The sequence below is a fragment of the Bos mutus genome, chromosome 13 (assembly GCF_027580195.1).
Source record: "Bos mutus isolate GX-2022 chromosome 13, NWIPB_WYAK_1.1, whole genome shotgun sequence".
NCBI classification, from domain to species: domain Eukaryota; kingdom Metazoa; phylum Chordata; class Mammalia; order Artiodactyla; family Bovidae; genus Bos; species Bos mutus.
Genome location: NC_091629.1, coordinates 17,207,351 through 17,351,529, shown reverse-complemented (window position 1 = coordinate 17,351,529; position 144,179 = coordinate 17,207,351). Strand labels below are relative to the sequence as shown.

The window sequence follows — 144,179 nt, the reverse complement described above, 5'->3', positions numbered from 1 at the left end:
ACATTTCTTCAGGGGAATCAAGGGACCAACTGGGAGAGCCGCGAGTCAGGGATTCAGTAGCAGTTACAAGGCGCTAAATGGCTTTGCCTTTCACTTTGACTTCAGAGATCCTGTTGATCTCGTCAAAACTGGAGACTTCCTTTTTCAGGGGGCTGGGGGCGGGGACGTTCAGGAGGAGTGAAGCCTGAATAGAGTTTCAAATGCATGTCAGTTAAATGTTATCGTGTGCTAAAATTTCGTTTCTAAAATATTATAACTATTTATAGAAGGAAGGACACACAGATTACATATGCTGTTGTACAATAAATATAAACGTAGTAATATTAATATTGAACCCACGTATTTGGTTGATTTTTTTTTTCTTTGTGGCTACTGCTGCTTTTATTGGGCTTCCCAGGAGGCTCACTGGTAAAGAATCTACCTGCAATGCAGGAGACTCAGGTATGATACTTGGGTCAGGAAAATACCCTGGAGAAGGAAATGGCAACCCACTTTGGTATCCTTGCGGGAAATCTCCTGGACAGAAGAGCCTGGTGGACTGCAGTCCATGGGGTCAAAAGTTGGACACGACTGAGCGACAGCATACACGCTGCTTTTACTACTTTTTATACTTACAGTCTGAGTGACCTCCGGAAGTTGGTGATGGACAGGGAGGCCTGGCGTGCTGCGATTCCCGGGGTCGCAAAGAGTCGGACACCACTGAGCGACTGAACTGACTGACGGACTGATACTTACAGCATGATTGTCTTACAATTTAAAAATCAAATTTAAATTACATAAGCAATGCATAAATCCAATTCATACCTAAAAACATTCATGTTTCAGAGAGAAAGCTAAAAGTTCTTGGTAACTGCTTCCAAGTCCCCACCTCCACAAAAGGTAGCTGTTGCTGTCGATTTGGTACAATCGCAGTCTATTTCCATGCATGGACATCCACATACATGTCCTCGACTTAGTTTTTAGCTCTTTCTTGTGACTCCATTCCTGACTCCACAGCTTATGGGCACTTAATTGCTGCCCAGTGGAGACGATGGTAATGCACTGTTAGGAGCTACCAAAAAGTATTAATATACTGATTTATGGATGGTTGTTATATAGAATCTAGACAACTGCACAGATCTTCTTGGTAGAGAAACTTCTATTTCCTTTGCTAGACACAATGCCGAAATGATACTGAATAGCAGTGGGTTGTAGGACAATGTTGAAAATGATAATTCTCACCTCTGACCTCAGATCTTTCTAGAAGTGCCTATTGGATGAAAAGTTGAATGAAAATTCCTAAAACAGAGATTCCCCATCACCTCTTCTCCTATCTCTCATTTATAACATTTTGTATCATTTTCCTGCCATTTCTCCTCTTAGTAAACATTATGAAGAGAAGATGGTATTGGAATAAGATAGTTCTCAACCAACAGAACTGTCCTAGTAGAAAATAAAAAACTGTTTCATTTAACATATGACTTTTTTCTGGTACATTCCTTGAGGTTTCCCTAGTTTTTTTTTTTCTGACTATATAGAGATTTTGCTGGTTTTAAGAAATGGTTACCACTGGTTAAACTCCTGATGTCATCTGTCCTGGCCATGCAAACAGGATCAGGGACTTAAAACAGTCAACACAGATATTTTTTTATCCCTTCCTAATTTAAATCAAAGCATCAAAAATCTGAGGGCTTTCCAAGTGGCATTAGTGGTAAAGAACACACTTGCCAAAGCAGGAGACAGATGTAAGGGACTCAGGTTCGATCCCTGGGTAGGGGAGATCCTTTGGAGAAGGAAATGGCAACCTGCTCTATTATTCTTGCCTGGGAAATCCCATGGACAGAGGAGCCTGGTGGGCTGCAGTCCAGGTAGGGAGTGCCGTAGGGAGTCAGACATGACTGAGCGACTGGCCGTGCAGGCGTGGGACAGACACACACAGAGTTCACGGTGTGGTGGGAATGTGGGTCGCAAAGCTGAGCACAGATCAATCAAGCAGCAGATGACAGGATGGTACTGACAGCAGTGTCCATGCTGAACTAAAACCGGTACTTGGGTAGGAAATGATTGAGGGGCGACGACTAACGTGGATCTCAGGGATGGGGGCCCTGGAGGGCTCTCCAAGGATGGGAATTCTGAGTTGAAACCTGAATGATGAGATTAAGTAAATGTGGGGGGAAGGGCATTCGGGGAGGTGGGGGGAGCATATACACAGCCCCTGCTCCGGGAGCCTGCTTGGCATGTTCGTGGGTAGCAAAGGAGGGAGGTGGGGGCAGAGCCCGTGATGGAGGCCACTCTGCATCCTATGGAGCTTGTTCTAAGCCCTTGGGAAGCCGAGGGTGGGATGTAAGCCAAGGGACAGAAATCCCACTGCAGCTCGTTGCTGTGTGTGGGCATCTGGTGAAAGACCTCGGGAGGGAGGAGCTGGGCACAAGAGCTGTTTGACTCCCAGTGTCCTGAAAAGAATCACCTTGCAGGGTCTCCTCCAAAGCCCCTTCCGCAGGGCTCCCACGCGGGTCTCCTACACACCGCATCATAGCAGAGGGCGGTGCGTTTGAAGACATCACGCAAATTTAAGTTCTGAAGGTAGGGCCGAAGCCCTGGTAATGCGTTCACTACCTTATTTAGAATTCAGCTTTCAGCTTTTCTTGGCCAAAGGATACTTACTACCTTAGGTTGAATAGGTCCTAATAAAATTAGCATTTCAAAACAGCAGAATTGAGAAGACAGAAACCTCACTTATAGGAATAAGAGCCTTTGAAGGAGCATGTCAACATGGTATTATGCCTAGGATGGCCGGCTCTTTGATAAAACCCTCCCACATAACAGGGACTCATCTGAAGACTGGCTCCTTTTTTTTCTTGTTTTTTTTTTCCCATCTTTTGGCCTTGAGCACAGCATGTGGGAATCTTGGTTCCCTGATCAGGGATGGAACCCACGCCTCTGGGATTGGCAGAGTGGAGTCTTAACCCCTGGTCTACCAGGGACACTGGCTCATTTGGTGGCTTTTGAGGAGGGACCCTGGGAAGCTGGCGACTGAGAGGGGACTTCTTGCTGTCGACCCTTTTGTGCCTTTCCCACCAATAACATGAAATATTCGGTGGTCTTAGTCCTAAATCGGGTCCAACTCACGAGGCCCCGTGGAGCGTAACCCGCCCGGTTCCTCCCTCCATGGGATTTTCTCGGCAAGAATACTGGAGTGGGTTGCCATTTCCTCCTCCAGGGGATCTTCCGACCCACAGATGGAGCCTGCGTCTCCTGTGTCTCCTGCTTGGCAGATGGATTCTTTACCACTGAGCCACCAGGAAAGTCCAAAATGAGACTATACTACCCCCATTATAAAAAAAAAAAAAACTCAGGAACTTCCCTGGTTGTCCAGTGGATAAGAATCCAGTGCAGGGATTGGATCAACCCAATCCCTGGTGGGTCTGACCCCTGGTGAGGGAACTAAGACCCCACTGCTGCAGGCAACTAAGCCTTTGCGCTATCACTAAAAGATCCCGCGTGCCCAAACTAAGACCCGATGCGGGCAAACAGAAATATTTCTTAAAAGCTAGAGTTATATACGTAAATTTTCTACTCATTTTTATCAGTTAAAGGGCCAAACTTCTAATTGGGACATCGTCTCTGATAGATCTCAAGCTGGTTAATTTTTTTAAGTTGCAAGAATGCTTTTCATGATTGTAACACCACTGAATGCCTACTAAGTACAGATCCTTTGCTACATTCTTTCGTACAGCAAAAGCTTTCTTAATCAAAAGCAGGATGAATTGCAAATAACACACAAATTAAACCCTTTGTTGATTACATGCCACATTTCATCTACCAGGTTCCTTCATGGGTGCTTCTGTTGTTATTTAGAGAGAATTCTATGAAATCATCACTAAGACTTCATTGACTTGGAGTGATTTATTTTGGGGGGGAAACCAGATGTTTGGGATGGCTGATAACGCATGAAAAGCTGCTTTCTTTGCTGTTTGTTTTCTCAGGGTGACTTAGGCGATGATGACAAATATTAAGGTACCACCTTGCTCCATCCTACTGACAGGCCTGTGACTGATCTTTTTTTATCAGTTAGTTGAAAACGCACACCAAATCCCAGGGACGGGGGAGCCTGGTGGGCTGCCGTCTATGGGGTCGCACAGAGTCGGACACGACTGAAGCGACTCAGCCGCAGCACCACCAGACGTATGTGTAGTTCAAGAAGTTAATTGAAATTTAGATTGCTGACTTATCCTCTGTGCCCTTAAATTTTTAAACAAAAACCCCTCATGCCCACACTACACACACCCACACCCACACTTATACAATCTGTTGGAAATTTGTTTCTGAAGGGCTAGTGGCTCAGGGAGAAAAGAAAAGGCAGTGTGCTTTGGCCGTTTGGTTTGAATAAATGGTACAATTGCTATTTGTATATTTTAAAAATTCCAAATCTTATTGAATTAGATAAGTGGACTCCGAAGAAGGTGAGTGAAACAACTGAACCACTTGTGTGGCTAATTTCAGAAATTTAAAGAAAATACAAACTGGGGAATGTCGCATTATATGGTTCTAAGGGACGAAGCAGAAGGGTGATGGCCTTGGCCATCGGCTCGATTTCTCACCTCATCTAGGACCATCCCACGGGATTCCATGGCAGTGTGATGCTACTCCAGGAACCGAGCTAGGAGCCCCCAAACCCCAGCACTGGGGGGAGGGGGTGTTTCTTAGCCAATGAACAATGCCCCTTCAGCCTGCCCCTGTGGTTGGAGATTGGGGGACCCAGCCCTCACTGAGCCTCCCTTGACAGTTTCCTATTTTCTTTTTTTTTTACAGTTTCAGGTTAATTTCTGCTTTGGTGGTACCCCCAGCCCCTTGTCGGAGAAGGCAATGGCACCCCATTCTAGTACTCTTGCCTGGAAAATCCCGTGGACAGAGGAGCCTGGTAGGCTCCAGTCCATGCGGTCGCTAAGAGTCAGACATGACTAGGCGACTTCACTTTCACTTTTCACTTTCATGCATTGGAGAAGGAAATGGCAACCCACTCCAGTGTTCTTGCCTGGAGAATCCCAGGGACGGGGGAGCCTGGTGGGCTTCCGTCTATGGGGTCGCACAGAGTCGGACACGACTGAAGCGACTTAGCAGCAGCAGCAGCAGCCGGCCCCTTGTGAGTTTTCAGATGACCTGCTCCTCACGTTCCAACCCCAGATGCCGAATCGGTGGGGCACACAGGTACCTCTTTGCCCTCCACTGAAAACGAAATCTGGGGATAACTTCTCTCATGTTCTAGTGAGCTAACAATGAGCGGGTCTTTCAGCATTCAGAGAGAGGAGGCTTCCAGGCTTCTGAGCTGCACTTTACTTTTGATTTCAGAAACAGACAACGGTGGGCAGATCGTCTGGCCTGACAGAAGGTCAGCTCTCTGGCTCTACTTCTTTAGGTGGAAGACTGTAGCAAGAGAAAAGGGAGATATTTATACGCGCTGTGTGGCACCTCAGGTAGCATTATCAGTGAGAGGACTCTGTGGCAGAGCTCATCCTTTTTTTTGAAACACCATGAGCCTCCATACCCGCTGAGGAACGTCCCTGGGGGTGGGAAGGCTTTTTTCCTCTTTGCGTCTTTTAAAGTGAATGGATGCCTTTGATGGGTCTGGCCACATGGCTGTGGGGTGAGGCCCCACTGAGCTCCGATGCAGGCCCTGAGGCTGTGTCAACATGGCTAAAAATAGTGGAAAGTTGAAAGATTCCCTCAGTCAACACGGACGGGTTTGCAGGAGGAAGGTGGTGCAGTCGATGGCATGGCTTGAACAGGTTTCTCCTGCTGGTTCATTTATTATTAACATCTGAACATCCGCAACAAGGCACACAGCTTCTGCGTGGTGCCCAGTAGGGTTCCAAATTGCTTTACGAGCACGAACAGGCTTGGTTTTCATCGTAACTCTTCCTTTCCTCTTTTTAAAAAGTATTTTTCACTTGTTGGCCCGGGTCTTAGCTGTGGCAGGTGGGAACTACTTCCCTGATCAGGGGTCGGAGCCGGCTCCCCGAACTGTGAGTGCTGACTCCTAACCACTGGACCGCCAGAGGCGACCCATGGGAACTTCCCTTCTTACGTTCTAATGAGGAAGGAATTGCCAACTGGTGGTCTCTAGGCCCCCTCTGACCCACAGATGGATTTTTGTCTCCCAAAGAGTTTGAAAGCTTGGCAAGATGCATATAAAATTTCAGCCTCTGCCTATTCTTGAAGATGGGAAAGAGTTCGTGACTTGGGGCCTGCACTTCTGCTTGGAGAGCACTGGCGAAAGTGAGACGGTCCACCGACAGACGGGCCAAGAGACGCACGCAGACGCGCCCTGGATGTGGGCTGGCTTTCGGGGCCATCGGACTTCCCACAGTTCGGATCTGTGCCTGGGCCCTGTGATCGTTGATTGGCGATGCTGGTGTTTCAGAGTTCTTTGAGTTCGTCGAAGGGGGCAGATCATTGATGGTGGTGGTGGGGAGGGGTTGGGGAAGTGGAGGAACAAAAAGTATGTATTAAGTGAACAAATGAATGGGGTCTCCGGGCTTGAGTGGAGTTCTCCGGATGGTGAGAGGGAAAGAATGAGAACGGTTTCCCCAGGAGAAGGGATGAGCAACGTCCTAATGTGGTGTCTGAGGGGAGGGCTCTGGAGTCTGGTTGCCTGGGTCTAAGCTCCATCTGAATAAGCTTGTGGTCTCTGCGCGTCAGTGTCACCATCTGCACAATAGGGCTAAGCGAACCGGCTGCCCCACCAGGGAGCTCCACAGATGGACAAGAGGTAAAGGATCCGCACACAGCAGGTGCTCAGAATGCTAGCTCCGAAGATCCCTTTTAAAATGTTCCTTTGATGAAGTTTAAATAATAGTCTGGAGTTTAGTTAATACTCATGTACCAACGTAGGTTCCTTAACGGTTACCGTGAGGTTTCTGTGTAGTAGCTGATATATATATATATATATATGCTGGGCTGAGTCGCTCAGCTGTGTCCAACTGTTTGTGACTCCATGGACTGTAGCCCTCCAGGCTCCGCTGTCCACGGGGATTCTCCAGGCAAGAATACTGGAGGGGGTTGCCATGCCCTCCTCCAGGGGATCTTCCCAACCCAGGGATCGAACCCAGGTCTCCCTCATTGCAGGCAGATTCTTTACTGTCTGAGCTACCAGGGAAGCCCATATATATATATGTATGTATGTGTGTATATATATATATTTTATGATTACTTTAAGTTGTTGATCTCTTAATTTCAAACGCATTTTTAAAATTTTGCATTTAGAGACTTTCTTGGTGGTTCAATGATTAGGACTCAGGGCTTTCACTGCTGTGGTCCAGGGTTCAATCCCTGGTTGGGGAACTAAGATTCTATAAGCTGCAGGGAAAAAAAAAAGCAAAAACAAAAACAAAAACCCCAAACCCTGCATTTATATTCTCCTCTACTTAAAATTACCAACGACGTTTTTGATATCATATTTTATGCTTCACTGTCTGCTTCTCACCGTGACAAATGCATCCCTGGTGAGGGTGAGCAGGGCGAGGGGCAAATGGGAGCCTCTGTGTGGTCCCTGCAACTTTTCTGTTAATCTATCAATAAAGTGATGAGACAATAAAAAGCATATTTAAAAATCACATTTGTCTATAGACAATACATGTCCCTTTCATCAGTGGCAATTCCAAATATTTACGGAAATTAAGAAAATCCTCAAACACACCCTCAGGTTTTCACACACCGAGGCCACAAAACCTGCATATGCCATAATTTCCCAAATGGCTTTTTAAAACATGTGGCGATTTTGGGAAACAGCGTTCCAGATCATTGGCTGCCGCAGCGTCATGATGTCATCAGGTGTAGTGAGCCAGGGGTTTTGTCTATTCAACCATTTATTTTGTTATGATCCCCCAAACTAAATGAGAAAGCATGATTTTAAAGAGGTCTACACGGACGGATGTGCTAGGCACGTGAGACTTAAGTTTCAAAGGCCCCTTTTGTGGCCAAGTAGATTTGGGATGGGGCCCAAGAACTTGCATTTCTATGGGACCCCGCAGTCCAGTGGTTAAGACTCGGTGCCTTCCCTGCTGGGGCCCAGGTTTAGTCCCTGGGTGGGAACTGTGATCCTGCAAGCGGCTCTGTGCAGCCAGAAAAACAAACAGAAAAAATAGATGAGGTTGTGCATATGGAGTGCTTATCAAGATGACTGGTGCTTGATAAATGTAAACCATCATTACTATCTTCATGCCTCAGTCTTATCAACCTCGAAAATGGGTCTATGGGAGGATTAAATGAGATATTTTGTGTAAGTCCTTGGTTCATGCATGTCACTTGTGATGAGTATTATTCCATATTATTCCATAGGTGTACAACATACTTGTCATCAATGATAGCTGCTCTGATGGTGCTCAGGGTGAGCAAGAGCCCTGGCTTCCTTTCCCAGGAGCAGCTACAGAATTGGCAGGACCCAGTGTGAAATGAAAGTAGTGGGACCTCTTGTTATTTCTCTGGCGGTCCAGTGGCTAAGACTCTGTGCTTCCAATGCATGAGTTCAATCCCTGGCCAGGGAACTAGGAGCCCACATGCCACAGCCAATACATAAAAACAACAACAAAAATTGTTAAGAATTTCAAAGAGGCCTTCCCAGTGGCTTAGTGGTAAAGAATTGGCCTGATAATGCAAGAGACATGGGTTCAATCCTTGGGTCGGGAAGATCCTCTGGAGAAGGAAATGGCAACCCACTCCAGTGTTCTTGCCTGGGAACTCCCATGGACAGAGGAATCTGGTGGGCTACGGTCCATGGGGTCACAAAAACATTGGACACGACTTAGCGACTGAACAACAAGAATTTCAAGATGGTAACAGCAGAGCCTTAAGTCAAGCATGGGGCCCTTCTGAGCATGAGAGCAGCTGGGATGACCCTGAAGTTGGCCCTGTCCCCTCCCAAGGTCATCTGGGCAGAGAGCTGGTGTGCGGTCTTGGAGAAGGATGGTTATAAAAGCCTCGTCAGTCCCTTCACGCATTCGCGTGCTCCCTCCTCCTAACTGATTCCAGGACCTTGGAATTCCGTCTGACCCCTAAGGCTGCTCCTAATGCAATCAGGGAGACACTAGATCCCGAGTCAGCCCCCAAATCAAAGGCCGGGACGAAATCTTGGATAAATTACAGCTGTTATAAAGAAGCCACCTTTCACCTCGCTCCCCTATTCCTTCTGTTTATAGTCGTAACTCAGTGAAGCCTGCAACATTTGCCATTGATAAACCTGGCTGGGTGAGCAAGCCTGATGGGTTAAGAAGGACAAATAGAGCAGCTTCAAAAAGCGACAAAAGAGAGGCCAAATCATACTTTTAAATATGCAAATCTGTTTTTTAAAGGAATGTGGGGTGATACAGAGAGACGCGGCTCAGAAGAACATTTACCCATAAGAAACTGTTGAATGACTTTGCAAGATGAAGCCAGCTTGTGCGCTGCGTGTGAGCCGGCGGGCCTCTCCGAAATGCTCGTTCTTCCTCTGCTGCAAACGCTGGTCCTGTCCTGCACGAACAGGAAGCACAGCACCTCCCACGCCAGGGCCTTCACTGGCAGTCTGTGTTCCCGAGCGCTAGCGTCAGGCGGGGCCCCGGCCAGGGGCTCGACGAGGGTGACCTCCTTCCGCTCGCTCAAGTACCCTCTGGTTACCAAGTGACCCAAGTTCCCTAGAAGTGGGTAAGCAGGTTTCCAGCCTGCCTATTTGATGAACCTGTATTCTTTTTTAAAAAAATTTATTTTTATTTTAATTGGAGAGTAATTACTTTACAATATTGTGTCGCTTTCTGCCATACATCACCATGAATCAGCCACAGGTATACATATGTCCCTGCCCTCCTGAACCTCCCTCCCACCTCCTCCTCCATCCCACCTCTCTAGGTTGTTACAGAGCACAAGATTTGAGTTCCCTGCGCCAGACAGCAAATTTCCACTGGCTATCTTAATTTAACATATGGTAATGTATACCAAACCTGTGTTCTTAGCCACCATCCAATAGAGTCATCTGGTCATATAAATGTGAGTGACAAAAAAAAAAAAGATACAGGAATAACCAACATATATATGCAAGTTGTGCCAAGGCTTTGTGCATATTGCGTTTGTACCTCACAGGTTTTGTGAGGGAGATAATGATTATTATTATCCCCACGAGACAGGTGAGGAAACCAAGGCTTGGGGAAAGTGAGTGCTAAGGGCCACACAGCTTTGTGGATCAGCAGTTATCTTAGCTCGAGCTGCTGTCATGAGCTACTACAGGCGGGGTGGCATAGTGACCGACTTTGACTTCTCACAGTTCTGGAGGCTGTGGTGTCCAAAATCAAGGTGCCAGCAGATCTTTGACCGACTTTGACTTCTCACAGTTCTGGAGGCTGCGGTGTCTAAAATCAAGGTGCCAGCAGATCTTTGACCGACTTTGACTTCTCACAGTTCTGGAGGCTGCGGTGTCCAAAATCAAGGTGCCAGCAGATCTTTCCTGGTTTGCAGATGGCAGAGAGTAGAGAGAGAGAGGAGGCAATCTTCCTAGTTTTTCTTCTTGTTAGGGCATGAATTCTGTCATGGGGGCTTCACCCTCATGACTTAATCAGTTCCCCAAGGCCCTACGACCAAATGCCATCATACTGGGGATTAGGGTTCCCGCATGTCACGTTGGGAAGGGCACAGGCATCAGTCCATAACAGAAGCCACAGCTTAATGGACTCCCCTGGTGGTCCAATGGCTAAGAATCTGCCGGCCCATGCAGGGGACACAGGTTTGAGTCCTGGTCTGAGAAGATGCCACATGGCAGAGGGGCGCTAAACCCGTGAGCCACAACCACTGAGATCATGCGCCCTAGAGGCCACGCTCTGCAACAAGAAGCCAGAGCAGTGAGAAGCCTGCACATCACAGAGAGCAGCCCCTGCTCGCGACAACTAGCAAAAGTCCGTACGCAGGAATAAAGACCCAAGGCAACCAAAATTAAATTAATTTTAAAAGTTATAACTTGAGAAATCAGAAAAGAGGAATTTATTTACTTTCTTTGCAGCAAGGGAGAATCGTGCTGCCAACTGTTGAATTTCCACTTAATTGTTTTGTTCAACATGGAACACGTTTGGTCTTCAGTGCTCCAGACACAAACAGCGAGAGGCACAGGGACATGCAAGTCTTCAAAGTCCTGAAGCCACAGGGGGGCAAAAATAGGCAGCTTGATGTCAGCGATGAAAGAGTTAAAAATCCTCTTGATTGTTAGCCTCAGACATTGCAAAACCAGGCCAGCAACTTTTTTTTTTTCCAGAAAACGTTATAAGTAAACACAGTATGTAATAGATCTGTACTGTCTAATGCTAAGCCATGGTCAGCGTCGGAAGGTAACAGAAAATGCAAGACAGGTAGCATATGAGGACTCAGGGTGACAAAGGCTTTCTTTTTCTTTTCTTATGATGGATTTTTCTTTTTAGTTTGGAGACTATTCAAATCAGCTGAAAAGTACAGAACACAGTGTAACAAACACTTACAGTCCCACTGCCCCCAATCAGCAAATACGATCATTCTGTTGTAATCTTGGCTATTTTTAAAACAAAAAATAAAACATTACTGATTAAGCCAAGCCCACTGAACTTTTTCTCAAGGCCTCCCCCAGAAGCGATTGCGATCATGAAATTTATGTTTCCTTTTGACCTATGCTGTTACAATAATTTTAATATTCTATATGTATACTCTATCTATATATCTGTATATTTAAATAAGTGACTTTATAGAAAGAGTTTCTTGTTCTTGAGATGAGTCATGTTGATACATATGATTCTTTTCAACCGCGGGATCATATTTCCTCTCAGAAACATATCACGTTTTATTTATCCTTTCTCAGACTGGTGGATATTCAGGCTATTTGCGATATTTTGCTTTTCCAGCAGTGCTATGAGCCTTGCGATGACCTTGTGACATTTGTTGGTGTGTGTTCCTAGCTTGTCTCGGGTGAACATATGCAGTGTTCCCTCCTCTCCAAAGTGTCACAGTGAATCTTAGTCCTACTCTGAGTCCCTGCCTTCGATGCGGGGACAAGTCAGCTTACAGTACTCACAGAGCCCAGCGCTCTGCCCAGCCTGAGACCTGGCAGACCGGCTGGAGCCCACCCTTGCCTCCGCTCCCCGCTGCGGTCACCGTCCCCGCTCCTGGAAGCCGCAGGCCTCCAGCCCCGGACCCCCACTAACGGGCCCCTCCAGCCCCAGACCCCCACTAACGGGCCCCTCCAGCCCCGGACCCCCACCAACGGGCCCCTCCAGCCCCGGATCCCCACTACCGGGCCCCTCCAGTCCTGGACCCCCACTACCTGGCCCCTCTGAGCCGCCCTGCAGAGGCTCCGGGCCCCGCCCCACCCTGCCCAGAGCTGAGCTGGCCCATCATCACCACGGGTCTCGGGGACACTCATGCAATGTGGCTGCTGCATCCACGGAACTGGACTTCTAGCTTCCCTTCCTTTTAAATTAAAACTTCAGAACCGGTACTTCACTCAGCTATTAGATCACTCGCAAGTATCTTTAGGACAATTTGGGTATGTGAATCTACCTTTTCAATCGTAAACTTGATGAAATCGAAATTCAGATCAAATCTTTCCCATGGAAATTTAGTGTCCAAATAGATATGCTGCTGCTACAAAGTCTGTACCAGACTGCAAAGACTTAGTGTGAAAAAAGGAAAAAAAAAAATGTAAAAAATCTCATTTTTTAGTTTTTCCAAAACATTTTTGAAAGGATCATGTTTCGGAGACACTGAGTTTAGTAAAAATAAAGTATGTTATTAAAGCGAGTCTCGGTTGTTTCTGTTTCACCCTTTTTAGCCTGGCTACTAGAAAATTTAACCCTACATATGAAGTTGTTTTGGAGAAGGCAATGGCACCCCACTCCAGTACTCTTGCCTGGAAAATCCCATGGACGGAGGAGCCTGGCAGGCTGCAGTCCATGGGGTTGATAGGAGTCAGACACGACTGAGCGGCTTCACTTTCACTTTTCACTTTCACGCGTTGGAGAAAGCAATGGCAACCCACTCCAGTGTTCTTGCCTGGAGAATCCCAGGGACAGGGGGAGCCTAGTGGGCTGCCGTCTACGGGGTCGCACAGAGTCGGACACGACTGAAGCGACTTAGCAGCAGCAGCAGCATGAAGTTGTTTATAACAAAAGGTATTATTCAACACATGTAAAAACAAGTAAAATGAAAAGAAATTTAAAAACAGAGCTTTGAAAACTCAAAGAAAATAAAAATGATAATACAAGTGAAATAAAATATATAATTAAAATAAAATATAACTTTTAAAATATTTAAGCATTAATGAGTATAATTAATATTTTAGAATATTTATTCAAATAAAAATAACTTTCAGTTATTTCCACCCATTTCTTTTTCCCTCTTTAAAGCTGGCCACTAGAAAGTTAGGCACTGCTTATATGGCTTGCATTATATTTTGAAGGCAGAGCTCTGGAGAATATCTTCCTGAGGCTGGCTCCTCACTCAGATCTTTACTGTACCATCAACTCCTCAACGACGTTTCTCCTAACCGTGCAAACTTGAGGCCCCAGCCCACGGCCTTGTCCATTCTCATCACAGCACTTATCGCCACCTGCCCTTCTGAGGTGTTTCTGTGGTGCTTTTCTCAGCATGGGACACAAATGAACATCTCGATAGGAGTACTCCGATTCTGGCTCAAGCAATCTGCTGGGCGCTAGAATTGTGTCTGCCTCGTGGGTTATGTGCATAAATATTTGTTGAGTCAACTCACCTCCATCATTTCCGAGGAACATTTCCAAGAATTTGCAAAACAAACTATCCGTGTACACACACCACCCACCCAAGGTCTCAGGACGAGGTAACTGAAATCTAACGCCTGGAGGAGACATTTTCCATTCTGGACCCCAGGTGCCATCGGATCTAATGACTTTTCGTCACCTAGTCTTCCTGAAAGGTGGAACCACGGGATGGGGAGAGAGAGAAAGCGAGCAGTTTGGATTTATGTAGGAAGCATGCTTGCCTGCAGCTTGATAAAAGATCATGGCTGGAAGCAAAAAAAAAAAAAAAAAAAAATCAATCAATCATTCCTTTCTTGATGGCTATTTTAAATATTTAGCTGAAATTGTCCTCATCTGGGTGTCAGCTGTTTTCTCTGCAAACACCCGCAGCCCTTGTGCTCACACACAACGCAGGGGGGCTGGAGGCCCAGCTGCAGGACACCTTTTGTGTTTCCAATTTAAAGCTTCTGGGTTGATAGTTCACATTAACATGGAAAGAAATATACAACTTGTGGGTCGGGAAAGCAGTTTTCACTCATAAAATCCTTTGATAGTTTAGCCATCTGGTCAGAGTGCAGCCCCGCATAAAGGAGGCCCGAATAAGGTTAAAGGGCACACTCTCTTGGGGTCAAGGGGCCCCACCAGAGTTTGCGCTAGCGGACGCCACTAAAAGGACGCCTGACAAATTATTGCGCATTCCATAGCTTTTTGCGTGAGTATTTCATTACAGTGGACAGGAATGTTGTTGATATTTTCAAACTCGAGGCTGGGCGAAGGGGAGACGCAGCTCTGCTCAGGAAGTCTGTTTGGACCACACCTCCCACCCCTCCACTGCCTGCTCCCCGTAGACGAGCTCTAAGCGTTTTATTCAATGGTTCTTTGCGGCATCGGTGCATTCAGAAGCCTTCTGGCTTTGGCAGCGGTGTGAGGAGCTATGTCCCTCCCTCTCAAAGGAAACACACTGCCTTACCCTGAATTGCCAGGAAAGCCCCTCTGCTACTTTGGGTGGGGGGGCTGTTTGGTAATAAAACAGGCAAGGAACCGCAATACTTGGAACTCTGCGCTCTTTCCGGTGTGAATGTCAACAGGCGTAAACATATTTATGGCTTTATTTCTCAGAGGGGATCACAGACAGAAGGGAATTTGAGGCGATTAAGTGTCATTTTCTCCAGAGCCCGGGACAAAAGCGGAGGAAATCACTTGACTTTATGGGGTCTTTGATAACACAAGTACAGTAAGGAAATAGCGGGGCTTTGAACACGAGGAGTGCACATCGTGGACTTCTAAAAAGTGCCAAGAAGGCGCCCCCATCCCTTGAAATGAGAAGAATGAAGACGTCTGTGAACACATGTCTTGGTGAAGCTTCGGAAGGTGACGGTCGTTAGGTGTTAGCAACAGCAACAGATCCGTCCCGGTGAGAGACACAGCTTGGAGGATCTTTCTGCATAAGACATTTTCCAGCCAGACATTAAGGCCAGGAGGAAATGAAGAGGTGGGACAGGCAGAAGGACTGATCGTCCAAGGGGAGGTGAGTCTGTGAGTCTCGGTCAGGGGGAGTCAGCAGGAAGATTCATTGTGGTGGAAGGTCAGAGCTTAGGGAGCCCTATCCCCTCTCCAAGTCTCCCTAAAAAGGACCAGAAAGCCCCCTGGACCGCTTTATGTATCAATCCTAAATATTCATCAGTAGGACTAATGCTGAACCTGAAGCTCCAATGCTTTGGCCACCTGATGCGAAGAGCTGACTCACTGGAAAAGACCCTGATGCTGGGAAAGATTGAAGGCAGGAGGAGAAGGGGGCGATACAGGATGAGATGGTTGGATGGCATCATCGACTCAATGGACATGAGTTTGAGCAAGCTCCAGGAGATGGTGAAGGACAGGGAAGCCTGGTGTGGTGCTACAGTCCACGGGGTGGCAAAGAGTCAGACATGACTTAGTGACTGACCAACAACAAATAATACAGATAACGTAAAATTTACCACTGTAACTTTTCAACGTGTAAGATTCGGTGGCATTTAATCCATTCACGACGTTGTGCGCCTAGAAACATGATTTAGTCGCCGAACATTTTCATTAACTGAAAAGGAGACTCCCATGCCCATTAAACAGCCATTCAGGCCTTTTTTTAAAATAGCAATTTTACTCCTGGTGGACACAATGCAATACACACATCAAAGATGGTGGGAAATTGCTTATCGGATCTGTTTATTTATGGTTCTGTTCCTCATGATAGGCTGCAAAGTCAGGCATGAGATAAGCAAATACATATGCATACATATATATATTTAGGTATCTGCATGTGTGCACGTGAGTGAGAGACAGAAAGAATAGATCAGGAGCTGGAGAAGGGCAGGGCCATTTCTCCACTGCCTGCGCTGTGCGTGCTCAGTCGAGTCCGACTCTCTGCGACCCCATGGACTGTAGCCCGCCAACTCCTCTTTCCATAGGGATTCTCCAGGCAAGAACACTGGAGTGGGTTGCCATGCCCTCCTCCACGGAATCTTCCCAACCCAGGGATCAAACCCAGGTCTCCCACATTGCAGGCAGATTCTTTACTGTCTGAGCTGCCAGGAAGCCCAAGAATACTGGAGTGGGTAGCTTATCCCTTCTCCAGGGGCTCTTCCCAACCCAGGAGTCAAACTGGGGTCTCCTGCGTTGTGGGCAGATTATCAGCGGAGCTATCCGGGAAGCCCTCACCACTGGCTGGTCACCTGCAATTTTATGTTCTGCAGACACTGAGGGCCGCACATGTCATTCAGGCTGTTTCACCACAGGTCACATTAAAACTTCACCTTCAGGGACTTTCTGGTGGTCCGGCAGCTTGTGATGCAGGGGACAGAGGTCTGAGCTCTGGCTGGGGAACTGAGAGCCCACGTGCCATGGAGAGACTAAACCTGAGTGCCAAGGCAGAGGCTATGCAGCAGAGCGAGAGACCCTACGTGATGCCACGGAGACTCTGAGCGCCACACCCAAGACCCCGACACAGCCAAAGAAATAAGTAAGTTAAAACAAAACATCACTTTGGTAGGCCTCAGTTTCTCAGGGTACCAAAAGTTTATGAGAATGCTTGTGACTTAGAGCATGAATCAAAAAGCAAAGAGAGAGAGAGAATTAACGGCAGTACTAACTATGTGTGAGGAACAGTACTGGGTGCTCAGGCGCTTTGCCTCTTTAACCCTCCAGAAGACTGCATTTGCAGAAATGACAAGAGTGGCCCTTTACTCTAGGTTACAGATTAGGATATAGAGGCTCCTAGAAGATAAGGCACAGTTGAAGGTTATACAACTAATTATTGCTGGAACCACTGGGTCTAAACTCTTACGTACAAAACTCAGTGCCTCAAAGTGTAAATTTAGTGTAAACCATATACTAAAATTGCCAACATCCGCTGGATCATGGAAAAAGCAAGAGAGTTCCAGAAAAACATCTATTTCTGCTTTATTGACTATGCCAAAGCCTTTGCTGTGTGGATCACAATAAACTGTGGAAAATTCTGAAAGAGATGGGAATACCAGACCACCTGATCTGCCTCTTGAGAAATTTGTATGCAGGTCAGGAAGCAACAGTTAGAACTGGACATGGAACACCAGACTGGTTCCAAATAGGAAAAGGAGTTCGTCAAGGCTGTATATTATCACCCTGTTTATTTAACTTCTATGCAGAGTACATCATGAGAAACGCTGGACTTGAAGAAACACAAGCTGGAATCAAGATTGCGGGGAGAAATATCAACAACCTCAGATATACAGATGACACCACGCTTATGGCAGAAAGTGAAGAGGAACTCAAAAGCCTCTTGATGAAAGTGAAAGTGGAGAGTGAAAAAGTTGGCTTAAAGCTCAACATTCAGGAAACGAAGATCATGGCATCTGGTCCCACCACTTCATGGGAAATAGATGGGGAAACAGTGTCAGACTTTATTTTTTGGGGCTCCAAAATCACTGCAGATGGTGACTGCAGCCATGAAATTAAAAGACGCTTACTCCTTGGAAGGAAAGTTATGACCAACCTAGATAGCATATTCAAAAGCAGAGACATTACTTTGCCAACAAAGGTTCATCTAGTCAAGGCTATGGTTTTTCCTGTGGTCATGTATGGATGTGAGAGTTGGACTGTGAAGAAGGCTGAGCGCCGAAGAATTGATGCCTTTGAACTGTGGTGTTGGAGAAGACTCTTGAGGCTCCCTTGGATTGCAAGGAGATCCAACCAGTCCATTCTGAAGGAGATCAGCCCTGGGATTTCTTTGGAAGGAATGATGCTAAAGCTGAAACTCCAGTACCTTGGCCACCTCATGTGAAGAGTTGACTCATTGGAAAAGACTCTGATGCTGGGAGGGATTGGGGGCAGGAGGAGAAGGAGACGACAGAGGATGAGATGGCTGGATGGCATCACTGACTCGATGGACGTGAATCTCAGTGAACTCCGGGAGTTGGTGATGGACAGGGAGGCCTGGCGTGCTGCGATTTATGGGGTTGCAAAGAGTTGGACACAACTGAGAGACTGATCTGATCTGATCTGATATACTAAAATCCTAGACTGGAATCCACCTGCAATGCAGGAGACCCCGGTTCAATTCCTGGGTCGGGAAATTCCCCTGAAGAAGGGATAGGTTACCCACTCCAGTATTCTTGGGCTTCCCAGGTGGCTCAGATGATAAAAGAATCCACCTGCAATGTGGGAGACCTGGGTTCGATCCCTGGGTTGGGAAGATCCCTTGGAGGAGGAAATGGCAACCCACTCCAGTGTTCTTGCCTGGAGAATTCCATGGACAGAGGAGCCTGGCGGGCTACAGTCCATGGGGTTGCAAAGAGTCAGACATGACTGAGCTACTAGCATAGCATAGCATATACTAAAAGGTCCATCTAAGCAAAGCCATGGTTTTTCCAGTAGTCATGTGTGGATGTGAGAGCTAGATCATAAAAAAAAGGCTGAGCACCAAAGAACTGATGCTTTCAAACTGTGGTGTTGGAGAAGACTCTTGAGAGTCCCTTGGACAGCAAGGAGATTCAGCCAGTCAATCCTGAAGGAAATCAACCCTGAATATTCATTAGAAGGACTGATGCTAAAGCTCTAATACTTGGGCCACCTGATGCGAAGAGCCAACTCACTGGTAAAGACCCAGATGCTGGGTTTCAAATGACAAACTATACTCAAACGACAAAGAGATGCAAATACTCAGCGCTACACAGGCCGTATGTATCATCTGAGTTCTTGGAAAGTGTCCAGACATTCTTGCTTGCCCGCTGGACAACCATTTCTTCTCATTCCTTAGAATGAGACCTTGACTTTGTGCAGACCTATGAGGCCTATCCCTTGGATTCATCTAAATAAGTAGTTCTCAACTGCTTTGATTTGAAGATACCAACTGAGAAATGAAAACTGTGAAAATTTAAAATGTTTATTTATTATAGCCAGTATGGGTAAGTCCTGTGTCTTCAGACACTGACAGATAATCATCCCATTTTATGTAAGGGACTTGAGCACCCATAGGTTTTGGTGTTTGCAGGGGTCCTGAAGGATACTGAGCAGCCACTATAAATCATTTAAAATAACAATAATCCAATTGAAAGTGAAAGTGTTAGTTGCTCAGTTGTGTCTGACTCTTTGCGACCCCCTGGACTGCAGCCCATCAGGCTCCTCTGTCCATAGAATTCTCCAGGCAAGAATACTGGAGTGGGTAGCCATTCCTTTCTCCAGGGGATCTTTCTGACCCAGGGATCGAACCTGGGTTTCCAGCACTGTAGGCAGATTCTTTACCATCTGAGCCACCAGGGAAGCAAGCCCATATAATTCCATTACATAACAAATAAACATTTTATGAAATAGGAATATTTTCAAAAAAAAAAATTATCGAGAAGAGTGGCATTTATTCTTTTACACTTTATGCAAATCTTCTCAAGTCTGGCTTTAATAGAAGACAGTGGGATTCTCAGATTGGCTTTTGCACCATTTGTGCAAATGTCCACACAGTGAAAACCAGCAAATAACTTTTTAGTATTATTATGAAAACTGTTTCGCCTTCATGGCCCCTCCCACTCAGAGGGTCTCAGAGACCACAGGACTCGTGGACTGTACTCTGAGGACCTGCTGGGCTGTATCAATCAGAGCAATTCTGTTGCCTTTCCACATGGATTGCTGGGGAGGAGATCATGTGACCAGTCTGGCCAAAGAGATGGACACGAGTTGGGGAGCCTCTGGAAAAGATTTCCCTCCCTGACAAAAAGAGCAAGCCACGGGAGAAGAAGGCACTGCTGCCCCCCGCCCCACTTCCTTTTCCCGTGTGAGAAGATGAAACTGGTTGTGCTGGCAGCCATCCTGCAACCATGAGGCAAGAACCTAGTAAAACGCCAAAAAAGGGGAAACTGGGCATGTCCTGCAGGACGTGACTGGATCCCCGCCAAACTGAGAGCAAGACTTGTTTCTGGAGATAATTAAATCTTTGTCTAAACCACCCTGAGTGACCCTTGTATACAGATGCATTCTGCATAATACATGTAGACTACATAATACATGTATTATGTCAGTCAGTCAGTCAGTTCAGTCGCTCAGTCGTGTCCGACTCTTTGCGACCCCGTGAATCACAGCACGCCAGGCCTCCCTGTCCATCACCAACTCCTACATAATACAGAGACTATCAGTAGATTTTGGAAGGGACAAGGTTGGAAACTCAATTTAGGACTTTTGCCAAATTAAACAAAGCTTGAGAAAATGCTTTGCCAAATGCAAACCTAGGAATGTAGGTACAAAATTTCAATTTATTTAGTAAAGAAGTATTTATTGAGCCCTGAATTAGATAGGATTGGATCTGGCTGTGCAGAATAGAAAACCTGAAGTAACAGTAGTTTAAACAGAGTTTACTTCTTTCAAGCTCACACAGGCAGTAGAGGGCCTAGTGTGTCAATTTCACAAATGCCGGGCACTGCAGCTCATTCCATCTAGCCATCCTATTCTTCTCAGATTGTGATCGTCATTGTCCAATAAGGAAGCGTGAGCTCCAGGGACCATGTCAGGCTTCCCACACGGTGCTAGTGGTAAAGAACCCACCTGTCAGTGCAGGAGGTGGAGGAGATGTGGCTTCGATCCCTGGTTCAGGAAGATCCCCTGGAGAAGGAAATGGCACCCCACTCCAGTATTCTTGCCTGGAGAATCCCATGGACGGAGGAGCCTGGCGGGCTACAGTCCACAGGGTTGCAAAGACTTGGACACAACTGAAGTGACTTAGCATACCGGCAAAGAGGAAGGGCAAAGACCACCTTCCTTCCCTAAAGCCATTACTGAGACGCTCCTTGGGATACTTTCTCATAGCTTATTGGCCTGAGTATAGTCACATGACCACCTCTACCTGGAAGGGAGACTGGGAAATGTAGTCTTTATTCTGAATACCAGTGTGTTCTGCCATCAGCCATGGTTTCTGCTTTTATAGAAGAAGAATGGATACTTGAAGATATAGTACCAACCACAAGCCACCGCTGCAACACTAATGTGTCAGCTTGTTTTAGGAAAAGTATATTTTTTATTCACTTAAATATTTTTATTCAACAACAATTGCTTGAGGGCTATTTGTTCAGCCGACGAGGTATAACACAATGCTGATCCAAAAACAATCAGAAGGAATTGTTATCCAATTAGAAATACTCTAGTTGAGGAGAACAGTTATGTTTATAAAGTTAAAAAAAAGCCACCATGAACATTTTTTCTTAAAGAGATAATTAAGGGCTTGTGCAAAGTTCTATGGCACCCCACTCCAGTCCTCTTGCCTGGAAAATCCCATGGGCGGAGGAGCCTGGTGGGCTGCAGTCCATGGGGTTGCTAAGAGTCAGACATGACTGAGCGACTTCCCTTTCACTTTTCACTTTCATGCATTGGAGAAAGAAATGGTAACCCACTCCAGTATTCTTGCCTGGAGAATCCCAGGGGCGGAGGAGCCTCGTGGGCTGCTGTCTATGGGGTCGCACAGAGTCGGACACGACTGAAGCGATTTAGCAGCAGCAGCAGCAAAGTTCTAGCTATAAGGAATCTCACTGTATTTTTTCTGTAAGCCTATGAAAAGTGGAAAGCAACTAAATATCTAGCTATTGTTAAAATCAGTCATGGTACATAATTAACAGAAATGCTATTAAACAATACTGGTTTATGCCATTTACTTTATGCCAGACACTCTCCCAGCTCTTTACCTATATTAACTAAGGTAAACTTTAAGGTAACTAATTCCTGTGAGATAGATAAATACTATCCCCCTATCTTACAAATGAGGAAACTGTGGCCCAGGACAGTAACTTGCTCCAGACCATACAGCTAAATGGCAGAGCTGGGATTCAAACACAGAGTCCAAACTGTACTTTAGCTTTTTTTCCCCACCTTGGTCGTGCCCCGAGGCATGTGAGATCTAACTGTTCTCCCCAACCAGGCTATTTCTTGTTGGATAACAGTTCCTTCTGATTGTTTTTCTATCAGCAGTGTGTTATATCTCGTAGGCTGAACAAATGGCCCTCAAGCAATCGCTGTTGAATAAAGATATTTAAGTGAGTGAAAAATATACTTTCCCTAATACAGGCTGACACATTAGTAAATTGCGCATTAGTGGACAGAAGTGGCACATAGTAGGTGCTGTGTCTTGGTTCAATCTGCAGGGATCGAACCCTCACCCTCTGCACTGGAAGCGTGAAGCCTTAACCACTGGACCACCAGGGAAAGTCCCTCTAACGCTGTTATCACTATTGATTTGTGCATCAGTGCATGTTTCATTTAACTCTTACTATGTTCTAGGTGTGTTCTAGGGGCTTGGGGTACCTCCTTATGAGACTTACATCCTAAATGGGGGGCAGGTTTCAGACAATGAATAAAGGTATAACAACCAATTACATGCCTAGGAAAAGCGTAGAAGCAGAGGGAAGAGTCAGGGCGAAGGCCCTGGGGCAGGAACACAGGTGACGCACTAGGCAAAGCGAGAGGCCAGCACGGCCACTGGAGTGAGTCACGGGGAGAGCGCTGGAGGGACCAGACGTTCAGGGGGCGGGCTGGGGACTGGCGCCGTCCTCGGGCCTCCCAGCGCACGGCAGAAACCCCGAGCGAGGTGAGCCCGGTGGGGGTTTTAGTAAAGGAGGGCTTTTTTATTGTTTAGTTACTAAGTTCTTTCGGACACTTTTGAGACCCCATGGACTGTAGCCCGCCAGGCTCCTCTGTTCATGGGATTTCCCAGGCAAGGATACTGGAGTGGGTTGTCATGCCCTCCTCCAGGGAATTGTCCAGACCCAGGGATTGAACCCGCGGCCCCTGCATGGCAGGCGGATTCTTTACCACTGAGCCCCCAGGACACAAAGGAGGGCTGCCATCCTCCTCAGACGTTAACGGAATCCCTCTGGCTGCAGAGTGAAAACGAGACCACAGGGCACAAGCATGGCACCTGGAAGAATGGAGGTTAACACGTAGAAGGGTGTTCACACCAGAGCATGAATTTTCTTAAAAAGTTACACAGCAGTGTGCACAGGCATCGTATTACGGTCACACGAGCCGCGGCCGCAGGGGGAAGCTGGGTGAAAGGAATCAGGGCCTCTCTGTGCTCTGTGCAGTGTCCTGGGAGTCGAGAATTATTTCCCCCAAAAGAGTACGTATAGAAAAATCTCCCAGTTGTTTAAAAAAAAAATGCAAAGAAATGACACAACACGGAAATCTTTATCTTAAAAATGGAACACAATTTTTCTTGTATGTATATTTTATGGTTTTTTTTTTTTTTTCCAGTGTTCCCTTACTACTTTTGTAATCGAAAGAAAAAAACCTTTAAAAAACCATCTAGACTCATCCAGACCCAAGGGATCACAGACAGTAAAGAGAGGAAGAATGAGCTTGGCTCAGGAAAACAATTCTTTCCAAAAAGGCTGACCCGGGGCCAAGAGTAAGTGGTTTGACAGATTTGGAGGCTGACCTGACCCGAAGATGGCACATTTGAACGTCGTCCGATTTATGGCCATGGCTTTAACACGCTGCATCCAGCCCCCAGTCACCGCATGTCATGCTTGCCTTGGAGGAGGCTGTCACCCCCCAGAGGTTCCATTTGTCACTGGAAACGGACATGTTTGGATAACACGCCAGCCCTCACCGCGCGACCAGCGCTCCTGGGTGCTCGGCCCCCGCCCTCCCCCGCCATCGTCTCAGTCCCCATCCAGCAGGTGAGCTGCTTGTGGGCAGGGCTGGGGGCTTGCTGGGCCAGAGCTGGCAGTGTGATGCCCCCTCTCAGAAGCAGGAGTCCAGGACTTCCCCGGCGGTCCAGTGGTGAAGAACCCACCTGCCAATGCCAGGGACAGGGGTTTGATCCTTGGTCTGGGAAGATCCCACAAGCCGCAGGGCGGCTGAGCCCGCGAGCCACAGCTGCTGAGGCCCGAGGGCCCTCGAGCCGGTGCTGTGCCGCAGAAGGAGCCGCTGCGATGAGAGGCCCACACGCCACAGCCAGAGAGAACTTTCGAGCAGCGATGAAGACCCAGCGTAGCCAAAAGTAAAATAATTTTAAAAATATAAAAGGACAGCGACTCCAACATTTGCTTACACAGAAAGTAAAGTGAAGTTCCCTTTTGCCAATTCTGCTTAGTCTTTTCAAAAAAACCCCTAGAGGGAATAAATAATAAACAAGGGAGCAAAATATGAGAGCTGGTGGTTTACAGTGAGCTGAACAGGTGTCCCTTCAAACCCCAAAAGGAGCCTTGATGCATTATTAAATATCTTTTCAAAAAACAAAGCTCTGGATATAATTTTTTTCTCTCTCCCTTCCCTTGTCCCTTCTTTTTTCACAAATATATGCGGAACATCTTCTGTGTTCTAGAACACACACCAAGTAGGGCAGTATCGTGGAAACTAAGAAAGACAGGATCCTTGCTCTCAGGAAGCTTTCAGGATAGGAGGCCGACGTTAAACAAAGGTGCAGATAAAAACAATTAAACCACCGTGGTGACGAGTGCCGGAAAACAGACGTTCTCAGCACAGGGAGAGGGTTGAGAAGGATGGGGTGGGCCGTGAAGGCGTCGCAGGAGAAGCAACTTGTTTTGTTTTCTAGATAAAAATGCTATTTCTTATTTCCATATTCAAGTGCTTGGGATACTAGGCTAGGAGACATTTGAAAGAAGTCTGATAAATTATTCAAACCAATAATAGCCAAGTTTGGTTTCAGGAGGCAATCAGAATAGGAAAAAAAAAAGCAAAGGGCGTGCTTGGACATAATTACAGCAAGAATGTACAGGCCAGATTTAACCGTATCAGACAAGAGAGAATGGAAGTCCACCTTAGTTAACATTAAGGCCAACGGTGGGCAAACAATGGGCAACATGGGCGCGAGTGATGCCCCTACAGGCGAGCATCCTGCAGACATCAATGCCCCACAAGGCACAGGAAGCCGGAGAGGGTTGGAACTGTGGTGTGGGCGTCTCACACACCGAGGACATCTGTCATCCCTGGTCGCAGGGAACAGTCTCTCGTTACTGTGACAACCACAATCACCTCATGATGTCCAATGCACCCCCTGCTTCCTGCCGAAAGTCCTTGGATTGGCTAAAAGAAATGTCTTGGAAGTCCTTGCTTCCTCAGAGGGCTCCTTCAGTAGACTAGGGCTGGGTAGTGGCCCAAGGATGGGGCTGGGAGCAGGGGCTTAGGGGAGGGAGCACAGCAGATGAAATGGGAGGGCAGAGCCTTGATAAGGTGGGACGTTCTGAGCGCATCTCACAGTGGGGAGGGGCCCGCACTGACCCCACAGGACAGACTCCTCTTAGCATACGTGTGCCCCACCCACCCTCTCTGGGACCCCGGGCTGTGACCCCCCGAGCCTTGGGTCCTGGGTCTGCAGAGGGAGAGTCTGAAGGCGGAGCCTGATGAGTGAAGGGCACGTGGTCCAGGTGGGGCCGACGCGCCTTCCGCTTCCTGGTTTGCAGACGGCTGTCTTCTCATTGTATCCTCACATGCTTGCTTTGGACCAGAGTGGGAGAAAGCAAGCTCTCTGGGGTCTCTTCTTACCAGGGATTGAATACACGTCCTTGGCAGTGAAAGCGCCAAGTTCTAACCACCGGACTGCCAGGGAACTCCCTGTCCTACCTCCTAATCCTATCACACTGGGGGTTAGGGTTTCAATGTATGAAATTGGGGGGGCACAAACATGCAGTTCATAACAGTGACTTATTTTAGTAAATCTGAAGCCTTCGACAAATGTTAGTTTAAAACATTTTTAAAAAAATTCTAGAGCAAAAAAAAAATTCTTGAGCAGTTTTTTCATCTGGTGTGCAATGCGGTGAAAGTGAAGTCGCTCAGTCATGTCTGACTCTTTGTGACCCCATGGACGATAGCCCCCCAGGCTCCTCCATCCATGGGATTTTCCAGGCAAGAATACTGGAGTGGGTTGCCATTTCCTTCTCCAGGGGATCTTCCCGACCCAGGGACTGAACTTGGGTCTCCTGCATTGCAGGCAGAATCTTTACCATCTGAGCCACCAGGGAATCCCAGTGGTGTGCAATGCAGAGGAGTCTTAATTCAGATGGTGTGGGGGATACTCAGGTAGTTGCTACATTATGCTTTTGTATTCACAAATACTTGCTGTGGATTATTGTTATAGAAAAGAGCGGTGGGAGTGGTTTAGTCGCTGAGCCGCGCTCGACTATTTGCAGCCCCATGGTTTGTAACCTGCCAGGCTCCTCTGTCCATGAGATTTCCCAGGCAAGGATAATGGAATGGGTTGCCATTTCCTTCTCCAGGGGATCTTCCCAACCCAGGAATCGAACCTGCATCTCCTGCGTCTCCTGCTTGGCAGGTAGATTCTTTACTACTGAACCACCTGGGAAGCCCACAGAATAGATTAAAACTATGTAAATGGCATTAAGTAGGTCATGGTTTAAAACGTTAGCTTTCTCTAATGCTGTTGATATGGGTCAATGTCCAAGATGCATATACAAGTGGAAAAAGCAGACACAGATTAGCGTGTCTAATAGGCTTCATTTGTGGCAACAAATAAAAGATCAGATCAGATCAGTTGCTCAGTCGTGTCCAACTCTTTGTGACCCCATGAATCACAGCACACCAGGCCTTACTGTCCATCACCAACTCCCAGAGTTCACTGAGACTCATTTCCATCGAGTCAGTGATGCCATCCAGCCATCTCATCCTCTGTCGTCCCCTTCTCCTCCTGCCCCCAATCCCTCCCAGCATCACAGTCTTTTCCAATGAGTCAACTCTTCGCATGAGGTGGCCAAAGTACTGGAGTTTCAGATTTAGCATCAGTCCTTCCAAAGAAATTCCAGGGCTGATCTCCTTCAGAATGGACTGGTTGGATCTCCTTGCAATCCAAGGGACTCTCAAGAGTCTTCTCCAACACCACAGTTCAAAAGCATCAATTCTTCGGCGCTCAGCCTTCTTCACAGTCCAACTCTCACATCCATACATGACCACAGGAAAAACCATAGCCTTGACTAGACGAACCTTTGTTGGCAAAGTAATGTCTCTGCTTTTGAATATGCTATCTAGGTTGGTCATAACTTTCCTTCCAAGGAGTAAGCGTCTTTTAATTTCATGGCTGCAGTCACCATCTGCAGTGATTTTGGAGCCCAGAAAAATAAAGTCTGACAGTTTCCACTGTTTCCCCATCTATTTCCCATGAAGTGATGGGACCGGATGCCATGATCTTCGTTTTCTGAATGTTGAGCTTTAAGCCAACTTTTTCACTCTCCACTTTCACTTTCATCAAGAGGCTTTTGAGTTCCTCTTCACTTTCTGCCATAAGGGTGGTGTCATCTGCATATCTGAGGTTATTGATATTTCTCCCGGCAATCTTGAGTCCAGCTTGTGTTTCTTCCAGTCCAGCGTTTCTCATGATGTACTCTGCATAGAAGTTAAATAAACAGGGTGACAGTAAACAGCCTTGACGAACTCCTTTTCCTATTTGGAGCCAGTCTGTTGTTCCATGTCCAGTTCTAACTGTTGCTTCCCAACCTGCATACAAATTTCTCAAGAGGCAGATCAGGTGGTCTGGTATTCCCATCTCTTTCAGAATTTTCCACAGTTTACTGTGATCCACACAGTCAAAGGCTTTGGCATAGTCAATAAAGCGGAAATAGATGTTTTTCTGGAACTCTCTTGCTTTTTCCATGATCCAGCGGATGTTGGCAATTTGATCTCTGGTTCCTCTTCCTTTTCTAAAACCAGCTTGAACATCAGGAGGTTCATAGTTCACGTATTGCTGAAGCCTGGCTTGGAGAATTTTAAGCATTACTTTAATAGTGTGTGAGATGAGTGCACTTGTGTGGTAGTTTGAGCATTCTTTGGCATTGCCTTTCTTTGGGATTGGAATGAAAACTGACCTTTTCCAGTCCTGTGGCCACTGCTGAGTTTTCCAAATTTGCTGGCATATTGAGTGCAGCACTTTCACAGCATCATCTTTCAGGATTTGGAATAGCTCAACTGGAATTCCATCACCTCCACTAGCTTTGTTCGTAGTGATGCTTTCTGAGGCCCACTGGACTTCACATTCCAGGATGTCTGGCTCTAGGTCAGTGATCACACCATCGTGATTATCTGGGTCATGAAGATCTTTTTTGTACAGTTCTTCTGTGTGTTCTTGCCATCTCTTCTTAATATCTTCTGCTTCTGTTAGGTCCATACCATTTCTTTCCTTTGTCGAGCCTATCTTTGCATGAAATGTTCCTTTGGTATCTCTGATTTTCTTGAAGAGATCTCTAGTCTTTCCCATTCTGTTGTTTTCCTCTATTTCTTTGCATTGATCGCTGAGGAAGGCTTTCTTATCTCTTCTTGCTATTCTTTGGAACTCTGCATTCAGATGTTTGTATCTTTCCTTTTCTCCTTTGCTTTTGGCTTCTCTTCTTTTCACAGCTATTTGTAAGGCCTCCCCAGACAGCCATTTTGCTTTTTTGCATTTCTTTTCCATGGGGATGGTCTTGATCCCTGTCTCCTGTACAATGTCACAAACCTCCGTCCATAGTTCATCAGGCACTCTATCTATCAGATCTAGGCCCTTAAATCTATTTCTCACTTCCACTGTATAATCATATGGGATTTAGGTCATACCTGAATGGTCTAGTGGTTTTCCCTATTTTCTTCAATTTAAGTCTGAATTTGGCAATAAGGAGTTCATGGTCTGAGCCACAGTCAGCTCCTGGTCTTGTTTTTGCTGACTGTATAAAGGTTCTCCATCTTTGGCTGCAAAGAATATAATCAATCTGATTTCGGTGTTGACCATCTGGTGATGTCCATGTATAAAGTCTTCTCTTGTGTTGTTGGAAGAGGGTGTTTGTTATGACCAGTGCATTTTCTTGGCAAAACTCTGTTAGCCTTTGCCCTGCTTCATTCCGTATTCCAAGGCCAAATTTACCTGTTACTCCAGGTGTTTCTTGACTTCCTACTTTTGCGTTCCAGTCCGCTATAACGAAAAGGACATCTTTTTTGGGTGTTAGTTCTAAAAGGTCTTGTAGGTCTTCGTAGAACCGTTCAACTTCAGCTTCTTCAGCATTACTGGTTGGGGCATAGACTTGGATTACTGTGATATTGAATGGTTTGCCTTGGAAACGAACAGAGATCATTCTGTTGTTTTTGAGATTGCATCCAAGTACTGCATTTCGGACTCTTTTGTTGACTATGACGGCTATTCCATTTCTTCTGAGGGATTCCTGCTCACAGTAGTAGATATAATGGTCATCTGAGTTAAATTCACCCATTCCAGTCCATTTCAGCTCGCTGATTCCTAGAATGTCGACATTTACTCTTGCCATCTCCTGTTTCAAAGTCACTGTAAAAACCTTTGCTTGTCAACGTATACAAATCTCCAGAAAGATAAACAAGAAACAAGGGTGGCTGCCTTGGGGATGGGAATTAGTGACGGCATAACAAGAGAGGCAGGTGTTTTTACTGCACAGCACTTTGTACCTTTTGAATATTGAAGCTCATGAATGGATGGCCTCTTTTAAATATTTACACACACACACACACACAAACAATGAAAGAAAAAGACAAGCAAAAATCATAAACACCGAGACAACATAGGATCATCTACAGTAAAATTAAAAGATTCGCTTGAATTTGGCTCAAACCCTGCGTCATATTTAGGGAGTGAGGCCCTCCTAACAGAAGCCATTCGAGGAATGGAATGCCTTCCACGGGTCTGGTGTTGGCCCCAACGTTCCGGGATCAGTGCTGAGCTCTGTGCTGAGCATCACCATCAGAGTGGCACACAAAGGGGTTTCCCAGGTGGCTCAGTGGTAAAGAACCCCCATGCCCATGAAGGAGACGCCAGAGATGCGCTTTGATCCCTGGTTGGTAAGGTCCCCTGGAGGAGGGTATGGCAACCCGCTTCAGTGTTCTTGCCTGGAGAATCCCATGGACAGAGGAGCCTGGCGGGCTACAGTCCAGAGGATCGCAGAGTCAGACAGGACTGAAGTGACTTAGCATGCACACACACACGCAGTGGTGTGAAAAGACAGACACATCCTGGCACCTCTGAGGCTTTTCCTGTTGCGGGTATTCACAATGGTTTGTTGTGCCCCTCTGTGCCTTTAAAAACATTGTGTGTGTGTGTGTGTGTGTGTATGCGCTGCCTATTTGGTAATGAGAAGTGGGAAAAATGAACGTTGCTTAGAATTAATATAATGACAACTATATTCCCATAAGAAAACTCCCAAAACGTCTTTAAACTCAATGAAAAAAATAAATAAAAAGAGACTTGTCTGGCCCTTGAGACTGTAAGGCGTCTTTCTTTCTTAAAAATATTAAGCTCCCAACAAGTAGATTAAAAACTTTACCCTCCATTAAGTCCTAAAACAGTGAAAGTGAATGATCCATCTCCCCAGTGTCATATTTCCGGAGGGGACAGTGATTATGAATGTCTCTGGGATCTGTACGCTCCATTAAGTCCTGTTAGGAAGAATACTTTCCAGCTCTAAGACACAATTAATATCTTACCGGCAAAGGCATTCTTGAATAGATGACTGAGATTTTAATTACACTCAAGCAGAAAGTAATACTTTCTCAGGCTGGGTAAAAACACTCTTCGGAAGTAAATTTGGGGGCCATAAAGACTGGGGATTAGTTTAGCTAGTCATTTGTAACAGGTAAGTGGTTGTGCTTTAACTTCCTGGACTTAAGGCTGGAGAAGCAGAAGAGGGTATTTCAGGAGGAGGAAGGAGAGTCCAGATGAAGGAGGGGAAGGTCTTTATGAATTTTTCCATGGCTGAGAATTCATAAATAACGATACTACTGATTGTAAAAAGGACAAGACTTCAGGATCAACATTCCTGCAAATTTGTAAGTTAACCATTCGTTTTGTTTACCCAGTGCATTCATCGTTACTATAGGGAATGCACGCATCTCACCAAAGCTGGAGAGACACTGGAAGGCAGCCACCAACCTTCAGATGGCTTGCAAGTCTAGCCCAGTGGTTCTTTGTGGGGGGCAAACATACAGCCTGTGGGATCTTAGTTCCTGGACCGGGGATCAAACCAGCAACCCGCGTCCTCGGCAGTGAAAGCGTGGAGTCCTGACCAAGGTACCGCCAGGGAATTCCCTAGGCCAGTGGCTCTTAAGCAGCTGGTCTTTATCCAGGGCATATTTCATGCTGTCTGGAGATACTTTTGGTTATCACAACTGGGGGGTACCACTGGCATTTAATGGGCCAGGGATTAAACATCCCTGCTGAACAGCCCTCACACCAATGAACTCAAAAGACCAAAAGCACCAGAGTGGAGAAATCAGGTCTAGAGTTTGTTGAGTCATGTGTTGGAGGGTGTCCCTCGAAGGTGACAGAGATTTAGAGTAATCTCCTTTTAGAAGGGGGTCTCATCCACGACGTATCATTTCACCTGGGGGGAATTATTCAGATCCCAGGAGACACCGCAGTGACAAGAAAAACACTGGGATCAGTTGGGGAACAAAGAACACGTTGTCATTTGTCCCAACAACAGACAACGTAGACGCATCACCTAAGGAACAGCTAAAAGGCGTGGGAAATAGAAGTAAGACATTTGGCTTCTTCCTGTAGTACGGAGGCTGTAGGGAAACCAGAATACTAGTTAACAGAGGACGTTAGGCCTCCTGGGAGCCACTCTAATTGCAATCTAACTCTTTAAAACTTTTGGCTGGGGCTCGAGGTCTGTGGGTCCCCTTGAAATTAAATGCAGAACATAGTTTACACATGGACAGTGAGTACTTTCATTGGATCCTCTGTGGAATCTATAAGCCCCCGAAGACCAAGAACCATGACTATAAAGGGTCCTAAATACCAGTTGTGGCTAAATGCACTTCACCCCCTGTTTTTGAATAAGCCATACTGGCATGTGGTGAAAATAAAATTAAACAGTGTGAAAGAGGAGTGAGAACCAAGACTGAGGGTCCCTCACTTATCTTGGGCGCAAAATGCTAAGGGAGGGGTTTAAAGAAATTCAGTAATCAAGATAAATACTGTTTAAATGTAGTATCTTAAAAACGAAATTATAGAAACAAAAACATTAATGGAAAAAATCCATGATGAACAAAATATCAAAATTCAAATGAAAACAAGGTCAGTACTACAGACTTTTTTCCTTTTGCCTCAAGCTCCACTATGACTCGGAAGAGCACGGTTATAGTCATGGCTTATACAGGTTTCTTGTGTATTCTTCCAGAGAGATTCTATGTAATTATAAGCAAACACGTATAGATCAGCCACCGACCCGTACGCTTTTTGTTATACTAGGTATACCGTTTCATACCTTGACTTCTTCATTTGCTGTATCTTCAAGGTTGTTGTTCCGTATCAGAATGGAACACAACATAGTATCCATTTACATGATACACATAGACAGCTTCCCAGGCGACTCAGGGGTAAAGAATCCACCTGCCAATTCAGGAGATGCAGGAAGATCCCCTGGAGAAGGAAATGGCAACCCACTCTAGTATTCTTGCCTAGAAAATTCCATGGACAGAGAAGCTTAGTGGGCTACAGTCCATGGGATCACAAAAGAGTCGGACATGACTTAGTGACTGAACAACAGCAAAACGTGTATATTTCATATGATACAGTTATGCAAGAAAATGTACTTATTGTCTTCTCTTTTAAAGCATCAGTCTCACTAATTGCTTTATTAATTAAATATTTTTGTGCAAAGCACCATCTTTTCCTTGAAAATCCATTTCTCAAATACTGGATGCTACATTTGTTTGCCAGGTCACATCCTATAGAAAGAAACCTCCGGAGAACCATACTTAATTAGTTCTCGGCTTTAAAAAAGTGCACGCCTCCTTCCCTCCCTCACCCGGCTTGGTAACCTATCTAGAAATGGCTGGATGGACGTGGCGAGACTCCCAGGTAAACCGAGTGTCCTAGAGGGCACACTGGCCTCCTCAAGTTACTGGTCACTGCTAATTAGTTTAGAGAGTGTAAACCCCTCATATTCTCAAATTCCGTTTTCAAAGAAACAGGAGGCTTAAGTCGCCACAGATGTGAATGATGTCATTAAGAGACTTCAGGAGACACAGTTGAAACCATCTGAAGCTGGCAAGGCACTGCAAACCCACGGAGTGGCCCTGTGCTAATTCATTTAGCCAACACAGAACCATCCAGCTGAATCTGGCAGGAGCTCAGTGCCTCTAATAGAGTCTAAAAAAAAAAAAAAACCTTTTGTTGTTTCAGTTTGGGCTTAAGAAAAAAGACAGTAAAGAATAAAGTTGGAAACGCATCTTTTGTTGGAAATTTGACCAGTATGTTATCAGAGGGTATTTTCCATACTCCAATAGTAGCAGTAATTTCATAAAACTTATTTTGTGCAATTCCTTTTATTGCTTTTCTGGTTTCACATTTACTATATCATGCTAAGTTGCTTCTCTCACGTCCAGCTCTTTGCGAGTCCATGGACTGTAGCCCACCAGGCTCCTCTGTCCATGGGATTCTCCGGGCAAGAATACTGGAGTGGGTTGCCATGTCATCCTCCAGGGGACCGTCCCCGACCCAGGGATCAAACCTGCGTCTCCTATGTCTCCTGCATTGGCAGGTGGGTTCTTTACCCCTAGTGCCACCGGGGAAGCCCATTGATTTCACAAAAAAATGTGTGGAGGGTCTGCTTTGTGGTTGGCATGCTTCCAGGATTGGTGATGTATGATGAAGAAGGCAAACAAACAAAAACTCAGATGTTACAAAATGCATTCCATAGAAAGGCAAGGCGACGAGCCCACCCACTCCAGGGGCCGTGGGTTTCTCCATCTTATCTCCTTTCGAAGCCTCTGCTAACTTATAGTATTTTATAATATATAGTATATACATATAGTATTTTATAATGATGGGGGTTTCTTGTATGGATAGGCATATACTTATAGAGACATACAGAGAGTCACAATAACATCTGTGAGGGGAATTAAAACCTCCCAAATTTAAAAAATATTTTAAAAATTCCTTTTTATCTCTATCTTCACATGGATTACAATTGCTGACACTTTGAACTATATTCTACATTTAAGAGAGTTCTCTGCCTTTGATCACGGGTCTGTGTTGCCACATTTACAGGGATAAAAATGACGGCGATAATAATAAAAATCACAGTAATGAAAATGCTCCATTACCGAGGTCTGGCTGCCTGACGTGCACACTGTAAGTCATGTACGCCACTATGGAGCTTACACAGAGCCCAAGCATGTACGATACTCGGGCTGGCTCTTGCAATCACACAGCAGCCCCGGGATTCTGGGCAGACCCACCCTCCCCCTGCCTCCCCACCCCCAGGGGAGATCCATACAAGAAGGGGTGGGGGGCTGGGGCTCAGGGCAAGTCCTTAGCCATCCCAGCACAGACGTGTTCGGCTTCCAAGCACCGTATTTCGCACTCTAACATCATGTGAGCAAACAAGGAGCATCCATAAAGCTTGTAAATCAACATGTGGAAACCTGGCTGACACTTGTCGGCTGCTGGATCTGATGGAGCAGGCACACTGATTTCTAAGCCTCCAGTTCTGTGTTGTTACTAGAGGGTGGCAGTGGGTGAGCTGGGCCCCCCGGCTTCAATATGAAATGAGATAAACATTCAAAATATGGACAACAAAGGGGTCCTGGCCTATGAGGATCAAGCCAGACGTGGCGCGTTAAAAAAAAAAAAGAAAATCCATAAATTTTACAGTGCTCTCCAAATCTTTATTACTATATTATCTTTTGTTTTTGGTAGGATTATCTCATTTTTATTTTTGATTCACACACAATTCACATCACATGAAATTAACTATTTTAAAGTGTATAATTAACAGGCATTTAGCCCATTTGCGATGTTGTGCAGCCATCAAGTTATACTATTTTCATGAACATACATATACTCACATATACCACGTGGGCACCTCCTTGGTCTTTGATCCTCTAGTCATTTAGTGCCCCTCAAGGACACTAGGCTCCTGCAAGAGTCTCCCAACCCCTAGGCCTCTAGCTCACACAGGGTTTCCTGCCTCTTCTCAATCCTGTCTTTGAATTTCAAAGCCTTACAATTGCACTCAACAAATTGCTATGGGTATTTAAGCATGGTCTTTGTGATATTTGCTGTTTTACAAAGCAAGTGAATGTCAGGGGCTCTGACTGGTTACAAAGCCAAAAATAATTCCGAGATAGCAAGATGAAATTTTACTTATAACCATCCTTGGTTTTAAAGACACCCAAATACTGAATAACTGTACACAGAATGCAAACAACACCCCTACCCCCACCCCCAGTGCTGTGGGGTTGCCCGGGGTTGGGGGGAGGGAGGACAGACACAGTGCTGTTGGAAAGTTCTAGAAATGAAAGTAAGGCTCAATGACATTTAAGACCTTTGTACAGAAATACAGAAGCCAGTTGAAAGCCTTTTCCATATCTGATAACTGGAGCTATCATTTCTTTTTAAATGCAAAAAAAAAAATGATTTGGGGCATGATTAGAAAAAAGTTGAACTGGAGTATTTGCAACAGAGTGCTAGAGGATGACTTTTAGTAGTGACGCATGTGTCCACAGGAATCAGCCCTGTTTTAATTTCTAGACTAGGAGTTGTACAGATTCACAAATAGGGAGAGGCCCTGGTAATTTCTAAAAAGTCACAAACAAGCCGTGCGTTTCTGTTCCCTCTGATGAAACACGACAGATCGGGCAGTGTGTTCACGATCGCACCAAAGTAGCAGCATCCAGTTCAAAGTGGAGGAAAAACAGTCCTAACAATGCAAGAATTTCCCAAAGTCCAAACATCCCAGGCCACGCAGCTCCCACAAATGGAAATGGTGTCAGATCTGCATCATAATCGATCCTCCAGATTTCCATCCACAAAAGAAGGATGTGGTCAAACAGAACAAACAACGCTAGGGACAACAGAGCAGGCTTTCTGCAAACGTTTCCCTCCCCTCCGCCCACCAAAGTTTAGAAACTGACATCAATTTCAGCGTAATCACTCAAGATACAATCACAGCGGAGAGCAGGGGACAAGCACATCTGTGCTGTTTTCCTCTGAGAGATGTGAGCTGCTGATAAATATTCACAGCAGAGGCTTTTCCATAATTCTCGGAGTCTTCGAAAGCAAAGCCATTTGGGAGCCCAAGCTTTTTGCTCCTGCCCCTGCCCAAAGATAAGGGGGAGGCAGGAGAAAAGATGAGTGAAAATGAGGCAGAGTAAGAGAAAAAAGAAAAAATTATTGATACAGATAAAAGAAATTAAGCGAGCCATAAAGTCTAGGCTTTGTTTTAACTGGGTTGTAAGGTCCTGCTGCGCCGCCCATAATCCAGCTGGGAGAGGCACCCCTGCTGGGTGGCTAATTAAAACAATTATAAATACAAAGAGGGTATCAATGGCATTCCAAGATTCAGACAAAGAGATAAAGCATTGAAGATTTAAATTGTCAATGGTCAATCTCTCTTCAGGCGGTTCTGAAGAGGAGTCAGAGTCCCCAGGAACTCCAAACTCTTTTCTATTACTGACTTGTGTCTGGTTTCTCAGGACTCTGCCTTCTGTTGGGTTTACAAACATCAAAATATGTCAATGATGGAATTAAGGGAAATTTTTAGGCACAAAAAGACTTCAGTGTCCAGCATGTCAGGATGGTAGCTCTGAATTTTAAAGTAAAATCCTATATGGGGAAAAAGGCCCCTGACCTGCCTTTGGAATCACTATTTTCAAAACAAGAAAACAGAAAAGATCTTGAGACATTTTCCCCCAATTCAAAGCGACAAAATGAAAGTCAATGAGAAATGTGATTAAAGAACATTTTATAAAGTACTATGGGAAATTTAAGGAAAGTTGAAAAGGTAGCAAGTTTGCTCGGGTTACCACTTCAAAGTATTTTTAAAAAGTGAGTTGCACAATTAAACAACAAAAGTGAAAATCTTTCTTAATTTCTTAGAACAGACTTCTTTTTATTTTCCCCCTTTCAGGCTTTTACAGGTTGAACCCTGTGAAAGGAACACTCAGAAGTATAATAACCTAGAGTTGTGTAAATTAGTTCGCTGATTATGGTAAAGATCCTCAAAGGTGTGAAACTCTGAAAGCCACAGGCAAGAGCTAACCTATGCAACTCTAGGAAAACGTCTGGCAACTTTCAGTAGCTACAGCGCAGGACAAAATAAGCGTCAGATGTAAACCCGAATGTGGGAAGAGCAACGTCCCCGATTCCTTTAAAGAGCAGGATCCAGATACTGTTCGGCAGGCGCCTCGCACCTTCTCAGCCTGTAGGGACAGTCGCTCTCTGCATGTCTGGAGCGTCTCGGGACTCACCCCAGAGCAGAAGGCATCACAGACGTTTCCAGGGGCACCACGGGGAGGGTGATCTGTTTGCTGTCTCGAGCGGAGTGTGACCACTGAGAGCCTGCATTTCGGGGCTGGTCGGCTGGGCATCGGGACAGAGACCCCAGAGCTCCAACTCGCCAAGGCTCACCCTTAAAAGGAACAACATACCTCTTCCCATCCTGAAAGAAAGGAACTGGTGTAGCTGGTGAAAGCGGTTCAGGAGGCAGCGGTCAAGGCAGATGCAGCTCACAAGGACCCTGTGGGAGTCAGAGCCGGGGGCGTCCTCTCCCCGCCCCCCCCAGCTCCTCCCCTGCTATCTCTCACTTCCTCTCTCTTCTCCCTCTCATTTTGCCTCCAGTGGCCAGGGGATTGAAACTTTCTGTGGGATTATCAATGCTCTCCCATTCTTCTTCCATCAAGTAACTGGAAGACGTCTATCTTTCCTGGTGTTGAAATATTATCAATAAAAAGGTCTGGGAGACTGAATGGAAACACTGGCCCAAAGCACTGGCAACACACGACCCATTAGTAAAAAGAAAGGATTTGACCAAAATGACTCCCCTGCCCCAAGGATAGAATGTTGCCTCAAAAAAAAAAAAAAGTTCCCTCTCACATGGATGGACCTAGAGACTGTCATACTGAATGAAGTAAGTCAGACCTAGAAGGAGAAGTATCCTATGACACCTGGAACCTGAAAAGAAGTGATACAGATGAACCGATTTACAAAACACAGACTCTTTTAGAGAACACACTTGCTGGTGTGGGAAGGGGGAGTTTGGGGAAGAATGAGGAGAAGGGATAGTTAGGGAGTCTGGGATGGACATGTACACACTGCTACATTTAAAATGGATCACCAACGAGGACCTGCTGTTCAGCGCAGGGGACTCTGCTCAGTGTCTCGTGGCAGCCTGGACGGGAGCGGGGTTTGGGGGAGAATGGACGCGTGTATGCGTGTGGCCGAGTCCCTTCACTGGGCGCCTGACGCTATCACAGCGTTGGTAATCGGCCATGCTGCTGATCTTAGTCGCTTTGGTCATGTCTGACTCTGTGCGACCCTGTCGACTGTACCCCGCCAGGCTCCTCTGTCCATGGGACTCTCCAGGGAAGAGAACTGAAGCGGGTTGCCATGCCCTCCTCCAAGGCATCTTCCCAACCCAGGGATCCAACCCGGGTCTCCTGCATCGCAGACAGATTCTTTACCACTGAGCCACCAGGGAGGCCCATTAATACGCTGATACAAAATAAAAAGTTTAAAAAAACTGTTGCCTCATAAGACACCTTTGATGCGCTGGGTATTTTGAAGTTATTATATATCCAGAGTATTAGTGAAAAGTACAGAAACTTCTCTAGTTGTGCGCGTTCAACTCAGAGCTGTTCTGCATTTGAACAAAACTCCACACGGAGGCAAAAGTGTGACAAAAACCTGCTCGACAAAAACGCCAACAGACAGTGACGGGTTCTGGGCTCTGTCACTTGAGACGGGTCAAAATTTTTAGGCTAAGGCAAGGCTGAAACTCAGATGCATGCACTCGAGGCGCAGAGGAAAACAGATGGCAGATCTTCCAACGCTGGGCGCGGCCTGCATCCCACACATCAGGAGGCATAAAAGTCATTAAGCAAACCTTCAAACATCTGAGCTTCCCATTCGACACACATACATTCACAATGACAAAAGCAAAGCATGAATCAAGTTATTGTGCTTTTTTGTTTGTTTTTAAATTTGGCGACACTGAGTGGCATGCAGGGTCTTAGTTCCCCAACCAGGGATCGAGCTCAGGCCCCAAGCAAGCCCTGAGCACTGGGAATTTACTTACTACGCACATGTCTGTGTGTTCTGAAGATGGGCCTTGATAGTCACGTGAGTAACAAATGGAATTCATAAATTATTATTTATCCTGTTTCCTTTCGCTGCTTCCATTTCAATAAAATCACAAAATGTGTAGTTTTAGTCAGGTTTTTCCATAAAGTTATATTCTATTTCCCAAAGACTACAGAATATTTTTGTAAAGAGCCAGATAATAAATGCTTTAGGCTTTGTGGTCTACATATGGTCCCTTTCATACGTTTGTCTTGGTTTGTTTTTACAAACCTTTAAAAATATAAAAACCATTCTTAGTTCATGGGATAAATATAGCCCTGAGGCTGTTTGAGATAAACTCCAGTCATTTGTTGACCGCTGATTTTGACAATAATCATCTAAAAAGTTTTTAAAAATAAAATACAATGATCAAAGTATAAAAGATTTGAATCCTCATTAAAAAATTAAATGCTAAAAAGTAAATACTTCATAAACATTTTAAAATATTTTTCCTCCAAAACATTCACAATTATTTAAGATGGAAAGGTAAAATACAAATGATAATTGACATCAAGCTTTATGTAAAAATTATTTAAACAAAGCTGAAATACATATATAAAGTATTTGTCAAAGCCCATTAAATATGTTATAAAAATAAAACTATTTTCAATTCCAGCAGTCAGTGTTCCTCTAACTGTCAGTGTTGAGAATGTAAGCCTGTTACATCAAGACCAACGTATATGCAAATGGAGAGTAATATGAATTAATATTATAAAACGTTCTCTGCTGCCGTGTGCAGCTGGGACCAATATCGTGCTCTTCGTAACACCTCTTGAATCACGCACTGGGACAATGAGAAACGAGAAAGGGGAAGCTCCGGCATTGCGGGGGCGATGGCCTATACAAGCATGTCACTAGTCTATGGCACGGGAGAAGGCTTGGGCAGCCAATTCAGTTGTCTTTTCTCTTTCTTAAAGCACTTCCCCTGCTCAAATCCTCTATACACTGTAGAGTGTTGTCCGATATTGGCAGCAAGACAACCACAAACCTTCAGGGCGTTCAGAAGCAAGTGCCTTTTGCTTGGCAGAATAGTACCAGAGATGTGAAGATGTCAGTAAGGGTAAGGATGTTTAATGCCATGGCTTGCACGATGCCATCACCGAGAACCAGGTGCTGAGGGGCCGACTTGCCCATGATTTTTTTTTTTTTATATGGACCATTTTTAAACTCTTTATTGAATTTGTTACAATACTGTTTCTGTTCTGTTTTGGGTTTTTGGCCACAGGCATATGGAATCTTAGCTCCCTGACCAGGAATTGAACCCGCGTTTCCTGCACTGGAAAGTGAAGTCTTAACCACTGGGCCACCAGGGAAGTCCCTGCCTGTGATTTTTAATAAATATTTTGTGTGCATATTTTATATTCAGAACCACAGAAGTGAAGCGTCAGGGCAGGGGTCCTTCCTGCCCAGGTCTAAGGGGAGACTGCAAAGCACATTAAACAAACAAGGCCAGGTGGCAGGTGAGGGGCCGCTGGCACTGGGGGGCAGACAGAGAGGGCAGACGGGTGGAGCAGCAGCGGTCTGGGAGGCCAGGCCCTGTCTAAAGAGAACTGCCAGCGCTCTGCCCTTGCCAGTTACCGACATTAGCGAAGTGGACCTGGTGTTGCTGGGCCCTCTGGGGGTGTATATTAAAAAATGGACATTAGAGATAATCCAGATTGAAAAACTGAAAAAAAGCACATTTGGCAACATCACATCTTTAGGCTGGACTGATGACCAAAGCCACTATGAGCAGCCTTCTGGTCTACCGCATTTTCCTATTTGTGCTTATTTTTGAAGGATTTATGATCACTGATTCTTCATTTTGGATAAATACTAAAGTAATGACGGAGCCAAAAGCGGGGAAGAAGAAGTATGTGATTAGGTTAGAGAAGAAAAGTGAAGGTTGGGTTTACACTGATGTGTCACAAGGGCGACCTGTGCTCGGTCACTTGACCTTACTAGAATATGGACTCAGCAGGTCCTATTTCCCGGGGGAGAAGCTCCTATAACCGAGCATGTTAGCCTGTTTCTGACTCTGCCACTAAGTTCAGACAACTTCTGAGAGACCTGCATTGTAATTCAACTCATTTTCAGTAATTGGAGAGTGAGTGGCAAAAACTGTGAGACGAAGGGGTGGAAGGATGAAGTCGGAGATCTGCGGGGAATATTTCCAGGAGATGTGAAGACTGAAGACGTGGGGTTACATCCCGTGGTTCTGAAGAGGCAAACGGAAGCTATCTGGCCTGAGAGCGGGGGAGGAGAGGGGGGAGGCACCGAGCGCCGTGTCAGGCCTTCTGGAGCGCAGGTGAGACACCTACAGACAGGTGAAGAGGTCAGACTGTCCCCAGTTCAAAACCCAGTTTGAATTCTTACAAGCTGGAAGAAGTTGCTTCTCCCTCTGAGGTTCCATTTCAACATATGTAGGAGGGTGACAAAGAAAGGCAATGCCAAAGAATACTCAAACTACCGCACAATTGCACTCATCTCACACGCTAGTAAAGTAATGCTCAAAATTCTCCAAGCCAGGCTTCAGCAATATGTGAACCGTGAACTTCCTGATGTTCAAGCTGGTTTTAGAAAAGGCAGAGGAACCAGAGATCAAATTGCCATCATCCTCTGGATCATGGAAAAAGCAAGAGAGTTCCAGAAAAACATCTATTTCTGCTTTATTGACTATGCCAAAGCCTTTGACTGTGTGGATCACAATAAACTGTGGAAAATTCTTCAAGAGATGGGAATACCAGACCACCTGACCTGCCTCTTGAGAAATTTGTATGCAGGTCAGGAAGCAACAGTTAGAACTGGACATGGAACAACAGACTGGTTCCAAATAGGAAAAGGAGTACGTCAAGGCTGTATATTGTCACCCTGTTTATTTAACTTCTATGCAGAGTACATCATGAGAAACGCTGGACTGGAAGAAACACAAGCTGGACTCAAGATTGCCGGGAGAAATATCAATAACCTCAGATATGCAGATGACACCACCCTTATGGCAGAAAGTGAAGAGGAGCTAAAAAGCCTCTTGATGAAAGTGAAAGTGGAGAGTGAAAAAGTTGGCTTAAAGCTCAACATTCAGAAAATGAAAATCATGGCATCCGGTCCCATCACTTCATGGGAAATAGATGGGGAAACAGTGGAAACAGTGTCAGACTTTATTTTTCTGGGCTCCAAAATCACTGCAGATGGTGACTGCAGCCATGAAATTAAAAGACGCTTATTCCTTGGAAGGAAAGTTATGACCAACCTAGATAGCATATTCAAAAGCAGAGACATTACTTTGCCAACAAAGGTTCGTCTAGTCAAGGCTATGGTTTTTCCTGTGGTCATGTATGGATGTGAGAGTTGGACTGTTAAGAAGGCTGAGTGCCGAAGAATTGATGCTTTTGAACTGTGGTGTTGGAGAAGACTCTTGAGGGTCCCTTGGACTGCAAGGAGATCCAACCAGTCCATTCTGAAGGAGATCAGCCCTGGGATTTCTTTGGAAGAAATGATGCTAAAGCTGAAACTCCAGTACTTTGGCCACCTCATGCAAAGAGTCGACTCATTGGAAAAGACTCTGGTGCTGGGAGGGATTGGGGGCAGGAGGAGAAGGGGACAACAGAGGATGAGATGGCTGGATGGCATCACTGACTCAGTGGACGTGAGTCTCAGTGAACTCCGGGAGTTGGTGATGGACAGGGAGGCCTGGCGTGCTGTGATTCATGGGGTCGCAAAGAGTCGGACACGACTGAGCGACTGATCTGATCTGATCTGATCTGACAATGATGACCGATCTCAAAGGCTACTCTGGAAATAAGTGAGCTAACCAAAGTCAAGGTTCAGTGCTGCTGCTGCTGCTAAGTCACTTCAGTCATGTCCGACTCTGTGCAACCCCGCAGACGGCAGCCCGCCGGGCTCCTCTGTTCCTGGAATCTCCAGGCAAGAACACTGGAGTGGGCTGCCATTTCCAGTGCACGTCCCTCAGTAAGTACTCAACCAAGCTGACCATTGTTAGAAGAATCGCTGGGACCACGGATGGGAACTTGGGAGCCATCAGCAGGAAGGCAGGCCGCTGAAGTTGAAGAGCACAGCTTGGAGGGAGGCACATGTATCAGGGAGCATGCGGTGGTGCTAGTGGTGAAGAACCGCCTGCAAATGCAGGAGATGTAAGAGCCACGGGCTCCATCCCTGGGTGGGGAAGATTCTCTGGAGGAGGGCATGGCAACCCACTCCAGTATTCTTGTTTGGAGAATCCCATGGACAGAGGAACCTGCAAGGCTACAGTCCATAGCGTTGCAAAGAATTGGACTCCATTGTAGCAACTGAGGGAGAAGGCAATGGCACCCCACTCCAGTACTCTTGCCTGGAAAATCCCATGGATGGAGGAGCCTGGTAGGCTGCAGTCCATGGGGTCTCGAAGAGTCGGACACGACTGAGCGACTTCACTTTCACTTTCATGCATTGGAGAAGGAAATGGCAACCCACTCCACTATTTTTGCCTGGAGAATCCCAGGGACGGCAGAGCCTGGTGGGCTGCCGTCTATGGGGTCACACAGAGTTGGACACGACTGAAGTGACTTAGCAGTAGCAGTAGCAACTGAGCACAAGAGGACAAATATCTGTGACTCAAAGTTTGGATGGATGAATTAAAGTGGTTGATTTTCAAGTGTTAAATCAACCTTGCATTTCTGAAATAATCCAACTCAATCATTATGGATAGTGGGAAAGACATGCATCAGTCAGGCTTCAATCTCAGGTTCCAGGCTCCCTTTGTCTCTCAGGGTTCAGGCTGACATGACTTTATCTCTCTCTCAACAACACAATAATTCCCTGAGACTTGGAAATAAACATCAGTTATTCTAGGGCAGTGATCTTTAAACTGTTTTCCTCTTAGACTCTATAAAATATTTTTTTAAAAACTCTTATGTGCTTTAAAGTTGACATCTACAAGATTTTCATATGTTTAAATAGCTTAAGAGGGTTCTGGGACATTGTAATGATTTGCTATTCATACATAATTTTGTTAAATGCATTGAAAATAATCTAAATATCATGTATTCTTGATCTTCCCTTATCCACTTAAGTCATGCACGAATAATCTGTTCTTCAGTATGGAGGTTCCTTAAAAAACTAAAAATAGAGCTACCATAAGACCCTGGAATCCTAGTCCTGGGCATGTATCCAGGAGAAAAACATGACCCGAAAGGATACCTACACCCCAATGTTCATTGCAGCACTGTTTACAGTAGCCAAGACATGGGAACAAGCTAGATGTGCGTCATCAGAGGAACGGGTGAAGAAGATGTGGTGCACACGATACACACAGACACACACAGACACACAGAAACACACACAGACACACACACACACAGAGACACACAGAGACACACACACACACACACACACACAGAGACACACACACACAGAGACACACACACACAGAGACACACACACAGATACACACACACACAGACACACACAGATACACACATACACAGACACACACAGACACACACAGATACACACACAGACACACACAGATACACACACACATAGACACACACAGACACAGACACACACACACACTGGAATATTACCGAGCCATTAAAAAGAATGAGACAATGCCACTTGTAGCAACATGGATGGGCCTAAAGAGTCATACTGAGTGAAGTTAGGTCAGACCAAGGAGACGTAGCATATGACATCCCTTACACGTGGAATCTAAAAAGAAGTGATACAAATGAACTCACAAAACAGAAAGAGACTCATAGACTTAGGAAACAAACTTAAGGTTGTTGGGGGGTGGTGGGCAGGGATGCTTAGGGAGTTTGGGGAGTTTAGCATGTACACACTGCTGTATTCAAAACGGAAGCAACAGGGACCTACTGCATCGCACACGGAACTCAGTGCTACGTGCCAGCTTGGATGGGAGCGGCTCTGGAGGAGAAGGAATACATGCATACGCACGGCTGAGTGCCTTCGCTGTCCACCCAAAACTACCACAACATCGCTAGACCCCCAATACAAAATAAAAGTTTAAAGTTTGAAAAAAAATAACCTGTACTCTAAAGTCAAAATTTTATGTCAGTATTTCAGTTTTTCTTTCTTAAATTTGCACTTCAATCCCACATCCCCATGAAATTTGATATCAATGTAACAAACATTTTTTAATGTTATAAACACTTTTGGCTTAGAAGTCTTTTATTGGTCACCTTATCAAACTTCTTGGCAAGGAAATTTACATATACATTTTAAAAAGTTCAGTGTACCTGGTCAGAATTGAGTTACTTTACAATGATTAATTTTTGTGCAATTGGTGAAAACAAGGTGAATATACTACAAGATCAGAACAACAGAAGTTACATCATTGTTGAAATTTGGCCATGAATGCAGATAGGCTCGTTATGATTTTCACTCCCTGTATATGTTTGCAATTTTCCACTATAAAAGGGTTAAAAATATAATGAAGAAATACGTTTGCTACAAACTGGTTAAACACTCCTAAACAAACAATGTAGAATTTTATCGGCAGTAACATTTTTAACATGGGCACGAGTTTGATCCCTGCCCGGGGAATGAGGATCTCGTACGCCGCGTGGCGCAGACGTCACAGAAAGATGGATGTGATTTCTAACAAGGCGGGCAGTGCCTTTCCTTGGTGCAGATCAAGCAGCCATCACGATTATTAGGTTCCTGTGTATCTTCCCAGTGATGCTGGATGGATATACGAATACTCACACATACTCTTTCTGATATACAAAGGGAGCACATTGCGTGCACATTCTGGGCCCTGTTTTTTGCCAGTGTGTCTTTGTGTACGACTGGGTCCTATAAATATGTATGTATATATATAGACAGACACTTGCTTTTCATTTTAAAAATGTCTTCAGAGAATTCCATGGAATGAATAAATTTATAAGTTATTTATTTATTATTAAAAAAAATACGTGTAAAACATGTATTTATTTGGCCGTGCTGGGTCTTAACTTGCGGCACCTGGATCTCGATCTTCGTGCAGCACGTGGGATCTAGTTCCTTGACCAGGGGGGACCTGGGCCCCTGCCTCGGGATGTGGAGTCTTTACCACCAGACCACCCGGGGAGTCCAGAAGTATGTTATTTAGACAGACTCTTCCCTACGTGGGCGTACTGAAGTGGTTTCTGATATGATGCCTTTATAACAGGAGCTACAGCGAATCAGATCAGATCAGTCGCTCAGTTGTGTCCGACTCTTTGCGACCCCATGAATCGCAGCACGCCAGGCCTCCCTGTCCATCACCAACTCCCGGAGTTCACTCAGACTCATGTCCATCGAGTCAGTGATGCCATCCAGCCATCTCATCCTCTGTTGTCCCCTTCTCCTCCTGCCCCCAATCCCTCCCAGCATCAGAGTCTTTTCCAATGAGTCAACTCTTCGCATGAGGTGGCCAAAGTACTGGAGTTTCAGCTTTAGCATCATTCCTTCCAAAGAAATCCCAGGGCTGATCTCCTTCAGAATATAATCTTCACAAAATACTGTTTTGTTCATCTCTGATTTTATCTTAGAAAAAAAAAACCCACATGTTTTTAAGACCAATTTTAATAGAAAAATGCCTCCTTTCAACAGCTTAAGAAATACCTTTCATAGATTTAAAAACTCATCAGAATTGATTCTCTGGCTCAGATTCAGGTGGGAACTTTATCCCCTTCCTGGTTCTCTAATACAAACTGGCCACCCCTGGTGACAAATACAAATCTCATCTTTTGTGATTTATTTTCCAAATACCTGAGCACAGCTGTTTGTCCCTTTTCCGGAAATGACAGAGAAGGGAAGGCTAACATTTACTGAGAATTGATCATGCGCAGGTACCACACCAGGAGGTGTCGTCTCATGGAGCCCTCACGACAACCCGATGACATGGATATTGTTTGAAGATCAGAAAACTAATGCTCTGAGAGGCTGAGTCACTTACTTAAGGTCACACAGCTGGTTAAGTGGGAGAAACAGGGATTCATCCCAGGTCTGTTCAATTTCAGGAACTCACTCACTGCCTTGGGAGCCTATTACATATGCTATTCAAGCCAGCACAGCCTCGTACACTTTTACAGCTACTTCTACCTTCATGGAAATATTCTGAAGATAGTACAGAACCTTCTAGATATGCTTCACCCAGCTTCTCCTAGTTCACAGGCTAAGACATTAACATTGGGTTCAACACTGTTACCTAGACATTCTGTCTGTATTTCAGTGATTTTCCCCACTGATGTCCTTTTTCTCGGCTTTGGGATCCAACCCAGAAAACCATATTCCCTGTAGGATTTCCTGCTACTTTTAGTTTTTAATTCCTGTATTTCTCAACTGCCCCACCACTTTTTGAGAGCAGAACGACTACTGGACATCTGAATCCATTCCAGTGTCCTAGGAGCTGCTGGACCCAGGACGGGAAGTAATTTATGTGGTTTGGCCTGATTTATTAAGCTTCTGGCTGAAGAAGAAAACAGAAGGGCCAGGCTCCAGAATATCAGGTGTGCTAATGAACGCCACCCCACCGCCCACCCCGACCCCGTAAAGCAAGAGCTGGGGGGAGACATCAGCACCTTGTCTGCCAGGCGCTGGAGGAAGTGGGAGATTTGCTCATAACACCAGGTCATTTCCTCCCGTCCTGGCCTGACCTCCCAGCTCTTGTAGCAACAGTCAGCAGAAGCCACGGCCAAGTCACTTAGTGACATCTTAAGGTGAAGGAAAGAACTGACAGGCGCAGGGTCCCCACAGGCAGAGGGGAGAGAGCTGACAGGGCGCAGGGTCTCCTCACTCAGAGGGGAGACAGCTGAGAGGCGCAGGGTCCCCTCACTCAGAGGGGCCGTTCCAAAGGCAGAGTTCTGTCCTTGTTTGGGTTGCCTGCCCCACGGAAATACGAAAAGTCTAGATACCGAATGGACATCAGAACACACTCAATAAAAAGAAAATTTTGCTACGTAATTCTACCTGATCCCTATGATTATCTAGTATTTACTATGCACAGTAAAGTGTTTTTAAAAAATATTTTTGGGCGAGCCAGGTCTTGGTTGCAGCACGCGGGGTGTAGTTCCCTCATCAGGGACTGAACCTGGGCCCCTGCAGTGGCAGCACTGTCCTAGCCCCGGACCACGAGGGAAGTCCCCACAGTAAGGTTTTTTTTTTTTTAATGTATGAGGTTTTGTTTGTTTGGCCACAGGCAGCAGGCGGGATCTTAGTTCCCCAACAAAGGACCTAACCCGCACCATCTGCAGTGGAAGGGTGAAGTCTTAATCCCTGGATCACCAGGGAAATCCCTAAAATGTGTGAGGCTCATCACAGATCCATCTAACAAATATATACTAAACACCGACTATGTTCCAGGTACTATTTTAGGGACTAGCTGTAAGGAATAAATGGTAGAGTTCTAACTTCTGCCCCTGACTTTATATGGATATAGAAAGCAGACCAACAATCAATCAACATAGCATATAAAGTAAGTACCATGTTAGCCAGTTGTGGGGTCAGATCCATTTAGTGACTGAGCATTTCTGCATGTAAATCCTGGAAATATGACAAGGAACAAAATAGTTCCTTAGCTTTGAGATAAGACAGACTCTAGTAGAAGGGGAGGCAATTTTAAATAGAGGGGTCAGGGAAGGCCTTTCCAAGAAAGTACCCTTTGATCTGGGATCTAAAAGATAAAAAAGAGGGAAGAGGGTGGAAAGAGCATTCCAAGCAAATGGGGTAGCACATGCAAAGGCCCTGAGGTGGAAAAGAGACCAGTAGGTTTGAAGAACTGAGAGAGGAGAAGATAGTGGAGAGTGTGCAGTGAGCAAGGGAGGACTTTCAGGCCATGGAGACAGGAAAGCCCCCGGGCTAATTGGTTGCTATTTTGACATTTCCCAGAATCCCCTTCCCTGTGGTTTCAGGTTCTGTCAGTGTCGGGGGGCACCCTTAAGAGGTTTGGCAGACAGAGGAAGACAGGCTAGCTGGTGGCAACTTTCTGGAGAATTTTGTGTGGATCAGCTGTGCAGCTGCCCATTGAGAGCTTTCTAAAGGTTCTCAGCAGTTTCTGGCAAGCTTTAGAAAACTGTCTGACTTTGTGACACTCTGGACTGTAGTGCACCAGGCTCCTCTGTCCATGGGATTTCCCAGGCACAAATGCTGCTGTGGGTTGTCATTTCCTCCTCCAGGGGACCTTCCTGACCCAGGTATCGAACCTGCACCTCCTGTGTCTCCTGCGTTGCAGGCAGATTCTTTACCTGCTGAGCCATCAGGGAAGCCCTCCCTGTAGGCCAGAGGTTGACAATCTATGGCTCTCAGGCCTATCCGGCCCATTGCCTGTTTTTGTAAATAAAGCTTTATTGGAACATAGCCACACTCATATACTTGCACATTGTCTGTGCCTGCTTTGGGGCTGCAACAGCAGATCTGAATGGCCTGCAAAACCTAGAACATTTTCATTCTGGTCCTTTTAAAAGAAGTTTGCCAATCCTGCACTAAGCTATGGCAGGCTGCAAGCATATCTTACAGATACACCCCTGTATCTGTATATGTCTACGAGTGATTTCAGTTATCTGAACTTACCCTTGACATCCAGCAAAAGGTTTTGCGCAAGGAAATGATGGGGTCCAGCTAATGTCTTTGGAGAAGGCCATGGCACCCCACTCCAGTACTCTTGCCTGGAAAATCCCATGGACAGAGGAGCCTGGGAGGCTGAAGTCCATGGGGTCTCGATGAGTCGGACATGACTGAGCGACTTCACTTTCACTTTTCACTTTCATGCATTGGAGAAGGAAATGGCAACCCACTCCAGTGTTCTTGCCTGGAGAATCCCAGGGACGGGGGAGCCTGGTGGGCTGCCATCTCTGGGGTCGCACAGAGTTGGATACGACTGAAGTGACTTAGCAGCAGCAGCTAATGTCTTGGTTATTCAGACAAAGTAGAAGAGCTTTATTGTTCTGCCAGGCAAAGGAGGCCATAGCAGGCTAATGCCCATTAGACTGTGTCCCACCCTGGAGGGAGTAGTGAGGAGTTTTATAGAAATGGTTCACAGAGGGCGTGATAGCTCGTGGACTTTCTTCTGATTGGTTGATGGTGAAGTACTTGGGAGTCAGCATCATCAACCTTCTGGTTCCAACTGGTCTGGGGAGGGGGCGTCTATGTGCTTGTGGGCAGCATACAGTTAACATCCCCCACCTGGTAGGGGTTTCAGTGTCTGTAAAACAGCTCAAAGGACACGGCTCAGAACATCAGCTACAGTCCTCGAGGAAGAACTAAAGGTCCTTGACTTTGTTTAATGGCTTAAGTATTACTCTTTTGTCTTTGAGCTAATGTTTTAAAATTCTAATTTTGCTACTGTTTGGAGGGGCTTGGAGGAAGGCAAGACTGGGGTTGGGGGGCCATAAAGAGGCAGTTATGCAGATGAAATGTGGTGACGACTTGTACCAGGGGGGTGGTGGGAGGGGTGGGGTGGGAAGACGCGAGATACAGTCAATGGACACACTAGTGCGCAGATCAGGATTAAATACTCTTCTCCACTGAAAAGAACCAGAGCCTCTCTGGGAAACAGTCCATCTCAGAGCTGGGGCAGGAGACACTCAAGAGGCACCTGGAACACGTGATACCAGAAAGTAAGGACGAGCTTAAAAAACCAGGGGACCTGCTGAAAGGGCGCAGGGGCCAAACTGAAAGACGGCCCAGTGGCCAACCTGGAGCAATTTGAACAAACTAAATAAGCAAAGAGGAAAACACACGGTATGAGTCAATAAATACACGGGGAGGTAGGACGCACCTCCTTACAGAGATTCCTGTTGACAGGCGAGAAAAGAACGGCAGAATTTGAAAATCACCATATGGCAAATGGGAGCATGGACTCTTAATCGCTGGACCACCGAGGACGTCCCTCAGCTATTTTTTTTTTTAAATGTGTACTTTATTTACTTGGCGGTGCTGGGACTTGGTTTCTTCTGTCTCAGCACGTGGACTCTCCAGTTCGGCCCGGTAGTTGAACCCCACGTGGTTGCTCCACAGCACCTGGGATCTTAGTTCCCTGACCAGGGACTGAACCCGTGTCCTCTGCGTTGCAAGCTGGGTTCTGAACCACTGGACCACCAAGGACATCCTCTCTCGCTGTTCTTAGGCTACTTTTACAGCAATCCTGAATCTCTCCCCAGATAATGATACAGAAACGAACGCACAAGAAGTAGCCCTTAAAATACTAGATAAGCATTCTTTCCTTCCTTTTAAACACGTCAAAATGTAAGGAATTGCTTCCTTCCATCTGCCCCCTTTGTCAATTGCAGCATTTTTTCCAATTTTTAGGTTGCCCTCAGTTACTGAAAATCTGGCAAAGCTCTGCTTTTTTTTTTTCTTGTGGTGCCCATCCCATCCCCTTTCCTTGATCACTGTTATGTTCAGCTTTCAAGAGTCACATTTAAATATAGGAGTAGAAACAGTCTGTGAAGCTATTAGCAATGAAAGATAATCAATTGGAAATGGTTCCCTGCCTGGCAATTTTCAAGCAGTCATCACCAGAAAACCAATTATGCTGGCAGCTCTTGGTCATCATGAAAGTCTTTGTCCAGTTAGAAGTTACAGCATTTGCTGAGATCTAAGATTTATATACAAGCAGTATTTAATATTGATCAAACAAATCAAGGCACATCATATAAATTCCCAACATTCTTGAGCAAAGTCCAGATTTTTAATAATTCTTCCTTTTACTGGTTACTATAGTAATTATGGGCTAAATGTGAAATTTCTTTTTTTTCCCCCCAAAATATTCATTTATTTTCTGTGTTCTAGGTAGATTAAAATTAATCAATTAAAAATTGCTACATCTGACTTCCATGCATGAAATTATACAGAATTTGTGTATACCCTCTAAATGAAAGTGTTGTATACAATGTTATTTCTAAAAATAATTTAATCTCCACTATAAAATAAAAACCCAAGGAATGAGAATGACATATTTGTTGATGTGTGAAGAACAATGCCATGGTTTAGAAAGCAAAAAACAGGTTATACCAGGATACAATGTCCTCAGTTCAGTTCAGTTGAGTGGCTCAGTCGTGTCCGACTCTGTGTGACACCATGAATTGCAGCATGCCAGGCCTCCCTGTCCATCACCAACTCCCGGAATTCACTCAAACTCATGTCCGAGTTGGTGATGCCATCCGGCCATCTCATCCTCTGTCATTCCCTTCTCCTCCTGCCCCCAATCCCTCCCAGCATCACAGTCTTTTCCAATGAGTCAACTCTTCGCATGAGGTGGCCATGGAGTTTCAGCTTTAGCATCAGTCCTTCCAAAGAACACCCAGGACTGATCTCCTTTAGAACGGACTGGTTGGATCTCCTTGCAGTCCAAGGGACTTTCAAGAGTCTTCTCCAACACCACAGTTCAAAAGCATCAATTCTTTGGCGCTCAGCCTTCTTCACAGTCCAACTCTCACATCCATACATGACCACTGGAAAAACCATAGCCTTGACTAGACAGACCTTTGTTGGCAAGGTAATATCTCTGCTTTTTTTTTTAATTTGGAAGGCAATTTATTTGGAAATACATCACATGAATTCTAGTATCACAAATTCCCTATTGCAACAAAAATATTCAAATCAGAATAATTTTCAAGAACTGTGGTTCTTTTATGGAAATGTTTTTAAAAATACAGAGAGCCTTCTTGTTCTTTAGTCACTAAGTTGTGTCCGATCCCTTTGTGACCCCATGGACTGGATCTTGCCAGGCTCCTCTGTGCATGGGATTTCCCAGGCAATAACACTGGAGTGGGGTGCCACCTCCCTCTCCAGGGGACCTTCCCGACCCAGGGATCGAACCCAAGCCTTTTGTATGTCTGGCAGACTCCCCACCATTAAGCCACCATGGAAGCCTATAAAATGTGAAATTTCAAATGATTTTATTTCTACCGGGTGTTCATGATGTTGCTGGATCAAGGGGTTGGTGGATTTGATATTTGCAAATTGATATCTGGCCATCAGGACACTTGTGATTTTTTTTTTTTTTTTTTTTTTTTTGCCATTTAAAATTTAATCAGGGCTTTCCTGGTGACTTATACAGTAAATAATTTGCCTGCAATGCGGGAGATATGGGTTCAACCCCTGGGTTGGGAAGATTCCCTGGAGAAGGAAATGGCAGCCCACTCCAGGATTCTTGCCTGGAGAATCCCATGGACAGAGGAGCCTGGCGGGCTACAGTCCATGGGGGTCTTGGAGTCTGACATGACTGAGTGACTAACACTTCTACTTTCATCAGGACACTTGTGATTTTTTATTTTTATTTTTTTTGCTATTTAAGAATTTAATACACATCACTTAACTACACAAAAATATGGTCATGGACGGATTTTTTAAAAAGTCCTCCACTGTTGCTGCTGCTGCTGCTAAGTCGCTTCAGTCGTGGCCGACTCTGTGCGACCCGAGACGGCAGCCCACCAGGCTCCCCGGCCCCGGGATCCTCCAGGCAAGGACACCGGAGTGGGTTGCCATTTCCTTCTCCAATGCAGGAAAGTGAAAAGGGAAAGTGAAGTCGCTCAGTCATATCCGACTCTTAGCGATCCCATGGACTGCAGCCCACCAGGCTCCCCCATCCCTGGGATTCTCCAGGCAAGAACACTGGAGTGGGTTGCCATTTCTTTCTCCAATGCATGAAAGTGAAAAGTGAAAGTGAAGTCGCTCAGTCGTGTCCGACTCTTAGCGACCCCATGGACTGCAGCCCACCAGGCTCCTCCGTCCCTGGGATCTTCCAGGCACGAGCACTGGAGTGGGTGCCACTGCCTTCTCCGAAAAAGTCCTCCACTAATGCCATTAAAAGTTACTAATGCAATAATGATAATCAGCTTATCTAAATTAGCACAGCACTTAACAAAATAATGCTCAGTTTTGGAGAAGGGGAAAGCCAACTTGGCCTTTCAATATTACTGATGAGGATAACTGGTACAATCTTTGTAGAAAGCAATTTGGCAACATTCAGTAAAAGCCTTAAATATATTCATGACCTTTGACCTAGATTCAATTTTTGGGAATCTAACAGAAGAAAACCAGTCAATCCTAAAGGAAATCAGTCCTGGATATTCATTGGAAGGACTGATGCTGAAGTTGAAGCTCCAGTACTTTGGCCACCTGATGTGAAGAGCTGACTCATTAGAAAAGACCCTGATGCTGGGAAAGATTGAGGGCAGGAGGAGAAGGGGACGACAGAGGGTGAGATGGTTGGAAGGCATCACCGACGCGACGGACATGAGTTTGAGTAGATTCCAGGAGCTGGCGATGGACAGGGAGGCCTGGCGTGCTGGAGTCCATGGGGTTGCAAAGAGTCAGACACGACTGAGTGACCGAACTGAATGGAAGAAAATCCTATATATGGAAAGAGCTTTATGCATTATTTTTAATGAAAAGAAACCCAAATGTCCACCAGGGGAGTAATGGTAAGTAACATTTATATGTCATTTTGACTACATGGAAAAATGCTATGTTAGGTTACAAAGAGGGGAAAATAAAAATTTCAGATTGTGTGGACATTAATATATATTACACTTATTATATTTATATTATGTATAAAGTGTATATTATATACATATATTATTACACATAGGTGTGCATACTTACTATATTAATGATGTAAAAACATACTAAGCAGAGCAAAAGACCAAGAAAATAGAGCACAATGTCAGCAACTGATGCCTATGGATTTGTAACTAAATTACAGGTAATAGAAGTGCCTCCCAGGTGGCGCTGGTTGTAAAGAATCTACTTGCCAAACACAGGAGACACGAGAGACCCGGGATTGGTCCCTGGGTTGAGAAGATGCCCTGGAGGAGGAGATGGCAACCCACTCCAGTATCCGTGCCTGGGAAATCCCACGGGCAGAGCAGCCTGGCAGGTGGCAGACAAAGACAAGACCGAGCGTGCACACGCAGGTAATTTTACTTTTGTGTATCATTTTGTGTTTTCCAAATTTTATATAAGCATGAATTTAATTTGTATGATAAAAATGATGGAATGTATTACAACAGTTTTAAATTAAAAAAAAAATAAGACCATTATTTTTTTTGGTGTGAAATATCAATCACGCATTGCATTGTCCCCAGCACAATATTCCCTGTTCTTCAGAGGTGTGGTCACGTTCTTTGAGAATATTTTGTTAAAGGAAAGCACAAGACTGGAAAGTGAATTGCAGATGAAATAAAAGAACAGATCTACTTGGTAATTGGATTCTTTTTGGCAAAAAACAAGGCCAGTTGCTGAAATTACTGCTCTAATTAGGTAAATTCCTATTTTATCCTGAAGTTAGAGTGCCAGAAAATAACAAACCCATGAAGGCGATAAATTTTTCCAGACTTACATTTTGAAAGAAGTTCTGTGCAATTCATAAGCGGCATTATAGAGTACTTTTTATTTGGTTATCCAAGTATCTTCCAGAAAATAAGATTAAAAAGTGTGCAAAGGTGGGTAGGAGGGTGGAGGAGACGGGTGTGGAGGCAGAGTGTGTAAACCACAAGGTGTGAAATGCTCACAGAATTTTTAAATTTCAAAGGATTTTACACTTTTAAATCCGTGTGTATATTTATATGTAGAACATGGACATCAAAGTCAATAAACTGGCAAAGTGGATGAGAATCTGGCAGATAAAAGCTATTTTTTTCCACTAATTTAATACTCACTTGCTGTAAAAAGCCCAACAGACTAGATTTTGTTAAAGTCATAAAACCCCTTGCCCACGTCTGCTTCACTTGCAGAAGACGGCCACCATTCAAGTTATTTCATATCCTTGAAGACAATCTCTATTCAAAACACCAATGGGGATTAAACTGCAACTTTTTTTTTCACTTTAATAATTGACCTTCAGCCACTTGCCTGTCAACACACACGGGTCAACTGCACCTTTTTTAAAGCCGTTTGATCGCACTGGGTCTTCGCTGCCCAGGCTTTCTCTAGCTGCGGCTTCCCCAGGTGGTGGTTCCTCTCGCTGAGGAGCTTGGGCTCCGTCGTTTCGGCACACAGGCTTAGTTGCCCGTGGCTTGGAGCATCTTCCCAGACCAGGGATAGAACCCACGTGCCCTGCACTGGCGGGCAGCTTCCTAACCACTGGACCACCAGGAAGCTGTTGTTTTTTTTAAAGTAACGTGTGGTCATGACTGCCTGACTGTCTCATCATTGGACAGTCCCATTCTCAAGACATTTGTTGTATCCTTCTAACTGCTCTCATGGACAACGCTGCTCTGAACAACTCTGTAAATACTCATTTGCTTCTTTGATTCCACAGGAAAAATTTCTGTAATTGCTGGGTCAAAGGGAACTCACATTTTAATATTTTGGTAGATATCACCCAATTGGTGCCCCTCAACCCAATCTCTTCCTAGCAGGGCATAAGAATTCTCTTTCCTCGCTAATTGGCCATGGAGTTGAATTTTGTTTAAAATGAATAGGTGATTTCTATTCTATTGTGTTCACTTATTATGTCCATTTCTTTTCCTTAAAAACAATATTTTTATTTATTTGACTGTGTCAGATCTCAGTTGCTGCACGTGAGATCTTTGATATTTGCTTTGGTATGTGGGATTCACTTCCCTGACCCCGGATCAAACCTGGGTCCCCTGAATTGGAAGTGAGGCGTCTCAGCCACTGGCTCACCAGGGAAGTCCCTTGTCCACTTATTTTCAAAGGAGAGGAGTTTTGTATCTGACCAGACAGAAGGGCATGAGGACAAGGTCTGTGCAGGCTTGTTCCAATCCAAGTAGGTGCATCGGGAGTTATTATTAACAAAGTAAATCCAATATGCAACACATATAATGAAATCTAAAGTCACACGTGATTGATTAGAGGATTAAGGAAACTCCTGGATATTTGGGAATTGTTGGCAGCTCTTAATGGCTCATTAAAAAGTATAAATTCTAGTTAGCGAGTCTGATCGGGGGCTTGGCACGTGCCAGGCACAGTTCTAGCTCTTTTACGTAGACTAACTTATTTAGCTCTCATGATGACTCTGTGAGGTAGGTACTATAATTATGTCTATTTTATAGATTTTGAAAAATGAGGCATAGAGGGTCTTAAGTAATATGACCAAGGTCACGCAGCTAATAAAATGACAGACCCAGAATTCAAACCAGACACTAGGACTGCAGCCTCTGGGCTCTTAACTACTGAGCTCTATTCAAAGTTCATCTTCAGGAAATAAGGATGCATTCCACAGCCCTCCACAAAGCTTTTTATCACAAACCGACAATGGAAAACTTCCTAACCTGCCTTTGGGTGGAGGTGTCCCAACCGCAAGGAGCTGCAACAGCTGAAGCACGGGTTACTTTTTTTGGCTTACAACAACAACCACAAGTATTATTTCAGAGGTTTGGAAGCCGGAAGTCCAAACTCAAGGTGCTGGTGGATGCTGGTGGAGCCATGCTCCCTGGAGGCTCTTGGGGAGTACTCCTCGTTTCTTTTAGTTTCTAGCCACTCCTGGCAGTACAGGCTAATTTTTATTTTGCTTTTCTCCATTTCCTCCAGTGACCACATATTGCTTTTGTACTAAGAGAACCCCAGTGACAGTTCTTAATAGAACACTTTCAATACCAGAAAGTGGCTCATCTTTCAAGTGTCTCATTCAAGCCCTGTACCAACAGCCAGTCAGCATCAGGAGGTTTCATTTCAAAAAATCACACAGACACCATGACCCACTGATGTCCAATCAGTCTGCCTCCAAGAGTTCTATGTGCAACATGGGGCCAGCATCACCTACAACGGAGAGTTGCTGCAGGCAGTCAAGACCTTTGCAAGGTTCAGAGCACATCTGGCCCTGGTAGCTACTATAATCATGATTTTTGGCAGCCACAAGACAGCCATGATGCATCATTTATTTTTTGCCACTTCCTGCAGCTTTAAGGATCTTAGTTCCACAACCAGGTATTGAACCCGGGCCCCCAGCAGTGAAAGCGTGAAGTCCTAACGATCAGACCGCCAGGAAACTCCTGAAGACAAATTTTTAAACCAAAGAATTTATAGACACAGCTAATGGTGACTGCCTATTGAAAGGGAAAATGAGGGGCTGTGATGGGAAAGAGACTTTTCACTGTACATCCTGTGGTATTGCTTGATTTAAAAAAATGTATAGATAATTTTAAAAGAAAACATTTTAGGACTGCAGGACTTCTTAGAAATGACTTTCGTATTTCAAGAGAGGATACGGTGAGCTTTTTAACTAAGTGAACATTTCACAAATGTAAATTTACTTCTTATCAACGTACTCAAACCACACTAGAATCTTTAATTCTAACAGCTAAGGCTTTTGTATTTGAACTGTAATATAAAACCAATATTTGGGGACAACCCATGTCAGAAAAAAATCCTATTCAAGCATTCCATTCATGTCAAAAACAATCTCAGAAATAGGAGAGCAGCTTCAAATTATGCATCATATTTTCATAAGCTGTTCTCACTGGCAGGGGTGGTAAACCACAGCCTGGGGGGTGCTAAACCCAGCCAACTGCCTGTTAGTTTGTCTTTTGAATTAAAATTTGTACTGAGATCATTGAAGATCCATGTATAGTTGTAAAGGTTACAGGGAGAGATCCCTGTGTACTCTGCCCAGTGTTTCTCATAGTAACCCATGAGCTGCTTTTGTACAACCCACGAGTTAAGAGTAGTCTTTAGATTTTTAAATGGTTGAGAAATTTAAAAATATTGTGTGATGTGCAATTACATGCAATCCAAATTTCGGTGTCTGTAAAGCATCCCAGGGGCACAGCTACACACATTTCTCTAAGCACCATCCCTGGCTGCTGTTGTGTTGTCAGGCCAGAGCTGAGCAGTTGCAAGAGACTGTACGGCCTGCAAAACCTAAAATATTTCCTACCAGCTTTACAGAAAAAGTCCGCTGGCCTCTGGGCTGGAGACTAGGCTGGAGTCAGGAGAAAAATGAGTATCTGGAATAAAGATTTTCTTTTAAAGACAAAACATTTCCAAATGCCATTTGCACCACTGATTCCCTCAGGTCTTGCTGTTAGAAGCGTCGTCGTGCAACAAGGGACAAACGCACAACTGACAGAGAGGCAGAGATAACCAGCTCCTCTCCAAACCCAGAGACGGCCATGCGTTTGGAAAGAATCACACTCAGGCCATGAATTTCTTTTAAATCCAAAGGGACCATTTATCAAAACTACAAAAAAAAAAAAAAAAAAGTGAAGGTAGACTGTTGCAGATGGATAAGCGACCACCAATACAGCTGAGACAACCCTTTCTCTCCTAGGATGCCTGAGATGAGTAAGTACAGACGACCCTGGGCTGGATACTAGAATCGTCTGCTGTTGTTACTCATGTGTTATGCTCTCAGCCTTGGGTAAGACGCCTTCCGTGTTAGGCTGAAGCCAGTCTGCTGTGACCCTGCAGAAACAGGTGGTGCAGCATGAGAGTGCTGGGGTGTCTGTCATGCCTTGAGAATTTCAGAATTGCCTGATGAACGTACAGCGTCTGTTTTCTTTAAGTCAACGTCCCTCGAACCAACAGGTAAGGATTGAGCCATCTTAAGAAGAGCCTGTCGGAAAAAAGCTGCACACAGGCTCTACTACAGAGAGCCCTGTTTGGCGAATCCCTTCTAATGCACGGTTTTCTTTGGGGTGGGGTGAGGCAGGCGTAAGTGTTTAAGCGCTGATGCTACTAGACCTAGTAATGATGGAAATAATGGCAAGTTCCAATTTTACCAAGAAAATCAGACCCCAGAATTCCATTAGCATCAGAGGTCTTAACAAAGGAACCGTGGGTAGAATTTATAAGGTCCAGGGATTTGCATGGGAAAGACAATGAATCTTATTTCACTCACCTCTAACTGAAATCGAGCACCTGTCAGTTTGGGATGTAGGTACCAGAACACAGAAGCATTGCCAGGACCAGTGACTGGGTCAACGAGAGAGACCAGTAATGTTCATATATCTCTGGTGTCTCAGTGGTAAAGAATGTGCCTGCAATGTAGGAGATGTGGGTTCCATCCTGGGCCAGGAAGGTCCCCTGGAGGGGGAAATGGCAACCCACTCCACTATTCCTGCTTGGGAAATCCCATGGACAGAGGAGCATGGCGGGCGACAGTCTGTGGGGTCGCCAAAAGGTGGGACACAAGTGCGCTCACACACTTCCAATCTTCCAAGTTTCATGCAACATCCCGGTTGCTGTAACTATCTCGAAATAACATTTATGAGCATCTCTACTTCAAAATAAGATTGTGGTTGATTGACCCTTGAACAACATAGGTTTGAAATGCACTGGACCACATAAGTGGTCCACACAGGGTTTTTTTTTTTCAATAATAAATTTTTACAGGACTACACCTTGCGGTTGGTTGAATCCATGGAGGAACTGTGGACACAGAAAGCCCAAGGCTGACTATAAATGACAGTTATGCTAAAGGTCTGCTGCTACAACCTTTAATATAATGCTAATTAAATGCACTTAAACCAAGAAATATTTTGATAATGATTTCAATCGTTTTCCTCTGCAAGCTTATATATTTTGCTTTATTTTCTTAAACGTCGTTCAAAGAGAGGATTCATAGGCTTGGCTGGAATGACAAAGGGGCTCATGACTCCAAAAGCAATGAAGAAAACTGGCATTAGGTCTCTCGAGCAGGTGGTGTTAGGTAAGAGGAGGAGTTCCACTCAGAGGACACAAACACAGGTCCTAATTCTGACCGCGTGCTGGACTTGGATTCTTTACCTTCATTTTCTTCTCTATTCAAACAGAAGCGTCTCAAGGTGTGAGACATGAACGAGATCCTATCCAAGTGGCCTCTGAGAGTGGCTGAGCGTGGGCTCTGGGGGCCTGACACACTGCTGGGAGTTCAAGATCAGTATCGAAGCAAAATTTGCTCAACCGTTCTGTAACCTGCCTGAGCTGGGGGAATGTAACATCAGTCATTCCTGCAATACTTACCTGCAGCATGTGGACACATGGCCCAGGGACATTTTCCAATCATCCAATAATACCCATATTCAAAATATTTTCCAAGCCAACTACAGACCTCACCATTCTTGCAAAAGATCGTGTCCTTTTCCGGCCTCGACACTTAGAACTCAAATGGCTCCCTCCCCAATCCCCCCACTTCTGCCGGTGGAAGACGGCCGCCTGAGCTGCAAACAACACACAAGCACGGGGGTCTGCACGCGTGGGCCTGACCTTCCTGTACCAGCTGCACTGAGCAGCTTTAACTTTTCCGAAAGTCAGCTTTGTTTGTAACAAATGCAAATGGCATTCATTGTAACATCTGAATGGAATCGTGCAGGGAAATTCTAGACCATCAGAGGTTAAAGTTCTGCCTGCGGTGTGGGAGACCTGGGTTCAATCCCTGGGTTGGGAAGATCCCCTGGAGAAGGAAATGGCAACCCACTCCAGTACTCTTGCCTGGAGAATCCCGTGGACGGAGGAGCCTGGTAGGCTGCAGTCCATGGGGTCCCAGAGAGTCAGACACGACTGAGCGACTTCACCTTCTTTCTTTTTTTCTATGATTCATGGTGCTTTTTCCCTCCTATCCGGAGCCCTGGCTGGCCGACTCCAGACAGGAGTCTTGGTCACAAAGGTTGAGACCTTTTCTGCACCAGTAACTGGCTCCCTTCCGAGGCATCCTTCCTTTCCTCACAGGACTGGCTATGTAATTTGGGCTTGATGCAAAATGCAAACTCAGGACCCCTGGTTCAAAAACTAAGAATTACAAAACAGCATCAGCAGAGCGGGTACCCGAGTGTGGGACCCTCTGGGACCGTATAGGTGGCAAACATCCGTGAGGACAGCCCTGCTTCTTCACTGGGGCAGCTGTTCCCACTGGATGCACGTCAGGACCACTTGCACAACCTCCCCTGCAGAGGCAGATTCCAATTACCTAAGAGCTTCCCACATACTTCAGCCCGGAGCAGTTGAGACCCACCAGACCAGAGTGACAGAAAACCTTGGAAGGACTCCATGAGCCAGTATCACAAAGAGCAGCAGAGGAAGCCCCAGTGAAGTCCTGATAAAACAGACACATTCCTATGTAGAATATCTTGGGTGTTCAAGGCCGATGTCAGGTGTCTTATAGCAAAGTCATCTCCAGCTTTCACAAGAATGCTGCATGACTGCTCAGGGGCAGAGGACACGCGTGACCCAGCATCTCCTTCCAGGTTTTAACTCGGCAGAGCTATTCTAGCACCATGATTTCCCAGCACACTTTGCAACAGCCATGGCATATGACCAGCCAGGTAGCAGGGGATGGAAACAGAAGCTTATGTGCAACCTTCCTGCGGTGCTAAGGGGAGGCCTCCTCCTACCCTGGCTGGAGCTTCAGTTGCCACCATTTGGGACCACGTGTTGCAGATATGGGGTGGGGTGGGAAGTAAGACAGAAACCATGATGCCCAAAGTAATAAGGTCACAGTACTAATTCTTGGTTATCCCCGTGCTCCAGCTCCGACAAAATAAATGAGAAAGACACAGGTGAGCTAATTTTTGCTTTGCTGTTTTAAACCTGTTGACATTATCATTAAGCCAAATGCCTGAAATGGCCCATTTTACAGATAAGCAAAAGGCTTCCTAGGTGGCTTAGCGGGTAAAGACTCTGCAACACAGAAGACTGGGGTTCGATCCCTGGGTTGGGAAGATCCCCTGGAGAAGGGAATGGCTACCCACTCCAGTATTCTTGCCTGGGGAATCCTGTGGACAGAGGAGCCTGGTGGGCTACAGTCAATGAGGTTGCAAACAGTTGGACATGACTGAAGCGACTGAGCACTCCGTGAACAGACAAGCAAACTGAAAATCCGAGGTACAAACTCTAGCTGGGTGTCGGCCACACAGTAATGCCAGAAGCAGGGCTGTTCTGACCCCTTTCCGCCTCAACCCCGACGCCTTTTGACAAAAGAAGGCTCCTTTTGGATGAGTCTGTCATCACCCTACTCAGCTCAGCTTATTACTCTAACAAAATATACAGTTTAAAATTGGAGAGCCAGCCCAGTTCTTTGGTTAAAAATGTGGACTCAGGAGCTACTCTGCCTGGGACTGTTCTAGAAGTTCCATCACCCTCATGCTTCAGTTTCTGTATCTGGACAAGAGGCAGGGACGAGGGTGAGGCGGTTGGGGCACACCCCTTCAGTGCAAATGGAAAGGGGTGCCCAAAATCTCACTGATCAAGGAAAGTATTTTAATGAATTTTTCTAAATACCAAACACAGAAAATCCACAATGAACAAAAACATCACAGTCTTAAAGACAGGACCACGTCCTGCCTTAATCCCCAGGCTAGCTTCTAATAAAACATAAAAAAAGACAGGACCAAGTCCTGCCTTAATCCCCAGGCTAACTTCTAATAAAACAAACAAACAAAAAAAACCCAACAAAGCAGCTGACCTGTATGCCATAGTTTGCCAATTTAAAAAATAGATTGCTTTAAAACATGTGATTGCTGAGTTTTGAGTGCCCTAGGCCAGTGCCTTCCTCGTCTCAACCCAGCTCCAGCTCTGGATAGCAACTGACAGAAGGAGATGAGTCAAGGCAGGTCAAGTTCTTATCACAGTGCCTGGCTCAGAGTAAGGACTCACATCAACACAGCAGCAGGAATTGAGGCTCATTCTTTTTAAAAAATTAAACACAGGGACAAACGAACTCATGCTCCACAGTGTTTAGAAGGCAGCAGGAAGTCTTAAGCAGAGGAAAGCAAGAGGGTTTCTCCTTGATTTTTTAATTCTTCACTGGACATTTTATAGCTGCACTGAATAGACATCCAAAGGACTTAGCAGTTCGCAGTCCCTAACTTCCCTGGTAGCTCAGCTGGTAAAGAATCTGCCTGCCATGGGGGACACCTGGGTTCGAAAGATCCACTGGAGAAGGGATAGGCTACCCACACCAGTATTCTTGGGCTTCCCTGGTGGCTCAGATGGTAAAGAATCTGCCTGCAATGCAGGAGACCTGGGTTCGATCCCTGGGTTGGGAAGATCCCCTGGAGAAGGAAAAGGCCACCCACTCCAGTGTTCTGGCCTGGAGAATCCCATGGACAGAGAAGCCTGGTGGGCTACAGTCCATAGGGTTAGAAAGAGTCGGACATGACAAAAGCAACTTAGCACACATGTACACAACCTGGAATTTAACCTATCTCTGCAAGGAGATCCAACCAGTCCATCCTAAAGGAAATCAGTCCTGAATATTCATTGGAAGGACTGATGCTGAAGCTCCAATACTTCGGCCACCTGATACGAAGAACGGACTCATTTGAAAAGATCCTGATGCTGGGAAAGATTGCAGGCAAGAGAAGGGTACAACAGAGGATGGGATGGTTGGATGGCGTCACCGACTTGATGGACGTGAGTTTGACCAGATTCAGGGGGTTGGTGATGGACAGGAAAGCCTGGCGTGCTGCAGTCCATGGAGTCGCAAAGAGTCAGACACGACCGAGTGACCAAACTGAACCTATGTCTTGCATGAAACTGTACTGGCATAAAGGGACCCCAGGAAATTTGGCATTCTGTGTGTTTGTCCTGCATTTTGACATATTACCTTATTGCTTGCACTCAACAGCCCAGGTCAGGAATCAGCAAAGACGGCCCTCCAAATCATGGCCTGCTTTTTGTAAATAAGGTTTTATTGGCACACGGCTATATCCATTCACTTACCTGTTATCTTCAGCTGCTTCGATGACAACGGCAGAGTTGAGTGATTGTGCTACGGAGGTGAACACAGTTGAATAGAGACCGAGGCTAGCCAAGTCCAGGATATGTCCTGTCTGGCCCTTTACTGAAAAGGTTCACCAGCCCCTGGTCCACGTGATGTCAAACTGCAAACGTTCATTAATCAACGCCCCCTTTGAGGTCCATGTGCACCTTGTAAAACAGAGCTGGGTGCAGAAACCAATTCAGGGCCTCTTAACTACTGTGGCTGTTTCCAGTTGCATTTGGTGATAGCTGTATATTTTAAGTCTCATCCTCATTTCATAAAGTTTTGTTGGAACACAGTCTGGCTAATTTTGTGAAGAGAGTTTAGTCATGGAAGAGCCCTTATGGCTTCATAAAGCCTCAAATACTATCTGGTTCCAAGCTTTTTGCTAATCTCCACTCTACTGGGGGTCCAAATTTGCTAGGTGATACCAGTGTGGATCCAAGACCCTTGAATGCCCATACAGCTGTGGAAAAAAAAAAGCCTTCTAAAGAGGCTGATATTGTCCCTGTTTCTCTGAAGAGCTTCGACACCAGAAGTACAAGGAACATTTATACGATTTCAATCTATGGGTTCCCACTTGAAAGGTCAACAGCCCTTCTGTTACCAGAAGAGAAACACAGATAAGACTCATGACAAACAGCAAAAGGTGACAATAGAATCTGTACAATGCACCAGCAACCAGGAATGAAACACTTCTGAACGACCGAAGATAGCTCTAAAACAAAAAAGGATTAATTCTCTCTGCCATCGTTTCTGTCTTTTCTTCTTACTCATTATCACTTGCCTTGAGCCAAATGGAATCAGATGTGTTCAAAGTAACCTTCTAAAATAAGCTCTGTGTCTCTTTCATAAGTGAAATAGTCACCTTTACAATCTATTAAAGTTTTGTGTTCGCATCCCTGTTCCTAGTTTATCAAAAACAATGGATCTGCTCAGTGTTTCAAAGGCCCAGATATTGAGCCTGATGAGAGCACACAAGAATCTGTATTAAACAAAGACTGTATCTGAAGAAAAGAAGAAAGACACTTTGCATAAATTATATATCTGCTGGCATTCCAAGACCTCTTAAGTTTCCATCAAGTTAAATGTCCATTTACAAGAGGCTTGGGATTTCCCTTATTTGTTGGTTCAGCAAACATCAAGTGCTTACGATGATGAAAGACACTAGTCCCAGGCTTTTCCACGCATCGCCATGTCCCACAACGAAGCCCAGGACCCACTGGGCCCCTGCTCCCTTTTTATCAACAGATAGACAAATCTTGAATTTCACAACACAGTTACTGGCTGAGCTAGTGTTAGCTTGATCTCTGGCGCCACCTACAGATCAAACTGCATTTTGCTTCACTGCGGCACGAAGACGCTCAGGAATCCTAGGTGCCTTTACAGTGAAATTACCACCGGGTGGAGGGCCCTGGAGAAGCCCACACTGTGATAGACCACAAAAATGGAGCGTCCCTCCGACACCATTCTACAGACGAGCTTGCCTTTTTATTATAAGACAACAGATAAAAGGAACCACACACAAAACATATAAGGCGGATTACTCTTAGGAACCACCACCCAGGTTAAGAAGTAGAACTTTTCCGGCCACCCCAGACCCTCCACATACCCCGACATCCCCTTAACCTGCTCTACGGATCAGTGTAGTGTTAGATTTTCCACGCGGTGTAATTCGTTTGTTTCGTAATCCCATCAGGGGCGATCAGTTTCAGAACTGGAATCCATCGTGAAGGAACTATCCCTATTGGATAGAGCAGTGCTCCGTGGACCCCCGATCTTGGAACCGAGTAAACCTGCTTAGACGATGCTTGGAGGGAAGACAGATACCAGGGGTGAGGTTGGGGGAGGCGTCTCCACAGGGCTGCCTTGGCGCCTGCCCTCACGCCACGGTGACTGCAGCCATGGCCTCTGCAGGCCTCAGGGTGCAAGCAGGCGTCCCCGGAGCGGGGGAGTCCAGCCTGGCTTGAGGGCTGGGCAGCGGCGTGGCGTCCGGAGATCCGGCCGGCTGACCACCCTCTCTGCGGGGGCTAGAGGCACTGGCTGGATTCCAGGGGCGCCTCGAGCTGCCCGACGGAGACCAGCGCGCCCAGCTGCCCGGGGGCGCCGCTGTCGGGCGGGAAGGTGACCAGGCCCGAGCTCTGGTTCTCACCGTGGTCGCTGTGCTGCTTCCGGTGGCACCGCAGAGAGTCGTCCCTGACGAAGGCCGCCCCGCACGTCTCGCAGCGGAAGGCCCTGTGCGTCACGATCTTGGCCACAGGCGGCCCGCCGCCCTCCCGCGGCCCTTCCCGGCCCGGCGGGGCCCGGTTCTCCGTTCGGGCCTCGTCCCGGTGCGCCTTGTCAATGTGCTTGGCCAGGCTGCTGGGCCGCTTGGTGTCGAAGCTGCAGAAGTCGCACTTGAAGGGCCGGTCGGGGCAGTGCACGCGGCTGTGCACGCGCAGGGCGGCCGCGCTGGAACACGAGTAGCTGCACTCGGGGCACTTCTCGGGGTGCTCGGCCTGGTGCAGCCGGCTGTGCTCCAGCAGGTCGGCCCGGTCCCGGCCCTGGAAGGCGCAGTGCAGGCACTTGAAAGTGTGCTTGATGCGGATGTGCGACTTCAGGTTCGCCTTCATGGTGCAGCGGACATCACAGAACTCGCACTTGAAAGGCTTCTCCCCCGAGTGCACGATCATGTGCCTTTTCAAGTCCGAGCTGATTTTGAACTTGGCGCTACAGAGCCAGCACTGGAAGGGGGTGTCCCCTGGCAACGGGAAGGTGCGTTTCCATTAGAGCAGGCAGGCAACACCGAACTCCCCCCAAACATGCGTTCAGAATGCCTGGTGGCAGGTAGCTGGGTCTTTAAAACTCCAGTTCCTTGTCGCCTCCTACCACCACCACTTGCGAACACTGTATTAACTCACAGCAATCCCATGTCTGAGTACCACTCCCACTTTAACAGATGGAGTAACTGAGACTCAGACAGGTCACATTATTTGACCATGGCCAAACAGCATCATGGCATCCACATCCACCCTCTTCATGACACTTCAGGTTCAGATCTAAACTCAATTGACATTCTAGATGTGGACACAGAAGGAAGATGTATGGTTATGTGATACAAAACTGTTTATAATCGAGATTTATAAACATGCTCACTTTGGTGTTTGGACTTCCCCTGTGGCTCACACAGTAAAGAATCTGCCTGCAACGTGGGAGACCTGGGTTCGAAAGACCCCCTGGAGAAGGGAATGGCAACCCACTTCAGTATTCTTGCCTAGAAAATTCCATGGACAGACGAGCCTGGCAGGACTACAGCCCATGGGGTTGCAAAGAGTCGGACATGACTGAGCAACTAACACTTTTACTTTTCACTTCGTCTTTAAGTTGTATTATTACATCAGTTAAGTGGCTTGTATTAAAGTTTTGCAGTTTCACACTGACAGACTGAATTTTATTTATGAAATTAACCCATGAATATGGCAGCAGGAGCAGAAGACAAATTATGAAATGCCATAGCCTCCTCTGTACTCCCTGGAGGGATAGCTAAGGAGTTTAGTTCTTTGGAGGCTCTTTAAACATCCCTGTCAGTTGATTATAGGCAAAGATGAGACTGTTACATATCCTACACAACCATCCTTTCCCCAAACTTCTCCTGCATTCTGTTGGTTGTGATTTTGACTCATCTAGCATCACTCTCTCGAAGAAGGCAATGGCACCCCACTCCAGTACTCTTGCCTGGAAAACCCCATGGATGGAGGAGCCTGGTAGGCTGCAGTCCATGGGGTCGCTAAGAGTCGGACATGACTGAGCAACTTCCCTTTCACTTTTCACTTTCATGCATTGGAGAAAGAAATGGCAACCCACTCCAGTGTTTTTGCCTGGAGAATCCCAAGGACGGGGGAGCCTGGTGGGCTTCCATCTATGGGGTCGCACAGAGTCGGACATGACTAAAGCAACTTAGCAGCAGCAGCATCTCTCTCTAAAATGAGTATTAGCTTCAATGTTTAGTCCATCAGCCTGAGAGGTTTAAGGATGCCTTTCTCTTTGCCACACTACCTCTCCTTGCTTGAGAAACGGCTTTATTTCACTTAATTTCCTCACTTCTCTTTTCTTCCTGACCTTGTCAGAAACCAGACTTCTATCTTCTGATTGTCAGTTCTCCAGCTTTCTTTCTGCTCTCTGAAAAGCTGGACCTTACAGCCAGCAACCCCAGTTTCAATTCACACTGCTTTGCTCTGACGACCGTTTCTAATAGAACTCCTGGATGCAACGTTCCTGCCAGTGGGTAGATACCAATGACAACTAAAAAATTCTGGTAAGTTATGCAAGTACTCTGCTGTCTCCAGGATTTTTATTTGTTAGACTTGGCATTTCATACCTCTTATTTCCTGTGGATGACACTTCACAGTTAGGAAGAGGAGATCGGTTTAAGAACGAGACATTAGGTGGGTTTTACCTGTTACTCGACAGTTTGGGCCATCATGCCAAGAGGCTTCAGCTGCTCCTCTGACCTCTGCAGCCTATATCAGTTCCATGTTCAGAACACCCAAGGCAGTCAGACGCTGGCTGCAAAGATTAGCTCCCAGCTCTTTGGCTGCCTCCCACTTGTCTGCTGGGACACAGGTTTCTTGACTTAATTTTGGATGTCAGTATATGCCGGTCTGCTTGCCATTTGCCATGAATTCATTGGAAATTCTAATTTTCTGACTCTCCTTATGGGCTTCTCAATCTCCCTTTTTCTGCACTGTGATGGGTAGGTTGGTTCTATCTCCTTATTTTAACACGGTCTCACACAGGGAGGGAAAAGCTTTTCTGCAAAGCCTAATTTCTAGATGTTTGTGATTACTTTCAGGTAATTTTGCTACATGTTTCTCTTTTATTGGAGTATAATTGCTTCACAATGTCATGTACAACAGAGTGCATCAGCTGTATGAACACATAGCTCCCCCTCTTCAGCCTCCATCCCACCCTGCTCTTCCCACTCCTCCAGGCCAACACAGAGCACCAGCTGAGCACCCTGTGCTACACACCAGCTTCCCACTAGCCAGCTGTTTCACACGTGGCTACGTGTTTCTGAATTAAGCCACACAATCAGAGTTGACGTTGAATGACAAACACCTAGTTTATTCATCAGGCTTTTATTGAGATGCACCCTTTGCTTCTTGTGTGCTGAATTGGATAATCGCCCCCAGCTGTATTCTGCGCAGGCAAATTAGAAAACTCAGCTGTCAGACTTCCAGTGTTTCACTAGAAGCTGTCTTCCCAGTGGGAGAAACCACACCCTTCATATCAACAGAGAAGCTCCAGTTTCCTTTACTCACAGCCTGGAGTCATTTCCGTTGCCTGTGCTTTAACTAAAGCTGAGGGGTCAGAGACGCAGAGGCCTGGGACTTACCCGTGTGGGAGCGCAGGTGCACGGTGAGCTGGCTGGAGTTGCGGCTGGCGTAGGGGCAGAGCTGGCACTTGTAGGGCCGCTCGTCCGAGTGGATGCGCAGGTGCTTCTTGAGGCTGCTGCTGTCCACGGCCGCGTAGTCGCACAGGTGGCACTTGTGGGGCTTCACGCTGGTGTGGCAGCGCATGTGCATGGTCAGGTTGTCCTTCCGGCTGAAGCACTTGTCACAGAACTCGCACTTGTGCGGCTTGTCTCCTGCAAACACACAAGCAAGAGTCACAGCTTCAGGGGTTTTGTCCACCAGGACGCCGGCAGAGAGATCCAACCCAGAAGGCAGGCCGAGTCCCGGGCTCTGCCGTTTCCTTCTGACCAAACGCCCGGAGACAGGAAGACACGGAGGTCTAGACAAGCACCGTGGAACAAGAAGGTGTGCTGTTCCATTCGTGGCTCAGAACTTCTGCAGACTCCCGAGGAGCAGAGAGAAAATCAGGCTGAAAGGAAGTCAGAGGCCAAACCTTGTTTGGGAAAATGAGAGCTTTCTTAGAAGCAGTCAAGATCGGAGGGGGCAGGTGGCGGGTATCTGGAACGGCTTTCCGGCTCCCTAGCTGAGGAGCCACCCGGAGGACAGTCAGGGTGACTTCCCTTACTTGTGCTAAACCACAAGCAGCAGAGGCACCTACCCTCCCGGGCTGTTAGGGAGGGAGGCTGCTTAGGCTGGAGAAGCATCGCCGAGCTTCCAAGCACGTGGAGGTTCCTGGAGAGCAGAGAACCCCATGCCCAGAACGTCACCACCAAACTGCATTCTTCCTTCTCCCACGACGACTCCAAACAGATCACATCCAAACAAAAACCTACCCAGAAACCCACTGCTCAGGGAAAGCCAGGACCGGAAGGCATGCCCAACCCAAGAACCCGGACTCAGAGAAAATAATTCTTTCAACACCAAAACCAGATATGGGTCTTTAGAAGGCTGCTTTGGGTTGTGTGAGGCTTGGGGGATCGTTGTTTCTTGATAAGGGATTGAACTAGGGCCCCTGGCAGGGGCAGTGCTGGGTTCTGACCACTGGACTGCTGGGGGATTCCTCAGACATGGGTCTTAAGATGGCTCAATTAGAGGCAGGGTGGGACAATGTCTGAAGCCTAGGAATGATGACATCCTAAAGCTTTCAGGAAAAAAAAAAGGCCCAGATGAGCATACAATTCCTCAGACAACACAGGATGGTTGCAGGATGGGAAGAGTACCTGCAGAGTTCCACAGAAATTACTGAAATAAAACCCCGTACTTGAACTCGCTTCCCTGGTGGCTCAGCTGGTAGAATCTGCCTGCAGTGCTGGAGACCTGGGTTCGATTCCTGGGTTAGGAAGGTCCCCTGGAGGAGGGCGTGGCAACCCACTCCAGTATTCTTGCCTGGAGAATCTCATGGACAGAGGAGCCTGGCGGACTGCAGTCCATGGGGTTGCAAAGAGTCAGACACGACTGAGCGACTGACAGACACACTTGAACTCGCATTCAATGGGAAGAGAAAATAAGCTAGCTGACAGATGACACAAGGCGTCACACTGAACCGTGTGCATCAGAACAACAACAAAAAGGAACCGGATAAGACGTGGGATATAAGTAACGAAATGGGAAGGACTGCTTTCAAACCAGAAAAGAGAAGCAAGCATAAAAAAAGGGGCACAACAGAACAGAAAATAAAGTAATAGTCACACTAAACATTTAGTACAAATGGATTAAATTTCCTGTTAAAAATGTCAATTACATTTTTTAAAAAGTCAGCTTAATACTCTTGAAAGGGGAAAGTGTTAGTCGTTCAGTCATGTCCATGGGCCCACAGGCCCATGGGCTGTGGCCTGCCAGCCTCCTCTGTCCATGGAATTCTCCAGGCAAGAACAACTGGAGTGGGTGGCCATGCCCTCATCCAGGGGATCTGCCAGATCCAGGGACTGAACCCAGGTCCCCTGCATTGCAGGCGGATTCTTTACTGTCCAAGGTACCCAAATAAAAATGAAAGAGAAGTAGAGAATGATACACAGTGTTCCAGGAAAGTGCAGAAATATCAGTATTAGGCAAAGCAAATCATGGTAAAAACCACTACAGATTTCATATGGAAGAGACAAAACTCACCAAGTAGATGTGAATCAAACTTATGAAACTAACATGGTTTCACAAAAGGTTTTTCAAGGAAAACTGTAGGACATATTTTAAAACAACTTTTGCTTAAGAGTCACAATCAGATTACAAACTCTTAAGAGATGGACAGTGAGAGCTCCACGTTATCAACACCCAGAGCCTAATCACTTTTCAGAAGAATCTCTGAACTTCAGTTCCAAAGGCTGAAAGCAAGTGAACCGCATGCAACTCGAGAAACCAGGAGAAACGGGACTTCTCTGGTGGGCCCATGGCTAAGACTCTGTGCTCCCAGCGCCAGGGGCCCAGGTTCGATCCCTGGTCAGGAAACTTGACGCCTCATGCTGCAATGAAAACCAAAGAGTCCATGTGCCACAGCTAAGACCTGGCAGTCAAATAAATACTAAAAAAAAAAAAAAAAAACCCCACCAAAAAACCAACTAGAAGAAGTGAAGACAGACAGCGCTTGATCAATAAAAACAAAAGAATGGCTATTAAAAAGGGAGGTTTGCTTGAAGAAAAGATACCAGTAGACCAGTATTTTCAATGTTGCCACTACAACCATTTGGGGCCAGGTAATTCTTGGCTGTGCCCTGTCTCGTGCATTGTAAAATGTTTAGCAGTATCCCTTTCCCCTCCCCCACAAGATGCCAGCAGCACCTTCCTCTCCAGTTCTGAGACTCAAAAACGTCTTCAGATATTACCAAACATCCTGGGGGGAAGGGGACGGCACTGTACCTGGTTACAATCCATTTTAATAGACACTGGAAAGAAGGGACAGATAGATTAACTTAATCATGACTATTAAGTCAGACTTTACTCCAGCTAATTTCTGTGCATGTGTGTGCTTAGTCGCTTCGTCGCGTCTGACTCTTTGCGACCTCATGGACTGTGGCCCACCAGGCTCCTCTATCCATGGAATCTCCAGGCAAGAACACTGGAGTGGCTAGCGATTCCCTTCTCCGGGGGATCTTCCCCACCCAGGGAAAGAACTTGTGTTTCCTGCTTCACATGTGAATTCTCCATCGTCTGAGCCACCAGGGAAGCTGACAATCAATTATGACAACTCAATAAAATGGCTATGTCCAGGAAGATACAAAATTACAGTCTGAATTAAGAAAGAAAACAGAGCAATAACAAATTTAGAAAAACTGCTATGTTAGAGACGTGCCCCAAGGCAAACTGTTTTTTGCACAAATATCTGCTATCCTTCTCAGGAGAATTAGGCTGCATGATCCCATCACTGTCGGGCTGGACATGGGACTGGCTCTGCACAATGGAGAGGAGCAGACGTTAAGAGCCAGTATCTTGGGAGTTCCCGGGTGGTCGAATGGTCAGGACCCAGCACTTCCACCAGGGGCCAGAGGTTCAATCCCTGGTCTGGGAACTAAGATCCCGCAAGCCATGTGGCATGGCCAAAAAAGCCCCAAACAAAAAACCAAGACAGCAAGAGTCTGGTTGGCTACACTTGCTTCTCTTGTTCAAGATGACCTGTAACATACCAGATCAGGGGTTGAGTTTGGTTTTTTGAACTATGTTTCAGGTGTACAACATACTGATTCACAGTTTTAAAAGTTCTATTACACTATGGTTATTATAAAATATTGGATTTATTTCCTGGGAAGAGCAAGGATTCTTAATTTGCGCCCTGTGGGTAAAATTTAAGGAGTTCCAGACCTTGTATGAGAAGGGATTAAGTTTTTATCTCCTTTATCGCCAACTGGAATTTACCATTCCCGTACATTCCGAGAACTCATTCCTCTTATAAGAGCTGCAGGTTCATACCCTTCGATGGCTATCTCCCCATTTCTCAAACTGAATTCATAGAAACAAGGAGTAAAATGCAGTTTCGGGGTCAGCAGGTCTGGGTGGGTCTGGGATTCTGTGTTTCTATTGAGCTCCCAGGTGGCGGTGACCTTTCGGTCTGTACCACTCTTCAGGACTCCCCTGGTGGCTCAGATGGCAAAGCGTCTGCCTAGCATGCGGGAGACCTGGGTTCTCTCCCTGGGTTGGGAAGATCCCCTGGAGAAGGAAATGGAACCCCACTCCAGTATTCTTGCCTGGAAAACCCTATGGACGCGGGAGCCTGGTGGGCTACAGTCCATGGGGTTGCAGAGAGTCAGACACGACTGAGCAACTTCACTTTCACTCTTCAGGAAAGCACGGGTAGTCTATTAAAATACTTCACAACGAACACTTTGATAGCATCTGTACTTAAATATAGTTTATTGTGATTTTATTATGTTTAAAAATATTATTCTGGGAGGGCTCTGTAAGCTTCACAAAATTGCCAGGAGTCCACAGCAGGAAAAAAGGGTTAAGAGCACCTTTAGCTGGCGTGTTCCAGACAGGCTGCCTCCCCAGCTGGGTCCTGGAGGGGAGACCACAAGGCTTGGGGCTGCCACTGACTCTGGGGACACGGGGCTCAGCGGAGCTGGCCTCCACGGCCACTGAGATGGACATCGTCATTACAGCCTAGTCCATGCACTCTCCAGACTCTGGGAAAAGAAAGTCGTAAACGGAGTACTGTGGTCACGTTCTACCCAATTTTCCAGCAAAAGTGTTTCCATGTTCAATTGTTTAATAGCAGAGGGAAAGAAAAAAATGTCTCAACTCACTTTAGGACAGATTAACCCTGAGATCAACACCAAGTGATGAAATACAGTGGGATAAAACAAACATTGGAAGACAATGTCCTTTATGAGGTTAAACGCCAGACAATTATCTTAAGTGCAAAACATTTGAAATTCAACCGTCACTTGTTTTTTTATACTTTAATAGCTAAGTTGTGTCCAACTTTTTTGCTATCCCAAGGACTGGACCCCACCAGGTTCCTCTGCCCATGGGATTTCCCAGGCTACAATACTGGGGTGAGTTGCCATTTCCTTTTCCAGGGGATCTTCCTGACGCAGGGATCAAATCCGTGTCTCCCGTGTCTCCTGCATTGCAGGTGGATTCTTTACCACCGAGCCGCCTGGGAAGCCCCTCAACTATCATTCTTGATGGAGAAACCCAAAGCCAAACAATACACATCCAAAGACCCAAACCAACTTCCGCAGACTTGGAATAAAAACAAAAACTTCTCAGACATGACAAAATGATTTCCACAAGGATCCTAAGGACTTGAACCACAAATGGTGGTTAAAAAAAAAATCCAAGTAACTCCCTGGCAGTCCAGTGGTTAAGACTGGGTGTTTTCACTGCCGAGGGCCTGGGGTCGATCCCTGGTTGGGGTGCTAAGATCCCATAAGCTGCTCTTGCAGAGTAGCCAAAGGTGGGGTGGGGAATCAAGATATTTCATTAGAGTCAGGAGTAAGATTCGGATGGTTTGCTTCACCACTACTCAACTCTGACCCAGAGCACCAAGGCACTCTAGATCGAGCAGAAAGACAAACACGATTTGCATATGACAATCTACCAGGGCAATTCAAAAGCATAAACGACCTACGAGAGTACACAAGGCAGCCAGGGGCCGGGAGAGAACATGCAAAACTTCTCTGGAGCTCGTTCTGCCGCTGACAGCACTCTAATAAGTTCCCACACCCCCCATCGCTCCCCCACCCTTCATCCCCGGCTTTTCCCTGAAGAGAGCCACATCCTGACCTGGGCGGTGGGGCGGCCCGGGGCGGCAATGCTTGAATTAAGTGCCGTGTTTCCTGATTCACAGTCTTAATTGAGTACTTTTCAGCTAGCCCACTCTGAGGAAAACACAGTTCTTGTGCTTCTTTTGTACTTTATTCCTGTGGGCTTTTCATCTGAATGTTGGCACTTCTGTTTGAGTGACTGCTTGCTCAGATCCTTTTCTATGGGAGCCATCACTGACTTGCAGGCATCCTTGTGTGTTCAGAAGATGAACTCTGCCCCATGTTGCAAATTTCTTAACTTCTTGATGATGTCTCAGTGGAAGTTTTAACTTTAGTCATAATGATGTCTCAGTGGAAGTTTTAGCTTTAGTCATATTTAATCTGTCTTCTTGGTGGACTTTGCTAATTGTGTTTACCTATTTTCAGCATAAATTTGTCCTCCTATATTTCCTAGTAAGTTATAGACTTTAACTTATTTAGTATATCTGGAATTTGAATGATAAATTTCCCTATTAAAGATGTCAATTACACTACAAAAAGTGTGCTGTAAACCAAAATACTCGGCTGCCTTGACAGCAAGTGCCTGAGGGGTGGCTGCACCGGCGCTTCCCTACGCTGGACTGTGTTGACTTGAAAGAACTAAAAAAACCATGGGTATTTCAGATTTGGTGTTTGGCAGATGTTTCCTTAAATGTGAACTAAGTGAGCCAGTCATGTCAAGGAAAGTTACTGACAATACTGGGATGATAACTTTTGGATTCTAGACAGTCTGGATTGCAAAACATATATCCCTCACTATCCCAGGCCTGCAGCATCCTAGCTTTAGGTATTTCTACTGAGATTCATAATTAAACATGATTTTTCTCCTACAGTACAATGAAATGGATCAACATTTGGAAGAATTACAGAAGTTAGCAAAAGCCATATTTTCCCAAATGACTGGCGTATGACTGTCAAACCAAGTATGGTTTGGAGAGCCAGTCAAGCATAAGTAAGGGCCATTCAAAGCTGAAAACAGACAAATGGAATTTAACAAGTTTGAAAAATTTATGGAAATGACTGCAAATTCTATACAGCAACTAATATTTAACAAACTACCCTTTGCTGTATTCTGGTGTAGCATTACCTGAAAAGACTATCGAAATACTCCATTTCCAATTACATTATGTGAGCAGCCAGATTTTCCTCTTACATTCCAACCTAAGGAACACACAGCAATAGACTGGACTGGGATACAGGGGTGAGAGTTCAGCTAAACCATGAAATAAGACATGTCTGCAGATGTATATACACTGTTACTTGCTTTGTTTTGGAAAACAGTCACTTCTCATAGAAGTGTTTACATATAGTGGGCTTACTGTAAATTTATTCATTTATAAGTAAAAGTTTTGGTTTTAACTTCTAATGCAGTAACTGTCAATTAAAAAATTCTTCGGGGGATCTTCAGGTTTGAAGCGTAAAGGATCTCAAAATGGTGGTCGGAAAATCAATGTTCTACCCATTTGGCAAAGGTCCAGCTTCCGCCTCAAGCGCCCCCTGCACACACTGCCACCCCCACCTCCCTCTCACAGCTGCGCTGAGAGGCCATGTGGTCTACATGTGAGTTCTTTTTCTTGGTAACAGAACCGTCTCTTTGTAGCTGGGCACTTGCCACACAGATTCAAGACTTCAAGCTCCCGGACTTCATTTCCACAGCTAAGAATCGCCACGCCACTAAGTTCTGGCCAATCGGGCATCAACTGAAATGACGTGTAACTTCCAGGACGCTGCCTTTAAAGGTAGGACTCAGTAAAGAATCCGCCTGCAACGCAGGAGACCCAGGTTCGATCCCTGGGTTGGGAAGATCCCCTGGAGAAGGCAACCCACTCCAGCATTCTTACCTGGGAAATTGCGTGGACAGAGGAGCCTGGTGGGCTACAGTCCCTGGGATCCCAAAGAGTCGGACATGACTCATCAACTAACACAAGCCATCTGAGACCACGCCAATCTTCGGGATATCCAAGCAACAACACAGGACCCTGAGTCCCTGAAACCATGGGGCTGGCCACCACACTCGCCAGCAGGACAGAAACACGCTGGCCTTCTGCAACCATGGGGAAAGACGCTACCAGTGCCCCAGGGCCCACTCCTGCTTTCCAGAGGCAGCATGGGCCTGCCCAGCATCTCCACCCCGGCGCAGGGAGCCCCGCCAAGGACATGGCCTCACCTTGGACTTCCGGATCCCCCTCATGCTTTGTATCACTCCAATAAGACATTAGTCTAGCCCCCGCCCATCTCTCGAGGTCCTCCTGGTACCGTGGCCATAGGGGCCTGACAACCCGCAGGCCCCATCCTGTTCATGCGGGTTTCGGGACTGCCCCGAGGGAGAAGCACTGCCTGGTTACCCTCAGGACGGAGTCGCCCACTTTGAAGTTGCCTAACCCGGCCAACTTGATAGGGAGTCTCTCGTCTTTGTTCAAATGGCTCCTGCGGGCTGCAGGTGACTGCCATCATCCTGGCACCCCTATCTCCCGAGGCTTCACAAGGAGGCCATTCACGCTCCACCCTTCCCAGGCCAAGCTGGCCCTTTGCTCTCTAGCTTCCACAGCCCACCGTCCATTTCCAAGAGAGACTAGGTATCCAGAAAGCTGTCCTCTTGATGCTGGAGCCTCGATTTCAGCTGGGCATGTGGCTGCCCTTCTTGAAGCCATCTTCCAGCCCCGCTTCGTGCCTGATGTGATGACTGAGTCCTGCTCATCATCCGGCTAGTCACCGGGAGGCCGCTTCAGGGGCCTGGCCTGGGGGAACCTCAGAGCCTTCCTCCCGCTTCAGTTCTCCACCAGCTGAGAGACTGAGGTCTGGAACAGCTGCCTCGGACCAGGAGACGAAGCTGTTTGTTAGAATGACAGCTATATCCCACCAGCTGGGGACTACCTGGCTTCTTAAATTGTACTTGAGAAAAAGAACACTGATTGTGTTTAAGTCATTTAGTCTGGTTTCTGAGAGAGCAGAGAGATCAGTATCTCAACTCACACAGCCAGAGGGTGTCTGTAACGAACTAGACGGTGTGTCTCCGGCTCTGTGCACCGCGTGGTCTTCCATGACTATTTAGTAATCCCACTGTAGGGCCAGGAACAGTTATTTTTCATGCAGCTGTTAATATATGATGGGCTTACTCTTCTATTATTTGTAACAGCAGCCGTAGGTAACAGGCGAGCCGGGCATGACAACAGGCAGTACGCAGTTTGCAGAGCCTGCTTCTAGGTCATTCCTTTGCTCCAGGACATCTGGTTTCTCTGCATTCTCAACAGCGCGGGTGGTTGCTCAGAAGGCACCTTCCATCCAGAAGCAGCCTCACCGCTCTTACCCACGACCCCTATGGCCACAGGGCCTCTGTGCTGACCCTTCCTCTGCCCCTCTCTCCAACCGCACCCCACACCCATTCTGCTCCGTCCACGCCTTTGCACAGCAATTCCCTCCCCCTGGAGTCCTTCCCTCTCCTCGCCCGACTCCTCAGCCATCTTTCATACCTGAAGAACCTCTTCTTCTAAAAAGTCTGCCATCACCAGCTTACAACAGTCTCCCCCCGCCTGTCAGTTACCATCACTGCCTTTGAGACTCTTCAGGTCCCAGCCTCTCCCACTAGATTGCGTCCTGAGGCAGAAACGTTCTGCGTCGGGCTCACCATCATACATTCGTGTTCTCGGGCTTTTTTCCAACATGCAACTTTGGAACAAATGAACGGGTACCTACCTGTGTGGATTCTTAGGTGGCGGTCCAGATCTTTCATGCCATGCACAGTTTTGAAGTGGCAACCTAGAAAAGAAAAAACAGGTTCCCTTAACAGAACCTCAAAGAGGAAGGTACGAAGAATCTGAAATCCCGGCGAGTCAGTGCCTGAGCTCGCGTGGCCGCGCCGGGTACAGGGAAGGGGCTCAGTACATCGAGTCTACCCTTCACCTGGATAGCAGCAGTTGAAGGTCCTCTCCCCAAGGGTTGCTGTTGGTTCCTTTGACTCGGAGGGAAGAGCTGCGACAGGGGCTTTCTGGGCGTCACTGCCGTCAGCGGAGGGACAAGGTGGTTTGGGAACATCGTTATCTAGTTCCGAAGCTGAAATCAAGACAATGGAAAGTATTACTTGCTTTCTCAAATATAAGCACCATGATCAGGAAGATGCCCTAGAGGAGGAAATGCCAACCCACTCCAACACTCTTGCCTGGGAAATCCCATGGACAGAGGGGCCTGGTGGGCTGCAGTCCACAGGGTCACAGAGTCGGACACAGCTGAGCACACAAGTCTTAGAGCAGCTTTGGGCTTATTTTACTTTCCCCTACTCTCCACCCCCCAAAAAACCCACAAACATTACAGATTAGAAGCCATGCACATTCTGGTCACAACCATCCTCTTCACCAACTTCCAGGAAGCAGAGGGGACAAAGGAACATGGAAATGTGCCAGGGACACGACTGCCAAGATCCAGGCTTTGCAACAGAGCCTCTCAAACGACGTGGGGGAAGACCTGGTTTGTAAAATAACTTCCAACCCACCAGGCTAGCGTTTTTATAGAATAAACACAAAGTACAAGAAAAATGGAATAAGACAGTAAAAGCCCAAACGCTTCACATGTGACATAAAGCTGGATGTTTGCCGAGTTACTTTTAAATGTGGTTTCTGAACTTATTTTAACTCAACTCAGCAACAAGTCACAGATCACACTTCAAGTGTCACTGCTCTCCAGGTTAAAATGCCACCGTTTCAACCTGAAACGTGAAGAAAAACAAAACTAGAGACTAAAAGACTTGAGATGGTCTGCAGTATCAGGACTTTCTGGGATCCTGATTAAACATACTGTAAAATCCATTTAAGACCCCAGAATGTACCAACACTAAGTGAACGTTTAAGGGAAGTTTTTAAGGCGTGAAGATGAAACTGAAGTTTTAAAGAGTATTCTAGTAGTTTGCATGCATTCACGCTCAGTCATGTCCGACTCTTCACAACCCCATGGACTGTAGCCCACCAGGCTTCTCTGTCCACAGGATTCTCTGGGCAAGGATACTGGAGTGGGGTTGCCACGCTCTCCTCCAGGGGATCTTCTAACCTAGGGATTGGATCGGACTCTCCTGCATGGACAGGTGGGTTCTTTATCACTGAGCCACATGGGAAGCCGTGTTCTAGTAGTTTGGGGATGGCTATTGATTGTACATGTCTGATGTGCATCAAAATAATCCCGGGCAGGGCAATGTCTGTATGAAGAAGCAATCGGCCACTTGTAACTAGTGATTGAAACCGAGCCTCTGGTTCATGAAGTTCATCGCATAACCCTCTGTTAGCAAGGCTGACCCAGGTGTAACTGTGGTTTCTGCCAGCCAAAACGGCCAGATTATTTCATAAGGTTCCATCTAACAGGAAACTTTAAAAACGTCTATAACAAAGACCAAGTGCTCCTCAAAGACTGTAAAGTGATTTCTCTCCAAATAGATTTAAGACCCAGTGAAAAGAGGTGCTGTCAATATTTTAAGTCTGAAAAGAAAAAATGTATTAAATAGTTTATGAATTACAGCCCAGAGTCAGGGACTTTTGATCCCAGGCTTCCCAGGCGGCTCAGTGGTAAAGAATCTGCCAGCCAAGTGGGAGATGTGGGTTTGATCTCTGGGTTGGGAAGATCCCCTGGAGAAGGAAATTGCAACCCACTCCAGTCTTCTTGCCTGGAAAATCCCATGGACGGAGGAGCCTGGTAGGCTACAGTTCATGGGGTGGCAAAGAGTCAGATACGACTAAGTGACTAACCCACTCAGTATTCTTGCCTGGGAAATCCCATGGACAGAGGGGCCTGGTAGGCTACAGACCGTGGGGTTCCAAAGAGTCAGACATGACTCAGTGACTGAACAACAAACAACACGGAAGGTGGATTCCGCTTTCCTTGACAGGCTGGTCAAAGCAAGCCTTCTTACCATAGAACCTGCAGAACACGCTGATGAGGGCATAGGGTTTGCTTAGTCGCGTGCTAGCTGTGTGATTACTGGCAACTTACTCAACCTTTCCGAGCTTCGGTTTACTTCGCTGTAAAGAGGCATCACTGACCCGCCTCCGAGTAAGAAGAGATGTACTATGTAAATTCCCAGCACAGCGTCCAGCCTCCATCGCGTCAATGCTATCATAGGGCTTCAGCAAAAGGGCCGCAGGCGTCACATCCAAGGAGCTGCGATGCTTGAAGCCCCTTAACAGGGACTGAACAAGGGATCCAGGCCCATGCCTTTCAACGGGGGGTCATTTTGCAACACCTGGGGGCACTCTAGATTGTGACGATCGTGTGCACACGTTTGTGATGTGGCATCTAGTACGTGGAGGCCAGGGACGTTGCTCACCACCCAGTGATGCACGGGACCCCCCCCCCCGCAACACAGAACCACCTCAACTGGGGGTTAAACGGAGTCTCCAAGGCCTCACCCACGTTAACTGGGGCGGGGGTGAGCCCAGGAACGCGTTTTAAAGCACACCAACCTCATACTACTCTCTAAGCCTTTGATCTCAAGGGGTGGTCCTCAGAGTACTAACGCCAGCATGATCCAAGAGCCTGTTAGAGAGGCAGAACCTCGGCTCTCAGACGTACAGAATCTGCGCTTTAACAAGATCCCCAGGTGAGGCCCATGCCCATCAAGTGGGGAGAAGCACAACTCCAAGCCTAGCTTCTCAAACTACCCGCGCATCACAGTCACCTGGAGGGCTGGTTAAGGTACAGGCGGCAGGGCCTCCCCCTCCTGAGGCCCAGAGTGGAGCGGGCAGTGTTTCATTTCTAACAAGTTCCCAGCTGATGCTGCTGGTCTGGGCACCACACTGAGACTTTCTGCTGTGCGGGAAGAGAACCTGGCTCAGAGCTGCTGCTCAAGGCTGCTGGGCCAAAGTTTTCAGCGAATCAGAAAACTTGGCAGGTCTGAAGTCCATCACTGTGCTTCTCAGAGGAAGGCAAAACCTCGCATTGCTTAGCAATTCGCGTGTTAAGGAAAGAAAGCCATTCAACTCCTGAGGGTTTTTAATCCCACCGAAACCAGGAAGACTGGAAAGCTAAGTAGTAGGCTGTGAAGCACAGTGGTTTACGATCCTGCCTGGGAAGCCAGCTGATAAAGAATTGAATTGGAATCTGAAACTTATTAGCTGTGTGACCCTGGCTGAGTTCCTCAGTTTCCACATTTATAAAATGAGGATTTTGGTCCCCATTTCCCAGGTTTAGACGAAGATTAAACTCCTTAACATACTTCCGTAAAAGAACCTTCTGAGTCAGCACTATACAGATGCTCCTGGTTATATTCACGGATGTGCACACACACGAGCCAGCAAATTCTCAGGGAGAGGGAAACAGTTCACAGTGCCGATGGGAAGGCAGGCAGAGGGAGACTGTTGGGTTAAAGCTCTCAGAAAACTGTGCCCAAGGCTATAAAGGGTCACCCAGGCAGAAAACGGCAGAGCTTCAGAGGCGACTTCCTTCTTCCAGGAAAGGAAGGAAGGTGGGAAGCCTGCTCTCCTGAGACAGGTGCAGCTGGGGCGGAGACCCTTCTAGGCTGGAGGAGGAGGTGGGCCGCATCTGACAGTGAGAACTCAGGGTAGCACAATGGCCCTTCTAACCTTTTGAGAAACTGCTGGTGTTCTTTTGGCAAGGTTGTTTTCCTGCCTCTAGTAGCTTTTCTCTGGTGGTGACTGAAGTCTACCAACTGATCTGAGTCATTCTGTCTCCTCCAGAAGCTACATGAGTTGCAAAGCCATCTGCAAATGAAGAGCAGCCCAACCTTAAAAAATGGGCTTCTGAGGTGGCTCAGTAGTAGAGAATCCACCTGCCAATGCAGGAGATGCAGGCATGTGAGTTCAATCCCTGGGATGGGGAAATATCCTGGAGGAGGAAATGGCACCCCACTCCAGTATTCTTGCCTGGAAAATCCCACGGACAGAGGAGCCCGGTGGGCTACAGTCCATGGGGTTGGAGAAGAGTCAGACACAACTTAGCGACTAAGCGCACGCGCGCACACGCACGCCCAACCTTAAAAAAAAGGGCAGGCCTCTAGCTCAGCAGAGCAGACCCGAGACAAGTGCAGGGGAACATCAGTTACAGGGCTGTTTTTCTCTGCAGTGGTGGCTGGTGTTGAGGTGCCCTGGCACCCCCTAGTGCCGCACAACACAGAACACCCTCCCCAACCCCTCCAAACACAGCAAGGCTCCAGGAGTTTGCCGTCCAAGCGCCGTTTGCAGGAGTAAAAAGTAGCCCATAGCACTCACTTTGGACAGCCTGTGTTTCTTCAAGAAAGGTCTTATATTATCGCTCCCCCGACAAGACTCAACATCCCCAGTACCACCCCAACTCTTCTTTACAGAGGATCCGCAGCCCTGCCCCACCCCCAGGAAGACCCTGGTTCTACCTGCCTATCCGCACTCTACACCTTGAGCGCAGAGACAGGGTGTTTTGGTTGCAGAAGTTTTACCCAGCCAAGCTTTACTTTTATATACAAACCACCAGTTTAGGAGTGGCTTCGTTAAGCTGCTCCTCTCCTCCACTGCCTCCCTGGGAGCAGTGCGGTCATCAGAACCCACCAGAGACCTGCTGCTGGAGGTCTGCCCTTTTTCGCAGAAGAGACCAGATCCCCCTTCTCCCTTGCGGAGGCGCGGGGGCGGGGGGGAGAGGGAGAAGGGGAGAAAGTTCCAGTAAGGGCTCCTCTCAACAGCTCCTGGCTAAGCAAAAGGCAGCAACTCATCGCGGGGGTGGGTGGGGTGGAGAGACCTGAAATAGGAACCTACACGGTCTTACCGGAGAACAAGATAATCACAACGGGAAGCGCCTTAGAAATGCAGATTCCCCGACTCCACTCCACCCCTGGGATTCCAGGAGCGCGGGGTGGGAGCCGGAGGAATCCAGTGAGTTCTCAAAGCTCCCCAACTCGCAGGGTCTTCGGAAGCAGAGGCTGCCTCGGGGCACTCAGGGTTGCCCAGGGTCTCCAGGCTTCTCCTGGAACCCCTCTAACCCTACACCCCACCACCGTCCTGACCCCGCTCCCGCCCCAAACCCTGGCGCCACTTCAGAGTAAAAGTCGACACCCTCACTGGAGCCCGGGGCCCCCGGCCCTTCTCAGACCTCAGCCGGACACCCCCGCCCCAGCTCCAGCCTCGCTGACGCCCTCGGCCGTCTCTACCGCTAGCTCAAAGCCTCAGGAGTCTTCCTAGACGGTGCCCTCCGCCGAGAGGCCGCCCCCAGGCAGCACCCCGGCCCCTCCCAGCTCGATGTTGTCCCAGCGCTCACCCCGAACACGCTGCACGCGCCACCGCTTTATCTCGGGAGTCACGGCTCCGGTCCCCAGCGGCCTCGAGCTCCAGACAGGAACCGGTCGCAGTGCCTCCGCTCCAGCACCTCTCTCCAGGGCCCGGCAGAAGCTCGGACATTCCGCCCCCAACACCCACGAAGACGCCTGGGGTCTCAGAACGCCCACCTCCGAGGCGCACAGCCCCAGCCCGGCGCCAAGGAGGCCGGGCACGCCGAAGGCTGCCTCCGGAGGGATCTCAGAGCATCCTTCCAAGGTGTGGCGAGAGACGAACCGTCATCGAATAGCGCTTGGGGGACTGGGGGGCAGGAGTGGTTGCAGGAGAGCGACTCCGGGAGCGACGTAATCTACCCGAGAAGGGTTAATTCACAAGGGTGTGTGTGTGTAACTTACAAAGGCAAGGGTAACAAGGTCTGAGCCCCAGAACTCCAGTTGGAAGCCTCACCGCCCCGCCCCGCCCAAGCCCAAGGGCCGGGACCTCGCATCCACGTGGGTCTGCGGAAAGTCGGAGAAAACCGCCCCCAGCACCCGGGGTCCCCGGCGCCACTCACCCGGCTCCCCCGCCGCCTCCGGGGCCGCCTCGGCTAACTCCCGGCTCGCGGACTGCGGCTGCTCGGAGCTGAGATGCTGGGGCCTGGCCTGCTTGCGCCGCGACATGGCGTTAGGATCGGGGCTCTGGCAACTCCCTGCGAGCGGCCAGCCTCACACAGCCAATTCCCGGAGTTCGAGAATTAACCAGGCTCGGCCGGAGCGCGCACGTCCCGGCAATCCTGCTCATCAGCCCAGCAGGACGGTTTATCAGGAGCCCTGGCTGCGGACTGGCCCGCAGCCAAACCTCTGGACTCCAGGGGAAGCGCGGGGCGGACCCGGGCAGCCCACACCGGCTGGGAGCTCGTTAGAAATGCAGACTCTCGGGCTCCACCCCAGACCCGCGGAATCAGAATCTGCATTTTAACAAGCTCCCCAGGTGATTCGCATGCACATTAAAGTTTGAGAAACCGTGTCTGCATTTTAACGAGGTCCCCAGGTGATTCGTTTGCCCATTAAAATTTTAGAAGCACAGCTCTCCTCCAACTTTAATGTGCGCGCGAATCACTGGGGATCTCGTTAAAATGCAGATTCTGATTCAGTGGGTCTGGGGTGGGGCCTGAGCTTCTGTATTTCTAACGAGCTCCCAGGTGAGGCGGCTGCTGCCCAGGCAGCGCTTTTAGATTCTGGCTTAATTGGTCTGGACCGAACCCTGGACACTGGTGTGTATATATATTAAAAATTTTTTTTAAGTTCCCCAGGTTATTCTGATGTGCAGCCAAGGTTGGGAAGCACGACTTGCACTCGTGGCTGCGTATTCGAATTTAAATTTTAAATTAGGCTACAGTTGCAGGGTGAACCCACTGGTCCTGGAAGAGCTGGGTAAAAATGCAGATTCCGCAAGTTTTCGCTTCAGGCAGCCCAGGAATCTGTATTTCTGCGCAGCGTCTTCCCCATCCGCCCCCTCTCCTCGCCCGGTCCCGGGACTCCGGCGCCCGCGGTCCGAGACCACACAGAGGAAGCCTGGGGCCAAGAGGGGGGCGGACCCCGTCCGGCAGGTGACCGAGGCGAGGTCCTGGGAGCGGGGGGCGGTTGAGCTAATTGGTGTTCTTGCTCAGACTGGCTGGGTCTTGATGAGACCCGAGGGGACCCCTCCTGGCACCAGGTAAGCGACATCCAACTGGGAGCAGAACGCCACCTACGAGCCCCAGGTGTTTGCGCTCTTCGGTTGGGGAGTTACTTAAGGCGGGCTGTGCCCGGAGCTTGCCCGAACCTGAGAGTCACGTGGGGCCTTTGGGTAAAAAGGTTCAGCTTTGAAACCGTGGGGGCGGGGCCTGGGAATCCGTATTTGTAACATAGCCGCCGGTGAGTTTTTCGTCAGTGGCTGCTTCGGCCCCGTGCGGTTTCCGCTTCATCCAGTAATTCATTCACCTTTTGTGAAGTTTACCGTTGACAAACCCCAGGGGACTGCCTGCGAGAAGCGAATTTTTATATTTCTCAAAGACAGCTGTTTTCCTCAAATTTCCTGTTGATTTTCAAGTTGTAGATTGATTGTAAACATGTCTGTGTAAAACCCAGTGAAGTCACTCAAGGTTAAATTTTCACGACGTTTATTAAAAGCAACTTTTAAAGCTTTCTTTGGGATGTGTGCCTAAGTGCACATGTGGTGGTGGCGGCTTAGTCGCTAAGTCGTGTCCGACTCTTTCGGCCCCGTGCACTGTAGCCTGCCAGTCTCCCCTGTCCATGGAATTTCCCAGGCAAGGATACTGGAGCGGGTTGCCCTTTCCTTCTCCAGGGGATCTTCCTGGCCCGGGGTGGAGGGTTGAACCCGCATCTCCTGCGTTTCACTGAAGGCGGGCTCTTTGCTGAGTGAGCCACCAGGGAAGTCCTCCGGGCACACACGCAGGGAAAGCCGCTTCAGGACATCCATGCTGGCTTGTTTGTTGTGTGTCTTTCTGAAATGTCTCAGAAGGATTATCAGGTGGCACTTGTTGCCTCTTGTTGTTCAGTCGCTCAGTCGTGTCCAACTCTTTGCGACCCCATGGACTGCAGCACGCCAGGCTTCCCTGTCTTTCACCATCTCCCAGAGTTTGCTCAAACTCAGTCCATTGAGTCAATGATGCCATCTCACTCCAACCATCTCACTTCACCCTCTGTTGTCCCCTTCTGCCCTCAATCTTTCCCAGCATCAGGGTCTTTTCCAATGAGTTGGTTCTTCGCATTCAGTTCAGTTCAGTCGCTCAGTGGTGTCTGACTCTTTGCGACCCCATGAATCGCAGCACGCCAGGCCTCCCTGTCCATCACCAACTCCCGGAGTTCACTCAGACTCACGTCCATCGAGTCAGTGATGCCATCCAGCCATCTCATCCTCTGTCGTCCCCCCCTTCTCCTCCTGCCCCCAATCCCTCCCAGCATCAGAGTCTTTTCCAATGAGTCAACTCTTCACACTTCGCATGAGGTGGCCAAAGTACTGGAGTTTCAGCTTTAGCATCATTCCTTCAAAAGAAATCCCAGGGCTGATCTCCTTCAGAATGGACTGGTTGGATCTCCTTGCAGTCCAAGGGACTCTCAAGAGTCTTCTCCAACACCACAGTTCAAAAGCATCAATTCTTCGGCGCTAGCCATCTTCACAGTCCAACTCTCACATCCATACATGACCACAGGAAAAACCATAGCCTTGACTAGACGAACCTTTGTTGGCGAAGTAATGTCTCTGTTTTTGAATATGCTATCTAGGTTGGTCATAACTTTCCTTCCAAGGAGTAAGCGTCTTTTAATTTCATGGCTGCAGTCACCATCTGCAGTGATTTTGGAGCCCAGAAAAATAAAGGCTGACACTGTTTCCACTGTTTCCCCATCTATTTCCCATGAAGTGATGGGACCAGATGCCATGATCTTTGTTTTCTGAATGTTGAGCTTTAAGCCAACTTGTTCATTCTCCACTTTCACTTTCATCAAGAGGCTTTTGAGTTCCTCTTCACTTTCTGCCATAAGGGTGGTGTCATCTGCATATCTGAGGTTATTGATATTTCTCCCGGCAATCTTGATTCCAGCTTGTATTTCTTCCAGTCCAGCGTTTCTCATGATGTACTCTGCATAGAAGTTAAATAAGCAGGGTGATAATATACAGCCTTGACGTACTCTTTTTCCTATTTGGAACCAGTCTGGTGTTCCATGTCCAGTTCTAACTGTTGCTTCTTGACCTGCATACAGGTTTCTCAAGAGGCAGGTCAGGTGGTCTGGTATTCCCATCTCTTGAAGAATTTTCACAGTTTGTTGTGACCCACACAAAGGCTTTGGTGTAGTCAATAAAGCAGAAGTAGATTTTTTTTTTTTAACTCCCTTGCTTTTTTGATGATGTAATGGATGTTGGCAATTTGATCTCTGGTTCCTCTGCCTTTCCTAAATCCAGCTTGAACATCTGGAAGTTCCCCTATCAGGGTTCAAACCTGTGGTGCCTGCACTGGGGGCGTGGAGTCTTATCTGCTGGACTGCTAGGGAAGTTCCTTAGTTACTTCTCATTCTTTATATATATAACTTTTATCTTGCTTTTTTAAAAATAGTTGTTAGGTAGTTCCCTTTCTTCACAGAGAAAGTCAATTTTTAAGGCTTGTCACTTTGTAAAAGAAAAATGGAGTATATATGTAATTTTGATAATTTAAGCAAGCATTTTGCAAGAGATAATGCATGTGAATTATACAGGAGATTTTCCCTAGTCACTCAGCATCTCCTTACAAAGCATTGCAAAGATTTCAGAGTTAGTATCCTATCATTACAAAGCACATGTACTGGGGGAGCCGAGGTGAGAATCCCAGCTCTGAGACCACGTGGGCTTGAGAAAGCTGCCCTGTGCCTCAGTTTTCCCATCAATAAAATGGGGATGCTAATACACCCAGGGTGGTAGCGAGGGTGACTGAACTTCATACGTGTAAAGTACAGGGAACAGTGTCTGCTACAGAGGCGGGACTGTAAATGTGAACAGTTATTTATAACAGTAGGGTAAGAGATATAGTTATCTATAATAGCAGCGAATGCTCATCTAGAACTGGTGGTTCCTGCAATTCCCTGGAAGTCCAGTGATTAGGACTCTGGGCTTTCACTGTTGAGGACCCGGGTTTGATCCCTGGTTGGAGAACTAAGATCCCACAAGCTTCATGGTATGACTAAAAAAAAAAAAAAAGAATTGGTGGTTCCAGTGAACTTGATACAGATCCTCGTTTTCTGTGGGAATAAACAGGGAGCAAACAAGCGTGTGCTGACATGAGCAGCCCTTCTGAGCTACATATTCTCATGCCTTCGTGCCAGTTTCTTCTCTGGTAAATAAGTACTAATACTCATTTAATTAGTCGAGTAATTTCTTTTCTAAGAGAAATAAATAAAAACACAATTCTCTCTCTGACTGTTCCCAGAGAAGAAAACTATAGCTCATAAGAATTTGAGAAGGTCCAAGCTCACTTACGATGAAAGAAATACAAGTCAAAAATACATTGAAGTACTATTTTATATCCTGTCTGAATAGAAAAGATAAACACACGCACACCCCAGGTTAGTGGAGGGGAGTGAGTGTACGCTGTGGTCCAGCTATTCCTCTCCCAGTGCCCTTTTCAAACTGTGCGTGGGCATCACTGGGGACCTTGTTAAAAAGCAGATTCTGACTCCAGTGCAGAAGAATGACCTGGGGATCATGCTAAATGCAGATTCTGGGCAAGAAATGTGTAACAGGCATTCGGCATCATTAATTATAAGGGTGGTGGTGGTTTAGTTGGTAAGTTGTGTCCGACTCTTCGAGACCCCGTGGACTGTAACTTGCCAGGCTTCTCTGTCTATGGGATTTCCCAGGCAAGAATACTGGACTAGGACTAGATCAAACCTGGGTCTCCTGCACTGCAGGCAGATTCTTTACCGACTAAGCCACCAGGGAAGCCCAATTATTGGAATGAATATTAACCATAAAGTCCTTTTTTTTTTTTAACCTATCAGCTCAATAAAAATTGGGAATGCTGATAACATCTACTTTTAGTAAGAGTGCAAGGAGGTCAGTCCTCTGGTGCATTGCTGGTGGGAGTGTGAGTGTTTATAGTCCCTTTGGAGGGCAATCCGGCAATGAGTCTTTAGACGCGCCCTGCCGACGGCCTGCCAGGTCCGCTTCCCATCGATTCTGCAGAGAAACGGGTGCACCTGTGCCAAGGGGGCAGGTCTGAGGATGTTTGTTGCAATACCACTGTCACAGCAAGAGCCCTTGAGCGACAACCTAAATGCCGACAGTAGAGGAACGGTTAGATTCAGCTGTGGCTTAGCCACATCAGACAGCAAATAACAGTACTCAGGCAGATTCATGGTCACAGGCATGGCTAGAGCTCTAGATAAGACTGCACTGAGGAGGAAAAACAAGTCCTACAAAGACGTGAAAGTGAAAGTCGCTCAGTCGTGTCCAACTCTTTGTGACCCAGTGGACTGCACAGTCCATGGATTCTCCAGGCCAGAACACTGGAGTGGGTAGCCTTTCCCTTCTCCAGGGGATCTTCCCAACCCAGGGATGGAGCCCAGGTCTCCCACATTGCAGATGGATTCTTTACCAGCTGAGCCACCAGGGAAGCCCACATAGACAGAAACACATATTCCATTCCACATGTTTCCAGTGGTAAAAAAATGAATGTCCAGGGGCAAAACGTTTTAGCAGAATGCACACTAGCTATGGGATTCCCATAGGTGGCTCAGTGGTAAAGAATCTGCCTGCCACTGCAGGAGACACAGGTTCGATCCCTGGGTTGGGAAGATCCCCTGGGGGAGGAAATGGCACCCCACTCCAGTATTCTTGCCTGGAGAATCCCATGGACAGAGAAGCCTGGTGGGCTACAGTCCATGGGGTTGCAAAGAGTGGGACATGACTGAGAGACTGAGCACGCATGCGTACTGGCCATGAGTTAAGGAAGCTGTGAGCAGGGAGTAGTTTGGAAGGGGAAGGACTGGAGAGCCTCAAATATCCACAGATGTGCCTAAGAGAACATTATACCCAGTAATATTTTTTTTAAATAGGGAGGAGCGGGTTCACATACTACTTTATGGTTAAAAGTTAATAATTAAAATTACTAAGTTATGGTTATATCATACAATGGAATAAATTCTTTGTGACCATAAAAATAGTTTCCCCGTGCACGGATAGAATATTCTTCAAGATGCACGCACACACGCAATAGTGTTGTGATCAAATTGAACACATTTACATATACGCACATTCTCGCATAAAGCTGTGAATGCAGAGGAGACCAGGTTGCTGGTAACATGAGTTATCTCTGGCGACACGACAGCAGTATTTCTGACACAGTCGTCTGAGTGACGGACATCTTGGCTGTATGCCTTTTCACACTCTTTTAAGTTTGAAAATTTTAAATTTGGTACACGTACAAGAACGTACAAAACATAAACGTGCAATTTAAGGAATGACACCTGAATAACCATCAACACAGGAAGAAGTGGAAGATTCTTAGCACCAAAGACGCCCTTCACGCGTTCCATCTCGGCTTCTCCTTCCTTCAGCCACCTGCTTCCACAATCTCTAATTCTGTGCATTGTTTAAAAACAGCTCCATCAGCTAAATACGTTGCTTAGTATTGCTGCTCGTGGAATGGTATGACTTGACTTTCCTTCCCTTGCTCCTTTAAGCCTGTGAGAGTCAACACGTCACTGCAGGCAGCCGTGGCTCGTTCACTGTCGCCCCGTGAATATATTCACACTTCATCTACACCTTCACTGCCGACGGGTGATCTCCAATTTGTAATCATGAGCGATGTCGCTATGAACATTCTTGCACAGGTTTCCTGATTCATATGTGTAAGTTTCTCTATGCCCAGAATCTGCATCTTACTAATAACAAAATCCCCTGGTGAGTCTCATGCATGGTAACTTTGAGAAATGTAGTGTGGGAGGAATTTCCTAGGAAATGCTAAACTCTCCTTCAATGTGGCCGTACTAATTTATATCCCTAGCAGCATATATGGGATATATAGCATACACAGCTGAGCCACTGGGCTTTCCTGGTGGCTCAGCTGGTAAAGAATCCGCCTGCAATGCAGGAGACCTAGGTTTGATCTCTGGGTTGGGAAGATTCCCTGGAGAAGGGAAAGGCTACCCACTCCAGTATTCTGGCCTGGAGAATTCCATGGACTGTACAGTCCATGGGGTCGCAAAGAGTCCAGACACGACTGAGCAACTTCACTTCACTTTGTCAGAATATATAACTTTTTAAATTAAAATTAAAAAAAAAAAAAGTAGAAGCTAGTTAAATAGTCACCAGTGCTAAGTTGCTTCAGTCGTGTCTGACTCCCAACTCCTTGCGACACTATGGACCATAGGCTGCCAGGCTCCTCTGTCCGTGGGACTCTCCAGGCAAGAATCCTGGAGTGGGTTGCCATTGCCTCCTCCACGATGTAGGGATTGAACCTACATCTCTGGCATCTCCTGCATCAGCAGGTGGATTCTTTGCCTCTAGCGCCACCTGGGCAGCCCGCAGTCACTGGAACACAGTCTTAGCTGAAAATGGAAATAACCATGATACAGATCCTCAGTCCCTCCTCCCTTTCCTTTCTCCTCCGTCACTCCAGCCCCTCCCCGGCATGGACTAGAGTTTGAAACGATGAGCATGAAGTACTGGAGGAGGATGCTGTGTACGCAACAATGTGGATCAGGACCTTTATGGTGGAAACGGCCTCCGACCCGCCGGCTGGCCCCACAGGTGGACGTTCCTGAAGGTAAAGGAACGTTTTCCCAGAACAAGCGTTCTGAACGTCTAGCTGTGCGGCTGGGTGTGGCAGGCCTGGACTCCTCAGTTATCCTACCTGCTCGTGAGAAAAACGCGTTTCCTGTTCCTTTCCGGTGACACTGAAATCACCCAGCCCACTGTCATCCTCAGACTCTGTTAGTGTCCACACATTAGGTCACACCGCACTCCTCTCACTCGCCAGCAAAGTGATGCTCAAAATTCTCCAAGCCCGGCTTCAGCAGTACATGAACCGAGAACTTCCAGATGTTCAAGCTGGATTTAGAAAAGGCGGAGGAACCAGAGATCAAATTGCCAACATCCGCTGGATCATCAAGAAAGCAAGGGAGTTCCAGAAAAACATCTACTTCTGCTTTATTGACTATACCAAAGCCTTTGACCGTGTGGATCACAACAAACTGGAAAATTCTTCAAGAGATGGGAATACCAGACCACCTGACCTGCCTCTTGAGAAACCTGTATGCGGGTCAAGAAGCAACAGTTAGAATTGGACATGGAACAACAGACTGGTTCCAAACTGGGAAAGGAGTATGTCAAGGCTGTATATTGTCACCCTGCTTAGAGTACATCATGAGAAACGCTGGGCTGGAAGAAGCACAAGCTGGAGTCAAGACTGCTGGGAGAAATATCAATAACCTCAGATATGCAGATGACACCACCCTTATGGCAGAAAGTGAAGAGGAACTAAAGAGCCTCTTGATGAAAGTGAAAGAGGAGAGTTAAAAAGCTGGCTTAAAGCTCAACATTCAGAAAATGAAGATCATGGCATCTGGTCCCATCACTTCATGGGAAATAGATGGGGAAACAGTGGAAACAGTGTCAGACTTTATTTTTCTGGGCTCCAAAATCACTGCAGATGGTGACTGAAGCCATGAAATTAAAAGATGCTTACTCCTTGGAAGAAAAGCTATGACCAACCTAGACAGCATATTAAAAAGCAGAGACATTACTTTGTCAACAAGGGTCCATCTAGTCAAAGCTATAGTTTTTCCAATAGTCCTGTATGGATGTGAGAGTTGGACTGTGAAGAAAGCTGAGCGCCAAAGAATTGATGCTTTTGAACTGTGGTGTTGGAGAAGACTCTTGAGAGTCCCTTGGACTGCAAGGAGATCCAACCAGTCCATCCTAAAGGAGATCAGTCCTGGATGTTCATTGGAAGGACGGATGTTGAAGCTGAAACTCCAATACTTTGGCCACCTGATGCGAAGAGCTGACTCATTTGAAAAGACCCTGATGCTGGGAGGGATTGGGGGCAGGAGGAGAAGGGGACAACAGAGGATGAGATGGTTGGATGGCGTCATCAACTCGATGGACGTGAGTTTGAGCAAGCTCCGGGAGTTGGTGATGGACAGGGAGGTGTGACGGGCTACAGTCCATGGGGTCGCAGAGTCAGACATGACTGAGCGACTGAACTGAACTGAACTGATGTTATGGCGCACAGACTCCCTGGCTCTGACGTATTCTACTAGCACTTGTTCCAGAACCATTCATTTGTTTAACAAAAATTCATTTGGTTCCATCTGAGTGTGAGGTGCTGTATTGACCTCTAGGAATGCCACAGTAAGCCTTTGAGGAAGTCACAGAGTAGGCAAGAGGAAAAATAAGTAAACAGTTCCACACAGTAGGATAAAGACTCACACAGTGGCCAGGCAAAGCTTCACGTAGGAGGCAGACTCATAACCCCAGAAGTGTAGGAAGAGCAGGTCTTGGGCAGACAGAGAAATGAGGCAAAGAGGGAACAGACCGTGCAGAGATCAGCCACGGCACTTGCGAGAAACCTGTCTGGCTAGAGGCGGGTGGAATGCTGGAGCAGGAGGTGGGTAGGGAGGAGACACGAAGGCTTTGATGGCAACAGGGTGTAGTGAAACCAGCTCCTGTTTCTTCTTCCCCCCTCTCCCTATTAAACTGGGGCATTTCCAGAGCAGGTCCGAGGCCTGGTCTGGGAAGGTGACCTAACCTCCCCCACCCCGAGAAGCAACGGTAGTGGTGGCAGTGATGGCTGCGATGGTGCCAGTGATCACAGAGGCTCACGTGTGAGCATGTGTGAGCACATCTCACATGCATTATCTCACCCGAGTCCAGCTCTTCAGAGATGTGTGATTTTGAATGAGTCCCTTACCCTCCTCTCTTGAGAGTCCCTTGGACAGCAAGGAGATCCAACCAGTCCATCCTAAAGGAGATCTGTCCTGAGTGTTCATTGGAAGGGCTGATGCTGAAGCTGAAACTCCAATACTTTGGCCACCTGATGCAAAGAGCTGAATCATTTGAAAAGACCCTGATGCTGGGAAAGATTGAGGCCAGGAGGAGAAGGGGACGACAGAGGGTGATATGGTTGGATGGCATCACTGACTCGATGGACTTGCGTTTGAGTGAACTCTGGGAGTTGGTGATGGACAGGGAGGCCTGGCATGCTGCGGTTCATGGGGTTGCAAAGAGTCGGACATGACTGAGCAACTGAACTGAACTTAACCTCCTCAAGCCACAGTTTCCTCATCTGTAAAATGAGGTTGATAATTCTACCTAACTCGAATAGTTCTTCTGAGTATTAAAAGGGAAATATGTGTAAAGGGGTTGACAATAAAGAATCAAGTATATTAGTTATTATTATTATTATCGACAGCCATCTACCTACTACCCTTACACCATAATAACTTTAAAAACTACTTTAAAATGCAATAGATACTTTAAGTATTTTAAATAAAATACTTTAAAATACAAATTATAATCTATTGATTTTATTGAGTATCTACAAAGTGCCTGATTGGCTTGTCTTGGGTCATAAACCCATCCTTTAGCCAGGGGTTAGCAAGCTGTGGTCTGTGGACCAAAGCTCGCCCATTTGCATGTTTCTGTAAATCAGGTTTTATTGGAACATGGCTCCACTCATTTACATATTTATCTGTGGCTGATTCCTGAGTAATTCAAAGGGTAAAGAACCTGCCTGCAATGTGGGAGACCTGGGTTCGATCCCTGGGTCGGGAAGATCCCTGGAGGAGGGTATGGCAACCCACTCCAGTCTTCTTGCCTGGAGAATCCCATGGACAAAGGAGCCTGGCGGGCTACAGTTCATGGGGTCGCAAAGAGTCGGACATGACTAAGCAGCTTCATTTCACGTGGCTGCTCTTGTGCTAGAACTACAGAACTGAGGGGCTGCAGCAGAGATGATAAATATTTACTGTCAATTATTTCTGTGGAAACCAGCAACTCTTTCTGTTGCCTTATAGGATAAACTCACTGATTAACCTTTGCTATTGGACTGATAGCTTCGACCAAGGTCACAGGGTACTGTGATTGGCCCGGCATGGGACACATGCCCTCCCCGCAGGAAGGCCGGCCCTCACACACTGGAACCCGTTAAGCTCTCAGAAGGAAGGAGAATTCCCCTAGTGGTGGTAGGGGCATCTTTTTGTTTAAAGGAAGCAAGGTTTGCACTATTAGACCGAAAACATCCGAGCTGGCTTTTTAGCCAAGTGCAAGTGCTGAGTCTAAGCAACGACGTGTACATTGATACGGCCCCAAATTCTGCCCAACTGGCGTCCTCAGTAAAGACCAGTGACCACAGATCCCATCAGAGCTTCTCTCTTTGGGAGTGAATCAATTAGAGTTCATTGATTACAAGCAACAGAAACTGCTGGCCAACTGCTCCAGATCAGGAATTGACTGGCAGCGTGTGAGGGAGCTGAGAGCATAGCTCGGGCGACAGGGAGACAGGGAGACGGGCCAGAACGAGGTACCGAACGGGGCACGTCCGCTCGGCATGCTGCAGGGGTTCTGCGGTGCTGAAGCTGGAAACCCCTAAGGCGGGCCCTGCTGCTCCCAGAGACTGCCGCTGCTGCCAGCACGCGCTGCTGAAGCCTCTGCGGAAATGCCGCTCTTGTGAGTGAGCTCTGAGACCTCCTCTGGTTCGCACTGGCCTTCCCAGGTGCTGTGAGTGGTAAAGACCCCGCCTGCCGGTGCAGGGGACATGAGAGACGTGGGTTCGATCCCTGGCTTGGGAAGATCCCCTGGAGAAGGGAAAGGCTACCCACTCCAGCATTCTGTCCTGGAGAATGCCGTGGACTGTAGAGTCCACGGGGCCGCAAAGAGCTGGACACGACTGAGCATTTTCACATGTGTTAGGTACCTAACATACATTACTTTTTGTTTTTCTTTTTAAATTGAAGTATGGTTGCTTTACAATATTATGTGAGTCTCAGGTATACAGTATAGTGATTCAGTAGTTTTGTAGGTTATATTCCATTATAGGTTATTATAAGATAATGGAGATGGCTATACCGTTTATCCTTGCTGCCTGTTTTGCATGTAGTATGTGTATCTGTTAATCGCACACTCCTAATTTGTCCCCTCTCTCTTCTCCCCTTTGCTAATTTTCTGTACCTTAACATGCATTATTCTATTTAACATGCATTATTTTATTTAACTCTTCTTTACAGTACTATAAGGCAGGCATGGTTATTACCTCAATTATACAGAAGACGAAACTGAGGTTCAGAGAGGTTACGTCACTTGTCTGGGCCATTTTCATTCTCTGGGATGATACGGAGCTGGGATTCTAACCCACATTGATCTGACTCCAGAGCCTTTCTTCCTAACCACTGCCATCCATGTTCCACTTCTCCACGGGCCTGCTGTACAACCCAGGCTTGTGAGGGCTTTGAATGATACCCACGTGCACTTCATAGAACCAGCTCTAACAAACTGCTTCAAAGAGCCCACTTTTTTTTTTTTTTTTTTTACCCCTAGTGGCTCAGATGGTAAAGAATCCGCCTGCAATGCAGAGACCTGGGTTCGATCCCTGGGTTGGGAAGATCTCCTGGAGGAGGAAATGGCAGCCCACTCCAGTATTCTTGCCTGGAGAATTCCATGGGCAGAGGAGCCTGGCGGCCACAGTCCATAGCATTGCAGAGTCGGACACAACGGAAGTGACTTAGCATGCACTCCTGCTGTCTACACTGGATTAGGTGGAAAGGTCTGTAAAGATGATTGCCAACTTACTAACTTGCAATAACTTTTAGTACTGAAAAAATTTTAAGTTCTCATGGATCCTTCAACATAAAAATCTTTCAAATCAACCTGAACTCTGCTGATCTTTCTGAAGACACATAGTAACTTAGAGTCAGGTAGAAGTGAATGGAACCCTCTTTAAGAAAAGGTTTAAACTGTCTTAAAAGCTGAAGCATCTCCAGCGCTTTGTCCCTCTCATGTATCTTCTGGAATGCGCTGAGTCTCAGAGCCAGCAGGGAAAATGCTACTTCGAACCAAAGACGCCCACAGGGAGACTAACAGGTCTTGGGCAGACCAAGTGGGGAGTCCTCTGGGCAGTTTTCTTTCCCTTTCTGAAAAAAGGGAACTGACAAAAATTAAAAAAAAAAAAAAAAGGAAAAGGAAAAGGAGGTAAGATGTGAAGAAGAGACCAGCTGGATTTGCCTTCACAGTTTATAAGGACAAATACTTTTTTCATCATACTTGTGTTGAAAGTGACTTTAAAGTGGTATTGTAGGGAAAACTTTGTCTTACTTATTCAGGTAAATGCTAAACGTGGGCTACGCAATTCAGTAGACAATCGTAAATTGAGGACGTTCACAAATAGTCTCCTGTGTTAGCTTTTGCTGTGTCACAACCTCAAAATCTCCATGGCTTTTGACAACAAATCTTTATGTTCTTTTTCACGGATCTGGGAGTCACTGTGGCTCTGTTGGGTTAGGTTCAGGTCAACTCCATGTGGCTGCTCGTTTTTCCTTGGGTCTTTATCTACACGGGGCATGTTCTTCTCGTGACGGGTCACGAGAGAGTGACAGGAAGAGCCAAGCTGTACAGGCACAGTGAGAACCCCTCTTCCCATCGGCTTCATTGGCCAGAGCAAATCACAAAGCTTCGCCCAGAGCCAACGGGGCCAGGCAGCCACTCCACCCACCACGATACCAACGGGCGACAGTGGGTAAGGATGACTCAGTCCCAGGGAGGGGGGGGCCGGGATGGAAATAGAAATCTAATCCACTATGCCTACTAACATTGGAAATAGGAATACAGTCACACGGCGGAGAATGAACAGATAAAGATGATACATTTATAGTAATAGCACATTTATCTTTAAAACTCAAAACTCAAACTCCATCAGCTCTGTGGCGTGTGACTTGTTATTTTTCTTGGAAGACAGACCGGTGGGATATGAAACTCTGACCTTTGCCCTATGTTGTGTTGCTGTCTTCCATCTCTAGGGCAAAGCATTAGGCGTTATTTTACAGCTTCTGGGCTTGGGCTTCCCTTGGAATGGGTGCTAAGGGCGTGTTGGAAGCTACTTAGACCTGCTCTCCCGTCCTAATCAGCAGCAGTGCCGCCTCACTCTGTCCCAGACTGGATAATGGACCACACGGTCTCTATATACATGATATAAATGTGGTATTGCTTCTCTAGAAATAAACAACTCTCCCAGGAGCTAACATTCCCCGAGGAGCACCATTTGCTTATTTACTTTTTTGGCCTTTTCCTTTTGGAAGAATGCTAACAGGCTTATATTTTACTCTCTTGGATCAAACACAGATCTTATTCTGTGTGTGAGAAGCTCAGAGCAAAGATTCTACCTTTGAATTTCCCAAATTATAGCTGTGAACCAACATGCAACAAAACACATCTGTCACTCACATCTGGGGGCGGGGGCGGCAGGCACACCAGCAACGACTTCCCAGTCCATTTAATATTCCAGGGAGGTCCAGGGGTGGGTGGGAGTAGAGAAGAATCCCAGATTTACCAGACTGGATGAAGGTCGTGACCAGAGAAAACATGCTGATTCGAATGGGGGTAGGTGATTTGAGTGTGGGCTGTTGGTTGAAACATTACAAGGGAATTTGCTGTGTGACCTTGGGCGGGTTTCTTACCTTTTCTGAGCCTTTGATTCTTTAGTATTTCCCATGTTGTCTGGATCAGAAAAATAGTCCACGGTGCTATTTCTAAAACACAGATTCTCAGGCCCCCTCACAGGTGCTCTGTATTGGTATTCCCAGAGCTGGGCTGTGGCTGTGGGCCTTTTTAACAAGGTTTCCAGGTGATTCTTACACCAGGCAAGTTGGGAAACATCTGTTTCTGCACAATGTGGGTAATAATTGTGCCTCCCTTGTGGGCTGTTAGGAGGCTGAGATAACTGCGTTCAGCATTTAGCACCACATTGGACAGAGGAGCCTGGTGGGCTACAGTCCATGGGGTTGCAGAGTCGGACATGACTGAAGTGACTTAGCGTGCATGCGTGCATGGCACATCCTGAGTCAGTAAATGTTAGCTTCTTATCACTGAAAATCACTGTTGCTATTTACCTAATAAAAATTGTTATGTGCCTCCTCTGTGCAGGTGTACTAGGGCAAGGGTTGGCAAACTATGGCCCAACACACCTGTTTTCGTGTGGTCTGTGAGTCAAGAATGGTTTTCACATTTTAAAAAAATGGTTGGAAAAAAAAAAAAGAAAAATAATAGTTTGTGACACTTGAAAACTATATGAAATTCAGATGTCAATGTCCATAAATAAAGTTTTATTGGAACACAACCATACCCTCTCCTTCACTGTTGTCTCTGGTTTACAGAAGTTTGCTAAACCCTGCTCCATAGCAAGGGCCTTTAGTTGGGGTTCTTGTGTTTGGGAATATAAAAGATTTCTCAAGAGGTGTGTGGGCATGACTGAGGAAATCAGTTCTCAGACCCTCCAATTCTAAGTGTACATTTCCCTAAAACTGATCATCTAAGAACACACCCAGAAGGTGACTGATGGTGCCGAGGTCGAGAGAGTAAGTGCTCCACTGGGAAGGAAATCTCAGGTGGTTTTCAGTTCTTTGCTTTTAACAAAATTGACCCAATTAATTATGATTGATTGTTGTATGATTTTCTGGCATTTAACTCAGAAGGAATTTAAATAATTGAGAAGCATTGCTGAAACAACACACTTTCTATGTCCACATCCTTAGTTATGTGACTGAGACTTCTCAGGGTTTATTTACATCAATAAAAAAGAAAACTGATTCTGGCAGCTGATAAAAACTTTTAAATAATGGTCATCACAGATATATAAGCTGATTAAAAACTAGGCTTGTCTGTAAATTTTAAAAATTTTAATTATCAAAACATGTTAACAACATAACAACAACAAAAAGTTGTTTCTAATGATAATTTGATGTAAAGAAATGTTTAAAGCTTGGAGCCCTATGGTCAAAGGGAATAAAAAATGTGTTTCAATTTATAGAACCATAATTTTTTTGCTGAGTATTTGGATGAAATGATTCGTTTCAGATCTGGAAGTCTCAGAGACTGGTTCTTTCAATCTGATTGGCTGAGATGAGAGACTTCCCGACTTTTCCCCCCAGCAACACTGCCATTCTGTCTCAGTTTTGCAGGTCACTGGATCAGATCAGTATCAAACTTTTCATCTCCATGAGAACAGATTTTAAAGACGACTTAAAAGAACCCTCTGTCCAAAGGTATTATTCCTCTGCCAGGACAAAAGAAATACCAACCTATGTGACCTTTTTGAGGAATATACTCAGGAGATTAATGGAATAAGGATAAAAATCAGAGTAAAGACATGAAATACAGGAAAAAGAGTATAAGGCACTATGGTGAATAATGAACGTTGTAACTTTTATTATATCTCAGTGGATGAAGGAAATGGCACCCCATGCCAGTGTTCTTGCCTGGAGAATCCCAGGGCTGGGGGAGCCTGGTGGGCTGTCGTCTATGGGGTCACGCAGAGTTGGACACGACTGAAGCGACTTAGCAGCAGCAGCAGTGGGTGATGGTAATTTGGGAATTGTAACCTAGGGACATTTTGTAGGGTAAAATTTAACAAAAGCCTGGAAGTAAACAATCCAGAAGCTATCTCAGCAAAACCCAGGATCTGGGGAGGGGGGTGTAGAAAGAGATGTGGTCCGACAGTCTGCTCTTAGGAGGACGCAGATTCTTAATGAAAGGTTGGTGCCTGGTGAATATTTATATTTGATATAACAGTAGAGGAAGCAATTTAAGAATAATCACTAAAGTTTAGAAAGTAACTATTAGCAGAATGGAGACATATTTAAGAACTATTGAGAACAAAGTGAAAAGCTAGAAAGGGAAAAGAAGAAAATCACAAAGTTTAATAAGTGGTAAATATTAAATAAGACAGAAATGAATAATACTAGGAATATGTTACTATGATAAATGCAAACAGTTTGAATTCTCCAACCAAAGACAAAGAGATGCTATTAAAGAAAGATATTAAACCACAGAGTGGGCAAAGATGATCTGAGCAAATAAAATATAAAATAAGTCTTAGAATATTGTCACAAAATGAAGTATAATTTAAGGCCAAAAGCTTTCAAATGGAAAGATCAGACATAACGGATAAATTGTAAAATTGACAAAGAACACATCACAGCCACAAAATTATATGCATCAAACAACATGTGACAAAATAGAATAAAACATAGCAATACAAGAAAAGCTTGATAAAAAAACATAATGATAGTGAAAGGTTTAAAAATACTTATTTCAAAGTTTACCAAATAGACAAAAACTGAGGGATTCAGAAAATCTGAATAACAAAATCAACATGCTTAATTCATAGATCTCCATCATACATTTACAAAAATTGGTCATGTGCATGGCCATAAAGAAAACTAATAAATTACCAAAAGCACATATTTTACAGGTCATATTCTCAGATCAAAACATTAATATCAAAACCCAAAATGTAGTTTCACAAATTGTACTTACTTAAAAAAATAAGAAATAAACCTCTTGGGTTTTATCCCCCTGACCCACCAAACCAACCAACCAACCCTGAAACTGGAATAACAAAGAATCAGAAATTTTTGAAAAGACACTTCATATAAAAATCTGTAGAGATATGGATGTCAAGAAAATTTCTGAAAGACTTGGAAATAGGCAAAGATTACTGGCTGGTCCTGAGAGATCCCAGGCCTGGGATTCCCTAATTCTATAGGGGTCAACGCCTGTCAGTGTTTTTGAGATATTTCACAACTTTGTGAGTTACAGAAACATACGATAATGCAAAAAACATGTAAGAATGCAAACAGACTTTGTGGGTGGAATGCAGCTGGTGGTTGCCCTGTAGACATTGATCAATTTTGCATCTGTCTGTGAACTCACTTCAGTATTCCTGATTGCCTGTTTAAGTGTTCATTCATTGAATTCTCCTTGGAACCTGTTGTAACATCTTACTGACTCCTTCATTACTTAATGAATTAAATAAAATTGCTAATGCCTGTTCACTTTATATTTGTATGACAGTCATGATTTTAAAACTTTGAAAAAAATGATCTTTAAGTCATACTGGAAAATATATAGGTTTAAATGCTTTTACTATTAAAGGCTGAAAATAAGGCTGAACTTAATACAGGAAATTAGACTAATAAAATAAACTGAAAGAAAAACAGGGGAAAGAATTAATAAAGACAATACTGAAATAAAGATAAATGCTTAAGTGAATAAAATGGAGGAGGAGTAGAGAAAGAATAAATAAAAGCAAAAGCTTTACTTTTACATAAACAAGATAAACTCTTGGCAGACTACCTAAGGAGAAAACTGAAAATACCAAAAACAAACAAGCAAACAAACAGAACCCAAAAAACCCAAACCCAATAACGACAACAAAAGCAAAAGTCAGACAAAAAACCCCAAAAACCTTTCACAAAACCCCACAAACAAACAAACCAAAAAAGGTAATCAGAAAGCTGTTAGACCAAAAAAATACTGAAGATTCTAAATAATTTTAAGAGACTAAGTGGAATTACATAGTACAGATTTGAAAATTTAGAGTGAAATGAATGTTTTTTTTTTTCCTTTTGCAAAGTCCATAGTACCAAAATATATCAGGTTGAGATATAAAATCCAAATAGAACATTACAGAAAAAAATTGGAAAGTTTCACAGGAATGTACAGTGAAAAAGGGTATCCATGTGACAGACATGGGGTTCATGTCCCAGGTGCCCAACAACCCAAGGAGAAAAATGAGAGAGTGTGAGTTTAAAGTTCATAGGTAAGAAAAATGCAAATAATCAGAAGCCTACGCGGAGGCATCAGGGAGAGGCAGACCAAAGCACAAACTCGGGGAATGCAGAGTCCTGATTGCCATTTTCACACGTCAGATCGACTAAACCTCAAAAGATCAGTAACACCCGAGGTTGGTGATGGCCGGGGCTCATATCCCAGTGAGACTATCATTTTGAAAAAGTCATCTGAATCTACGCAAATGCAAACTACAGAAACTCACTGACACTCACTCTGAGAAATCTAACCTACAGAAAGAAAAGAAAGCACAAACGAACACGAGGGATTATGCAAGACATTTACTATGGCAGTTTGTGATGGGAGACAAACCCCCAAACAACCCAAATATCCACGAATGTGGAGGTAGGTGTTTACAACATGGTAATTCACACTCTACCTTTTGCTTAAAAACAGTTAGGTGTTGCTGTCCTGACACACGGTACTGTTAGTAAGTGGGACAGTAAGAGCCAGGTAGAAGGAAATGTACACAGTGTGACACTACAAAAATAAGGAACGACCTTTACTGGGCTCAGACAGTAAAGTATCTGGAGATCTGGGTTCGATTCCCCGGTGGGGAAGATCCCCTGGAGTAGGGAATGGCAACCCCCTTCAGTATTCTTGCCTGGAGAATCCCATGGACAGAGGAGCCTGGTGGGCTACAGTCCATGGGGTCACACAGAGTCAGACACGACTGAACGCCTAACACTTTCATTTTTCACAGCAGAGAGAAATGTAGACAGTGCCATACTACAAAAATAAGGACAAACCTCTCCTGGTTAGAGAACTCACTTACCTTGGGTGGGGTAAGAACAGGCTGGAGGTCATGGTCTTGATTTTTGTTCAGCTCTATATATAGTTTGTCATGAAGAACAAGTTTTCCTGTTGTAGTTTGTTAAAAAAATCCAAATATGCACGTGTGTGTATGTGCATGTATGTGTATGTGCCTTACATGTATAAATGGAGAGCCGCAGCTCTGTGGAGATATAATGGTATGAAGACAAGTACAGTATATAAAGAGAAACCAGCGTGCTCAATTCAACCCCGGCTCTGCAACCAGAGCAGGAAACACACACGAGCACAGAAAATAGAGATGAGAAGAAAGTACAGCAAAATGGTCACAATTTTTACATCTGGGAGTAAAAATTGTGTCTTTGAATTTTTCTTAATATATATGCAAATGGTCCCCAATTTATACGATGGCTCAACTTACAATTTTTTAACTTTTTGATGGTACGAAAGCAATATGCATTCAATGGAACCGTACTTTGAATTTCGCTCTTTTCCTGGCTAGCACTCTGCAGTCTGACCATCTCTCCCAATGCTGGGCAGTGGCAGTGACTCAGCCGTGGGATCCCACAGATGAACAGTGGTATACCTACAGCCATTCTGTATCCCTACATCCCATGACTGTCAGTTTCTGCAGTCAATACATTACATGAGATATTCCATATCCTGCTACAAAACAGGTTTTCTTGGGCTTTGTACTAGCCCAGCTGTCGGCTAATGTAAATGTTCTGAGCATGTTTAAGGTAGGTGAAGCTAAGCTGTGTTTGGTAGATTAGCTGCATTAAATGAATTTTTGACTTAATGATATTTTCGACTTAAGTAATATTTTCAACTTAACAATGGCTTTATCAGGACATAACCCGTTTGTATGTTGGAGGAAGAGTTGTAACATGGTTCCCATATTTTCTACCTTGACTATATAACATTTATAAGCAGGAAAAATATCATTTAAAAGTTGAAACAAGGGGCACACTGGGAAAAAGAACCATGTAGAACATAGGTTCGTGAGAGTTTCCCAGTTGGAATTTAGGGGCTGAATATTTTCTCAAAGAGCTGCAAGTAATAACCCTAAAGTGAAAAAATAACCAAAATACTAAGAGTAAACTGCAAGTTGTTTTGATTTCTTATCAAACCACAGTTAATGATGCATTATTACTATTGCTGATATGAAAATAAATTCTGGCAAAGAAGATATATGAATTATCAAGACTGTGTTCAAATAGAAGGGGTCAAAAATAGAAGACAAAACCCAGCTTGAACTCTGTGTGTCTTACGGAAAGCTGGCTTTCTAACAGGCAACCCTTAAGGTTTCTGGCATCTCCATTTTGCATAGTTTCTTAGTGTGTTATTACAAACTGGTAAATGTACCTAAAATGTTCTCTCACTTTAAATACGCTTCTCTCCCAAGTGTAACCTCCCCTCCTGACCAATCCGTGCTGATGCTCTGTGACAGCATGTTTCATTCATGTAGGGTTTATTAAGAGCCCATCCTGAGTTGGAGATAATGCTAGAAGCTGGAAATCAGAGATGAAGACCCTAATTCAGGTTTTTGAAAGTGAACGTGTTATTTGCTCAGTTGTGTCCCACTCTGCGATCCCATCCATATGTAGCCCTCGAGGCTCCTTTGTCTGAAATTCTTCAGGCAAGAATACTGGCGTGGGTAGCCCTCCCCTTCGCCAGGGGATCTTCCCGATCCAGGGATCGAACTCGGGTCTCCCGCATTGCAGGTGGATTCTTTACCGTCTGAGCCTTTACCTTCCCTGAGACCCAGGGAAGCCTCCGGTCTTTGAAGTACGGAGACTTGAGACTACTCTCTGGCGCCACCTACTGATCACACAGAATTTCAATTCAAAATAGTAAAATTTGAATTTTCTTCTCTGTACAGCCCACACTTCGGAAAAACATAGATGCTTTTCCAATCTCGTTTGTCTGATCCCTGGGACTGCATGTATATTAATATCTAACGCAACAGTATCCTCGAAAATTGTCCTAAAGGCTAACAGAAACTTGCATTATATTAGCATCTAAACAGAAATGTCAGGTTCGTCACTCTGAAGTTTTAAAATAAAAACGATATTTGGGTCACTTTAGGCACCACACATATTTGACTGTGAAGAAGGTAAGACGCTTACATACTACTCATGAGAGAGGACTAAGAATCTTTGCTTCTTCAAGTTCTCTTTAATTATATAACACACCCCCCAATAACCCAAATCATACGGTGACTCTAAAGATCATTAACATTTGTTATGTTTGAATCATGTATCAACTTATTAGGAAACCTTTCCTTTCCCCCCCTCATTTGCACCAAGCTGTTTTAGTCAAATATCCATGTAGCATTATGTAGAAAATGGTCCTTCATGCCAACAGATTTGTATCCATGTATTAGAACATGATTGATTACCCCAAACACTTGGGGGATTTCAGAATGGAAGCTTCCAACAGGCTGAGAAGTACCATCTACTACACAAATTTAATGAGATGGAAAAATCCTTTATTAAAGTTGGGAAATTAAGTTGGAAGCGAACAGATGTATTCACTACTCATTTCATTCCAATCCCTAAATGGGATCATGTTGGTATCACTGAAGACTCTACAGCAGTTACAATATGGTGATTCAGAGGTCTCAAAATCATCACAGCGTAAAAAAATTACAGTGAGCAGTATAAAATTGCAATTTATTATGGGGGCGAGGCGTTTTTCACAACAGCCCTTGAAAACAGTAAAGGCAAAGCTCTCACAGAATTCTCTGACTTCTTTCTTGTGTCACTCCCCTTTCCCCCCTTTCTCTTGTTTTATAAGCTCTAGTCTGGGATGGAATCCGCGGGACAGAGCAGGGCTGGGTGGGCACCTCCTTGGATGATGGAGTAAGTCTGCTTGGGGAGCTCTTGCTGGGACGTGGAGAATATGGGCGGCGCCGTGGTGGCCACTGCGATGCTCTGGCCTCCGTCGCTGACCACGGTCACTTCGGCGGCCCCCTCCTGAATCAGGGCGTTCAGGCCTTCGAAGTCAGTGCACGTGATGCCCGAGCTGGTGATGAAAGTCTGGTTGCCAGAGCCTTCCTGGGGGCCGCCCGGGGTGGTGGGGATGAGGGTCTGGTGCAGAGTGGCGCCCTCCGTCTGGTCGTGGGTGGTCAGCAGGACAGCCGGCTGGGGGAGCGCCGCGGCCTCGCTGGAGCAGCCAGAGGGCGGAGGGGGCGCGATCAGGTTGACCTGGCGGAGGATCTGCAGCCGGCTGTTGCCCCGCAGCTCCTCGGGGTTCGGCGCCACCAAGGTGGGCTGCACGATGTTCACGGCGGCCGCCGCCGCCTGGACGATGGTGCTGGCCTGGGGCACTTGGTGGCCGACGATGATTTTGACCCTGCCCTCGCTGAACTGGGGCGCCGGGGTGGGCGGGAGGGGCACCTGGAGGTGCCCCACGGCCAGGGGCGCGGCGGGCGGCTTGCCGGCGTCCACCTGGAACTGCAGCACCGTCACGTCGGCGCCCTTGCCGTCGCCGTACTCACTGTGCTGCCGCTTGTGGCTGCGGAGCGAGTCCTCGCGCATGAACGAGGCGTCGCAGCGGTCGCAGTGGAAGGTCTTCTTGGCGTCCAGCTTGGCCGCCTGGCGGCCGCTCGACCTGCCCACATCTCTCCGCTCCGCCGCCTCGCTCTTGAGCGCGTCGCCGTGGAACTTCTTCACGTGCTTGGCCAGGTTGCTGGGCTGCTTGGTGTCGAAGCTGCAGTGGCTGCACTTGAAGGGCCGGTCGGGGCAGTGCACGCGGCTGTGCACGCGCAGGGCGGCCTTGCTGGGGCACGAGTAGCTGCAGTCGGGGCACTTCTCGGGGTGCTCGGCCTGGTGCAGCCGGCTGTGCTTGCGGAGCGTGGCCTTGCTGTCCCCCAGGAAGTCGCAGTGCGGACACTTGAAGCTGTTCCCGCTGTGCTTGATGCGGATGTGCGACTTGAGGTTCCCCTTCATGGTGCAGCGGACACTGCAGAACTCGCACTTGAAAGGCTTCTCCCCCGAGTGCACGCGCATGTGCCTTTTCAAGTCCGAGCTGATTTTGAACTTGGCGCTACAGAGCCAGCACTGGAAGGGGGCGTCCCCTGTCAACACAAGGTGAGTTTCGATAAGAACAGGCAGGCAACACCCACAGCGGATCCCCCCGAAGCACACACCAGAAACCCGCGTAAACCGAGGCGGGCGGGTGGAGACCTTCTAACTGCAGCTCCTAGCAGCCCCTGGGAGGAAAAAAAAAAAAAAAAAGAGGGGTCCGGGACTTCTTTCCTTTCCCCAAACTTTCCCACCACCGCCATCATAATACCCGGAAAGAAAATGGAGACTGAAAATCAAGCTGCTTAATCGTCCCCCGTAAAATGAGATTTGTGAATACACTCAGTGTATCCTTTAAAACAATCAGGCTAGCTCTTCCTACGGTTATTGTGCTCGCTCTGCTATGGAACCGTTCACAGTTGAATAATTTTGCATAATCCGTTGATTCTGATTGAGTTACGTGTTGTAACAGATTCAAGGGTACATTTTCAAATCAGTCAGCTCCGTGCTCACTCATCAGAATATCCTTTTTACAGTGATTGAGACGCCCCGCTTATACTTCATGTAGATTTTTATCATTAAAGATGTGTTTATTGCGTGCAACTTATTTATCCCACATCGCCAGCTGCGTTCTTTACTCTTGGAGTTACAAAATCCAGCTGCTTGATTTTTTTTTTTTTTAAGATTCATGTTCGGTGAAAGATGAACAGGAAAAGCGCAATTGCAAACATCTGAAAGGACATGGATATTCCAAATTTATTTCCTCAGTGAATGCCAAGTCCCAATTGTCTGATAACTGAAGCAAATTGGTGAGCCCACCCATTGCAATGCTGTTTGAGCAAGAGAAACAGCAGCTAAGAGTCTTCGGTGGCTTCTGGGAAGGCAGGTGCCCTGCTGAGCATTCCACAAGAATGGTCTCATCTGAAGATCCCGACATTCCCATGAGGTGGGGACCACCGTCAATGATATTCTCAGCACTATTTACGAATGAGAAGACTGAGGCCTAGAGGGGCTACATCACTGCTTCAGTCACTGGGTGGCATGCGGCAGAGCTCGGGTTCCAGCTGGTATTTTCAGGTGCTGGGTGATTATCTGTACATACGACCAAGGCTTTCTTACCATAAACTTAAAAGACTGGGATTGTGTTCCAGCTTTTTGGTACAAGACCTATAACATCGTCGTGAGATGCTCGACAATGGGGGGGAGCAGATTAAACAAGCTTTGAGAAAATGAAGATGCTCCAAACCAAACAACGCTTTGCATGACTACAGTGCCACTAAGGCCATTCACACAAAACTCTCGAACAAGGAATGGTAAGCTATACGGACTATGGGCCAAATCCGGCCCACAGTTCACTTCTGTAAATAAAGTTTTATTGTACCACAGTCGCGTCCGTCCGATAATGTGTTGTTGATGATTGCTTTCGTACCGCAGCAGCAGGGATGAGTAACTGTGACAGACAATGTATTGCCCACAAAGCCTACAGTATTAACTATCTGGCTCTTTATGGAAAAGTTTGCTGGGCTTCCCTGGTAGCTCGGTGGTAGACAGTCCGCCTGCCAAGGCAGGAGATGCTGGTTCGGTCCCTGGTCTGGGAGATGTCACATGCCTTGGAGCAAGTAGCCCTGTGTGCTGTGACTGCTGGGCCCTTGCGCCCTAGAGCCCGCGCTCCATGCTGGGAGACGCCACGGCAGTGGGAGCCAGTGCACCCCGACTGCGGGGTGGCCCCTACTTACTGCATCGAGGGAAGGCCCACATGCAGCAACAAAGGCCCATCACAGCCATAAATAAATGTATAAAACCATTAGAAAAGAAAAAGTTTGCTGACTTCTGCCTTAGAATGTTGTTCGTAACCCTTTTCATGCCATGGGCCCCCGTTTGGCAGTGAAATCCGTGGACCCTTTCTCAGGACGACGTTTAAATGCACAAAGGGAAGTGAAGTCGCTCAGTCGAGTCCGACTCTTTGCGACCCCATAGACTATAGCCTACCAGGCTCCTCTGTCCATGGGAGTTTCCAGGCAATAGTACTGGAGTGGATTGCCATTTCCTTCTCCAGGGGATCTTCCCAACCCAGGGCTCGAACCCGGGTCTCCCGCATTGTAGACAGACGCTTTACCATCTGAGCCACCAGGGAAGTCTGAAATGCACAAGGTAGACTAAAATAAAAAGCAATAGGAAGACAAGGGAAACTAATTGTACTGAAGTTATCAAAAATTGAAAGAAAAAAATCTGTGATTTGGCAATGTGTGTGCTTTATTGGAGCATGAAGTGACAAGCCCCAGTGGCGGGTCTAGGGACTACAATAATTTCTAAATAGAGAAGAAAGTAAACTATATTTTGATCTATCAAAAATACTTGCAATAAAAAGATCTGTGACTTCTTTCGACAAGGTCACACATACTGTAATCAGATTGGATGCCCATGTTCAGAACTGAAGGACACATCACATCCAGTAAGATCAGTGAGAATGAAGATGTAATTTTCTCCCTCATCCAAGTTCACGGACCTCCTAAATTCTACTCATGGACCTCGGGGTGGAGGTGTCTGTGAATTCAGAGGAAGAGCTGTTGCTCCAGAATGTTCTACTAGGCATTCCAATTACATCATTGCCCCAACTAGTGACCATCTGTTTGCCATTTTTTTTTTTTTTTTTCAAAGCAACCAGCAAAGGTCAAACCTGGAAAAACCAGGTAACCAAATCTCATAGCTGAGTTGCAGAGCTTGACAGCACTTTCTGACATGAAAACAGAGGCTTTAAATCTCTTCATCATCTTTTTCCTTTTTAAAAAAATTTTTATATTTTCTTCTTTTTCCTTTTAAAGTGAAAGTGAAAGTCGCTCAGTCATGTCCGACTCTTTGCAACCCTGTGGACCGAAGCCTGCCAGGCTCCTCTGTTCATGGAATTCTCCAGGCAAGAATACTGGAGTGGGTAGCCATGCCCTCCTCTGGGGGATCTTCCTGACCCAGGGATAGAATCCAGTCTCCTGCATTGCAGGCGGATTCTTCACGAGCTGAGCTACCAGGGAAGTCCTTTTCCTTTTAACCGTAAATTAATTTCTTAAATGAGGCAGAAATGTTAGTACCAGTCCCACAGGACCAGAAATTCTCAAAGCTAATGACTACGATCGTTCCTGCCCACTACCTGGTCCCCACAGTATCTGGTGCCTGGTGGGACTCAATGAATGGTGCTCAATGGATAAGCAACTGACGTATTTAAGCTGACAGAGCTTTCTTGAGTTCAGGTTGCTGCTAAGACAAGGTAGCTGATCCAAGAGATGAAAAGGTAAAAACAAACTCCTATTAATCTTACAACTTATAAAAATTTACAAGTGCCACAGATTTATAAAAGGGAAATGAATGTTCCATGGAGACACTGCGTAAGTGGCATACAGTTAAATTTTTAGAAAATATACCTTTTCTAGATCCACTTAAATATGCTACTATAAACGGCAAGCTTTCCCTCCTAAGTTGACTCTGACCCACTTTTGTAAATGCATCCTTCAGGTCCCCTAACTCAGGTGGGAGAGACTTCTGAAGAAAATCAAATGGCCACCAGTCATGCCAACGTCTTAACTTGCTATAGTATCTTAATGTCCCCAGAGGTCCCCACCTCCTAGCCGTCTCTGCAGCCACGGCCTCTTCCAGGTATGTGGTTATGCAGGCTCTCCCGGCAGGGGCAGGGTGACCTTCCATGACCCCCAGAGGATAGCCTCAATCATGTCACTGGGTTTGGCGGATGGTGTGCCAACTAGACTTGATGCGAGTAGGCCTTGAACCAGGGCCCGTGAATTAGGCTTTGCCCACTTGCACCTCTGTCACCCACTGCCTGAGAGGGTCAATCCTGTCCTTGCCCACTGGTCCCAGAAGCAGGGTGACAGAGGCGGAGCAGAGCTGCACTGCTGCAGCCAAGGCCACTGGACGCCCAGCCCACAGCCGGCAGATTCTCAGATCTGTAAGTGAGCCCAACGAAGACCAGCAGGGTTGACCCAGTGACACTCAGCTGATCCCCAAACATGCACAGGGAAGGCACGCTGCTGCACCCACGGAGGTTTTCTGGGGCCTTTTGTTACACAGCGTCACTGTGACATTAGATAGCTGATACATGTATCAGCATCCAGAAGCACAGCGCTGCCTTAACAGGAAACTGAAATACGTAGCGCTGACTGTGGGCCTGGGCGGCGGGCAGAAGCAGGGAACAGTGGCAATGGCCAGCACTGAACGGCGAACGTTTGGTAAAACTGCCGCCTGTTGTGACTCAGAAGATAGAAAGTGTACCCACTGAAGTTTGGACTTGAGCAGAGAGATCAGTTCTAAGCAGAACAGTGAAAGTATCTTACAAGCTGTGTCTGATGAGGTCCCACAGGAAAGAGACAAACTCGAACAAGGACAGGCCATTTCAAGACGGAATTTAGAGACAATCTAGAAAGCCAGAGATGTGCTGGTCTGGATGAAGCTTCTCGTCTCCAACCAGCAAAAGATTTTCAAAGTAAGACAAAAGCCTGGGGACAAAGATCATATCCAGGGAGCTGATCTCCGAGGGAAGGACAAATGAGGAAAGAGGGGTGAGAGCGTAAGGTTCCTGGTTGAAATCTCCAGACGAATAAAGCTGCTGCCGGCTGAGTCCTCTCAGCTGGACAAGGATTCCCAAAAGTCTCACTGGTTTCAACCTCCAGAAGGCTACATGCCCAAAGGGTCTAGAATTAGGTTTAGAAGAAAGGCAAGTCTCCAAGAGGAGTACGGGTGTGGCTTCTGGCCACAGATACACAGGAGATGCACAGTGTTTTTAAGGCAGCTCTACTAGCAACGACGTCACCAGTCTAGAGGCACACAGATACACAGGAGATGTACAGCGTTTTTAAGGCAGCTCTACTAGCAACGACGTCACCAGTCTAGAGTAAAATAAAATCCAGAAAGATCCCAAGTTTCTCTAGGATGGAAGCAGGTGGAGAAAGTTTCTCAAAAGTACGTTTCCACTCCTTTTCAGAAGTGGAGAAGGAAGGCCAGCACAGGACGCTGCAGGGGACAGAGCCCAAAGCCAGGCAGCTGGGCCAACGCTTACTCAAGAAACACTCCCTGTCCTCAGAGTGGGGGGACCTGGAAGCACCTTTCCCGAGAGAGTTCAGAAGTCTGTGGACCAGTGACTGCCAAGTGCCTCCCGTTCCTCCCCTTGGAATGGCAGGATTATTCTCAGTATTCTGACTGTTTCACTGCGATGTTTGGGAGTGTGGGGACAGACAACTTGTCTTTCTATTTCAAATGCAAAAGGCTCTAGGTCAAGAGAGGCCATATCTGTACCTGATGGAGATTATAGGATCCTGGTCTGTAAAGCTGATTCTATGATTAGATGTGACTTGTGGGGGTCTGGGGAGAGCAAGAATGCACCTGCATGTCAGAGAGAAGTGGATGATGGTGGAGTGAACTCTGGTTGGTGTGAAAACGGCCTTCGCCATGTAACCTTTGATGACCCTCCACTGTGGGTGAGCTCAGCCCACCCCTTGATACCAGGTCCAATCAGGTAACTGACTTTAGCCAACGGGATGCAAGCAGAGGCTTGCAACGAGCTTACACGTAGGGGCATGCTTGTTTTGTCTGCCATCGTCCTGAGAAGGACAAGCTTGGAGTAGCCCACTGGTCCCAGAAGGAGGCCATGACATACGTGGACAGAGCCAGACGGCCCTAGCCAAAGCAGGGGGACAGCCGGCAGATGCCCAGCCAAGGTCCGTGGACACCTGGCCTTTCCCACATACGTGATTAAGCCCGGCCAAGATCAATGGAATGTCTAGCCAACCGCCTGCTGACCTGAAGTATGTGAGCAATGAGTGCTTTTACTAACATAAAATGCCACTGAGATTTGGTGGTGGTTACACAGCGTCAGTGAATCAAAAGCTAACAGACACACACTTGCTAAAAGGAAAACGTACGTAATTTGTTAAGTTACCTACTCTGCTGAGTTTTTCCATCAAGCCGTCCCATGATGAAGTGATGAGCATTCTTTAAAAAATCATTGAAATGTCTAACCACATGTTGTGCAGACATTTACTAAACAGGCATTTTATATCTCTATTTCATTTAGAGCACCTTCTTGATTAAATACTAGTGGCTGAGTTACTAAAGAAATGCATAAAGCTGGAACTTGGCTGTTCTCCCCTGTTGTACAGAGAAAGATGCTGCCGAGCCGATGACGAGCAAGACGGCACAGCGGGGGGTGAGCTGGCGCCAGTTCCCTGCCCGAGGTCGTGACTCGGCACCAGAAGGCGCCGGTCCTGAGCGCCAGGCCGGCGGGCGCGCAGGGCGAGGGCCGCACGGGGGACTTACCCGTGTGGGAGCGCAGGTGCACGGTGAGCTGGCTGGAGTTGCGGCTGGCGTAGGGGCAGAGCTGGCACTTGAAGGGCCGCTCGTCCGAGTGGATGCGCAGGTGCTTGTTGAGGCTGCTGCTGTCAGCGGCCGCGTAGTCGCAGCTCTTGCACTTGTAGGGCTTCACGCCCGTGTGGCAGCGCGTGTGGGTCTTCAGCTTGTCCTTCCGGCTGAAGCACTTGCCGCAGACTTCACACTTGTGGGGCTTGTCGCCTTCAGACAAGCGCGTGCGGCAGCAGGGAGCAAATGAGAAAGGAAAAAGGCTTACTTCCCGCGGCCTTAAGAAAAGAGTAAGGCAGAGTCGCCCAAGAATGTTTTGAAACTCCCCCCCAAACTAGACGGATGGGTTTTAGTTGCCAATAGACAGCTGGTGGGGAGCTGCTGTACAGCGCAGGGAGCTCAGCTTGGTGCTGCGTGATGACCTAGAGGGTGGGTGGCGGGGAGGGAAGGAGGTTCAAGGGGGAGGGGATATGTATATTATATATATATGCTTAAATATATATACACACATAGCTGATTCACTTTGTGGTACAGCAGAAACTAAAAGAAGATGGTAAAGCAAATATACTCCAATTTAAAAGTAAAACTAGATGGGGCTCCCCTAGTGGTTCAGCCGCGGTGACTGCACTCCCGACGCAAGGGGCCAGGCCTCAATCGTTGGTGAAGGAACTAGATCCCACAGGCCGCAGCCAAGACCCAGTGCAGTCAAACAAAGAAACAATAATAATGAAGAAAGCTGGATGGATAGCTGGCAAAGAGCTGGCATCTTGGGAGACGGGGAACTGCTTCTATTTTGTTTATTAGGATTTTCTAATTTTTCTGACAGTGAATATGAATTCCTTATCAATTAAAAATAGCTCAAATTTTAAAGTGCAGCTAAGTAAAAATGAGAAACATTGTCTTTTATACCCACTTGTTCTTTTTTCTTTTTCATAACAGACACAGCCTAAAACTAAGTCTCTGAGCTCATGGCTGACCAGCCTAAGAATACATTTCTCAGCCTCACTTGCAGCCAGGGGTGATTCTGCGATAAAGTCATCATGAATCAAACGGCAGAGAAGGTAAACGTGTTCCTTTCGTAAAAGGAAATTGCTTGACTTTTACTTTTTCTCTTTCCAGCTGTCTTGCCAGCGGTTACCAAGACGGGGAAGTGAACAAACACGTGAGGCCATGACGGCTGCAGAGGGTGGATATGTGCCCAACGCACCGACACTAGAGGGAACTTCAGCCCTCAGATGACCTCCCAGAACTTGCTGCCTATCTGCCTAGACCACCCGCTGACCTCTGGACAGTTATGCGAGACGGACACAGACCCCTACCGTGTGTGAGCTGGCATCCGAGCGTCTCTGTTACAGCAGCTTAATCTGTATTCACTAACACACCTGTCATCTTGCCACCCTTGAAAGTGAAGTGAAAGTGAAAGTCGCTCAGTTGTGTTCCATTCTGCGACCTCATGGACTATACTATACAGTCCATGGAATTCTCCAGGCCAGAGTACTGGAGTGGGTAGCCTTTCCCTTCTCCAGGGGATCTTCCTAACCCAGGGACTGAATCCAGGTCTCCCGCATTGCAGGTGGATTCTTTACCAGCTGAGCCATAAGGGAAGCCCAGGAATACTGGAGTGGTTAGCCTATGCCTTCTCCAGAGGATCTTTCTGACCCAGGAATTGAACTGGGGTCTTCTGCATTGCAGGTGGATTCTTTATCAACTGAGCTATCAGGGAAGCCCTGCCACCCTTGAACACCTGCCAATTTTTTGATGTATATTTTTCTGATGACTTTTGTATGTGTGTGTGTACATTTTGGGGTACAAAAGCCTTCCTGGCCAATATCAATTTAAATACTTATTTTTGAATGGTACTGTGTCTCTCAAAGATTTTACTTAACCCTCTCAACTTGGATTAGAATCCAGGATGGCCTTGCCTTCTTAGCCAAATGCAACACTGTCTCCCTATTATTGACTACTTTCTTATACTTGAAATAATTTCAATCATGTTCATATCATTAAATTTCTAGAACGTAATTGTTAAGGGTGAAGTATTTCACTGTATGGATGTACTGTAAATTAATGAACCAATTTCCTACTTGGCCATTGAAAGAATGAAGTGGAAACATACACATATGGATGTGGAAAGATCTCCGGCGTTGAGGGAGAAACAGCAAGCTGCAGTGATAGTGTCTACGATATCAACTTCATAAGAAATGGAAAAAGTACGTTTTGTGTCTGCTAAAGCCCAGTATGGGCTTCCCTGGTGGCTCAGATGGTAAAGAATCTGCCTGCAATGTGGGAGACCTGGGTTCGATCCCTGGGTCAGGAAGATCCCCTGGAGGAGGGCATGGCAGCCCACTCCAGTGTTCTTGCCTGGAGAATCCCATGGACAGAGGAGCCTGGTGGGCTGCAGTCCATGGGGATGCAAAGAGTCAAACACGACTGAGCGACTAAGCACAGCAAGCCCAGTATAGGCATGCCAAAATTCAAGAATGAGACACGCTGGACTATAAAGACTGATGACTTTTGGGCATGTATCAGATATGAAGCAGGCAGTGAGTCAGGATTTTCACTTTTTACATACCAAACACATATTTTGACCAAATCCTAAATAGCTAAGTGCTAAAGTCAATTGTCAGTCAAAGGTCATCACTATCTTCATAGAATAAACATCTGGGATTTAAGAATACATCTACAGAAGTGTATTAAAGATTATAATTTGATTATTAAAAATGTTCATGTCAGAAAATCCAGCAACCATCACTTCTCGTTATTGTCAGCTGCTACAGCTGTGGGTGCCATGCTGCGTACTCTGATGCTGGACAGTGGTGGAGCCAGGCGGGTGGTTTCTGGCCAGCTCTGCTGGCAGAGTCCTGCTCCCGTTGATCCTGGCCACACCCTCTTCTAAGGCAAGGGCATTGTCAGCACCCCGACTTGAATGTGTTAATGGAGACGTGCAGTTATACAGAAACCACCTTACAAGCCCAAGCCTGGTTAACCGGGAGGAGAGGACGCTCCCTGAGGATCTGCAGCAGTGAACTTCAGGCCACTGTCCTCACTTATACTTTATAATATTTCCCTAATTTTCGTAAGTCATGATAGCACTTTCCTCTTGCAGTGATGAATATATGCTATATGTGACTGATGGAACTTCAACATAGGAAACCCACCAGGAGAGAGTATTGCTTGGTACATTGAGAATGCTTACCAATACCTGAAACATAATAATTTCAGAGTCTGATAACTTGACGAAATTCAAATGACAAGATGCTGTGAGGCTGATTAGACCTGTGGCCAAGGAATATCTGAGATAACTGCTGGATATTTTATCTTCTTCATTTTACCTTATAGATACTTTATCTGAGGCTAAGTAGCAGATTTTGGGCAATTAGTGATGCCCAAGACAAATTTCAGTGTCCCTCCCTTATATACATGGATCCTCATTGAATTTATACATGACTATATCATTTGACTTATAAGCATCTAATACTTTGTTAAAAATAGCCTAAAAGCAATTCCTTCTCCATGTGTAAAGTCTGGGAGACACAAAAATGATACATTAAAGAAAATTAAATCACCAGAAATCATCGTGGTTTTCTTTTTCCATGCATCAGTCTTTTTTTCTCCCTTGAAAATAGTTTTTGTCAAATTTCCCCTTGGAAACTGCAAAAACAACACACTCAGGTGTCCATCCAGTGACACAGTGTAAAGATACCTAAGTGAAAAGTTACTGTTCTCCCCCTACTTGCTCTGTTTTCCAGTCATTACACACACACCATATACACATATGCTTACAAGATATTCTCCTCCAGGTGAGAAGAGCAGGTACATTTAAACTGTAATTAATTCTGGCAGGTCAATTTTCAAAATGCCCATACCTGTTCACATTTCCACTCCTAAGTTTGCTCATATCGACTCTAGCACTGAGCTTTCTTGCTCTAAACATTTTCTGCCAAAATCATGTGTAGAAACAGCGTCTTGTTTTTATTTCATTTGTGTTGCATTCCCGTGATGACCAGTGAGGTCTGTGTCATATCACGTGTTTGACTTGTCTGGACCCCCAGCTCCCAGCAGAGGAGGGATGTGTGTGACCACTTACCAGTATGGATTTTTAAATGACGCTCCATGTCCTTCATACCATAGGCAGTCTTGAACTGGCAACCTTAAAAAGGCAAGGAAAGATCAATGACAGAGGGAAACATTTACTTTAGAACGGAGAAACAGCGAAGCAACTTCCTTAACCAACGGACGAACATTAATACCAGGTAACAGGACCAGCAGCGTCAGTGTGAATCCTGACACCAGGTATCAGGAAGCGCATAACACCACTTCCGTGCGTCCTACTCAAACTGCTGCACCTAAGTCTAATCAGACAACCCAAAGCGATGAACATTTTATGTGATAACTGGCCTGTTACTTTGCAAAACTATCAAGTTCATGAAAGACAAAAGCTTAGATTAAAGGAAACTAAAGACCCATGTCCCAGGAGTGGCGGCTGCACGGGCGCAGGAGGGCCTAGAGGAGCTACTCCACGTTCAAGGTCAGGAGGGGCGGCGGTGAGCAGATGCCGCTCGTCCAAGGTAAGAGAAAGCCAAGTAAGACAGTATGTGTTGCAAGAGGGCATCAGAGGGCAGACACACTGAAACCATACTCACAGGAAACGAGTCAATCTAATCACACTAGGACCACAGCCTTGTCTAACTCAATGAAACTAAGCCACGCCCGTGGGGCCACCCAAGACGGGCGGGTCATGGTGGAAAGATCTGACAGAATGTGGTCCATTGGAGAAAGGAATGGCAAACCACTTCAGTATTCTTGCCTTGAGAACCCCATGAACAGTATGAAAAGGCAAAATGATAGGATACTGAAAGGGGAACTCCCCAGGTCGGTAGGTGCCCAATATGCTACTGGAGATCACTGGAGAAATAACTCCAGAAAGAATGAAGGGATGGAGCCAAAGCAAAAACAATTCTCAGGTGAGGATGTGACTGGTGATAGAAGCAAGGTCCGACGCTATAAAGAGCAATATTGCATAGGAACCTGGAATGTCAGGTCCATGAATCAAGGCAAATTGGAAGTGGTCAAACAAGAGATGGCAAGAGTGAACGTCAACATTCTAGGAATCAGCGAACTGAAATGGACTGGAATGGATGAATTTAACTCAGATGACCATTATATCTACTGCTGCGGGCAGGAATCCCTCAGAAGAAATGGAGTAGCCATCATGGTCGACAAAAGAGTCCGAAATGCAGTACTTGGATGCAATCTCAAAAACAACAGAATGATCTCTGTTCGTTTTCAAGGCAAACCATTCAACATCACAGTAATCCAAGTCTATGCCCCAACCAGTAACACTGAAGAAGCTGAAGTTGAATGGTTCTATGAAGACCTACAAGACCTTCTGGAACTAACACCCCAAAAAGATGTCCTTTTCATTATAGGGGACTGGAATGCAAAAGTAGGAAGTCAAGAAACACCTGGAGTAACAGGCAAATTTGGCCTTGGAATACGGAATGAAGCAGGGCAAAGGCTAATAGTTTTGCCAAGAGAACGCACTGGTCATAGCAAACACCCTCTTCCAACAACACAAGAGACGACTCTACACATGGACATCACCAGATGGTCAACACCGAAATCAGATTGATTATATTCTTTGCAGCCAAAGATGGAGAAGCTCTATACAGTCAGCAAAAACAAGACCAGGAGCTGACTGTGGCTCAGATCATGAACTCCTTATTGCCAAATTCAGACGTAAATTGAAGAAACTAGGGAAAACCACTAGACCATTTAGGAATGACCTAAATCAAATCCCATATGATTATACAGTGGAAGTGAGAAATAGATTTAAGGGCCTAGATCTGATAGATAGAGTGCCTGATTAGCTATGGAATGAGGTTCGTGACACTGTATAGGAGACAGGGATCAAGACCATCCCCATGGAAAAGAAATGCAAAAAGCAAAATGGCTGTCTGGGGAGGCCTTACAAATAGCTGTGAAAAGAAGAGAAGCCAAAAGCAAAGGAGAAAAGGAAAGATATACCCATCTGAATGCAGAGTTCCAAAGAATAGCAAGGAGAGATAAGAAAGCCTTCCTCAGTGATCAATGCAAAGAAATAGAGGAAAACAACAGAATGGGAAAGACTAGAGATCTCTTCAAGAAAATTAGAGATACCAAGGGAACATTTCATGCAAAGATGGGCTCGATAAAGGACAGAAATGGTATGGACCTAACAGAGGCAGAAGATATTAAGAAGATGTGGCAAGAATACACAGAACTGTACAAAAAAGATCTTCACGACCAAGATAATCACGATGGTATGATCACTCACCTAGAGCCAGACATCCTGGAATGTGAAGTCAAGTGGGCCTTAGAAAGCATCACTATGAACAAAGCTAGTGGAGGTGACGGAATTTCACTTGAGCTATTTCAAATCCTGAAAGATGATGCTGTGAAAGTGCTGCACTCAATATGCTAGCAAATTTGGAAAATTCAGCAGTGGCCACAGGACTGGAAAAGGTCAGTTTTCATTCCAATCCCAAAGAAAGGCAATGCCAAAGAATGCTCAAACTACTGCACAATTGCACTCATCTCACACACTAATAAAGTAATGCTCAAAATTCTCCAAGCCAGGCTTCAGCAATACGTGAACCGTGAACTTCCAGATGTTCAAGCTGGTTTTAGAAAAGGCAGAGGAACCAGAGATCAAATTGCCAACATCCGCTGGATCATGAAAAAGCAAGAGAGTTCCAGAAAAACATCTATTTCTGCTTTATTGACTATGCCAAAGCCTTTGACTGTATGGATCACAATAAACTGTAGAAAATTCTGAAACAGATGGGAATATCAGATCACCTGACCTGCCTCTTGAGAAACCTATATGCAGGTCAGGAAGCAACAGTTAGAACTGGACATGGAACAACAGACTGGTTCCAAATAGGAAAAGGAGTATGTCAAGGCTGTATATTGTCACCCTGTTTATTTAACTTCTATGCAGAGTACATCATGAGAAACGCTGGACTGGAAGAAACACAAGCTGGAATCAAGATTGCCGGGAGGAATATCAATAACCTCAGATATGCAGATGACACCACCCTTATGGCAGAAAGTGAAGAGGAACTCAAAAGCCTCTTGATGAAAGTGAAAGTGGAGAGTGAAAAAGTTGGCTTAAAGATCAACATTCAGAAAATGAAGATCATGGCACCCGGTCCCATCACTTCATGGGCAATAGATGGAGAAACAGTGGAAACAGTGTCAGACTTTATTTTTCTGGGCTCCAAAATCACTGCAGGTGGTGACTGCAGCCATGAAATTAAAAGACGCTTACTCCTTGGAAGGAAAGTTATGACCAACCTAGACAGCATATTCAAAAGCAGAGACATTACTTTGCCAACAAAGGTTCGTCTAGTCAAGGCTATGGTTTTTCCTGTGGTCATGTATGGATGTGAGAGTTGGACTGTGAAGAAGGCTGAGTGCCGAAGAATTGATGCTTTTGAACTGTGGTGTTGGAGAAGACTCTTGAGAGTCTCTTGGACTGCAAGGAGATTCAACCAGTCCATTCTGAAGGAGATCAGCCCTGGGATTTCTTTGGAAGGAATGATGCTAAAGCTGAAACTCCAGTACTTTGGCCACCTCATGCGAAGAGTTGACTCACTGGAAAAGACTTTGATGCTGGGAGGGATTGGGGGCAGAAGGAGAAGGGGACGACAGAGGATGAGATGGCTGGATGGCATCACCGACTCGATGGATGTGAGTTTGAGTGAACTCCGGGAGTTGGTGATGGACAGGGAGGCCTGGCGTGCTGCGATTCATGGGGTTGCGAAGAGTCCGACACGACTGAGCGACTGAACTGAACTGAACTGAGACACATGAAAACTAAATGCCGTGTGTGATCACAAATTGGATCCTGGACTAAGGGAAAAATATTTTTCTTTTGATACAGAGAACTTTAATGAGACAGTTGGCAAACTCTTGATAAAGTCAGCAGTTTGATAACAGCATTTATCAATGTTAATTTCCTGATTTGGATGACTGTACTGTGGTTATATAAAAGAATTTCCTTGTTTTTAGGAAATGTGTATTAAGGTGCTTAGAGGTAAAGGTCATGTCTGCAACTTTGGGGGAAATATATGTACATTTAGAAAAAAAAAGGGCTTCCCTTGTAACTCAGTTGGTAAAGAATCTGCCTGCAATGCAGGAGACCTCAGTTCAGTTCCTGGATCGGGAACATCCCCGGGAGGAGGAAACGGCAACCCACTCCAGTATTCTTGCCTGGAGAATCCCATGGACAGAGAAGCCTGGCAGGCTACAGTCCATGGGGTTGCAAAGAGTTGGACAGGACTGAAGTGACTAATCCACCAACCACCAGAAAAAACAAAGCAAATGTAATATGTTAATATTTGGGAAATCCAGATGAAAGGTAAAGGCTGAAGGGAAAAGAAGGGCCCGGCAGAGGAGGAAAGGTTAGTTAGCTTCACCGACTGCAATGGGCATGAGTTTGAACAAACTCCAGGAGACAGGGAAGGACAGGGAAGCCCAGCACGCTGCAGTCCACGGGGTGGAAAGGAGTCAGACACGACTTAGCGACCGAACCATAACAAAAGGGTGCTCAGAAACTTTTTGTTCTACTTTTGCAACTTTTCCCTAAATCTGAAATTATTTCCAAATAAATTTTTTTGTTTTCCTTTTTTAAAGTAGGTAAGGGACAATTTTTCTGGATATCGTCCTAAGCTGTCGCACCAAGAGAAAGCCACAGTAATCTGAAATTCTCACTGTTCCCATTTAAAGGTCCTTGGCTGTTAAAGTCTTAGAGCCCAAGTGCATGGTGACCAGAGACAGTGAGAGGTGTGTTGTATGTGATGATGGAAATTCTGGGGTGTTGATTTCTAAGCCGGGCAGTTTGCAGCTGGCTTTGCCCAGTTGTCGGGAATCCAGGAGCTCGAGCCCTGGACCTGTTAAACGTCACGTTCTCTACACAAGCAGGACTCAGTGTCGCCTCTACCTGGATAGCAGCAGTTAAGCCTCTTCTGAGCCGGTGGGGCTGTGGGCTTTTTGGCACGCGACTTGGCAGGGAGAGAGATGACAGTGGCTGTCTGGTTTTCGTTGCTTTCCGTGGGCAGATACGTTTGATAGCCATGTTCAAAAACAAATTCTGGAGCTGAAACTAAAAGACAGGATGATTATTAATTTTCATAATACGAATCCCCAGTAGCTACTCCCTTTGCCTACATTCCTTTGTGAGAACGATTAGGCTGGATTGTCTTCCCACTGTTCCTTGCTGCTTAGGAGTGATCACGCGACCCTGTTCTAGCCAATGAGACACTGGAGAACATCTGCTGCGGGGGCTTCTGGAAAAGATTTTCTCCCTGATTTAAAAAAAAGGTGGGGGCGGAAAGAGAGGTAGGTGAGGAAAACTCCTTCTTGCTGCCCTGGTTCCCCTGCTGTCTGTCTTTGGACATGCCTGATGAGGATGTGATGTCTGGATCTGAGGCAGCCACTTTGTAACCATAAAGGGAGATGCTGGGCCAGAGCCCTGAAACCTATTCAAATCCACACTCATTAAATAAACAAGAAATGCCCTATCGTTTATACCAGGTAGGTTTTCTGTTAACTTCACCCAAATGCATTTAGGTACTGTCCTTTCATAAACTTTATCACAAAATCCTTTCAAAAACCAGAAGGGAGCTGACTGAAGGAATTCTGGGCAAACTACAAATACTCTCTAAACACAAACACTCTTCAAGCATTCCTAAGACCAACCAACCCATAAATCAACCTATATTCTCACGGAAGTTTTGAGGAAAAAAGAATAAAAAGAAGACCAAACATCATTATCATCTTTGTCTTTAACATCTGTCATTATAACAGGTAAAACAGGCAGTCCCAAATGTCTTTTCTTAAAATTGTTTTTACTGCTTTGTTAATGAAGTTAACAGTTTGCAGTTTGGGAATATGTATTTTCTTTTTTCCTTTATTATATGTAATCGTCACATGGAGATCTGGCTTCAAACAGGAGTAAATACAGCCTCTGCGGCTTGTTCAGGTGAACCTGTCAGGCTGAGAGGCCCTCCTGATGATTCTGAGAGCCAATGTCATATTCTGCTTCCCAAACTTCAGTCACGGAGGCACCACCTGTGACATTTCTCCATTGTATTTACAAAGTACACTTCTTTAAATCAACACGGGCCTGACATCACTCCCTATTTTGGCTTTGCCTGCAGCAGGAATACCCACTCCAAAGGTCTGAGGTGCCAGTTATATTTTCTCTTAAAACAAACATTCTCTCTCTTTGAAGCTAAGATGTTATAGACCGTAAGATGTCACATTATTTTATATACAATAAATTTTTAAAAGCTGTCAATTCAACACATGATAACACACTGCTTTCATATTCCTTAGGTATTTTACATATATTGATATTCCTTAGAGATTTTACATGTATCGAATGAGTTCTCTGAGGCTTCACTGAACATTTGACAGGAAACCCACATTCCTGGCACGCAGCTCTTGGGCACCTTGAGCAATGACAGCCTCATCCCAGTGTGTGGCAAAGAACACCCAGGTGGATCGGCATTTGCTGTTTGAGCAAACTCATGGTTTCCCGTCTTCTCAGCTGAAATATGTAGTGGGGAGTTAAGTGGCTTTTGTTTAAAGCTGGCAAAAGAGTCTGACAAACTGAAGTTCCATCTTCTTGCCAAGTCTCTTTGATGACCTGATCAACCACACCTGCCTCTTGGTGAGATGTTTCATCTACTCTGGGATTTAGCTGTTGGTTTTCAAAGTGTGGTCCCCAGCCAGCAGCAATGGACTTACCTAGGAATTTGCTGCAGAGGCAAGTTCTCAGGCCCCACCCCAGCTTACTGAATCAGAAACTCTAGGGTGGGCCCAGCAATCTGGCCTAACAAGCTGCCCACGTGATTCTGATAAACACAGGTTTGAGAACTAAGGGTGCAGACCATGCTTTTCCATGCAGCTCAGCAGTAACCTTAACTCAACTTTGTCTAATCGAGGGACTCCATCTCTCTCAGTTGTAGCTTTGCGAAACCCAATGGTTGTTCCTCCAGCAACAAAATTTGCTTCATCAATATCAAATGGACCCCCTACTACTATTTCTAGGTATTTCTGGGTACAGTTACTTTTCATCTTCAACCCGAACCATCCTGCAGTATCTCAGGAGACATTTCACACAGCAATTAAACCCAACACACAGAGCTCCCCAAAAAATGCACACATCTCTGCCGAAGTGAGTATAACAGTGATCACTGATAATAATCCAGGTTATTCACAAACGTGCAAAGACAATTCCTTGGTGACTGCCTCCGGGCAGGCAGCCGTCTCGCTGATTCCAAGGCGCAGCCCCGTTTCAGGTGTTGTAATGTGTCTCTGAACTGATGTGAGTCCAGGCTCAGCCACTTTCCACGGATGGGACTTCAGGCCAGTCGAGGAGCTCCTTTGAGCCTGTTTCCCAGCCCGTCAGTGGGGATAATCACGTGCCCACTTCACAAGGATATCACGAAGCTTCATGAGGGCATCAATAGTGCAGGATATGGGCACAGTTGAGTCTTAATAACACTAATCCCTATAGCTGAACAGAACTGGGCACCAAACTCTTAGCGGGAATGATCAAGGCTTAGGGGAGCAATCACCTCCACTTGCCTGGGACCGAGGGGCTTCCCTGGTCATAGGACCTGAGATAAAACTAGGATGGCTGGTCATGCCACCGTGATACCCCAGCTTGTGGGAAAGAAGACTGGGAGGCACAGGGGCTGGGGGGTTGTGACAGTGGCCAGGCACTCCCTACAGTCTGGCTGCGGAGTCTGTGACCCTCCGGGAGGCGAGTCCTGGGTTTGGAATGATCCTGAGCTTGGGATACCCACCGTCCCTGGAGATGGCCGGGCCTGTCTGCTAACCGCCCCCGCCCCGCCCCCACAAGCCTTAGCATCTCTTTTGTGGTGAGTCACAGCAAAGGGGAACCCTGAGAGTATTCTGGGGGGCAGCTCCTTTTCAGAAATCTGGTTTGCAAATATTTCCTCCCACCCAGGAAGCTGTCTTTACATTCCACTGGCTGTTTCCTTAGGCGCACAGAAACTGATGCAGTCCTGCTGGTCTGTTTTTGCCTTTGCTGCACGTGCTTTCGGTGTCTTTAGGGGAGGCATCCAACTGGAGGGGTCGTTTGTAGGGGGCGGTCCCTTGTCTGTCTTCAGATTTGGCGTAAACAGTGGAATCTGAGTGTCCAGCAGACGTGAAGGCAGCCGGGACAACCCCAAGCACCCAGATCTGCTGAGCTGGGGATGCGCTTCTAGCAGAGATGTGACTTCCCCCAGGGAAGAATGTTCTCAACCCTTCTTTCCACTGGGGTGATCTGTAGCATGAGCGGCCGCTTTCTGGGGGTGTGGGTGGTCTGGTGCCCAGTTCTGTTCAGCTATAGGGATAACTTTCTTCAAGAGTTCAAGGCCTCGTCTCCCCTGTGGGCACAGCTCTTACAATCAAGTCCAGTGTTTCTGGATCAGCCCCCACGCCTCCCCCTCCACCCCCAGCAGCTCACAGCCTCACACCTGCTTTCGGTTTTGACTCTGGGGCTCTCCCTGGCTTGCCAGTGTGCCCAGCTGCACGTCTGAGACACACAGCTTGTTACACGCAGTCTCGGTTTGTAGCAGGAGCACCTCGGGTGTTCAATTATTCACCCATGATGTTGCTTAAAAAGTAAGACTGTCACATGAATTTCATAAGGAACCAAAACCGCCCTGAGCTTGGGACCCACTGGATGTCCTAGACCCGCGAAGCTCACAGGGGCCAACTGCAACTCTTCCCACGAAACTGCTCTTCGAACATCTGAAGTCATCCACGTCTCCCAAGTCCCTTTGCTTCTCCTTTCTCATCTTCAACTTAAAAACTCCAGTTTTAATTCTTTTCTCTTTTTTAAAATTAAAAGTGTATTATATTGTCGAAACAAAAGAAAACACTGACTAGAAAATCCCGGGAGCACAGAAACACGGGGAGAAAACCTGACCAACGCTGTCCCCCCGTGGCATGACATGCTTGCTGAATTCTGCACTTTTCCTCCAAAGCACTCATCTCTGCTGTAACTAGTTATGTGGCAAAGTATCCGATGCCCTTCCTCTCCGCCATTCGGTTGGATGAGCCCAGTGAGGACGTGCATTTCCCTCCATCACTGTTTCCTAGACCCTCGTGTGGAACCCGGCACACACAGGGGCTCAGGGAACACCTGTTTAGTGATGGATCAGATGGCCAACCTGTTCTTTTTACACAGATTTTAAAAATACAGAACTGAGATCATGGCTTAAATCATTTTGTATGCTTTTCTTTTTTATTAAACGATTAAACAACTTTGCTATGTGAAAGCATTCTGCCATGTTATCAATTCATCCAAAAACAATTTCTTCTGGCTACATAACATGCCACACTTGGGCTGTCCCAGCTAAATTAACCCTTTCTTCTTTTTTGGACATTGAGTTGGTTTCTAGGGGTTTACCTTTATAAATAACACCTATCCAAAAATTTTAACTTATCTCTTTAGTTTCTCTGGATACCTTCCTGCAAGCTGAAGAACCGGGTCAAAATGCAATGGTCATTTTATGGCTTGGTGACTCATAACTATAAGATCCTTTAGGAAAATCTAAATCAATACATATTCTCCCCTTCACCTTGGCTATCACACACACTATCTGTCAGGACAATATGAGACCGTTTTAGTTTAATCTGCATTTCTTTCATAATTGGTAAAAAACCCCTTTTCACTATATTTTATTCATTCACATACCTTCTTTATGAACTGCCTGTTCGGGATATTAGCTCTTTTTTTTTTTCTATTAAATTTTTACTTTTTTCTCATTGACTTGAAATGATCTTTACAAATTAAGGCTATTCTTTCACTGTCACATATTTAAATCTATTGTTTGTTTTTCCCCATATTGCCCATGCTTACAGCTCACATTTAGGGGCCTTGATTTGAGTGCAAACTCAGCATTCACCTCCTGGGAGAATTCTGTAAGGAAAGTCTCATGCTCTTCTAAAGGGTTTTCCCCTCATGGGAGCCACACCTGATCCTCAGGTCGGCCCAACAGTCCCGGTTCCAAGGGCTGAGCCCAACGCCAGCTTCTGATTCGTGACCCGCCCCTCTCTCTGCAGCAGCTGGCTGGTCTGGGGGCAGACAGGGGCACAGAAGCTGGACCGATCAGACCCGCTTGCCCTGCGGTTAGGAACTGGGACAAAGACACTGCAGCTTGCTGTGGACATCTATTTTGAAAAAAGAAGCACCCATGTGCCAGACACTGCCACCGACAGAGTTCCATTCTTTCCTGCCTTTCTCCCGGCAGGAGTGTGGATGGCCAGAAGGGCTTTGGGGCTGGATTCCACTGCTAAGCCCCTTCTCCGTGACTCCTTGCTGGCCTGGCTACACCAAGACAGTGGAACTGGGCCTGTTACCCATCCTAGCCAATGGCATCTGGGATTCCTGGGGAAGCGTTTCCTCTCTGTTAAAGAGAAGGTCCCTTTCCCCATCCCTGAGCAGGGCTGAGTGAAGACTTGAGGAGGAAAGCAGCCACCTTGTGGCCATGAGAAGCATTACTGCCGGGGAGAGCAAGAAGACCCAGAAACCCCCGGTCTGCCCTGCCAGATCTTATCCTGAGATAAGCAGTGTCTCACAGTCCAGCCCTCTTGTAGCTTAGTGTTATTAAGAGCAACCGAAAGCATCTGAACTAACCCGAGCCCGCACTGGCTGGCCCAGACTCCCAGGACCCTGCTCAGAACTACCCAGATGGGATTGTTAAGGGAGGGCGCTGGGGATCTCCGTCTTACTGAAGCTCCGGGGGGCTCTTTTGAGAAAGGCTGTGATGACGACTTTACCAAGGGTGCTGAGGGGCTTCTGCAGCCCTGGAGCTCGGCTCCCAGCCCCAGGTCTGGCTTCGAGCCCCTTTCTGGCTCTGTCACCGCCATCAAGCTATTTAACGCCTTCATGCTTTAACGCCTTCATGCTTTAGTTCATTACGGGTAAAACAGGGATAATAATGATTAGTAGCTAATATATGTTGCAAAAATTTAATTTTTTAAAATTAAACGTTAAACTCATTAACTGAAGTTGTGAAAACCTACTTCACATACTGAGAAAACTGCTTGGCACAATAATAAGCAGCACTAAGAATTAGCTGGGAGAAGGCAATGGCACTCCGCTCCAGTACTCTTGCCTGGAAAATCCCATGGGCGGAGGAGCCTGGTAGGCTGCAGTCCATGGTGTCGCAAAGAGTCGGACACGACTGAGCGACTTGACTTTCACTTTTCACCTTCATGCATTGGAGAAGGAAATGGCAACCCATTTCAGTGTTCTTGCCTGGAGAATCCCAGGGAAGGGGGAGCCTGGTTGGCTGCCGTCTATGGGGTCGCACAGAGTTGGACACGACTGAAGCGACTTAGCAGCAGTAGCAGCAGCAAGAATTAGCTGGGCTTCCCAGGTGGCAGAGCAGTAAAGAATCCGCCTGCCCGTGCAGGAGACGTGGGTTCCATCCCTGGTGTGGGGAAGATGCTCTGGAGGAGGAAATGGCCACCCACTCCGGCATTCTTGCCTGGGAAATCTCATGGACAGAGGAGCCTGGTGGGCTGCAGTCCCTGGGGTCACAAAGAGTCAGACAGGACTGAGTGACTAACATACACACCCAAGAGTCAGCTATGACTATTATTATTGCCAGATTCCCCTGGCAACTCACTAACTAGTTTGTTTTACTGAATTGCTCACACACTCAACAACCTTCAGTGGCTCCCTAGCTCCTTCAGAATAAAGGCCAGATCAAAGCAGGGGCCGCTAGTCTGTAGGCGCTATATCATCTCCAGCCACTGTGATCAGATCTCCCCTTCAGCAGCAGGGACCAGCTTCTCCACCTCCAGACCAGCAGGAGGAAACGCCCCCCTCCCGCTGTCTTCCTCCCAAAGGCAGGTGGGATTCTCAAGGTCTATCATGCGTGTGATCTCACTCATCATTTTCCCCGTGGCTTTCCCCGCCGAGACCAACCTACTCCATGAACTCTCTGCACTGGTCACACACGGCTGGGCTTCTCTGTCTTACAACAAGTTCTCCTCCGCTCCCGGACGAGCTTGGAATCCTCCAAGGGAAGCACCTCCATTATCTCGGCTCCAGCATCTGGCACCCCCAGTCCCAGAGCCGCCCTCACTGGACCCTCACGATGGAGCCGGCGCCACGCCATGAACGTCACGGGCTTGAACGAGTTCAATCCGAACCGCGCCCCCTACTGCATTTACTTGGTAACTTTTACTGAGCGCCTAGGATGTACCAGGCCTGGGGCTGGGCGGCCGAAAAGCAAGACTGATTAGTGCCTGCTCCAGGGAGGTTATGGAGCTTTCCCCATAGCTCAGTGCTCAGTCGGTAAAGAGCCTGCCTGCAGTGCAGGAGACCCGAGTTCGATCCCTGGGTCCGGAAGATCCCCTGGAGAAGGAAATGGCAACCCACTCCAGTATTCTTGCCTGGGAAATCCCACAGACAGAGGAGCCTGGTGGGCTACAGTCCATGGGGTTAGAAGAGTCGGACACAACTTAGTGACTAAACCAGGGAGATTACAGTCTAGTAAATTAGAAGTTAAACCACTACCTTGCTTACTACTAATTAGTTGTTTTGCAAATACAGAATAAGGGTCATTTAAAATTAAGAAAACAAAACAACCCACTACTTTGAGGCCCACAGGCAAATTGAGCCTTCAGGTAATTTTGTTTTTTTAGGCTTTCAAAATCAGTTAGGTGGGCTGGGTCTTTCCCAGGTCAATGACCTCTGGCCAAAGACCACCAGGGACACACCTGTAGTTGAATAAGTTGATTACTCCTTACAGTAAGGGAACCCTCGCCCCACGGGGGCTGTGGAGGGTCTCAGTAAGAGGGTGCCCGGAAGCACGTAGTTTTAGATGTTTGGGGCTCATGTTAGATGATTCTGCGAGGAGGCTTCAAGGAAGCCTGCGCTGGAGGCTGTCAGGAAGTGGGGACAAGCCTATGACTTGGTATCTTAGCGACTAGTGCTGAGATGCAGAGAAGGCTAGAGCAGCAGATAAAATCGATAAAGCAGGAGACGAGCGGGGCAGGAGGGGATGCCCGGGGTTCCGAGGCTCAGGCATGACGACACAGGAGTTCTCTTTCCAGCCTGTCCCAGCACAGTCAGAGCTGCCCTGTCCCATGTGGACGTTCTGTGACTCTGTTCAGCAGGGGAACAGCACGCGCGCCCCGGGGAGTTAACCCAGCGCCCAGGGACTGACGCCCCCCGGCTCTCCTCTGCTGGTCGTCCACGGCCCGCCCACTCCCCCTCACAGCCCACCTGCTGCCGTACTTACTGCCCCTGCCTGAGCCCAGGAGCATCTGAATTCACTTCTCTGGCTAAAGACTGCTTGTTACCAAATAAACTGATGGCAACTGTGGTAAGGGCTAGTTGAGGAAGTGGTGAAGAACCTAACCTTCGGGGTGGGGAAGGGAGGGAGAAATCGTGGCTAGCTTCTAGGTGGAGGTGACTTTTAACCTGGGTCCTAAAAATGCAGGAATGAACCAGAAGAGGTGGGAAAAGTCAGTGATAGTTCAACTAATACTGTCTGGAGGCTTGCCATGAGTCAGGGCCTGCGGAAAATTTTCCATGAACTGTTTCACTTAATTTCTACAGCCCCTGATTCAGTAAGTAAGTAATGAGAACTAACCCTGATGGCTTGAATGTCTGCATGTAGGAGCCCCTGGCAGTGACCCTCTGAGGTGAGTTCTATCTCTACTCTCCCGTTTTACAACTGGGTAAATGGAGACCCTGAGACTCTAAGTCACCTGCCTGAGGTTACCTGGATGGGAAGTGATGTAGCTCGGATCTGAACCCAGGCAGTCTGACTCAAGAACCTAGACTCTCTCCACTACCAAGTTCCATGGCCTTTCTATGTATTTCTGTCCCACTTTAAAAAGGAGACAACGCAAACTCTTACAACTTGCAGCACTCACACAGCTCCTAAGGCCCTCTGCAGCCAAGACTTTAACACGGGAAGCTGACCCCAAGCCCCATGGCTTCAAGCGGGGAACTTAGAAAATGCACATAGGAGGCTAGATTTTTCCACCAGCGTCAAGATCTAATGTTACTGCTTTTATAGAAAAGTTCTCAAATCAAATGCCAAATGATAGGCAGCTTTCAAAGCTAGCGGGCAGAGAATTAATTTTACTTTTTATCCAACATGGCACCCCACTCCAGTATTCTTGCCTGAAAAATCCCATGGACAGAGGAGCCTGGTGGGCTATAGTGCATGGGGTCACAAAGACTGAAGCGACTGAGCAGGAGGAAGGGTCTGTTTTAATCAAGGACTGAAGACGGACCAATAACCCTGGACAAGGTCCGGGTGCGGGTATTGAGAGGAACCTGCTGGGGTGGGGGTCGGGTGGTGAGCATCTTTCCAAGTGGGTCGAGGCCTGCAATCCCCTGGGGAGCTTGTTAACAATGCAGATGCCTGAGCCCCAGCCAGGCGGATTCGGAGGTGCAGCGCAGGCACTAGCGGCTTTAACAAGATCCCAAGGGACCCTGGTCCAAACTGCCGCTGCTGCAACACCGAAGCCTAAACTTTGGGGAAGCTGGACCCCGCAAACCAAAATAAACAGTGTAAAAGAAAGGGTGGGGGGAAGCAAGATGCTGCTTGTTTCGGGGCAGAGCTGCAGGCGCATGCAGGGACAGCAGCTGGGTCAGGCAGAGACTCAGCACCCTGCTCATCTCACTTGGGCATGCATCTTGATGTTAAGAAAGTGAAAGTTGCTCATTTATGTTAATAAAGTGAAAATCGCTCAGTCGTATATGACTCTTTGCAACCCCATGGTTCCACAGTCCGTGGAATTCTCCAGGCCAGAATACTGGAGTGGGTAGCGTTTCCCTTCTCCAGGAGATCTTCCAAACCCAGGGATCAAACCCAGGTCTCCAGCATTGCGGGCAGATTCTTTACCAGCTGAGCCACCAGGGAAGCATTAACACCCTTCATGTTAATAAAGGCGGTCGTCTACTGAGTCCAATGACTGTCCTAGATCCTTTATTTGGATTATTGCAGAGTCTCACAATAACCCAATCATATTAGGCACCTAATTCTAAACCTAACAGTATTTGTTTGTTGTTTACTCACTAAGTCACGTCCAGCTCTTTGCGTAGCCTGCCAGGCTCCTCTGTCCATGGGATTTCCCAGGCAAGAATACTGGAGTGGGTGGCCATTTCCTTCTTCAGGGGATCTTTCCAACCCAGGGATCGAACCTGCGTCTTCTGCAGTGGCAGGCGGGTTCTGTACCCCTGAGGCACCTGGGAAGCGCACCTACTGGTATTAGGTACCCTTTTTAATAATCCCTTTCTACAGACAAGGAACCTGAGTGAGTGACCTGCCCACAGCCCAGGGTTGCCGACTGGGATAAGGCCCAGCAGCCCGTTTCTGGTGCGCGGCACCCCCGTCAGCTCTGCGCGGTGGGGAGCGCTTGCGCAGTGGGTGCCGAGGCGTACGGGTGGCCAGCAAAGCTGAGGCGCGGCTACAGTGAACAAGGGCGGGGCCGTGGAGAGGCCGGGTGGCGGGCGAAGGTCTCCCAGCCGGTTACGTGGTGCGCGGGCAGCTTCACCAATGGACGTGAGGCGCGGGCCCCTGTGCGTTCACTCCACACACAACCACTGCCGGGAATATGATGCTGCGGGTCAAATGCAGCCCCTGACCTCGTGGCGCTTACGCTTCAGCAGTGGGACAGGCCTTAAATTTGTTCTGCAAACAATCATTTAATTACGGGGACCTGATCTGAGAGAACAATGCCCATGTGTGTGGTCTCAGAGCGGGGCTCTTTGGGGCGATGCAGTTAAGCCCAGCTCTGACACACGCACCAGCATTAAGTCAGCTCCAGGCAGAGGGGGCAACACATACAAATGCCCCGGGGCTCAAGGAAGAGTGGCCCACTCGGAAAACAGAAAGGATGTCATCACAGCTACTGTGAGTCAGAGGGGGCGGCGTGTCCTGAGATGCAGTCAGGTCCTGTGTGCAGATGGTCCTGAACCTTAGGTTTTGAGGGTGGGCTGGTGTCAGCCAGGTAAAGGCGAAAAAGGCAGAGGGGACGGCAGCAGGGAAGGCTCAGAGCCCAGCGAGACGCAATGGCCACAAACGAAGGGTCTTGGGGCCTCCCCGTGCTGGGGCCTCCCTAGGCTGGGGCCTCCGGTCCCAGGCTTCACACCGGGTGTGGGGTGACTGGGAGCTTATTTCTGAGAACAGAGAACCCGACACTCAATCTTCAGGGAGAAGACCACGAGGGCAAGGGCCCAGGGACCTGAGTCCCAGGACTGTCCTGAACCTGTGCTGGGACCCTGACCATCTCTCATCTCCACCTGCAGCTTCACTCTGTCCAGCTGTAAAATGAGAAGGTGGTACCAGGCCCATCCCTAAGGTGAGTTTCTGTTCGAACATTTTCCTGGTGATTTCCTCTAAGATGAGATGAAGAGAAACTTGGGAGAAAGCGGGAAGACCTCAGGGTAACCTGATGAGAGTTTCCGAGGTGATCAGTTATATTCAACGCTTAACACATTTCAGCAGGAACATTATTTTGGATGCAGTAAGGAAACGACCACAAACTTCACCTGCTGCCAAAAAACTCAGACACAGCATCAACGTGCAAATGATAAGGCAAAAGCTGGTACCCTCACTTCAGAGGTTCTCCACATCTTAGCTCCAATTAACTGTTTGCAAAACATTGAAAACAAGTCAGAAGTTGCAGATGGGCTCGATCAAGCTCACAGATGTATTTTGTTTGACCAACAAGTTTTTTTTTCCCCCTCATCGCCTGACATGTGGGATCTTAGTTCCCTGACTGGGGATCAAACCTGTACTCCCTGCAGTGAGAGGACCTTCTTAACCACTGAACTGACAGGAACGTTTCCTAACAAAGTTTTAAAATTTGGGAAATTTTACATTTTTCAGTTGCTCAGAAAAACCCAAATATCTAACTGATTGAATCCAAAGAGCAACTTTCTCTATTTCACCAGCGTCCCCACCATCCCCTAATGCCTTCTGCAGAGTTGACATCTTTCATTAACATTACTTGCCTCATTCCTGTTCTAGAAGCTTTCCTTGAATATAATACATATGCATATATATGCCGGTTTATATTTACCTTGAGACTCTATGTGGGTACACAGATCTAGCTTCCTTTTCAGACTAAGTCACATTCTACTGTCTGAATTTATTCATCTAATTGTTAGATTATTATTCATTATCCATCATGGCATTTATTTATCTAATCTCCTGACATATACGTTACAAAGGTTCCATTTTCTTTACAGTATATCAGTAAACACCCTTGTACATTTTTACTCGTCAAGTTTTAGAGGATAAATACCCACAAGTGCACATACTGGGTAAATGTGTACATTTTAAAATTTGAAATATTTTAAATGTAAGAATTAAAGTTTGAAAGATATCACAAAATTGCCCAGCTTATATGAATGGATATCTCCAGAAAGGAAAGGAAAGCAGTATTTGATTTGCATTTCTTTATTACTGAGGGATGATGACTCAATGACACATCCTTGTATATTTACTGGCTCTTGAATAGCAACTGCTGCTCTTTGCTGACTTTTCCATTTAGTCTTTTTATTTTTCCATTTAGTCTTTATATTGATTTTTCCCAGTTGTTTTTTTTTTTATACATTGTTTTACTGTGAAGGATATTTTAGGTTCTTAGTCACATGTACTTCATTTTCTTTTCCCAGTTGTCTTTAAGCTTTTTTTATACATTGTTTTTACTGTGGAAGAATGGTAACTTTATCTGCAACCACATAACAATTCTTTTTCTTTTGGAGGAGCAATCCTATAACCTGCTTTCTTTGGAAGGCACAGTATTAATATATTTTTTGATTTAAAAATTTGAATGCCTTTAAAAGCCAACAAATACATCCTCTATTTTCCCATAGGATGCAACAGTGTGTCTACCAACCATCTCATAAATGGGTGCTTACTGGAGTCATCTGTCTCATCCCGTAAGGCAGATTATAAAGGAATAAGCTTAGGGGTGTGAGTGTTTGGGTCTCTCTGCATGTGGGGGCTTCCCTGGTGGCTCAGACGGTAAAGCGTCTGCCTACAACGTGGGAGACCTGGGTTCAATCCCTGGGTCGGGAAGATCCCCTGGAGAAGGCAATGGCACCCCACTCCAGTACTCTTGCCTGGAAAATCCCATGGACGGAGGAGCCTGGTCAGCTATAGTCCATGGGGTCGCAAAGAGTTGGACACGACTGAGCGACTTCACTTTTACTTTCTTTCTTTTGCACGTATATAGTTTTTACTCTACAACTTTGACGGTTTCATTGTGCATGTTTAACTTTTGGATCCATCTGTGGTTTCTTTTGGACGTGACCAAGAACTAGGATGAACTTTTCTGTTTTTCCAGTTGGCGGCACAGGGAAGGGGAGTCATCAGTACTTGTTTATAGATTTTAAAAATTTCTTAAACATTTTTTTTGTCCTTTATACAAATAATGCAAATTCAGGAATCACACACATATTTCCACCACCCCCAAATATCCACTTTTTCCTTTTTTACCATTTCCTGCAAGTATTTTTTTCTTAGTATATAGCTTTTTTTCTGGTTTTGTTTTAAAAACCTGGTTTTTGTCTGTTAGTTTTGTTTAGCACATGCCAACAATTTATAACTGCTACCACTTAATGTTTTAACCTAGCAGTTCGCAAACCTGGCCAGGCAGCTAGCTTCCCCATGGAGCTTGTTAAAAATAATGAATCAGCAATCCTAGGGGGTGGGCCCTGGGTGTCTATATTTTTAACAGGATCTGAAGAGGCGTCTGGGACATAGCCAGGCCAACTCTGAGTGACTGCCCCACCGCCCAACCATACCTGTGATCGTCTGGGTTTCCGAGGTGATGGTTCGAGTGGTGGTCTGAGTCTGGGTGGCAGGCACCGTTTCCTCCGATACAAACTGGACCGTGCTGGGCGCCGCCCCAGACGTGCCGGTCAGCTGGCAGCCACTCTGCTTGTGAGCTACAAAGGCGTCCAAATTGTTAAACTGCTGCTTGCAGATGCCACAGATGTGGATGTCGGGAGTCAGCTCCACCAAAACTGTTGTGCCACCTGGAACTCCAGGGGACAGAGGGGAGTCACAGGTTAATTTCAGACAGCTTGAAATGGAAACACAAACCAGACCCACGGTGAGAGAAACGGGCATGGTGGCAGGCGTGGCTAGCTGCTGGCCCAGTATCTATTCCACTCCCCTCTTCTTGCACACAGAACCCCAGTGCCACCCCAGCAGCAACATACCCACCCAAGTAATGCTCCTGATCACTCCCTGTGGGGGCACTAGTGGTATCTCATGCAGGAAGGTTCTTCCCTGCACCTCAAGAAGGCTACCTTGCGCTTCAGAGGACCATCTCCTGTCTCAAGGAAAACATAATTGTACTTCTCAGTCATTATGGGAGCCAGTGCTCCCACTATTCCAACCCTCTCCCCCATCATGAGAACCACTAGCCTGAATAATTTGGCTCATGACATACTTGGGAATCCCTCCAGCACAGTGCTGGAGGAGCTTCAGGGAAAAGCACGATCAAGAGGGAGCCGACATGGTTGGCACTGTTCACCTCTCCCTTCAGCCTTGAATGCAGGTGTGATGCCAGGTGCTTCTGCAGCCATGTTGTAACATGAGGTAAATAGTAAGATCTCTACAAAAGTTTACTTCACTGATCCCCTAAATCAACCCTAGAATCAATCAATTCCAGACTTCTAATTAGGCCAGTGTAGTTCAGTTTTGTTACTTGTAAGCAAAATTAATTCCTGACAGGCATTATTTCACTATAGTAATAATATCAAGAATTAATATTGTATTTAACACTTGCAAAGCGCTTACCACAGTCCTGGCACTATATTAGAAACTGCTATATAAATGTTTGTTAAATAAAGAAATACAATGACTAAGTCTCTAACTAATAAGACAAACTGAATTTTTATTTAAAAAGTTTTCTTTGCCTTATTACAAGGAAATTCATGTTTATAACAGAAAATCTGGAAGAGAAGAAGCAAGGAGGGAAATTACAGTCTTTCCACCTATGGCTACCATGAACATTACAAAATATTTTCTTCCATTCATCGAGTTAAAGATTGTTTATATCATAGTGTATTGTAAATTAACCTTTTTCCCAATACTGCTGTACAAGCATTATGCTCCATCACTAAAGTCTCTTTATATATATACATAATTATTTAATGACAACACATTATTCCATATTTTCTAAGCCTCATAATTTCTCACTAACTGTAAGGTTTGAATATTATTCCCAATTTTCCCTGAGTCTAAATAGTATGAAAACCACCTTTGTGCATATACAGTTGGCATCTTTGCTTCATAATTTAAAAAAATTATAAAATATTTGCATTATGTCCAATGTCCCATTACAACCAAGACAAGACATCTCTGTGCAGAAATACAATTTGGTTGACTTCTAAGAAAAGATACTCTGCACTGAGCAAGGTAGGTTTGTAAGCCATCTTGCAAACACTGAAATCAATGGATGGAAGGACGTGACATTTCTCATCTCTCTAACACTGTCTTCCTGTAGCTACTAAGGTGCCCAAGCTAAGAGGAAGACAAAGAATCCAAGAGACTAGTGACTGCATCATTGAGATTCCTTAATGGTGGGACTCGGGAGGAGATGGGGTGAAGTTTCTGCTTCATAAGATGGTTACGAGAATTAAATGAGATGGTGCTTGTAGAAGGCCAGCACAGGGATCCCCAGCATGTCACCTGATGGGGTTATTACTGAGGTGTTCTATTTGAATTTGAAAATATCCCCTCTGAATATCTGTAATGAACTGAGACCCAATAGAATACACTGGGTCTATTTTTTTTTTTTTTTGGTATCATCAACACAAAGAATTCCTTTATCTTTGCCAGGCTCTTCTGTCCATGGGATTCTCCAGGCAAGAACACTGGAGTGGGTTGCCGTGCCCTTCTCCACGGTGTCTTCCCAAGCCAGGGATCGAACCTGTGACTCTTCCGTCTCCGGCATTGGGAGGCGGGTTCTTTACCACTGGCGCCAGCTGAGAAGCCTCTTTATCCCAACAAAGTTCTCCAAACCTGTCTGGGCATCAGAATAAGGGCTAGGGTGGGTTATTTAAACACGGATAAACACGGACACATCTGACCCCCACTTCAGAGAGTCCTAATGGAGGTGGGGTGAACGGGGACTGAGGTTTAGGGAAATCTGCGCTTTTCACAAGTTATGCAAGGAACACACAGACATGTTTAGGAGCCAGTGTCTTCCAAGTCGGTAACAGTAACATCTAACAAGTGCCAGGGGTTCTCAAACTTCCTGTGCCTCCGAATCGCCCAGGGCAAGCCCATCCTCCTCCCTTCTACCCTGGCCCCACCACCTGGTAGGTGGGGCCCACAGAGCTTTCCCCCCTCCCCCTTTTTTAAAAAATAAGCGCTGGAGCTCCCAGGTGGCTGGTTCGCGCTCAGCCCCACACTTAGGGAAACAACGAGCCCGGCGAAACCACGGGCTTGAAAAAGGCTGTCATCATAATGAAAATGAACCCCAAACTCAAAACTCAAAGAAAACGCCCATGGCCCCATTCCCCATTCAGATCTCCACCTTCAACGTGGACAAGGCTTTTCAGGAAGCCGGCAAGCCCAGCCAGCCAGACCTCGTGCAGTCCTCCGAACCCAGACTTCAAGGATTCGGGGCCACCGAGACAGAAGTTTTCCCATCAGCGTGGCCGCGGTTACCCCAAATCCACCTCCAGGCTGCGCCGGGGGCGGGGAATGCCGCGAGAGGGTGGGCGATGGTCGGAGCCGCCAGCCCTCCCCCACCGCCCGCTGCACGGGGGGCTCTTTGGAGGCTGGCGAGCGCCCCCGCCTCGCGCCGGGTCGGGTGCGCCCGCCCCCGGCCCACCCCGGCGCCTCCTGCCCGGCGCGCCCGCCGCGGTCCCCGAGACGCCGGCTCGGGGCCGTCACCCCGATTTCGGGGCCCCGGGCCTGCCCGCTGCGTCGCAGGCGTGCTTGGGCCCGGGCCCCGGAGCGCGCACTGCGCCCGGAAAAGCACTTACTTTGCACCGAGCCCGGGAAGCTCTCGCCCTCGTTGCTCGCGTTCATGGCCGCAGACTGGGGGCCGAGGGGGGTCCCCGGCCGGCCGGGGTGCAAGGGCGCGGGGCGCGCGGGTCTACATGGTGCAGGGACTTTTCCTTTTATTTTTCCACCCCCCCAGCCTTCCTTCTCCCAACTCCGCGAGGCGGGGAGGACGGATGTACAGCGAGCGCCACTTCCGCTGCCTAGAGGGCGCTGGCCCGGCCCGGCCGCACCAACCTGGCTTCGCGGCTGCGGCTCCCGGGGGAAGAAGCCGGCCAATCCCGGCACTCGGGCCGCGGGGTCTCCCCGGGGTCCGGACGGCGCACACGCGGTGGGGCGGCCGCGGGCAGCGAGGGACGCGCCCCCGCAACCCCCCGGGCTGCAGCAGCCGGCGCCCTGCCCGCACCCCGGAGGGCTGGGCCGGCGCTTTGGGCACCCCCCACCCCGGCTCTGGCGCCTTTGCACCTGCCGCTCTGGGCGTCTGGGCCCCGCCGAGTCCGGGCAGCCGGGTCGCCCCGGTGGTTTGCAGAAGAGGAGCGAGTCGGGCAGCAGTTGGGTGGGTGCTTGCGGGGGGGCGGGGCGGGGGGGCGGTCACAGGCTTGGCGGGTGGGGAACGCCGGCTGGGCGCATCCGCAGAGCGCTGGGCCGGCCCCCTGCCCAGTAGTGAAATAAAGAGGCCCGTGCTCACGTGCTTGCGTGGCAACTGGGATCGGTCGCTGGGGCAAGAACCCTGACCCCAGGGGTCCGCCAACTCTTCTGTGCATCACCACCACCCGGAGAGCTTGTTAGGACGGAGGCCGCGGGGCCAGCCCAGAGTTTCTGACTCGGTGGGTCTGGGGAGAGGCCCGAGGACCAGCATTTAAGTGACAAAGTGAAGTTCCTGATACCGGTGGGCGCTGCTGCCCCCGATCTGACCCCGCGCTCGGCTGACTTCACCTGCCATTCCCTCCTCCCCTCAGGCGTCAGCCCCCAGCTCTTTTCAGCCTCAAGGCTTCTGTGCTTACTGTTCACTCTGTATCCACCTGCCACCCTGCCTAACGCCCTTGGGTCTTGATTTTAAATGCCATCCACAGAGAGGCCCTTCTTGGCTAGCCCCCGTTCTAATCCTGCCGTGCCTCCATCCAGTGGCTCCCCCTGTTACTTTCTGGTCTGCTTTATTTTAGGATTTATCAAATCTAACCTGGTAATCTGAGGTATCTCTATCTGTATCTACCAGTCTATCCATCTATCTGTAGATCTATCTAATTTGTCAATCTCTACAGACAGGTACACAGATTTATTCGTTTATTACCTGTTTTCCCTTGCCCCTTACATTCAGTAAATCCTCAGCAACCTGGAATGAATAATAAAAACCTCCCTGCCTTGCTGATACATCTATCCCCAGTGACTTGGTCTGGTGCCCGGCACATAGTAGGCCCACAGTAAATAGGGTGAGTATAACTGATGAAATTATCCTGCGGTTTCCATTGAGGGTTTGCTCATTCCTCCAGCAGCAATATACTTAGAAGCGTCTGCCATGTGCCAGGCAGCGTGCTAGCCCCTGGAGGTACAAGGGTGATCCTATTTACTTCCTGCTCTAACAGAACTTGGCTGGTGGCTAGCGATGCAGTCCACGCTAAACAGTCAGATCAGCAGTGTAATTTCTTGAGAGTAATATGATCTCAGAAGACATGAAACAAGGATGTGATGGTGGCTTCCTTGGCCTATCTGAGCAAGCAATGTGTGAATGAGGCCGCTGCGTTGGGGGCAGTTCCAGCCTGGGGGACTGGCAGGTGCCGGAGCCCTCAGCCACAATGCTCTAGACAGGAACGGGCCACCCCGCCCCCCAGTCCCACTGCGAGTCTCACCGCCCTCCCCCAGACCCCTCACTGCTCCTGCTCAGACACGCCCAGCTCTGCTTTTCCTCCTCCTTCTGCCTGGATTGCCTTCCCCTGGTCTTTGCAGGACTAGCCAAATGGAAGGTCACTTTGTGGCGGAGACCTTCTCTGTCTCTTATCTGAAGTACTTACCCCCTGCTTGGTACACTCTGTACATCACCTCAGTACACCTACTCCTAGTCAGTATGACCCAGAAAGGCACTGCAGCATAGGGCAGTGTTTATTTTTTTAATGCTTGATAAATGAATCCCCACCTGGATGAACATTTCCAGCCTCATGCCCCTTGCCAGCCAATGTTACCCCAGCTCCCCAAGTCCAGACAGGTAAACACCGTACAGAATTCTGTTGCTGCAGATTCCTTTTGTTGAGAGCAGTATTTTTTATTTTTGTCAGAAGAGAAACACCAAGGGGGCTTGCTAAGGAACAAATTCTAAAGTTG

General features: G+C 46.7%; 1 protein-coding gene across 6 annotated transcripts; it reads right to left on the bottom strand.

The window, feature by feature from the left end:
• Positions 1 to 61,553: 61,553 nt before the first annotated feature.
• ZFP64 (ZFP64 zinc finger protein) lies at positions 61,554 to 142,380 on the bottom strand. 6 transcript variants are annotated; one of them, XM_070381021.1, is made up of 10 exons: positions 141,845 to 142,380; positions 140,782 to 140,877; positions 138,644 to 138,877; positions 124,769 to 124,930; positions 119,870 to 119,932; positions 115,744 to 115,995; positions 79,941 to 80,090; positions 79,734 to 79,796; positions 70,290 to 70,541; positions 64,242 to 67,655 (listed from the first exon to the last, which is right to left on the bottom strand). In XM_070381021.1, exons 1-10 carry the CDS (start codon positions 141,888 to 141,890, stop codon positions 66,946 to 66,948), a joined length of 2,028 nt encoding a protein of 675 aa, XP_070237122.1. In that variant the 5' UTR covers positions 141,891 to 142,380; the 3' UTR covers positions 64,242 to 66,945. The 6 variants fall into 6 exon arrangements, with proteins under 6 accessions (XP_070237124.1, XP_070237122.1, XP_070237123.1 ...); XM_070381022.1 differs by lacking the exon at positions 140,782 to 140,877 and having other exon boundaries at positions 64,247 to 67,655; positions 138,644 to 138,883; positions 141,845 to 142,375; XM_070381018.1 differs by lacking the exons at positions 64,242 to 67,655; positions 70,290 to 70,541; positions 79,734 to 79,796; positions 79,941 to 80,090 and adding an exon at positions 102,878 to 109,481 and having other exon boundaries at positions 141,845 to 142,365.
• Between the last annotated feature and the right edge of the window lie 1,799 nt (positions 142,381 to 144,179).

Bases quoted from the DNA above. Each gene is read 5' to 3' on its own strand.
- ZFP64 (XM_070381018.1), bottom strand. From the start codon at position 141,890: ATGAACGCGAGCAACGAGGGCGAGAGCTTCCCGGGCTCGGTGCAAA. The intron at 119,933-124,768 runs GTAGAGGCGACA...TGCCTTTTTAAG, and splicing joins GCTTAACTGCTGCTATCCAG to GTTGCCAGTTCAAGACTGCC. The intron at 115,996-119,869 runs GTAAGTGGTCAC...GCTTGTCTGAAG, and splicing joins TCATTTAAAAATCCATACTG to GCGACAAGCCCCACAAGTGT.